Source organism: Heteronotia binoei, chromosome 15, assembly GCF_032191835.1.
Source record: "Heteronotia binoei isolate CCM8104 ecotype False Entrance Well chromosome 15, APGP_CSIRO_Hbin_v1, whole genome shotgun sequence".
In the NCBI taxonomy this organism is placed as follows: domain Eukaryota; kingdom Metazoa; phylum Chordata; class Lepidosauria; order Squamata; family Gekkonidae; genus Heteronotia; species Heteronotia binoei.
In genome coordinates, this window is record NC_083237.1 from 14,987,207 (window position 1) to 15,099,139 (window position 111,933).

The 111,933-nt window shown below is 45.3% G+C and overlaps 4 protein-coding genes across 4 annotated transcripts; 2 read left to right on the forward strand and 2 right to left on the reverse strand.

The window, feature by feature from the left end:
• Nucleotides 1–5,694: 5,694 nt before the first annotated feature.
• LOC132583126 (vomeronasal type-2 receptor 26-like) lies at nucleotides 5,695–16,434 on the forward strand. The gene is made up of 4 exons (XM_060254796.1): nucleotides 5,695–5,901; nucleotides 7,577–7,700; nucleotides 9,049–9,928; nucleotides 16,347–16,434. Exons 1-4 carry the CDS (start codon nucleotides 5,695–5,697, stop codon nucleotides 16,432–16,434), a joined length of 1,299 nt encoding a protein of 432 aa, XP_060110779.1.
• Nucleotides 16,435–27,770: 11,336 nt separating this feature from the next.
• LOC132583127 (vomeronasal type-2 receptor 26-like) lies at nucleotides 27,771–34,369 on the forward strand. The gene is made up of 7 exons (XM_060254798.1): nucleotides 27,771–27,823; nucleotides 28,954–29,245; nucleotides 29,354–29,721; nucleotides 29,983–30,211; nucleotides 31,182–31,409; nucleotides 31,927–32,053; nucleotides 33,468–34,369. The coding sequence occupies exons 1-7, from the start codon at nucleotides 27,771–27,773 to the stop codon at nucleotides 34,367–34,369; spliced, it is 2,199 nt and encodes a 732-aa protein (XP_060110781.1).
• Nucleotides 34,370–43,882: 9,513 nt separating this feature from the next.
• On the reverse strand, nucleotides 43,883–61,840 carry LOC132583128 (vomeronasal type-2 receptor 26-like). Its single transcript, XM_060254799.1, has 7 exons — nucleotides 61,372–61,840; nucleotides 61,123–61,206; nucleotides 59,962–60,021; nucleotides 59,323–59,506; nucleotides 53,717–54,008; nucleotides 47,614–47,740; nucleotides 43,883–44,781 (listed from the first exon to the last, which is right to left on the reverse strand). Exons 1-7 carry the CDS (start codon nucleotides 61,838–61,840, stop codon nucleotides 43,883–43,885), a joined length of 2,115 nt encoding a protein of 704 aa, XP_060110782.1.
• A 9,570-nt stretch (nucleotides 61,841–71,410) lies between these two features.
• LOC132583129 (vomeronasal type-2 receptor 26-like) lies at nucleotides 71,411–108,801 on the reverse strand. Its single transcript, XM_060254800.1, has 8 exons — nucleotides 108,553–108,801; nucleotides 107,886–107,988; nucleotides 105,830–106,090; nucleotides 104,918–105,145; nucleotides 101,207–101,312; nucleotides 85,868–86,159; nucleotides 75,176–75,302; nucleotides 71,411–72,315 (listed from the first exon to the last, which is right to left on the reverse strand). The coding sequence occupies exons 1-8, from the start codon at nucleotides 108,799–108,801 to the stop codon at nucleotides 71,411–71,413; spliced, it is 2,271 nt and encodes a 756-aa protein (XP_060110783.1).
• Nucleotides 108,802–111,933: the final 3,132 nt, after the last annotated feature.

A 111,933-nucleotide genomic window follows, 5' to 3' on the forward strand; every position in this document is an offset into this window, starting at 1 on the left:
TGCCAGACACACAGGCAATGCCAGTGCAATAGTAAGTAAGCTTGGGAACTCTACTGCAGAAGTGCAGAATAGGCTTGCCAATCTCCAGGCAGATGGAATAACAAACAGAGCTGTATTATTACTATTTGTCGGAATCAACTTACAACAATGTGCCTAAGGGTTCAGTTGGCGGCCAGCTGCTCTGGAGTAAACCTTCAACTTTTATTTATTTACTTATTTACTTGCTTGCTTGCTTACTTTCCATTTATATCCCGCCCATTCCAAACGAATTCCAACTCTTCAAGTAGCTGCCATTGGGCAAGGAGGCAAGCCATCTGCTGTCCTTTCTATAGTTCTGTTTATAGCCTCTGTCTGTAGTGTTCAAAAGTTCCCCATACGTTCCCCAGAGAGCACTGCGATCAAGCGCAAAAAATCTTCTTGAAATCCCTGGGCCAAAAGAAACTAAATTAAAAGCTACCAGAGAACAGGCGTTCTCTACAAAGGCCCCCCAATGGTGGAACCAATTGCCGGAAGAGGTGCGGGCCCTACGGGATCTTAACCAGTTCCGTAGGGCCTGCAAAACTGCCCTCTTCCAGCTAGCTTTTTAAGACCGAACTCTCGATAAGACCAGTAATACCGAGCCATCTTATACGCTATTCGACTGTATTTTAATGTCTTACTGTTTTATTGTTTTATTTTTTAATTATTAACTGTATTATTTATTGTCTATTTGTATCATGGTTTTCACCATGTCCTGTTAGCTGCCCTGAGCCTGCCTCAGCGGGGAGGGTGGGGTATAAATAAAAGTTTATTATTATTATTATTATTATTAAAAGGTGTGGGTTATTCTGGAGGGTTGGGAACTATCAGCTTAGTTTCGCCTGTAGATTTAGGGCTGGAGACCATGGCTTTGCAACGAGCTGTTGGCTGTGAGTCCTGATCAGAGTGAGGTTCATCCTCCTGCTTCCTGGCTTCTACTGGCTCAGAGCTGGCTACAGATGGCTCCTCTTCTCCTGAGGAGTCCTCACTGATCCCTGACTGACCCATGACACCTATGTGCATACCAGTTCACTATGTGGATCTAGCATTCTCCCCTTAGAATAACTCTAAATAATATAAGTTCTGGATAGAAGTCTTGTAGATTGCTGCCATTACACATAGCTTAAACTTGAATTTCATAGCTCGGTACACTTCTCCCACTCCCCACACATTCACTCACCACACAGAGATCAGCAAGGTTCCCAAAGCAGCATTGCTGATCACATTACTGAGCACTTCCTCTGCATGTTTCGCATGCATACCACTCAGTAATTTGCGTGGAGTTGGGGGACAGTGTAGCTCTAGAAATCACCAGGAATTCTATGGTAAAACTGGAAGTCCTTACTGTAGCATTTCTGGCAATTCCTAGAGCTACCCATCATCACTTCTGCATAGCTCTAAGAATAACCAGGAATTTTATAGTAAGAACTTCCTGTAAGTAGACGAAGCCCTGCTTTTCTTTTTATTTCCCCCCACCACTGCTTGCAGTGTAGCAGGACTTGGAGGAGGGGGGATTGTCCACTTCCACTCTAAATCATATTACTTACATACTTTTGCCTGGCAAAGGGTACTTTCTCATGCTACACTCAGAGCTTCAGACCAAAAACTCGCAGTGTTTTCTCAGGTCATGCTTTAATTGTACTGATCATTGTATTTACAATGCAAGGATAAGGATTCAGGTCAAGCTGGGTTTTGTATAATAAGAACATAATATCAGTTGCTCCAGGAAATTGTTGAAACCTTATGCCCAGGGGCTCCAGGTAGGAAGTGATGCAGTTAGGAAGTGAGATAGGCAGTCCCCAATCAATATAATTCAGTAGTAATAAAGGCAAGATAAAGGTGAGATAATACAATTCTCAAGCTTTATAGTGGTTTATTCATTTTGTAGCTCATCTGTGTCCCAGCCTACCTCTCTGATGTTCCCCACAAGAGTTATCCCATTTTACCCCAAGATACTTCAAAGTAGATTAAATTTAGGATGAAAATAGATGCAATAGAGGTCACTGTTCTATTACTTATCCACGTAAACATTCTATGGTCACCTTATTATTTTCAAGTGTGTCTAACCATGTCAACTGGCCCATGTAGGCCCACCAATCTGCCCTGTCCTATGTTTTTTATGTTATCATTCAGAACTGAAAAGGGTGGGGGGGAGTGTTTAAAATTTCTGAAAAGTTAGGCTTAGCCATTTTGTTTTAACAGCACAATGAGGAGGTGATTATCTACCCCACCATCATGGTCAAAAATTATAGGACTCCATCTTCCCCAATGGATTGCCAGGAAAACCAACAATAAGTGTACTTAGGTGACAATAAGAAAGGTGATATAAAAACCTCTGGTGCTGTTCAGATCTATACAGAACTCTTCCCTCTTTATATTACAGAACTAATTGTTTCTCTCTCTCAGAACCACCACCTTTCTGCAGTGCTCTTCTGTATTCTTTGGAGCCGTATCTTGAAAAGTCCTTCAGCCCTTCTATGATGTTGCCTTCTCTGCAAATCTTCTTGCAAATTTACACCTCTTTTGCCAGAGAATCTGATTGAGGACTAACAAACACGTGTGTGTAGACCCAGGTGGGCAGCCGTGTTGGTCTGAAGCAATAGAACAAAGTTGGAGTGCAGTAGCACCTTTAAGACCAACAAAGTGTTATTCAGAATGGAAGCTTTCATGTACAAAGCTATCTGTGATTGAAAAACAACAACTAACTTTCCCTGGACTGTCATTTTCTTCAGCCATTAGTTCTGAGACAAGAAATATAAAATTATAGAGAGCATATGCTGTTCATAGAGAAGAACTTATTCCCCTCCCCCCCGCCAAAAAAAGAAGTATTAACTTCTATGACCAGGGCACCGGTACAGTGACATCATTTGCCATTCTCCTGCTTCCTGTGGTACAGACAGCATCATTTGCCATTCAGGAAAGAGCAGAACAAAATTGCTGCTCTCTCAACAATCTTAGAAATGGAAACATGGAAATCTGCTTGTAGAAGAGAAGGTTTGTTTCCAGGATGGCACTGGTACTGATGTTGTTGCTCTTACTCCTGGGTCGTACTGTCTGCAAGACTTGTTCATCTCAATGCAACATATATGGTGATGGCTTCCCTATTTCTCATGAATTTTATCAGCCAGGTGACCTTGTCATTGGGGTGGTCACCAGTCACATCTTCTTGTTATATGGTGTTCTCTCTTTCATGGAACATCCCACATTGAAATTGACTGCTAAACCTGTGTAAGGATTTCCCCCCCCCCCCTTTCCTTTCAGTAAATGCTCACAGTATAATAATTGAGAAAGTAAAGATTAGACAAGTGGCTCTGTTCAAATATACTGTGAAGTCATGGTTTACTTTAAATAACTATAGTTAGTCAATGATACAAAGGTGGGACACAGTTGTTACTTTGGGTGTCTCTAATCAGAAGAATAATCTTATTTAATACTTGCTGAAATAACTCTGCATACAGTTTTAAAGTTACAGTTTAACCTTAAAAACATGGAAAACTCTCTGTAGATCCAAGAGTGGTCTTGTGTCCTAATAGTCATGGAAAGGTGCAGTACTGCAGTCCAAGTTCTGCTCATGACCTGAGTTTGATCCTGGCGGAAGCTGGGTTTAAGGTTGACTCAGACTTTCATCCTTCCAAGGTCCGTAAATGAGTATCCAGCTTGTTGGGGTAAAGTGTAGATGACTGGGGAAGGGAACAGCAAACCATCCCATAAAAATTGGTTTTAAGCTGTATTGTTTTATGGAGTGAAATGTTACTGGTTTTAATGTTTAAATGTTGGTTTTAATGTTTAAATGTTACTGGTTTTAATGTTTAAATGTTAATTATTTAATTGTTTTATATTTAAAATTGTTAAATTATGTCGATTAGTTGTTGGAAGCCGCCCTGAGCCACTTGTGGGAAGGGCGGGATACAAATCCCAAATAAATAAATAAATAAATAAATAAATAAATAAATAAATAAATAAATAAATAAATAAATAAATAAAAGTCTGCCATGAAAACATCCTGATGTGACATCACTCCATGGGTTAGTAATGACCCAGTGCTTGCACAGGGGACTACGTTTACTTTTTACACAAAATAAAGCTTTCCATATCAGACATATAAAATTATTACCTGTTGAAATGGTAAGAATGTCTATTGTCTGGCTAATTAGTCTGTAACTCTTATTGCAGTTCTGTGCTAAAGGATTACCAGAATATCTTGGCTTTGACATTTGCTATAGAAGAGATCAACAAGAATCCCTACATTTTACCAAACATCACTTTGGGCTTCCATATCCTCAGTGGTTACTACCTTCCAAAGATGACCTATAAGGCCACCTTCAATTTGCTTTCTACACATCATAGGTTTAAACTCAATTTCAAATGTGATACAAGGAAAAATCTTATAGCTGTGATTGGGGGAATTAACCCAGAAACCTCTGCTGATATAGCCACTATTTTGTCTATTTACAGGATTCCACAGGTATCTCATGTACACAAGTGTACGAATATTCTACAGCTGCAGTTTATCATTTCCCCCCAATCATCTAAAATAACTTTACCTTTTTCCCCCAGTTCACTTATGGATCGTTTTCCCCAAGACAAAGTAAAAATATGCTGTTCCCCTCCTTGTACCAGATGGTCCCAAGTGAAGCCTATCAATATAGAGGAATCATACAGCTACTTTGCCATTTCAGATGGACATGGATTGGAATCTTTGCTGTGGATAATGACAATGGGGACCAGTTTTTGCAGATGGTAGTCCCCATGCTTTCCCTTAATAGCATCTGTTCTGCCTTCACACTAAGAACACCAAAACAGAGTTACTTAAATGAGTTTATGGATACGTTTTGGAGTCTGGTAGAAAAATATCCAGTCCTCGTGCATAGCAGAGCTAATGCATATTTGGTGTATGCAGAGCCCCCTTCAATACAGATTTTGAGAACGCTGATGACCATCTCGGCAACATCTTCACTTCTGGGTAAAATATGGATTGCTACATCCCAGTGGGATTTCTCCTCTATGTCCCTTCAGAAGTTTTGGGATATACAAATCTTCCATGGTGCTATATCTCTCATAGTTCCCTACAATCAGCCACCAGGATTCCTGAAATTTCTTCAGGTCATAAAGCCATCCTGGAGAAAAGAAGATGGTTTTATCCAGGAGTTCTGGGAACAGGCATTTAGCTGTTTCTTGAAAATATCTAGTGAGGGTGTGGCACATGCAAAAACCTGCACTGGGGAAGAGAAGCTGGAGAGTCTTCCTTTGATTCTGTTTGAAATGAGCATGACTAGCTGCAGCTATAGTATCTACAATGCTGTATATGCTGTGGCCCATGCTTTGAATGCAATATGCATGCCAAGACTGAAACACAGAAGATTGGCACTTCAGCATGTGCAGCCATGGCAGGTAAGAATACCTCAATGATCTACATTATGGTTTAAAGCAAGCTATCATATGGTAATGCAGATAAAACTATCACAGTTTCGAAATCATTTTGGTAACTCGTGCAACCACACAATAACTTTACTGACTGTATCTTAAGCCAAAATAGCAAAATAAAATTACAATTCAACATCAGAATAATCTTCATCTATATAAGATACTGTATCTTAATTTTCTTTGTAAGGATTTCAATCCCTGGCTGATCATTTCTTTCTTTCCTCTACCTAGCTCCATCACTTTCTAAGGACCATGGTGTTCAATAACAGTGCTGGAGACTCTTCACATTTTGATCACAATGGAGAATTAGTAGCTGGTTTTGATGTTATAAACTGGGTCACTTTCCCCAATAACTCATTTGTTAAAGTAAAAATTGGAAGACTCGACCCTCGAGCTCCACAAGGAAAAGAGTTAACTCTTAAAAACAATGTAATTGTTTGGCCTAAACACTTTAACCAGGTAAGGCACATGTGACTTAGATGACTGCAGATGCTCGAGGCAATGAACAATTTGGATCATTTTCCATTGGAATCATCCAATTTTACACTTAGTATTCAGGTGCTAATTTTTTTAAGGATGGGTTTGATCAGGCGAAACAGGCTATAAATCAAAGGATATTGGACATTGAATGCCAGTTTGACTTAGGGAGGATCCCTACTTTGTTGTCCTCTATGAAAACCAGATATATAGTCAAGCCAGCTGCCTATCTGCCCCCCTTAGAGGTCCATAGTCACAGAAGGGCTTTCACACTTGCAAGGTGTGCTGCACTTCCCTCCACTGTTTTAGATGGGTGATTTAATAGAATCCCCTATGGGAAAAGACTTTGAAGGAGAAACTGAGACTGTAGATCATGTTCTTCTATGTTGTCCCTTCTATCAAGATGCTCGCACTAAAACCATCAGCACTTTGATTGACAGAATACCTGGAAGAACAAGCCTGGAGCATGTTAGGCTACTCCTAGAAGACAGAAACCCAACAACTACAGCCTCAATTGCAAAATTTTGTGCAACAGCCTATAAAATTCACCAGTTGCTCTCATTATCAGGGTTTATGTCAATAATTATTATAGTACTGTCTATTTATACGATTGTCTATTTTTAATTCTGTGGGTTTTTTTCAAATCAATAACTTTGTAGTGTTTTATCTATTCTGTTCTTTGTACAATAAATTAAACAAACTAAACAAGCAGTCATTTTTAGGAAAAAAACACTTCAGTTACTCTCTTTTATATAAGGAGTCAGCTAAAAATATACACCTTTTGTTCATAGGTACAGTTCTACAATTCCACGAAAATTGTGACAGTACTCTTTGCCCTGAGTTCCTCTAAAACCACTTACCTTCCCAACAATTTCAGTTCTATTCATAGCTCACTATATAAGAATTAACATTTAAAAATATCTTAGTAATAAGAACATAAAAACATAACAGAAGCCATGTTGGTTTAGGCCAATGGCCCATCCATTCCAACACTCTGTGTCACACAGTGGCCGAAAACCAGGTGCCATCAAGAGGTCCATCAGCGGGACCAAGACACTAGAAGCCCTCCCACTGCCCCCCCAATCACCACAAATACAGAGCATCACTACCCCAGAGTTCCATCAATACCCTATGGCTAATAGCCACTGATGGACCTCTGCTCCATATGTTTATCCAATCCCCTCTTGAAGTTATTTATGCTTGTAGCCGCCACCAGTTTTTTAGTTTTAATGTGGCACCATCTCAATTATTTTATAAATGCACCAGAGGTTTTTTTTCTTAAGCATTTGTGTCATACATTTAAAATGTTTATATATTCTGGACACTGGGGCACCAGAAGCATTCTCTGCCACCTGATTCCAGCTAGATTCAAGTTCAGGAGCCTTTTAGAGACTGACAAAGTTTTCAGAGTACAAGCTTTCAAGAGTCAACTTGTAGCCTGAAAATCTTGTTGGGCTCAAATGTTCTATTGGACTTGAAATGAGCTGTTCTGCTGCAGACCAATCTGGCTACCCCCTGAAGGTGATTCCAAGTGTAATTTCTAGCTCTGTGGAGCTATCATTCAAAAAAAAAAATAACCCCCTTTTGTAGGCACTGGGTTGACACTCATCTCATACACATTGCACTGAAGCTCATCTCCCTTTATCTCTGGGGACAGGTCCCACCACTTTCTTTGTGTAATGACAACTGTAATCCTGGTTACTACAGGAAACAAAAAGAAATAAAATTCTGCTGCTATGACTGTGTTCCGTGTCCAGAAGGGATGATTTCTGAGCAAAAAGGTAGGAGTCATAATGCACAAATATCTCAGTCATATCCAGAGGTCATTTTGTAGAAAAAAAGGTGGTAGAGCTCATCCAGGGATTATACTATTCAATGGACAAGGAGGTGGAACTCTCAGAAGAAGGAGGAGGAACTAAAAGAAAGGTTCAGGAGCTGTGCTCCTATGAGCTTCCACTGAATCCAAGGCCTGGTCATACCCCATAGCACAGGGGTGGCCAATGGTAGCTCTCCAGATGTTTTTCGCCTACAACTCCCATCAGTCCCAGCCAGCATGACCAATGGCTGGGGCTGATGGGAGTTGTAGGCAAAAAACATCTGGGGAGCTACCGTTGGCCACCCCTGCCATAGCAGATATATTCAACTAAACTAATGTGAGGTTGGCCCTTGGAAGCGGTGAGCTAAAGGGTTATTGAGGAACCAGGCAAGGGGGACATGGGTGGCCTTTACTCGTGAGGCACCTATTTCCAGGTGGGATATGGAGACCTTCCAGAATTACAGCTGAAGACCATAGATATCATTTTGCCTGGAAAAAATGGCTTCTTTACAGAGTTTATATTTTTGGAATTATACCCTACTGAGTTACCTTCCCAAACCCTCCACTCCCCAGACTCCACCCCCAAATCTCTAGGAATTTGGAGCTCATAATCCTACTTATGGGATCTTAAGTCTATGTATACACAGGCACACTCTTGTTGACTTGGCTTGGAGAAGTGATTTAAAGAGAAAAATGTCTTCTCCAAGCCAGGTGACAGAGCGGTGGGGGTTTCAAGAGCCATACAATAGGTTTGAAAGAGTCACATGTAGCTCCCAAGCCACAGTTTGGCCACCCCTGGCCTATAGCATCCCTGACAGGTACTATATCAATGCTAAGTATTATAATTGTGATTAAGAAGGTGATTTCATCCAAATCTGGAAGTCATATTAGTGCTTAAATTGAAAAACATTTCTGTATAGAACAAATTGCTGCAATGAGACCTTCAGGTTGAAATACCCAATTGAGCATTCCAGCGTCTGAATCATAGAATGCGCTTATAGAAATTCTACAAAAGAGGAAGAGTGCTACAACCTGATTCTCCCTGCACAGGGATGAGCTGAAGAGAAGCCTATGCTTGAAGAGGGGGCAGGAATGGGGGAGAAATGGCACCATTCTGATGGTGCAACATCACTTCCAACAAATATTGGAACAAACATCAGATCACTTGAGTAATAGCAAGGTGATGTTCTATGATTTGGACAAAATTCTATAGTAGCACAAAAAGCAAGAGCACATTATCAAATTATGGGAATCATTTATCCAAAATGTTGATTAATGCTTTAAAATATTTATAATCTCTTTTTTTTTCCCAGACATGGATGCTTGCATCAATTGTCCAGAAGTTCAATATCCCAAGAAAGGCAAAAACCAGTGCATTCCAAAGGTCATAACCTACCTTTCTTACAGTGAACCATTAGGTATTACAGTAGCTTTATTTGATATTTCTTTAGCTCTAACTACAGTTTTGGTGCTTGGAACATTTGTAAAGCATCAAGAAACTCCCTTAGTCAAAGCCAACAACTTGAGCCTCACTTACATTCTCCTCATCTCTCTCCTTCTGTGCTTCTTCTGCTGTTTACTCTTCATTGGGCGGCCTGTAAAAATGTCTTGCATTCTCCGACAAGTTACTTTTGGCACGGTCTTCTCTGTGGCACTCTCCAGTGTGTTGGCCAAAACCATCACTGTGGTATCTGCATTCATGGCTACAAAACCAGGATCCAAGGTGAAGAAACTGATAGGGAAAAAAATGGCAAATTCTATTGTCCTTTCCTCTTCCTTCATTCAAGTTGGCATATGTACTTTTTGGCTAACAACTTCTCCTCCATTCCCAGACATCGACATGCACTCGTTCAATGATCAGATCATAGTGGAATGTAACGAGGGTTCAGCTACCTTTTTTTACTGTCTCTTGGGCTATATGGGCCTCCTCGCAATTAGTAGCTTCACTGTGGCTTTCTTCGCTAGGAAGTTGCCAGATAGTTTCAATGAGGCCAAACTTATTACTTTCAGCATGTTGGCCTTTTGCATTGTTTGGTTATCTTTCATTCCTACCTATCTGAGCACCAAAGGGAAATCCATGGTGGTTGTAGAGATTTTTGCTATCTTAGCCTCTGCTGCTGGCTTACTGGGTTGTATTTTTTTCCCCAAGTGCTACATCATAGTGCTGAAGCCTGAGCTGAACAACAAAGAACAATTAATAAAGAGAAAAAATAAATAATGTCTTACATTCTTCACCAGAGATAGACTGAAGATCTAATTAATTCATTGCGTAATATCAAAACAGTAGTAGTGTCTTGGGTGGTACTGATTCTTCACTGAAATTCCAACACTGGTTCACCAGTATATGTTGTATTTCTTTTTGGAGTACGTGAGACCATGTTAATCATTTATCAGTCATAATTTCAACAGAGACCATAGATAAGCAACCCGTTGGCCAGGGGTCCCATTCCCCCAGTAGGAGCAAGGGATCCCCTGCCTCCATTCCTGTTGCTCACTGTGGCTTGAAGTATTAGTGGGGGATTTAAAAAAAAAAAATCAACAATGGGCAGGGTTGCATACAGCCCTATGACATTTCCAATAAAAATGTGTAACTGACTGGCTCTAGGAATCACTGAAAACTCTATGTCTTACCCAGGACCGGCCCTCCCACTAGGCAAACTAGGCGGTTGCCTAAGGCACCGAGAGGTGGGGGGTGGCAAATTGGGCTCTCGCCCCCCCTGGTGCCCCAGGCAAGCGCTTAGCTTGCCTCCCTCCCCCCTCCCCGCCGGTGCTGCCACCGCTAGCCCCCTCCGGGCCACTGTCACCTGCCCACCCCACTGGCACAGTGACCTGCCCCCCAGACACTCCACTTGCCTGCCCATCACTGCTAAAAGCAGCGGCGCTATGCTCTCTCCCTTTCCCCTGTTCATCAGCTAAAAGTAAGCTTTGCAGCTCGCGCCTGCGCATTTTGTCTCTTAACAAAACATGCAGGCATGGGTTGCGAAGCCGACTAAGCTTACTTTTAGCCGGCGAGCCCCAGGGGGAAGGGAGCGAGTGGAGTGGTGGCTGGCAGGTGAGTAAAGTGCCAGGGGGGGGGGGGCGCTGAGAGGCCAGGCAGAATACTGCACAAGGGGCAGGGAGGGGGCATGGAGCCATGGGGGGTGCTTTGCGGGGGGCACCAGGCAGCAAGTCTGCCTAGGGCACCCCAGGGCATTGGGCTGGCCCTGGTCTTACCAGAGAGTTCATAGCAATTTCTAGAGCTGCCTTGTGGCACTTCTGTTTATTTGATTTTATTCCCCATGTTTCCATTTAGCAAAATAATAATAATAATAATAATAATAATAATAATAATAATAATAATAATAATAATAATAATAATAATAATAATAATAATAATAATAATAATAATAATAAACTGTCAGTCTGTCCATACGATTCCTTTATTATTAGCATTGCAGCCAGCAATACTGATCATCCCTTTAGCAAACTGTGGCCAAAATGGGATTTATAATAAACTAGTAATAAGGCTCATTGTGGGGGAAGATATGGGTGCTAGAAATTTGCTGTGGGTGAGTGTTGTGGCCTGGGGGTGGGCTGGTTATGGAAGGAAAAGATAGAAAGAGGCAAGGTATGTCAAGAAAGCAGCTGTTGGGAGGGAAACAGATATTATGGGGTAGATTATCAGAAATGGGGATAGACTGAGTAAGAAGGGATGGGACAAAAGAGATGGGAGTAGATTGCTTTCCATCTCCTCCCTCCTCTCTTCAGCCTCTACCTAGGAAAAGGACAATCTTTCTCTGCTGGGGGGACCAAAGCAGTTTGCATCATTTCCCTCTCCCCCTTTTGATCCGTACAACAACCCTGTGAAGTAGGTTAGGCTGAAAGTATGTGAGTGGTCCAAAATCACCCAGTCAACTTCCGCAGTAGGAACCTAGGTCTGGCAGACCCTGCTCTGAAGCACTGACTGCCATGTCACAGTAGCTGTCATAGGGAGGCTGCTACTGAACAAAAGTAAGCAGACAAACTTAGTTAAGTCATGCCAGTCAGGTGGCATCAAGTCACTCAGAGGGTGCTGCCAGGCCTAGGGTAGAAAACCTCCAAGTGGAGGCTGAAGATCTCCTGGTATCACGACTGAAATCCAGACAATAGATCTCTTTCTCTCTGGAGAAAATAAATGCTGTGGAGGCTGGACTCTACGACATTGTATTCAGCTGGGTCCTCTCCCCTTCCTAAAGTCTGGCTTCCTTAGATTCCACCACAAAATCTCCAGGAATTTCCCAACCTGGAGCTGACAATCCTAGTCAGAATTGGTCCCAATGGGCTCTCCCTCAAAGGTCAAAATAGGCCTGGAAAGGGCCTCCTCCATCTCCACTTTTTACTGACAGAACCAAGCTTGGTTGTAGGGTTGCCAGGTCCAACTCAGAAAATGCCTGGGGACTTTGGGATGAAGCTGGGAGACTTTAAGGTATAGCCAGGAGTCTTTCCCATTCCTCCCAAAAACATAAATAAAATACACCAATGTAGTTCCCCTGAATACAGCCTTCATACCCCAGAAGATGGCTGCACTTCTACGAAATGAAACTGAACGTGCACACACACAAACACTCACAAAGCAGCCAAATAAACACAGAACACACACTTTTGTGATCTCACTGGGGCAATTGACTCACTGGAATCGCTAAATGTAACCATCCACCGTATTTTACCCATCCTTTTCAGACTAATAGGAAAACAAAAGCAGAGCAACCTAAAGGGTGGAATTTTCCTCCAAACAAACAGAGGGATACTTCTGCTTCTCTTCCTTTTACACACTCAGCAGGAAGACTCAGGAGCCCTCAGCCAATTGAGAGATAGCTTTTTGTGGCAGTTTCCCTTCTCCCTCTGTCTGCCAATCAAGGGAAGGCTTTCTTTCTCTCCTCTGTGAAGCAGTGCTTCAATCCTCAGCCAATGGAACACAACAGACCTTGACTGATGGTTTGACAGGCCAAAGGTTGATGCAGCACAGTCCCTACCAATCAGGGCACTCCATTTTGTCACCACAAAAGGGCTTTTATTACATAAAGGAAATAATGCCTCTATAACTGCATGTCCAGAGATCTTAATCTGTAGCATGCAAGCAGAGCTGTATCAGGCTCAAACATTTCTACACATTCTTTAAAGAAAATATTGCAACTCTCAAAAATGTATTTCACTGTTCTGTATTCCCACATAAAACCTTAGTAATTCAATCAGCAGCTGGGCAAACCCTTGTCAGAGATGCTCTAGCTCATGACTTTTTTGGTAGAAATAGCCCAGCAGGAACTCATTTGCAGATTAGGTCACACCCCCTGAAACCAAGCCAGCTGGAACTGTGTTCCTATGTGTTCCTGCTCAAAAAAAGCCCTACTCCAGACTGATTCTGCATTGAGCAGGGGGTTGGACTAAATGGCCTTTATGGTCCTTTCAGATTCTATGATTCTATGTGTTCTGACACTGATAAAGAAGGAGGCAAAAAAGCAGAATGCAGGCATATACTGGGATATCCTAAGCATCCCTGACTTATGCATGTTCATTTGGAGTTATGTAAAAGCCCTGTGTGCATAAAAATGTACACAGGTAGGTACCTCAAGATGGGTAGTCATGTTAGTCTGCCTGTAGCAGTAGAGCTGAACAAAATTTATGGCAGGGTAGGAGCTTTCATGAATTACTGCTCACTTTTCCAGATACAGCCAGAAGAGAAGTCCATCTGTCTTATATATTGGAAAGCAGAGTGATTTCAGATGCTGAATGATATTAGCAGGCAAATGATAATAGCAAGTGTGATTGGATTAGGTGTGATATACAGAGGGATAGCAGGCATGGTGAAATCAGCCTTGGTAATGAGACAGGAAACCTGGGTCTCAACTCAATCCAGGTAGATGCATTGTCTTGAGCATTGTTATCAGTTGCAATTCATCAGTCTCTCTTTCTGATCTCCCTTTGAAATCCTTTTGTAAGAGAACTGCTACTTTTAGGTCAGCAAGTGAATGTCCTGGGATGTTAAAAAATGTTCCTCCACTGGTTTTTGAATGTTGTGGTCCTTAATGTCAGACTAGCAGGGCCTTTTTTGTAGCAGGAACTCCTTTGCATATTAGGCCACACACCCCTGACATAGCCAATCCTCCAAGATGAGGCTTGCCTGGGCTATCTAGGTCAGGGCTTGAGCAGTGTTTTTTGTTAATTACTTCATCTTGGGCCTGGTGGGCCCAAGGCTGAAGATGATGTAGGGAGTCCACATGGAGTCCTTCTTTCTATCTCAAGTGGGGGCAAATTGGTCACCCTTATATTATGGACAGGCTGGCACAAGATGAAGTAGGGAGTCCACATGGAGTCCTTATTTCTATCTCAAGTGGGGGCAGGCCCAAGATGAAGTAGGGAGTCCACATGGAGTCCTTCTTTCTATCTCAAGTGGGGGCAAATTGGTCACCTTTATATTATGGACAGGCTGGCACCTGTCTTTGATTCCATACATACATTCAGATCTTGCACTGGATAAATGTGCATAGATGGGGATGACCACACTGGCCTGGCCCTCCACCTCCATGAGATCACTGGCTTGTGTGTACAGTGTCTATGCATAGAAGAAGGTTACATTAATAGGGCCTGTTTCCATATTTAGAAGATAGTTTAGGAACACTGCTTTTCAAATTTTCCCAGTCATTCCGGGCTCTTTTCTATTTTTTTCTATTTTATTTTTTGTAGCAGAACCCCTTTATATATCAAGAGTTCAGAGGACTTCACATATTTCTACAGTGTCTCATCTACCCTTGCAAGTCAGTTCTTCTGGAGATTGAGACTGGTGCTAAAGGCAGTGCAAGCGACCAAGCAGTCCATGGGCATAGCCTTGTCATTTTACCATAGGCCATTTAATCTGAAGCCAAACAGATCGTAATCACCAGGATGAACTGGAAAGTGTGGGAAGACAGACTGGATGTTGCCCTGGGCCATAATGCCACAGGGATACAGGACTGGGCTATGGTTATTGCACAGTCAAACAATGTGCAGCAAATAGAGCAGTACTCAGGGCTTTTTTTTGTAGCAGGAACTCCTTTGCATATTAGACCACCCCCCCCCCCCCCGATGTAACCAATCCTCCAAGAGCTTACAGGGCTCTTCCTACAGGGCCTACTATAAGTTCTTGAAGGATTGGCTACATCATGGGGGTGTAGCCTAATATGCAAAGGAGTTCCTGCTACAAAGAAAAAAAAGCCCTGCAGGACAATGCATATATACTTGTTCCATTTGCAGATGCTGTGCTCTGTAACTAGTGGTCATGTGGAAGTTGGGGATAGGACCAACGTATTTATACCCAGCCCTCTTGACACACATTTAGCAAATGCACAATTGATATGCTAGGCAGGACTCCTGTGTTTATGTGGAGAGTAATCACTTTTATGTCTCACTAAAAGTTATGTCTAGATATTTGTGACTGTAAGGCTTTTGCAAACCTTGAAATGAAAATGAGCAAAATCACAGTTGAAGTTGTCTGCAATGGTGCCACACACACCCTCCCCCCCCCCCCCAAGCACATTCCATCGCTTCTGAATATCATATAAAAGTGACTTGTGTGGCTTTATCAGAGATACATCCCCTGGGAAATGCTGCTTTCTAACCTTTGACTACTGGTGAAATAGGCCAACAGGAGGGCAAGCAGAACAGATGATGAAACTAGCTGCGTGTGTGTATTTATGAATCGTTTATTAAGTTTTATTAAAGTTACAGTGCCTAACTTTCCTTTGCACAGAAAGTTTGGAGTACAATGTAGTCACTGCAGGTATTCACAGCAGGGGACCCACTGAGACCTAAAGAGACAACAAGAAAGTTGGAAGGAAGTTGGAACTTTCTCATTTACATTAACTCAGCAGCACAGAAACACTGCTTTTGGTGTAATGAATGACATTTGCTGTAACCTATGGTTACCTGAAAGCCTGGTGAATTAATGCTCAAAAGAGGCAATCCCCTCTGGGACAGATCCAGGCCCTCCTCTGCAATTAAGTCTAATTGCACCAGCAGTCAGAGCAGGCATCAGGTGCGCCCGCCAACTAACTTTGAAAGCAACTTTGACGAGCCGTTAATTACTAAGGAGGGTGGTTCTGCAGTCATGGAGACCAACTTTTCTGTCTGTTGGAAGCAGCTGCTCCTTCTCGTGCACTCTGCATTTATCATATCAACACACAGATGTCCCAGCTGATCACAGATTCATTCTGCTTAGCTGAATAACACAGGGACAAAAAAATAATGCTTTCCCTAGACTTTAGGATAGTTTCTTCTGCTACTGTTGCCGCTCTGAGCCGCTAAAAAAAAGAAAAGAAAAAAGAAACCTGACCAAGTTTTCAGACACGAGGCTTCATCCCTTACACCAGGGGTGGCCAACGGTAGCTCTCCAGATGTGTTTTGCCTACAACTCCCATCAGCCCCAGCCAGCATGGCCAATGGCTGGGACTGATGGGAGTTGTAGGCAAAAAACATCTGGAGAGCTACCGTTGGCCACCCCTGCCTTACACATTACTTACATGGTTAACAGAAATTTTTTTTAAGTAAAGGAACAAGGCATTTGTAACATATGGATTCTGTTCAATACAGACTCTGAATTAACGGTAGAAGAAGCATCACTTGTAATGGGAAAAACTCAGAATACATGGCAGTTGGAGTCCTGTCGCACCTTTGAGATCAACAAAGTTTTATTTCCCACCCCCCACTAAAGTATCTTTATTGGGGGGGGGGGAAATCAGAAAATATATCATAGATAGATAGATAGATAGATAGATAGATAGATAGATAGATAGATAGATAGATAGATAGATAGATAGATAGATAGATAGATAGATAGATAGATATAGATATAGATAGATAGATAGATAGATAGATAGATAGATAGATAGATAGATAGATAGATAGATAGATAGATAGATAGATAGATAGATAGATAGATAGATAGATAGATATATGAGATATATATATAGATATAGATATATATATGAGATATATATATAGATATAGATAGATAGATATAGATATATATAGATATAAAATCCAACAAATAGGATACAAAATCCATCAAAACAAGATACAAAATACACCAACACAGTTTTATTAAGAATTAAGCTTTCATGTGCTAGAAGCATACTTCATCAAACAACGAAATGGGGTACAGTGAGCATTGCTACATATAGCTTGTGAGCAGGGTTAAGCATGCAAAATTTACAAAGTTAGAACCCAGTGGCAAAAAAGCGGAATTAACAAATTGGAAGAATAAGAGTTTGATCTGAATAGTATGAGTTGCCATTGGATTCCAACTTTGTATATTTTGCTTGCTTAACCCTACCGACGAGCTATATGTAGCACTGCTAACTGGACTCTGTTTCATTGTCTGATGAAGTTTGCTTCTAGCACACATTCTCAATAAAACTTGGTTGGTCTTAAAGGTGCTCCTGGACTCTAACTTTGTTCTACTGCTTCAGACCAACACATCTGCCTCCCTGGATCTATCATAATACAGTTGACAATGATTATAACCATAGTTTATGAAGCCATTTGTTCAGTTCTTAACACACCGACAGCATCACTAAAAGTGCTAACTAATGCAGAATTGCTTCCGTCTAAGAGGCTTAGATTGGAGTAATTCTGCATTCCTTTGCATCGTTAATGTTATTTTTTAAAAAACAAGATGTGACTCTCTCAGCATCCCACAAGCCCCACGGAACAATTATCAATATATCTAGTTCTCATAAAGGACAAATCTGTGACTACTTGTGATTGGAGCCAAGAATAGACTAAATAGATGGTTTTACAAACCCCGGATGTGGAGAAAAACCTGAGCCACTCTGTGGGAAGGGCGGGATATAAATTACGGAATAAATAAATAAATAAATAAATAAATAAATAAATAAATAAATAAATAAATAAATAAATAAATAAATCTGAAACAAAACGAAACAAAATGAAAGCTTAAGCCCCCAAATAATAGAATCAACACCTATGGCTTTAAGAAATGAGTGCCCTCACTTAGTAGCATTGCTAGGCAACTGCACAGTATTACCAGCCTTCAGGCCTTGGTTTCTGCCAGTAAAAGATCCTCCCCTCTACTAATGACCGCAAGGAGGGTGGGTCTAGCATTGCCCCTGCTCAGGCCCCCAACACTAGACTGGGCCTGGCTTACACCCCCATTCATGCTAATCTCCTTGGTTTGTTCCATAATCAGGACCTCAACTAGACTGCCACAAACTATCTTTGAGAAGGTTTCACCCGGGGTTTCCACATCATGTTCATTGCCCCCCTCCCATAGTATTCTCTTGGAGTCAGACAACCTTACATCTGCCTGTGACATGCCTGACCTCATAGCTGCCAATGTGGTCAAGGAGTTTGCAATAGGCAGGGCCATGAGCCCATTCAGTTCACTTTCTATCCCAAACCTGAGGGCTGATCCCCAAGAAGATCCTGGGCAAGTTCAGACTTATCCATCATCTGTCCTACCCCAAAGGGTCATCAGCCAATGAGGCCATTCCACAGGAGTACTGCTAGGACTTTTTTCGTAGGAGGAACTCCTTTGTATATTAGGCTACATACCCTTGATGTAGCCAATCCTCCAGAAATTTACAATAGATCCTGCAAGCTCTTGGAGAATTGGCTTGGGGGAGGTGTGTGTGTGTGGCACCATTGCAGAAAATCCCACCTGTGATTTACTCATTTCCAGTTCAAGGTCTGCAAAAACCTTACATTTACAAATATCTAGGCATAGCTTTTAGTGAAACCCTGAAATGAAACATACCAGTGATTACTCTCCGCATAAATACAGGAGTCCTGCCTAGCATTTCATTTGTGTATTTGATCAATGTGTGTAGAGATAGCTGGATATGAGTACGTTGGTCCTATCCCCCACTTCCACATGACCACTAGTTACAGAGCACAGCATCTGCAAATGGAACAAGTATATATGCATTGTCCTGCAGGGCTTTTTTTGTAGAAGAAGCTCCTTTGCATATTAGGCTGCAGCCCCATGATGTAGCCAATCCTCCAAGAACTTACAGTAGGCCCTGTAAGAAGAGCTCTGTAAGCTCTTGGAGGATTGGCTACAGCAGGGGTGTGTGGCCTAATATGCAAAGGAGTTCCTGCTACAAAAAAAAGCCCTGAGTACTGCTCTATTTGCTACACATTGTTTGACCATGCAGTAATCATAGCCCAGTCCTGCATCTCTGGGTCCCTTAAGGCCCAAGGCAACATCCAATCTGTTTTCCCATACTTGCCAATTCATCCTGGTGATTACGGTCTGTTTGGCTTCGAATTAAATGGCCTATGGCAAATTGACAAGGCCATGTCCATGGACAGCCCAACCCACCTCACAGGGTGTCTGTTGTGGGGGAGGAAGGTAAATGAGATTGTGAGCCGCTCTGAGACTCTGAGGGGAGGGTGGAATATAAATCCAATGTCTTTTTCTTCTTCTACCCTCCAGAAGAGCTTCTTTGGTTTGTCAGAATGACTTCCCCTCTCAGTCTTTATTTCTGGGCAGAAACATATTTGTGAAGATGTTTCTTCAGATACTTTGGTCCCAAGCCACGTAGGCATTTCAGTGATAAAACCAGCTCCTTGAATTAGGCTTCTGAGCACAACAATAGCTAGTGTAAATTCTATAGTATCAGGGTCCTATAACTGGCCAGCAATCTAGCTACAGCATTCTCCGCTATCCACAGTTTTCAGTCATCCGGGGTAGCCTCAAGTAGAGTGCATTGCAGTAGTCCAGCCTAGATGTATCTAAGACATGGGTCACTGTGGCTAGATCTGACCAAAGCAGGAGTGGCTGCAGCTGATGCACCAGCTGAAGCTGAGCTAAAGCACTCTTAAGGTGCCACCTTTTGAGGTGACTACTTTGTCAAGTAGCACTTCCAAGGCAACCCAGTAAGATCCTGTGGTTGGTATTATCAAAAGCCACTGAGATCCAGGAGGACTAACAGGATCATATTCCCCCTTAGTGCTCAACAGGCCCAGAAGTGGATGACCCAGACTAGCCTGATCTTGACGAATCTCAGAAGCTAAGCAGGGTCCATCCTGGACGGCATTTTGCAGGGAAGACCACCAAGCAATAGAAGGGTCATGATGCAGAGACAGGCCATTGAAAATCATCGCTGAACACCCGTTGCCTTGAAAACCCTACAGGCTCACCAGGGCTTTTTTTTGGGGGGGGTCTGATTCTTCTGCTCTCACCTCAATTAATTTTTATTAAACATCTGAGAAGACTCTTTTGTTAAACATCTGGGAAGCCACCCTGAGCCTGCTTCAGCAGGGAGGGGGGGATAGAAATGGAATGAAAATAAATACATAAAAATATAATGTTTTAACTCCATGACATGAACGGATCTCCTTCATGTTCATGGCAGGGAAGCATGCCATAGCACTGTAATAGAAATGGGTAGACCGCCCTTTCATTAGGTCCTGGGCTTCCAGATTATGGGAGTTCTTCCTTTTAAACAAAGCGGCAGGCTCTCATGGCTCTACATTGCGTCTTGGTAGTAGGAAAAAAAAATTACATAAATGGGGGGGTGGGGGGAGGAAAGGTTCCCTGTGTAAGCACCAGTCGTTTCCGACTCTGGGGTGACGTTGCTTTCACGACGTTTTCACGGCAGACTTTTGACGGGGTGGTTTGCCATTGCCTTCCCCAGTCATCTACAGCGAGGGAAGAGGAAAGAAGCCCTCCCCCTCCCCTGAGGTAAGGTTGCCAATCCCTGGGGGGGGGCAGGGGAACCACCCGCCCCCCCCACCCGGTTTGGAGGCCCTCCTCCTGGTTCAGGGTCATCAGAAAGCAGGGGGGAGGGGAAACGTCTGCTGGGCACTCCATTATTCCCTATGAATAATGGAGAATTGATCTGTGTGTATCTGGGGCACTGGGGATGCTGTTTTTTGAGGTACAGGGACCAAATTTTCATTAAGGAGATCAGTTCATGTCATGAAGTTAAAACATTATATTTTTTATGTATTCATTTTCATTCAATTTCTATCCTGCCCTTCCCACTGAAGCAGGCTCAGGGTGGCTTCCCAGATGTTTAATAAAATACACTCCCCCCCCCCCCACCCAGCAAGCTGGGGACACATTTGACCGACCTCGGAAGGATGGAAGGCTGACTCAACCTTGGGCTGGGAACCCTTCTTAAATTGGAAATTCGGGCCCACCTGTGCTTCACCGACTTTGATCCATGACGATTAAATCTCATCTTTAATGTTGTGTTAAATAGTTTAATATTGAGTTGTTACAAATGAACATATGAAGCTGCCTTATACTGAATCAGACCTTTGGTCCATCAAAGTCAGTATTGTCTTCTCAGACTGGCAGCGGCTCTCCAGGGTCTCAAGCTGAGGTTTTTTCACACCTCTTTGCCTGGACCCTTTTTTGGAGATGCCAGGGATTGAACCTGGGACCCTCTGCTCCCCAAGCAGACGCTCCACCACTGAGCCACTGTCCCTCCCCCCAAATTGTATAGTATTTGACAGCATACTTCTACAGATGAGTTTACTATTGAATCTGCATGCTTACCTTATCTATTAAGCAGCTTTAGAATCATACCGTGTACCGTTACCATCTGTGTTATGTTTAGGCAGCCTTATGTGTGCATGTGAGTATTGATATTCTGTTCCATGCTATTTTGTAACTTATATCTCGATAAACTGTTTATTAATCTTTTTAGAAAGAGAAGCATTTACAACTCCCCTTACTCATCTTGCCAGCCCCCCTATGGCCGCTTTTATCAGTCAGGAAGTGGAAAGGTCTGAAGCACAGGTGGGAGATCTGACCTCTCCAAGGAGCATGTCCACAACCCTGGGTTCCACCAGCTGAAAAGTAAGAACTCCATATCATATCCATCCACTTGGCTTTTGTCCAGGCATGCCATGTGATCCCCAGCATAACCTGTTGAGTAATCAAAGAAGAAGAAGACTGCAGATTTGTACCACACCCTTCTCTCTGAATCAGAGTCTCAGGGTGGCTTACAATCTCCTTTATCTTCTCCCCCCACAGCAGACACCCTGTGAGGTGGGTGGGGCTGAGAGAGATCTCACAGCAGCTGCTCTTTCAAGAACAACCTCTGCAAGAGCAATGGCTAACGCAAGGTCATTCTAGCAGCTGCAAGTGGAGGAGTGAGGAATCAAACCCGGTTCTCTGAGATAAGAGTCTGTACACTTAACCATTGATTCTCTCAAAGGGACTCTCTACTCCCACTTTCAGAGATGGAAAAGTTGGTTGGATCCATCACAATAAATAGGCCACTCAGCAGGGCTTTTTTGTAGCAGGAACTCCTTTGCCTATTAGGCCACACACACCTGATGTAGCCAATCCTCCAAGAGCTTAGAGGGCTCTTAGTACAGGGCCTACTGCAAGCTCTAGGAGGACTGGCTACATCAGGGGTGTGTGGCCCAATAGGCAAAGGAGTCCCTGCTACAAAAAAAACCCCTGGGTCACACCTTATTCCATTTCAATCATCTAGCTACATGTGCAGTGTGAATGTTGTATAATGTGGCCTGAAGGCTGACATTTGGCCAACCACCCCCTCAAATGAAACACTGCACAAGTTATGGGTTAAACTGAGAATTTATTTACACAAAAGCTGATCTGCACCATTACATACATCATAAAGCATGGGTTGCCTTGAATTTGCAAAGCAAGCTTCCTAACAGGACAAACCATCCCGGCTCAGAGCCAGGTCTGGAGACTTTCGGACCCTGCCCATCATGGCCTGCACATCAGTGCATAGAGGGGATGGGAGCACATACTCCCGGCCCATGACTGCAAAGCCTTAGGGCCAGTCGTATACTTCCCCAACCCCAAAGAGGCCCCCAACCAAGCCACCTGGACTGCCAAGCCTTTAGGTAGCCCAACCTAGGACACACACATCCATCGCTGATATCTTGGGGTGCTTTCCAGTTCAAAATCCTTTTAACCCATGTTTTTCCTGCCTTCCCAGTCAGGGCCTAACCAGTGACACCAGGCCTATTTATGCCTCACCCTCTCTGACCATGTAGAGCAGGCAAAAAAAAAAGACCCTACCTGTGGCCATTCTGAGTGAGGCCCAAAAAATTCCTGCTCAGTCCCATCACTGGCAACTAGCTATAATCTCACATGGTCTTACCAAGAGGGCAGGTGGGTGAGGAGCTCGCACCGGAAAAGACTGATTAGGGGATGGTGTCTGCTGCATTACCTGACCAGCCAGTAACCCCTGGAGAGCTAGTTTGGTGTAGTGGTTAAGTGTGCGGACTCTTATCTAGGAGAATCGGGTTTGAATCCCCACTCCTCCACTTGCACCTGCTAGCATGGCCTTAGGTCAGCCACAGCTCTGGCAGAGGTTGTCCTTGAAAGGGCAGTTGCTGTGAGAGCCCTCTCCAGCCCCACCCACCTCACAGGGTGTCTGTTGTGGGGGAGGAAGGTAAAGGAGACTGTGAGCCGCTCTGATTCGGAGTGGAGGGCAGTATATAAATCCAATATCTTCTTCTTAGATCTCCCATGCTGAGTCTGAATAGGCTCATCCCACCCCTCATGGTTTCGTTTGAGGAAATGAGGGGTGGTCAATTTCTGCGGCTGCTCCATGGCACCCACTGGTTGTGGTCTCAGATGTGGTTCACATCTGTATCCAGGGGCCATGTCTCCCATTTTTTGTTAAACTTCAAAGGAACAATTAAAAGTTATGGGGGGGGGGATCTGTGGAAATACAAGTGATGCCATAATAAAGAGCAAAACTTTGGTGGCTTTTAGGGGTGTGCATTCGGTTCGGCCAAACCGAATCAACAGCCTAATCACCCCTGATTCGGCTGTATATGGAATCGCATACAGCTGAATCCAATTGGGGCCCATTATGCGGGAGCCAAGTATGGCTCCCTGTATACTTCCGTATAGATATTCGGAAGTATATGGAATTCAATGCAAAAGGCAGGAAGTGGGCTTCTGCTGCCTCAGGGGAGCTGCTTGCCTCCTTTCCCGCCTTTGGTAGCCTTTTCCCACCTCTCCCATAGCGTCCCTGGAATCAGAGAGGGGGGAGGGGGAAGAGGAGCCCCAGCAGCCAATCCAAAGCATGCATTTGCAAAATGCATTGCAAATGCATGCTTTGCAGGGCTGTTGTGTAGCTGATCCCCCAGCCATCAGCAACATTGTTGTTCTTTTGATCTTTTGCTTACTTGGGTATCCAAGTAAGCACTGTTGCCTGGCCAATCACAGAGCAGTGCTATTTTTTGAAAATGCTCTCTGTAGGGCCAGAGCACCTTTTTAAGGAATCTGCCTGGCTGGACTCCTCCATTGCTGCTATGTTGGTGTGAGAGAGAGACTGTGCTGTGCTGGCCCTTGGCCTCAGCTGCTGCTGCTTTCTCTCAGCCTTACCAGACTTGCCTGGAGTAGAGAAGACGTCTAAGGTAAGACAGTCTTGGGGTTCTTGTTTTAATTTTAGTTGGTAAAAGGACTTTTTAAGACTCTGAGTCCATTTACTTATCCAGATTTGGATGGTGGGTAGCTTATTTGGGGTTAGGGTTAGGGGGTTCTGCTGGGGGAGGGAGCCTGGGGGAGGGAGCCTGGGGTGGGTTTTTTTTTTCCAATTTGCTCATATCTTACTTTAGTGAGAGGACTTTTAAAAGTGCAGTGTCCTTTTACTTTTCCTGATTTGGGTGGCTTGGATTTCTTGGGGTTAGGGTGAAGGGGGTTTTTTGGGGGGAGGGGTTGGTAAAGTTCCTGTATTGTTAAAAGTTAAGGTTTTTTACTGTTTTAAAAGGATTCTGTGTTTGATTTGTTGCTGCTGTGTTGTGCTGTTGTTCCTTTTCTCTTCTAGTTCTGGTTCTTGGTGTGGGGGGCTGTTGGCCTAATTTTCATTGTTTAAAAGGTCACTTTTTTAACAGTTGAGTTTCTTGGTCTTCTCCTGTTGTCCCTTTTCCTGGTTCTGTTTTTTTTGGGGGGGGGGGGAGGGAAGCTGGCACCTGGGTGAGAGACCCAGAACCAGCAGACTTGTTGTGCTTGGGCAGCTTTCCCCGTGTTGTTTGGGGCAGGGCTGGAGAGCTGGCATCTGTAGATTGTGTGTTCTGTGGCAGGGGAGCTGGCACCTGGGTGAGAGACCCAGAACCAGCAGGCTTGTTGTGTTTTGGGCAGCTCCCCCGTGTTGTGCGGGGCAGGGCTGGAGAGCTGGCATCTGTAGATTGTGTGTTCTGTGGCAGGGAAGCTGGCACCTGGGTGAGAGACCCAGAACCAGCAGGCTTGTTGTGTTTTGGGCAGCTCCCCCGTGTTGTGCGGGGCAGGGCTGGAGAGATGGCATCTGTAGATTATGTGTTTTGTGGCAGGGAAGCTGGCACCTGGGTGAGAGACCCAGAACCAGCAGGCTTGTTGTGCTTGGGCAGCTCTCCCCGTGTTGTTTGGGGCAGGGCTGGAGAGCTGGCATCTGTAGATTGTGTGTTCTTTGGCAGGGAAGCTGGCACCTGGGTGAGAGACCCAGAACCAGCAGGCTTGTTTTGCTGGGGCAGCTCTCCCCGTGTTGTTTGGGGCAGGGCTGGAGAGCTGGCATCTGTACATTGTGTGTTCTGTGGCAGGGAAGCTGGCACCTGGGTGAGAGACCCAGAACCAGCAGGCTTGTTGTGCTTGGCCAGCTCTCCCTATGTTGTTTGGGGCAGGACTGGAGAGCTGGCATCTGTAGATTGTGTGTTCTGTGACAGGGAAGCTGGAAACTAGGTGAGAGACCCAGAACCAGCAGGCTTGTTGTGCTTGGGCAGCTTTCCCCGTGTTGTTTGGGGCAGGACTGGAGAGCTGCCATCTCTAGATTGTGTTTTCTGCGGCAGGAAATCTGTCACCTGGGTGAGAGATCCAGAACCAGCAGGCTTGTTGTGCTTGGGCAGCTCTCCCCGTCTTGTTTGGAGCAGGGCTGGAGAGCTGGCATCTGTAGATTGTGTGTTCTGTGGCAGGGAAGCTGGCACCTGGGTGAGAGACCCAGAACCAGCAGGCTTGTGGTGCTTGGGCAGCTCTCCCCGTGTTGTTTGGGGCAGGACTGGAGAGCTGGCATCTGTAGATTGTGTGTTCTGCGGCAGGAAATCTGTCACCTGGGTGAAAGATCCAGAACCAGCAGGCTTGTTGTGCTTGGGCAGCTCTCCCCGTCTTGTTTGGAGCAGGGCTGGAGAGCTGGCATCTGTAGATTGTGTGTTCTGTGGCAGGGAAGCTGGCACCTGGGTAAGAGACCCAGAACCAGCAGGCTTGTTGTGCTTGGGCAGCTCTCCCGGTCTTGTTTGGAGCAGGGCTGGAGAGCTGGCATCTGAAGATTGTGTGTTCTGTGGCAGGAAATCTGTCACCTGGGTGAGAGATCCAGAACCAGCAGGCTTGTTGTGCTTGGGCAGCTCTCCCCGTGTTGTTTGGGGCAGGGCTGGAGAGCTGGCATCTGTAGATTGTGTGTTCTGTGGCAGGGAAGCTGGCACCTGGGTGAGAGACCCAGAGCCAGCAGGCTTGTTGTGGTTGGCCAGCTCTCCCCGTGTTGTTCGGGGCAGGGCTGGAGAGCTGGCATCTGGGTTTGCTGCAGCCAGGTCTGCAGAGCAGACCTTGAGCAGATTGTGATTTGTGTGGCAGGGTTCATAGAGTAGATAGATGTATATAGTGCATTTGGATCCTATAGAGATTCTGTGGTGTGAAGTTAGGTTTGGCTTTGGGTGCCCCAGGAATTGGACCCCCTGGCCCAATCTTTTTGGGACTTGGGGGGTTTGTAGGGGAGAGTCTCAAACCCCCTCCCCTCTAGGCCGCTTCAAATATACCCTATTTGCCATTGATTTCAATGGCCCATAGGGGATGATCGGGCTGTATATTTGGAAATAGCCGCACATCTACTGTATATGCGGCTATTCCGACTTCGAAATTCAGAAATACACGGCATTCTGTATTTTTTTCCTCCGTATACTTCCAAATCCGTGTACTACCGTATTATTATTATTTTTGCACATCCCTAGTGGCTTTACCGTTCTCAACTGAAATTGCTAAAATTACTGGTTTCCTTCTTATATCCAATGGGACTTCAAATAACTTTTAGCAAGGTTAATACCTCCAACTGGATGATGGTATAAATACTCTATGTAGATTGGAACTATTTCTAGCAATAGGGAGGTCTCTGTCAGCCTTTTATGCATTCATTTCCACTTTCTACTTGAAACCTGTTTCCTAACTTTGCCCTTCATCCTTTATCTTTTTATCTCATCACCCACCACTTAGTCTGGAGAGGGGTACCATGTAAAATAGGCAATACCTAACAATCTCACCTACTGTTAGGTTCTTTAAAACATTGCCCTGCAAATGGGCATGTATCAAAGGTGACCTTTTGAATTGTAAGACAGAGTTCCTGTTTCAAGCATTCATTTGTGTGGTGAACTTTTCATTAATGTACAAACAGTCTGATGAAGGGCATTGGTAACAACATTGATGCTAGCTGGATGCTGTTGTAGATGGAAATATGGAGATCTGCGTCTGGGAAGAATGTTTTGCAGCCTGGAGGTTGCTGATACCATTGTTTGTCTTCTTCTGCCACTCTGTATGTAAGATGACTTGTTCTAATCTTTGCTTTGTACACGAGGATCCCCTTCCCATTCTTCATGAATTTGGTCAACCAGGCGACCTTATCATTGGTGGGATAGTCTCCCAAGTCTTCTTAATACATGAGACTTTTTCTTTCAAGAAACAGCCCCAAAACATGTTGACTGGTGAACCCGTGTAAGAAATGCTTCTTTTTATTTTCTCTTTCTGGCATGCTCACATCATTATAGTTAACAAGGATGTACCTTTTCCCCCCTAGTGATCCATATGCCCGCAGAGCCTCTAGTGGAACCTTGGCAACGTATCTTCCTTGTTTGACTTCCCCTAGCCTTCATAGAGCCTTCATGTTAGCTTGCTTTGGTGTCCTCTGTTCTGCTGTGCTGTATGGGAGGTTTAAGAAAATTCCATATTCCAACAGGTTTTGTGGTTGTAGTTAAAGGGATATAGAAAGTACTGAACATGTTCTCTTGCATTGTACATTTTACTGTGATATTCATACCATTTACTTAGATCCTCTTCTTCGAAATCATGAGGGACAATGATGGTAGTAAGACTCTTTTGGTGCAAACCAAAAAGGCTATGTTGGTGATCATAGAACCATGGGAGATGGGCGTGGAGCAGGATAAGACTAGGGAAAGATCTGTCAGGACACCATCCAGTATATGTTTACTCAGTATTCACAGTTTGTATTTAGAAACAAATGTTTAAAGCCACTTAAATAAACACCATAAAACCTAAATGTGTGAATCTACCTTCTGATATTTCCAAGCTGTGCTCTCGAACACTGGTGAGCTTGTAAAATCTAGAAAGATTTCCCTGTTGCTTTCAATTTATAGTACATTCTATTCTGCCTGTGCTGTTTTGGTGTAGTGGTTTGGTGTGGTGGTTTGGAGATAGTTTGGTGTAGTGGTTAAATGCTTGGACTCTTATCTGGGAGAACCAGGCTTCATTCCCCACTCCTCCACTTGCAGCTGCTGGAATAGCCTTGGGTCAGCCATAGCTCTCATGAGAGTCGTCCTTGAAAGGGCAGTTGCTGCAAGAGCTCTGTCAGCCCCACCCACCTCACAGGGTGTCTGTTGTTGGGGGGGGAGGAAGGTAAAGGAGATTGTGACTGCTCTGAGACTCTGAGATTAGGGCAGGATACAAATCCAATATCTTCTTCTTCATTCCTACAGAGTTTCTCATCAGTAATATGTGCAGGGTGAAGTGCCATTACAGACAATAAGAGATAGTAAGAGACTCTCACTGTACATTTCTTGTATTTGCAGCGATGATGTTAAATAGCAGGGAAACATATATCCCCTTACCTGGGATATATGTAGGGCTGTGTTGTTCTGCTATGCAAAACAAAAGGCTTCTGAAAATCTGATACAGCAAAAAGTGCTTCAAACTTATGTTTCCTGAGCCAAGGAAATGGATACTTTATGACTCTCTTCTTGGATTACTTCCAAAAGAGCTGTACACGATCTCTAGAAAGATTGGCAGTTATTTTTTTTCCTGTAATACATAATAAATATACATATACAGTACTGTTATGTAAGAAAAGAACAATCACACCATCTTTCACACATTTTTTTAATTCAAGGGGGGTGGTTTGTCATGGCATGAAGATTTCTGTAGAAGATATTTAGGGGCTTGCCTAAAATTTGCAATAACAAGGAAGCATGTTGTTTTTTTAAAAAAATATATCATTATTAATTTATCATTGTAGCTCAGTGCCAAAATACTACCAGAACATCTTAGCTTTGGCATATGCTGTCAAAGAAATCAACGAGAATCCCAACTTGTTACCAAACAGTACTCTGGGTTTTTACATCCTCAACAACTACTACATTTCAAGGATGACATATAAGGCCACCCTGAACCTGTTTTCCACACAGCATCAGTTTATACCCAACTTCAGGTCTCGCACCCAGAAAACGCTGATAGCTGTCATTGGAGGGCAAGTCTCTGAAATCTCAGACAATATCGCTACGATTTTAGCCACATACAAGGTTCCACAGGTAAGCCACCTATACGGGAGTATGTAAATTTCAAAACTTGGCACACAGTTGAACTTGGCACACAGTTCTAGGAATACTTCTGAACATGTGCTACACATTATCTTTCAGTTCACTTATGGATCATTTTCACCAGGACAGGACAGTGAAAATGTATTCCCACCTTTGTACCAAATGGTCCCAAATGAAGTATATCAGTACAAGGGGATTGTCCAGTTACTCCACCATTTCAGATGGACATGGATTGGGCTCTTGGCAGCAGATGATAACAGAGGGGAGATTTTTCTGCAGATAATAATACCAATGTTTTCTCAAAATGGCATCTGTTTTGCCTTTATCCAAAAATTGCCAAAGCGGACCTATATGCCAGAGTTGATAGACCTGTTTATAGAGCAGCTGGAAACATATCCGTTGCTCAGAGAAAACAAAGCTAATGTGTATTTTGTACTGGGAGAACGTTCATCCCTTTCAGTTTTAAGGTGGGTGCTTTTTTTGGCACACTTGTCATCATCCCCCCCTCTGGGGAAAGTGTGGATTGTTACATCCCAATGGGAATTTGAATCACTGAGCATTCAAAGAAGTTGGGATATAGGGGATTTCCATGGTGCCATATCCTTCACTGTTCACACCAGTCAGCTACCGGGATTCCAAAACTTTCTTCAGATCATAAATCCTTCCTGGGTCAAAGGGGATGGTTTTATCCAGAGCTTTTGGGAACAAGCATTTGTTTGCTCATTGAGAATATCTAATGCACCAGAAGAAGACATCAAAGCCTGCACTGGGGAAGAGAAGCTGGAAAACCTTCCGGGAACTTTGTTTGAAATGAGCATGACTGGCCACAGCTACAATATCTACAATGCTGTCTATGCTGTGGCACATGCTTTGCACGCCATTTACGTGTCTGGATTGAAACACGGAAGACTGATGAATGGAAGGAATTTGGAGATTCAGAATGTTCAGCCCTGGCAAGTAAGCGCCAAAGACACAGATGCATTTTCTAAAGAAGACTGGGTTATCATTCTGAGATAGTTAAAACCCAGCCTGTTAAATCTGCACAAAACAACTCCACAAGAAATTCCTGTGGTTTTTCTCCCTGATTTCCCACTCACCTTCTACTGCTCTCCCTGTCCGATTTCCCTCTCACCTTACGCTGCTCTCACACTTCCTTCCAATTTCACACTATCTGCCCCGGGCAAGCATCGGCATTTTCGTGCAGCAAATAGAAACTGGTTCGTCTTCTCAGTTTGGCTTCCTTCCGATTTCACACTATCTGCCCCGGGACTGCAGCAAGTGTCAGCATTTTTGTGCAGCAAACAGAAACTGTTTTTTTTGCTTCCTGTGTGAAAACGCCGATGCTTGCTGCAGCCCTAGGGCATTTAGTGTGAAATCGGAAGGAAGCCCCGCTGAGAAGATGAATGTGAGAGTGGCGTAAGGTGAGTGGGAAATCAATCCCTTATAGAAAAGGCTGCTGTAAGAAACTTCACTGTGTCAGTTGTTCACATTGGTAATGAGTCATTTAAAAGAAAATATCTCCATTGTGATGGCTCAGTTTTATGAATTCATTTGGTAAAGCAATGGCAAATATAGGATATATTTAAAAACAAAGAAGTCTTATTCATATTTTGCCACTGAGGACCCTAAAATGGGTAAACCACAGAATTCTACAGGGGGGGGGAGTACTGTTGCATGTAATAAAATGCTTTAATAAAATGGGCTCCAGCCCATGAAAGCTTATGTTCCAGTATCTTCATTAGTCTAAGGTGCCGCAAGGTCATTTGTTGTTTTAGCTGCTGGAACAGGTTACCATGGCTTCATATATTATATATTGCAAATCAAGAAATCAAGAATAATCCAGATCTAGGTAACGGAGGACTTTGTAAAGTTAATTCTAAAGTGTTTAACATCTTATTTTCTCATTTAATTTGCTCTTTCTATCCAGCTCCATCACTTTGTACAAAGGATCATCTTCAATAACAGTGGAGGAGATACTGTGCATTTTGACGAAAAAGGAGAATTGATCACAGGTTTTGATGTTACAAACTGGGTGACCTTTCCGAATAGTTCTTTTGTGAGAGTAAAAGTGGGAAGCATGGAACCTCAGGCCTCTCCACGGAAAGAATTAACTCTAAACGATACTAAAATAGTGTGGCACAGAAGATTTCAGCAGGTGAGAGACTGCTACAGGTACCAGGGTTTCTCTTTCAGTTACTGAAATGTGCTTTGCTATATTACAATGTATAAACCGCAAATATTTTCCATCTTTATGATGATCCAGAAGAAGCTGAGAGATAAAGTTTCACCCATTCATTCCCACTGCTGCAGATGAGGGAGATTTGATTTCATCTCTAAGCAGTTATCTTCCTAGCAATTATCTCACAAAAGACCATCTGGGTCTTTTAAATTATTTTTAAACCATCTCAGAGTATTCCTGTTTTAATTCTTTTTTCAAGCCACCTTGAGACACAAAGAAAAGACAATGCATAAATGTTTTAATAAACAAATAAATTAGTAGGTAAATGCATAACCTTCCCTCCCCCCCCCATGTTAATGCTTATGCAATAAAATGTTGACAGTGTAATCCATCTATGGAAAGTTCTGTATCGTTATCGTTCCATTTCAAAGAACACTGCTCATTGTGAATATACATTTTCTCAATGGTAATCTCCTTTTCTGCTTACATACAGATGTTGCCCCTTTCGGTGTGCAACGAGCGCTGCAAACCTGGCTACAGCAGAAAAAAGAAGGAGGGAGAGAAATTTTGCTGCTATGATTGTGCTCAGTGCCCAGATAGGATGATCTCCAACCAGGAAGGTAGGAAACAAAACAGAAAAAAGATATTAGTAATTTCCTAAGAGAGACCATAGTCAAGAAAAGTAATGCAGTGGCATCCATGCAACCAAAATCTGAAAGGAACATGAATGCCTGTTATTCATTGGTTATTGGGATTACCAATATATTTATCATGAAATCATGATGAATTCAGAGAGAACAGTTTGTGTTAAAGAGAGTCCCCCAATGCATCAACTCTATCAATTTTATGTTCTGTAAAGCAAACAAAAGGAAAGTGGAAAAAACTCCAAACAAAATTATCCCTTTTCTTTCCTTCCATTTCCTACCTTCATCTATGAGGTAATCGGAGAAGGCATAAGGCACACCTCACCTATGTCCTGGATCCAGCAGTATCTCAGAACCTACCTTCCTCATGGATATCGTATCATGAATACTTTCCTTTTACGTCAGATTTTGATCCCTGTGAACCTGCGAACAGTGCCATCATAAGAAGACATACAGGCATGGATGCTACGAACACGTTTTATGCATACTACATAGCCTCTGCCATTCAGCATGCTTCTTCTGCTTGCACAAAGGCACATTGGAAACCATGGTTTTAAGAAAAGTTAGCGGAAGAGGAAGTGCTTTCCACAGCTGAGCTCATTTAGTGTGCAAGGAAATTGTTCAAGGGCTCCAGCTCATGCTCTTTCTCTCTGTCTTCCCCCCCCCCCCGTCTTTTTTATTTTTATGTTCTTGTGTGTGCACCTGGAAGTCATGGTGACCTCTGGTGACTGAGTCCTGCTGTGGCATGGAGGATATTCAGAGAGTTGACTGAATAAAGCTGTCCCAACTCCAGCTCTGATATTCCAAGGAGGTCTCCCATCCAAGTACTTACCAGAGTTGACCCTGCTTAACTTCTGAGATGTGACAAGATCAGGTTTGCCTGGGCTATCTGGGCCATGGCCAACTCACTCTATTTTAAGTCCATCATCTTCTACTCTGCTGAGAATGCAGCCATTTAAAAAAAAAAAAAAAACAGCTGATTCATAATTAGCAATTGCATCATCTATTACAACAATGTAAATATTTAATATGAATAATACTAGCAACATACGAACATTTCTAACAAAAGCACATTATTTCACACTCATAGAAATAAGCATTTCTGTAAAATTTCGAAGTGTTTATAAGTGCTGCACACATCGCAGAGGAACCATATCCCCTTATTGTTGTTGGGGCGTTAAGACGTGAGAGCATTGCTCACAGGTTTATTGTTGGCTCATAGCCTACGTCTTTAGACATTAATCTGCAACAACACGATATTGTCCAAAATTAATTTGAAAAGCAAAAAACATAAAAAGACACACTCTCATTGGTTGGCCCAAATTCTGTGATACCATTTCCCAAGGCATGACTTAAGCTCAGCAGTCTTTCATCATCTCTTCCTTTTCAGACATGGATGCCTGCATCAAATGTTCAGAAGATCACCATTCCAATATGGACAAAAATCAATGCATTCCCAAGATGATTACCTACCTTTCCTACAAAGAACCTTTAGGAATCATCTTAGCGACAATGGCTATTTCTTGTTCCGCGCTGACAGCTTTGGTGCTTGTCATCTTTATGCAACACCATGACACTCCCATAGTCAAAGCCAACAACCGGAACCTTTCCTATCTCCTCCTGGTCTCTCTCTTTCTTTGCTTCCTTTGCTCCTTGCTTTTCATTGGACAGCCTGTAAGAGTAACCTGCCTCCTTCGTCAAACTGCTTTTGGCATTGTCTTCTCTGTGGCTCTCTCAAGTGTGTTGGCCAAAACCACTAACGTGGTTCTGGCATTCATGGCTAATAAACCTGGATTTGCAATGAGGAAATGGGTGGGGAAAAGACTGTCAAATCCTATTCTTTTTTCATGCTCTGTTATTCAGGCAGGACTTTGTACTCTTTGGCTGAGTATCTGCCCTCCATTCCCAGATTTAGACATGCATTCAGTTGATAGAGAAATTGTAATGGAATGCAATGAGGGCTCAAATGTCATGTTTTATTGTGTCTTGGGCTATCTGGGCTTCTTGGCCATTGCCAGCTTCACTGTGGCTTTCTTTGCTAGGAAGTTACCCGACAGTTTTAATGAAGCCAAGTTTATCTCTTTTAGTATGTTAGTCTTTTGCAGTGTTTGGCTGTCCTTCGTTCCAACCTATTTGAGCACTAAAGGGAAATACATGGTTGCTGTAGAAGTCTTCTCTATCTTGTCTTCCAGTGCTGGTTTACTGGGCTGCATATTTTCCCCCAAATGTTATATTATTGTTTTGAGACCTGACCTGAACAATAAGAAGCAATTATTAAGGAGAAAAATATAATGTTTCTCTGCATTCTGCTCTTACAGCTGTTTCCATAGCAATAGCATAATATTTTAATATCTAATGTTTGCTTTGGGAATCCATTACAATTTGGAGCTAGTCTACATTTTTAATCATGCTATGCCATCAGGAAAAGACCTCAGCCTCTATGCCCTGGCATTGGCCATTCAGAGGAACTGGTTGACCACTGTGAGACAGGATGCTGGACTAAATGGGCTATTGGTCTGAATCCAACGGAACTCTTCTTATATTCAATATTCTGCTTTTAAATATGCATATCTCTAAAGTTAAGGCCTCAGTAGGGGACGTGCATCAAAAGATGTTTGTGGCCCTTAGCAAGCGGTTTGGGAGAATGTGACTGACTAATCAAATGCATTGGATTTAAGGCTGGTATTAGAGAGCTAACAGGTGCCACTGTCCTAGGCCCCACACCTGGGCGGAGCAATTGCCCATGCCCCAACAAAGGATGTTAAATAAGAGCAGGTCACCATCTGCACCTGCCCCTTCTGGCCCTTAAGCAGACAGATTCTGGTGGCAGCAGTGATTCCTGCCCACCTTGGTGTGTGGGGGAGTGATTCTTGAATTTTCCTCTGAGACCCAGAATCAGGGCAATCATCCCAGTGGATTTGGGCCAAACAGAAACGAGGGGCATTCATACTCTTGGTTGTCCATTGTCCACATCAGTTTTTGACTACACTTGGTAAAAGACACCAAAGATGGTGGCATCTTTGGCTTTTAGTCATCAACATTCATTCAGAAAGGAATCATCAGTGTCAAAATTCTTGGGGAAAGTAATTTGCTATGTCTTACAGTTTCCTAATTAGTCACCCCCCCATATCTGCACCCACCTATCACTGAAATGGAACAAGGGGACATTCAGAAGAAGTAAGGAGGATGGATGGGTTTGTGTCTGTATGGTATGGCTATTTCATGTTCCCAATGAAATCAATCAAGCGTGGTAAGGGCCAAAGACTGGAATGATCCCAAGCTTTAAAGTAGACAGGATCCAAACTGTACTCACATGGAGTAATTTTTTTTAAAAAAAGAAAGCAGGGTGCTAAATGAGCTGACAGAATCTGACCACACAAAACCCTCAATTAAAATAATGATTTCTACAGTTCAGAGGGAATTAGAAGATCATAAAGTAATTCTGAAAGACCTCCACATGATGGCAGCATCTTTTGCTGATGGAAAAAAATGGTCAAGAAAAAAAATCAGCCATGAATAAAGGAACTATGTGAGAAATTACCTTGTTTGTCTCATGTATTAATGCCATAAAATATTGCTTAGTTTGGCACAAAAGTGTTTATTTGAAATATGAAGTGTTAATCACTATCCTCACAGCATGCTGGTTGGTGCTCTTGTTATAGATGGGAGGGACGGTGGCTCAGTGGTAGAACATCTGCCTGGTAAGCAGAAGGTCTCAGGTTCAATCCCTGGCATCTCCAAAAAAGGGTCCAGGCAAATAGGTGTGAAAAACTTCAGCTTGAGACCCTGGAGAGCTGCTGCCAGTCTGAGTAGACAATACTGACTTTGATGGACCAAGGGTCTGATTCAGTATAAGGCAGCTTCATATGTTCATATAGATAAATGTTGAAATTCAGAAGTGGCAGTACCCTAAAGTACAAAAAAAGTCCTACTATTTAAAAGAAGAAGAAGATGATAATATTGGATTTATATCCCACCCTATACTCTGAATCTCAGAGCGGTCACAATCTCCCTTACCTTCCCCCCGCCACCACAACAGACACCCTGTGAGGTAGGTGGGGCTGAGAAGATTCTCTCGGAAGCTGCCCTTTCAAGGACAGCTCTGTGAGAGCTATTGCTAACCCAAGGCCATTCCAGCAGCTGCAAGTGGAGAAGTGGGGAGTCAAACCCAGTTTTCCCAGAGAAGAGTCCTTATACTTAACCACTACACCAAACTGGCTCTCTACCATTATGACTATTCCAGAAATCATTGTTAGGTCAACCAACTGACTTCAAGAATAAACTTCACCAAGGATCCAATTGATACATAGGATAGGATGGCAACCAGAAAGACTGAAACTGTTGGACACATCTGTGAGGCTATCAGTTCAATGCAAAATCCAAGGAGGTAGTGGGTTAGATCCACCTAGATTTTTTCCACTGGGGAAAAAAGGAGAGAGTCCCCTGAAAAGCTATACTGGGAATCCTGGTTTCTGTTTGGACAAAAGTTGAGTGTGATGGGAAGCTGTACTAACAATTGGGCACCACTGAGTGAAAAAGCTGGCTGGATCCAAACTAGTATACTTGGATAAAGCTGAACACATGAAACACCCTTTCTTCACACACAAAAGCAAGTGACTTAATATTGGGCGCTCTCCACATCAGTGGGTGTGATGTGTGGTGGCAGAGCCCAAGAATTAGGTGGTGCAAGGCAATACTGGGTGAAAATATGCTGACATCTCTTCTCTGATTGTGTTCCTCTGTATGTGTCAGGATATGTAATGGATGTTATGTATTCGGAAGGGAGGTGACATAACCATAATTCCTTAATAATTCCTTCCTTAATAAACATTATATGTATATGTAACTGTAGAAAGATCTAATCATAGAGTTGGAAGGGACCTCCAGGGTCATTAAGTCCAAACCCCTGCACAATGCAGGAAACTCAGAAATACCTCCCCCTAAATTCACAGGATTCTCATTGCTGTCAGATGGCCATCTAGCCTCTGTTTAAAAATCTCCAAGGAAGGAGAGCCCACCACCTCGTGATTAAACCTGTTCCACTGAGGAATCTCTCTAACAGTCAGGAAGTTCTTCCTAATGTTGAGCCGGAAACTCTTTTGATTTAATTTCAACCCATTGGTTCTAGTCCTATTTTCTGGGGCCACACAAAACAATTTCACACAATCCTCTATATGACAGCCTTTCAAGTAGTTGAAGATGGTGATCATATCACCTCTCAGCCACCTCCTCTCCAGGCTAATGTATGTTATGTACTCAGAAGGGAGGTGACATAACCATGTGTTCCTTCCTTAATAAACATTGTATGTATATGTAACTGTAGAAAGATCTAATGTTAGACTAGGACCTGGTAGACCCTGGTTGCCCATAAATCTTACTGGATGCCCTTGGGCCAGTCATCCTCCCTCTTGGCCTGATTTACATCATCGAGTTGTTGTGGGGATAAAGGGGATGGGTAGAGCCATGTATACCTCTCTGAGTTCTTTAGCAGATGGGTGGGATCAAAAGAAATATGTCAATATCATTATGAACTTAAGCTGCAGCAAATATCAATCTGGTAAAAGTCTTTATTAACTGATCCTTACAGGCTGTAAAAGCAATCATTGAGAAGATGCAGAAATCTCTTCCCATTTGCCTTTATGTGTCAGGCGATGGAGACTCAAGGCAGTATTCATTAAAACAATGTATACTTTATTGGAAACTCATAGCTGGATACAAAAGTTGAGACTAATACCTGGGAATGGGTGTCTCTTAGTCTTATGGAATCTACATCAAAGCGATATCTAAACAAAACCACTATTCTCAAAACAACAGGGAGTGAAGGTGCAAACTTTCACACGAGAGCTTCCGCTTATCTCTTTGCCTCTGGGAAGATGCTGGTCGGTCACAGTATCTACTAACGGTCACATTCCTTTGCTCCTTTACAACCTAAACAAAGATAACACTTCAAATGTCCTCCCTTTGATATGCATGCTAGCTACAGTATAACAAAAGGCAGTGGGTTAGTATGGAGTCCATTTGGTTAGTATTTTATAATCTTAACATGATAGAGTTACAGAGCCTGACATACTGCCCCCCCTAAGCTCGCGCTCGGGGTTTGTCTGGGTGCAGTAAGTAAAATCTTTTTAGAAGAAGAGGTGCCCTTAGGTCTGTTGACTTAACTCATTCATCGCAAGAGGGGGGAAAGTACTTCCATCGAACCAGGAAGTGCAATACCCCTCGCTTTAGCTTGGCATCTAGTATTTCTTGCACTTCATGATGACTCTCACTTGAATAGGGGTGGGCGTCGTCGGGCGTGGATGCCAAGACGTAGCTCCAGGATCTTTTTTCAGAAGACTGCAATGGAAAACAGGGTGAATTTTACTAAACATTTTAGGTAGTTCTAGTTCAACAGTCACTGCATTTATTACTCTTTTGATTTTGAAAGGTCCTAAGTATTTGTATGCCAGTTTTCTGGATGATTGTGGCAATGGTAAGTTGTTGGTTGAGAGGAACACAGTATCCCCTGCTTTGAAGTTCCATTCGGGCGAGTGTTTTTTTGTCAAATTGTGCCTTGTAATCCTTTTTGGCCACTTCTAGGTTTTCTTTAATTATTTCCCACCCTTTGGTTAGAGTCTCCCACCATTGACGACACGAGGTGGGGGAACTTGTAGGGTTGGTGACTGGCAGATTGGGGAAGGGTTTCCCTTTGTATCCATTTACAATTTGGAATGGAGTGGTTTTTGTTGAGCTATGCAGGCTATTGTTGTAGCCATACTCTGCAAAAGGCAATAGTTCCACCCAATTGTCTTGTTGGTAATTAATGAAGCACCTTAGATATTGTCCGAGAAGAGAGTTCATGCGTACCGTCTGTCCGTCCATTTGCGGGTGGTAGGCGGAACTCAGTCCCTGTTCAATACTTGTTCATTTACAAAACTCCCGGCAGAAGTTGGCAACGAACTGTGGGCCGCAGTCACTAATGACCTTGTCCGGGAATGAGTGAAGTTTCACAATGTGTTGGAAGAATAGGCGGGCTAGTTTTTTAGCAGTGGGGAGTTGTTTGCAAGGGATGAAGTGGCCTTATTTTGAAAATGTGTCAACCACTACTAAAATTACTGTCTGTCCTTGTGATACAGGCAGTTCGACTATAAAGTCCATAGATACCACCAACCAAGGTCGTCCCGCAGTGGGAGTGGGACAAAGTAAACCAGGTGTTTTTCCTCCCCTCCTTTTGGACATTATGCAGGTTGGACAAGACACTACAAATTCTGAAACATCCTTTTTCATTTGGGGCCACCAGAACTGTCTATTTACTAGCTGCAGTGTTTTTACATAACCAAAATGCCCAGCTAATTTGCTGCTGTGGCAGTGCTGCAGCACTTCCTGGTGGAGGATTTTGGGGACGTACAATTTTCCTTCATGATACCAAAATCCTCCTTCCCCCTTTACTAGCCCTTCCGGCCATTCCTCCCCTTCTTGTTCTGCTTCCGTGATTAGTTTGTTCCCCCCCCCCCACGGTTCTGGTTTCCCGGTCTTTTTCCCTGACCGAGGGGTCACGCCTCCTGCGACAGCTGAAGGCGGGATGAGAGAGTCTATGGTTTCCTCCCGCTGGCTTTTGTGTTGTGGCAAACGAGAGAGGGCGTCGGCTAAAAAGTTTTTTGAGCTGGGGATATGTCGTAACGTGAAATCAAATTTAGCGAAGAACCCCGCCCATCTAATCTGTTTGGCGGTTAATTTTCGGTGCCCTGTAAGCGCCTCTAAGGTTTTTTACTTTTACTTTTACTTTATTTATGATTTATATCCCGCACTTCCCACCAAGTTTTTGTGATCTGTCCATATTTCAAATGGCACCCTGGCCCCTTCCAGCCAGGATCGCCATGTTTTTAAGGCGAAAGTTACGGCAAAGGCTTCTTTGTCCCAAACTGCCCAATTACGTTGTTCATTGGAAAATTTCTTGGCTATATAGGCGCAGGGTTTTAATCTGCCCTTAGGGTCTTTCTGCTTCAGTATGGCTCTGACGGCTACATCGGAGGTGTCACATTGCACCACAAAAAAATTCAGTTCATTGGGGTGCGCTAGAATGGGTTCACTAGTGAACAGTTGTTTTAATTTTTCAAACGCCTTCTGACATTTGGGGGATCACACTAATCTCGAACTTGGTTTTTTCGCCTTGGGTCTCCTCTTCTTAGTCTTTAACAGGTCTGTTAGCAGTAGCATTACTTTGGCAAAGCCCTCTATGAACCCACGGTAAAAATTTGTGAATCTGATAAAAGATTGGAGCTGTCTATGTGTTCTCGGGGGTTCCCAGTCCAACACTGCTTGGATTTTCACTGGGTCCATGGCTAAGCCTTTTCCTGATACACTGAAGCCCAAGTAATCTAGTTCCTTTTGGTGAAATTCACATTTCGACAATTTAGCATAGAGTTTGTGCTCTAGCAGGGTGTTGAGCACTTTCCTCACCAACTTTATGTGGGAGGGTAGATCTTTTGAATAGATAATGATGTCATCCAGGTACACCACCACCCTTTTGTACAGGTACTCTCTCAGTACTTCGTTGATGAAATTCATAAACACTCCGGGGCCCCCCTGTAACCTAAATGGCATCACTAAGTACTCGAATTGTCCCAAGGGGGTGTTGAACGCTGTTTTCCATTTGTCTCCTTCTTTAATTCTGACTCGGAAGTAAGCGTCCCTCAGATCTAACTTGGTAAAGATGCACCCTTCTGATACTGTGCTTAACAAGTCTTTAATCAGGGGGATGGGGTAGGCGTTTGACATGGATATGGCGTTTATCCCATGAAAATCTGTGCAAAGCCTAAGCCCCCCATCCTTCTTCTTTCTGAACAGTACTGGGGCCACGTGCAAAGCTGTGGCTGGTCAGATGAACCCCCATTTTAAATTTTTGTCCAAGAACTTTCTCAGTTCTGCCTTCTCTGCCCATCCCATTGAATACAGTTTCACTTTGGGTAACTCTTGCCCCGGTATGAGTTCAATGGCACAGTCTGTGTTTCTGTGTGGGGGGAGCTCGTTCGCCTCTTCCTCACTAAACACTTTACATAAGTCCCGATACTCTTGTGGGATGGATCGTACTTCCTCTATGGTGAGGCATAGTCTCTCATTCTTGGGGGGAGGCGAGGGGCCCCATTTTACTGACCAGTAGTGATGGGTGCATTTTTTGCTGTCAAAGTCTATGGTTTGCTCGGCCCACAGGGTGTCTGTTGTGGGGGAGGAAGGTAAAGGAGATTGTGAGCCGCTCTGAGACTCTTCGGAGTGGAGGGCGGGATATAAATCCAATATCTTCTTCTTCTTCTACTGGGAAGAATTGGGTTTCTTCTACACACGGTTCCCCCTTCATTACTGTCCCGTCCATCTGCTCGAATTGTAGCGGGTGAGGTAGGGGTGTTCTGGCTAACCCTAGCGCTTCCACTAACCTCGGGGTGATGATCTCCATAGTGCAACCTGAGTCAATTAGCGCTTGGGTGTGCATAAAATGTTTGGAATTGGGATTTAATAAAGTCAAAGGGACTAGAAATAGTTCTCTGGATATTCTCACCCGCAGTGGTGCCGGTGTGGCGTCGACCTGCCTTTTGGCACCGCTTAGGGCAGGTCATGCTCGTTTCCCGATGGCTCCGACTCGTTCCCCCTGGTAAAATCCTCGTCAAGTACCACCGACAATGCGGTGTTGCCCCGACTGGGCTCCTTTGGTCTTCCCGGTGTTTTCTTTGCCTTGAGCCCCCTAGTTTTTGGTGCAGGGGGGGGCTCGAGGTTTCTCGGGGCATTTCCCGACTAGGTGCCCCAGGTCGCCACATCAATAGCATCTGCGGGTGGCGGATCCCTTTGCGGAGCTGCTCGGGGGGGGGGGTAGGTTTTTTGGGCTCAGTCTTTGCCCCTGATAGGGCCTCATGTCCCTCTCTGCTCCTCTCTCGCTGTCACTGTAGAGCCACCCGATCCATGTTGGTTTCCACTTCACCTGCTAGTTGGACCCACCCCACTAGCGTCGTTGGCCGTGCCTGGTGGAGGGCCCGATCCAGGAAAGCGGATCTGAGGCCACTCTGGTAGGCCTCGATCTTCATCACTTCATTCCATCCTCTCACCCAGGCACAGTGGGTCTGGAACTCCGTCATGTATTCTCTCACCGAGCGGGCCCCTTGCTTCAGGTCTTTCACCACATTGAGGGCCCGAGCCTCTCGAAGGGGAACCTCATACTGGCGCAGCATGGCTTGTAAGAAGGCGTGCACACTCCCCAGCTCTGGACCTCTTGACTCGTATAGACTCACGTACCATCTCCGGGCTGCTCCCGTGAGTTTCGATCCTAGGTAGTCCACTCGGCTCGGCTCATCGGGGAAGGTGTTCCTCCAGTAGTGAATATAGCTGGTTGCCTGGATGGTGAAGTATTCCACTTCTTCTGGGTCCCCGTCAAACTTGAGGTTGAGTTCACGGGGTTTTCCTGGCTCACAGGGCACTGGACCTCCGGGAGGGGTTGCCAGTGGTGCCGGTGTTCCCCTACTGCTGCCCCTCCCAGGGTTCACTGAAGGTGGTGGCGTGGGTGGTCCCGACCCCCGGAGTTGCCGGCGTTCCATCTCCCACAGGGACTGCAGGCGGTCGATCTGCCTCCCCACTTCCCGGGCGATTGCCTGGGTGTTACTCTGGATCTCGCTTCGGAGGTCCTTCACCAGCCCTTTCATCTGGGTTTTCACTTTCCCCAAGATTTTCTCTTCCAAGCGGGTGGCTTCATCCTCTTTCCCTGTGCCCTCGGCCCCATCTTCCTCGTCCTCTGAGTTGAGTAGGCTCACACGTGACACGTCGACTTCTTCTCCTGGCTCTCCCGCCGATGGTCGGGTAAAGAGGGTCTCATGTCGGGCCGGGGCTGCGTCCATCAGTGCGGTGGAGGTCCTCGGCTTCCACTGCTGCGGGCTGATGAACAGGGTTTGGATGTAGGAAGGGGATTCAATTCCCGTGGCGCACCTATGTCCAAGGACGTGCCACGGGGAGTTTTCAGTTCCCCTGGAGGTTCTCTGTTATCCAGAACTTTTTCAGCCATTTGACTTCATAGTGGCCGGTTCAGATAAACCCCTTTTCAAGGATTAGTCTCAAAATGTCAGGCAATGGAGACGCAAGGCAGTATTCATTGAAACAATGTATAGTTTATTGGAAACTCATAGCTGGATACAAAAGTTGAGACTAATACCTGGGAATGGGTGTCTCTTAGTCTTATGGAATCTACATCAAAGCGATATCTAAACAAAACCACTATTCTCAAAACAACAGGGAGTGAAGGTGCAAACTTTCACACGAGAGCTTCCGCTTATCTCTTTGCCTCTGGGAAGATGCTGGTCGGCCGCGGTATGTACTAACGGTCGCATTCCTTTGCTCCTTTTACAACCTAAACAAAGATAACACTTCAAACGTTCTCCCTTTGATATGCATGCTAGCTACAGTATAACAAAAGGCAGTGGGTTAGTATGGAGAGTCCATTTGGTTAGTATTTTATAATCTTAACATGATAGAGTTACAGAGCCTGACATTATGGTTGCAATCAGGGCTTTTCTTGTAGCAGGAACTCCTTTGCATATTAGGCCACACACCCCTGATGTAGCCAATCCTCTAACAGCTTACAGTAGGCTCAGTACTAAAAGCCCCGTAAGCTCTTGGAAAATTGAATACATCAGGGGTGTGTGGCCTAATATGCAACGGAGTTCCTGCTACCAAAAAACCCCCCAAAAAACCCTGGTTGTGACTTCTGGAATTTGTATTTTAGAACTTTCCCCCCAACTTTACCCATAGTTCTGCATCACAATTTGGGAAATGAACAAAACAATTAAAAGTCTACTTATTTCTCATCATAACTTGGTCCTTGTTGTTCAGTTCAGGCTTCAAGACAATTATATAGCATTTGGGGAAAAAAATAAATGCTGTTAAACCAGCACCAGAGGCCAAGATAGAGAAGATTTCCACGGCCACCATATATTTTCCCTTGGTACTCAGATAAGATGGAACAAAAGACAACCAAACACTGCAAAAGACCATCATGCTGAAAGTGATAAACTTGGCTTCATTGAAAGAATCTGGCAACTTCCTGGCTAGGAAAGACACGGTGAAACTGATCATAGCCAGAAATCCCAGGTATCCCAGAACACAGTAGAACAGGACTACCGACCCTTCGTTGCATTCTATTATGATTTCTTCAGTAAGAGAATGCATGTCAAGATCTGGGAATGGAGGAGTAGTACACAACCATGCAACACAAATGAGGGCCTGAATAAGGGAGCAACAAAGAACAGAGCTGGTGAGTCTTTTCCCCATCCATTTCCTCAGCCTGCTCCCTGGCCTTTTGGCCATGAAAGCCAGAACCACAGTGATGGTTTTTGCCAACACACAAGAAATAGCCACTGAGAAGATGACTCCAAAGGCAGTTTGTCGTAGGTAGCAGGTCACTGGCTGAGACCTGCCTATGAATAGCAGGGAGCAAAGGAAGCAGAGTAGAAGGGTACTGAGTAGAAAATAACTAAGGTTCTGATTGTTGGCTTTGACGATGGGAGTGTTCCGATGCCTAATGAAAATTCCCAGCACCAAAGATGTCACCAGAGAAAAAGAAAGTGCCAAGAATACCAAAGCAATCCCCAAAGGTTCTGAGAAAGAGAGGTAGTTTAGAGCTTTGGGAAGGCAAAGATCTCGATGTGTATTGGGATACTGATCTTCTGGGCATTTGAAACAGTCATCCATGTCTGAAAGAGATATATGTCAAACATTCAATTCTTTGCCATGCTTCCAGATATACCCAAATGAAGAAGTAATATTCCCTGCATTCACTCATTTGTTTGTTCATTTATTCACTGATTCACTTTAGTTAATTTGAATATCTAATTCACTTTAGTTAAAGTGAATATCTAATTCACTTTAGATATTCTTGCAATTTATTGGTTCCATTTGCTTTATTTCATTCATTCACTCACTCACTCACTCACTCACTCACTCACTCACTTTAATTATACCTCTCATTTCTGTTCATTGGGAATCCAAAGTATCTTAGATTGTTCTCCTTCCCTCCATTTTATCCTCACAAAACCCCTGTGAGATAGGTTAGGTTGAACATGTGTGCCTGGCCAATAAGATCTAGTGAGCTTCACTGACACAGGAGGAATTCACTGCCACAGGAGGTGGTGGTGGCTGCCAGTGTAGACAGCTTCAAGAGGGGATTGGATGAACGTATGGAGCAGAGGTCCATCAGCGGCTATTAGCCACAGCGTATTGTTGGAACTCTCTGTCTGAGGCAGTGATGCTCTGTATTCTTGGTGCTTGGGGGGGCAACAGTGGGAGGGCTTCTAGTGTCCTGGCCCCACTGATGGACCTCCTGTTGGCACCTGGGTTTTTTGGGTCACTGTGTGGATAGGCCATTGGCCTGATCCAACATAGCTTCTTTTATGTTCTTATGTCCCATAGCAGAGTGGTGATTTGAATCTGGGTAGCCCTACACTTTAACCACTATACAGCAGTTTGATACTGCTCCTATGCAATCAAATGCCATTTATACATGAGCTATCAGCTGCTGTAAGATCTTGAAAATAAGTTACCCCTAATTCAGTGTGTGTATTATTACCTCCAAGTAGACTATCAATCCAACCCTAAGCAGAGTTTCCCCCTTTTAAGAGCAAATACTTCAATGGAGTTATTAAGTTGTAACTCAGTATAGGATTGCACTATACATTTTGTGCCATTCACCATTTTAGTGTAACGTTACTTCTGTATCAACAGTGAGTCCATAAATACAGCTGCCCTAGTTGGTATGTATGTACAGAAGGCATAGTTGTCTCCAGTAGGCTCTATTATACCTTCTTCCTGATTGGCTGTTTACCTTTGCTCATGAATGATTTGTATTCAATCCTTCCAGAGGATTAAAGCAAGGCACAACTACCACCCCAGACACAATGGCTTCTTTGGAACGTTTACCAGGGTGTCTTTTTAAAAGTTGCCCTTTTGGTAGAAATAGACACAACGATGAGATTCGACCAATGGTGCTTGTGAGATTCAACAGTAAACGTCTAAATTAAAACAAAGTAGGAGTCAAATGTACCTTTAAGACCAAGAAAGTTTTATTCAGAATGTAAGCTTTCGTATGCATGCATACTTCATCAGACCATGGAATGGGGGTACAGTGAGCTACTTATGACAGCATACATTTTAAAATGCATCCTTGCAACAGGTTCCGCTGTTAAGTGGAACAGTCTACCATTTTCAGTCTGTTGCACATGAGCAGATCAGGCCTGAGTTGTTCTTTTCCCCCAAAGTGGGGTGGGGGGGGGTGGGGAGAGAAGCTGATTCCTCCAGGGGACAAGCAAAAGTCTTCCTGTTTAAGCAGACCCTTTTTAAAATGGCTTATGGCTATGAGAGGGTTATTGCTTCCCACTACTCTGGGCATAAACGATAAAAAGGCTATCAAAGATTTCAGGTTTTCACGGCTGGTAACATCATTAGGGTTTGTAGAATCTTTCGGGATCAAGTGCCGTGTTCTACTGGAGAAAGTTTTCCTTCCAGACGTTTCGTTCTCAGCTGCGGAGAACATCCTCAGTGGCGTTGCAGCCGGAGCAGGCGCTCAGACCTTCTTGGCTGCTGTGCATTGAGTGGAGCCAGGGCTGCTGGAGAGCTGCTATTTCTAGGCTGGAGGGGGTGTGATGAAAGGGCAATAGCAGTTCCTAGAAATAGCAGCTCTCCAGCAGCCCTGGCTCCACTCAATGCACAGCAGCCAAGAAGGTCTGAGCGCCTGCTCCGGCTGCAACGCCACTGAGGATGTTCTCCGCAGCTGAGAACGAAACGTCTGGAAGGAAAACTTTCTCCAGTAGAACACGGCACTTGATCCCGAAAGATTCTACAAACCCTAATGATAAAAAGGCTGTACTGAATAATTCCAGCTACTTAGAGTTGGCAGGCAGTGGTTTAGAATGCAAAGTGGTAGAAAGTTAGTGTTTACCAGCTATGAGTAGCTGTGCTCACTGTACGCCATTCCATGATGACGTATGCCTGCATACAAAAGCTTATATTCAAAACCTTGTTGGCCTTGTTGACTCCTACTTTGTTCTCCTGCTTCAGACCACACGGCTGCCCACCTGGATCTGTCTAAATTAAAGTTATCATCAGGCTTTTTACATGCTTAGATTTTATAAGCAAACCACACATAAGGTTTTCTTTAATGATCAATGCCTCGCACAGTACTTTGGATGTTTGTCCGTATAGGGCAGTCATTCTCAAAGTTCGTTTGAAGAATCGAAGGGGTGGTAAAACAGAATCAATGAAAGATGTCACCAGGGTTCCCTCTAAGCTGAGTTAGCGTGAGGTAGCTCACAGATTTTTAGCCTCCAGCTCACAGGTTTTTGTCTTGACTCAGAAAGGATGACTCCAGAACACAATCATTTATGCAGTCGCTCACAACTTTAACGCCAGTAGCTCACAACTTTAATGCCAGTAGCTCACAAAGCAGAATTTTTGCTCACAAGACTCTGCAGCTTAGAGGGAACATCGGACATCACACAATGTTTTATAATAGGACACTTGATGTTCCCTACCCTTCTGGTCAGAAAACTTTCCATCTGAACATGGAACACAATTGTAGCAACAAAATTGCTCCCCCTCCTTCTTCTGTTTGTAGTAGCCCGGGTGGCAGTTGTCATTACACACAGCAAGGGGCATCACCTAGTCAAAACATTAGCAGAAAAAAAATCACTCTTCTACTTTATTAAAGTTTTACTGTTTTGTACAGGTCATTTTCAGGTTGAGTAAAAAAGCTGGCTGGATGCAACAGTCTGTTAAATAAGAGACATTCATGGCAGATTTATGATGTGAATTAGTTTGCTCCAATCCTGTTAACTTGGAATGGGGCAATGGCACTTCTGGTTTGCTACAGAACTAGTCAGCCAATCAGAAGAGGGCAGCAGGCTGCTTACTCATCTGCATCCTCTCACTTGCAGGCATTTTGTCTAAGAACAAAGCCAAATTAGCTGGTTGCATTTCAGGGCTGAGCAGGAATTTGGGGGAGGGGTCTTGCCAGATTGGTCCAGTACAAAGCCATGCTGTCACAGGAGCCAGGCTCCATGCTGTCACACAAAATATGGTTGTCAGTTAAATAGGCCTGGTTGTGAACTGGCTAAGTGAAACTAGTTGGCAGAATAGGGTGGCCTGCTCAGGATAGGTAGGGCTAATTAGCCAGCACCCTGAGGCATCTGGCAGGTGTGTCAGAAACAAGTCATCATATGCCTTGTGGCTGAGTGTGCAATGAAGAAGAAGAAGTTATTGTATTTATACCCCACCCTTCACCCTGGTTCTCAGTGGCTTACAATCTTCTTTACGTTCCTCCTTCAGAACAGACACCCTGTGAGGTAGGCGGGGCTGAGAGAGCTCTCCCAGAAGCTGCCCTTTCAAGGACAACCTCTTTGAAAACTATGGCTGACCCAAGGCCCTTCCAACAGCTGCAAGTGAAGGAGCAGGGAATCAAACCCGGTTCTCCCAGATAAAAATCCACACACGTAATCACTACACCAAGCTGAAGGAGTGTCCTTGGCTCTGAATAACATCTTTTGAACCTGGTAGGTGCCTTGTGGCACAACAGGAGAGTGGGATGAGGCTTGGTACCTCATGGCACAGGTGGTGATAAGGAATGCTGGTGGAAGCACTGGCTAAATTTGGAGTCAGGATGGACCTGCCCAAAAGGCATACTGGGCGGATGCCTAGTGCAGCCTGCCCTCAAAATATCATTATATTTAAATGTTGATCAGACATTTAATTAATTTAAATAACAGGATTGTAAATCAAATCAAATCAATGTGATTGGATGGAATTATTTGCCCCAACACCTAAACAATTATGTACCTTATTTAAATAACTATTTGAATTAAGGGCCAGGGCCAATTACAAGCTCACTCAATTATTTTCATCATTATAGTACTTGACTCATGTGACATCTGTCCATGCAGATCTCAGGATTTCTTGAAGACCATTTTGAAGTAGTTCAAGGGGCCCTTCTCGCTTTTTTCTCCACCGGAAAAAGATGTTGGGATCCAACTATCAGTACTAGAGTAATTCTCTTTTCTATTCATTGTCAGCGCCTTAATTTTCTTCGTTATAGTCGTTGTTTTTTCTTTTTCCCGGTCTGTATATATCTCTGTAGTAACTTTCAATGTTTGATTTTCATCCCTCACTGATGAGACCCTTCCTCTCAAAATCCACGTGGGTAAGGGAAAGGGTCCCTATTTTATTGGAACAGGTTTTGTAATTTGGGTTTGTTTTAACTTGCAGAACAATCACAGTAAGACATGAATTGCCATATGAATGGAGCTTTCCTGCTTTCCTTGGACTTTCCAGAAAAAGATAGGGGGGGGGGGGGGAACTGGCAAGATGAGATAAACATCATTGCCTCTTGTGTTTCATCACCCTATAAAGGTCAAGGTAGTCCCCTGTGCAAGCACCAGTCGTTTTCGACTCCGGGGTGATGTTGCATCACAACATTTTCACGGCAGACTTTTTATGGGGTGGTTTGCCATCGCCTTCCCCGGTCATCTACGCTTTCCCCCTAGCAAGCTGGGGACTCATTTTACCAACCTTGAAAGGATAGAAGGCTGAGTCAACCTTGAGCTGGCTACTTGTACCCAGCTTCTGCCGGGATCAAACTCAGGTCATGAGCAGAGGGCTCAGACTGCAATACTTTAGCTTTACCACCCTGCAACCACAGGACTCTTTCATCACCCTATACTATACTGGTAATCCAATTTGCTCTCAGTTGGTGACAATCATGGCAGGCAAGTGTGATGGTGGAAAGGTTGAGGGATAAAAGTCTGCAGTTTTCAGCTTCTCAAACTCTTCCAAAACCCATAAACAAAACATTGCCACTGCACCCCCATACAAATGGCTTAGCATTTTCCTCTTCCACCATTCCACCCAATTTGACAATTATTTGCATTCCAAGGGGTACAAGCAAAGTTTTATCTCTCACACTGAATGCTCAGCATTCTTTATGAGGTATTAGGGAAGAAGAAATAAAATACACAGACAAGAGCCACATATCTACCAGTTAGATTTATATTTGATAACCTATATCTCAGTCCCACCTGATTAAACATGTAGTGCCACGTGATGGCCTCCATTTCAATGCTCAGTTCTCTTCCTGGTAAAGCTTGTGGATCCATCCTTCCTACTTTAATTCTTAAGAAGGACCGATTGGGGAAAGTAACCCAGTTTACAATATCCAATCCAGATGCTAATTCACCATTTTCATTAAAATGCACTGGATCTCCCACGCTATTGTTAAATGAAATACTCATCAAGAAAGGGTGAAGCTGAATTGAAAGAGAAAAAGGTAGATTTAACTAAATGATCATGAAAAAAATTGCTCCTATTTATACTTGACTCTAATATTTTCAAATAGGTGTGAACAGGTCACCCTGACCTAGAAGGCCCAGGGTATCCCAATTTAATAAGATCCCAAAATCTAAGCAAAGTCAACCCTGGTTAGCATTTGGATGGGAGAACACCATGAACATCCAGGGTCTATATACGGAGTCAGGCAACGCCCAACCACCTCTGAACATCTCTTGCCTTGAAAACCATGCATGGTCACCATAAGTCTGCTGCATCTTGACAGCATTTTCCACCACCACCATAAGCAGATGCCCTTCATTCCTTTCTTGCTTGCCCCAACTCCTTGTCATCTGTGTTACAGATGCACACATGCATTTTGATAAAATACCTCCAAAAATCCAAATTTGAGCACTGCATTCAAATTCTTCTGTGCAAAGAATGTTCCTTTGGACATGTTGTGTTGAACAGACCACATTCTGCTATTCCGTATCTAAAGGTTTCCTAGCCAAGTGTGAGTGAAAGCTGCATTAGCAGACTTCCAGTTTTTCTTCAGGCATTTGACATTTCTTGACCAACATGGGAAGAAAACCAACTATAGTGCCTCCCATGAGAGTTTCCCCAACTGGTCCATAGGAAGAAACAATATAGGCAATATTTGGTTTGTGGACTTGAGAAGTGCCTTCAGCTGAGAGTGAGAATAAGGAGCAGAAAGGTGTCAGAGCATAGGAGTGATGGAATTTTTAGATGCATTGTCCATATTGCTGAATTCCTCTGTTGAATGTTACCACACCTTACTTACTTGGACAGAAACACCTCTAAGAAAAAGATGTTCTCAGTTTAACTCATGCTTGAAGAGAAATAGAGAAATTAACAGTCTCTGCATTTATTGCCTTGTGATGGTGGACTCTCACCATCATTCTTCAATTCTAACATGTTTATTGCCTTTGCTGTTTTTCCACACAACCGATGCTATCCAGACCAAACTTGTTATTCTTTCAATTTGTTAATTTCACTATTTTGCCATTGGATTCTAACTTTGTACTATTTTGCATACTTAACCATTGCCCACCAGCTATATGCAGTACTGTTCATTATATATTCCATTTCATTGTCTGACAAAGTGTGCATGCATACGAAAGCTTATATTCTGAATAAAACTTTGTTGGTCTTAAAGGTGCTACTGGCCTCCAACTTTGTTTGAAGAAGATACTGGATTTATATCCCACCCTCCACTCCAAAGAGTCTCAGAGCGGCTCACAATCTCCTTTACCTTCCTCCCCCACAACAGACACCCTGTGAGGTGGGTGGGGCTGGAGAGGGCTCTCACAGCAGCTGCCCTTTCAAGGACAACCTCTGCCAGAGCTATGGTTGACCCAAGGCCATTCCAGCAGGTGCAAGTGGAGGAGTGGGGAATCAAACCCGGTTCTCCCAGATAAGAGTCCGCACACTTAAGCACTACACCAAACTGGCTCTCTCCTGTTCTAGCCAAGACAGTAAATATGAATGTGAAAAATTACCTGCCAAGGTTGCAAATTTGAAGGATCCACTCTACCTCTGTCCATAAATTCTTTCAGTTTTGCCCTGGACTCATACATCTTATGAACAGCATGGGCTATGGCATAAACTGCATTGTAAACACTGTAGCTTTGGCCAGTCATGCTTGTTTCAAAGAAAACTCCAGGCAGACTCTCCAACTTCTCTTCCCCTGTACAAATTTCACTGCTCTCTACCCCCTCAATGGAATCAACAAACAAACACCTGAATGCCTGTTCCCAGAAGATTTTGAGAAATCCATCTCCATTTGGTGAGTTAGGTTGCAGGAACTGAAGGAATTTGGGAAAGTCCACCATTTCCTTTGAGTGTATGGCAAAAGATAAGGCCCCATGGAAGACATTGATATCCAACCCTCTATAAATTGATAGTAAAGAGAATTCCCAGTGGGCCGTCATAATCCACACCTTACCTATGGAGGTTTCCAGAATGCCTTCTGTCATTGAATTCATGTATATCAGCCAATTCAAATTTGCAACTGTCTTATAGTCTGCATTGACAATAAATGCTTTGGTTGTGGACTTTGTTAGTGAATAGTACAGTGGTTTCAAGGCTATCAGCAGTTCCATCAAGTTTAAGTTGAAATTTATGATTGGTAGTTTGGCAGTATGGGCTATGCAAATGCTGCGCTTGGAAAGCATCGGTATTAGGGTCTGCAGAAACTTATCCCCTAGCTCATTGTCCCCTGTCAGGATCCCAACCCATGTCCACTGGAAATGCAAAAGGAGCTGGACCATTCCTGTGTACTGCAGTTCTTCATTGGGAACCATCCGGTAGAAGGAAGAGAGCTGGGTTTCAGAATTCCTCAATGGAGCGTATACACAATAGGCAAGCTATGCAAAATGAAATAGGTTTATATAGTAGAATGTAGTACTTTGGTGAAATGGCGATTCAACCTTTCTCATATCACTGATGGGAAAATTCAATGTAAAAATGCAATAATGGTTTTTACTATCAAAATTATTTGCCAAATGTACAAGAAGGAGGGAACATACTAGTATTAGCGGCATTAGTTTTCAATAGGGATGCTGTGAGCAGATTGGTTCAGTTCCTGGTGTACAACTAAATAGTTTCCAGACAGAAGCTGCCCCCCAACAAACATCTTGCATGAATGATGCTCATCAGAAACATAAGTGGCAAATTAGATGGATGAAACTATTCCTGAGTCTGTCCTAATGAAGTCCAAGACAATTTTTTTTAGATTATATATATTTTTCTCCTTTTTTTCCTGCCCTCCCATGAGAAAATCATAAAGAGAAATGACAAGTGTAAACTATTTGACTGGGATCAAAACATTTCCCTCAAAGGCAATTTTCTGGAGCAATGAATAAGTTGTATAGATAAGTCTTACTCCATTTGTTTCACCTTTTCTTTTTAAGAAGTCTAATGAAGATATTGGATTTATTTTAAGAAGATATTGGAATTATATTCCACCCCAATCTCAGATTCTCAGAGCGCTCACAATCTCCTTTATCCCCTCCACAACAGACACCCTGTGAGGTAGGTGGGGCTTAAAGAGCTCTTACAGCAGCTGCCCTTTCAAGGACAACTCCAACGAAAGCTATGGATGACTCAAGGCCATTCCAGCAGGTGCAAGTGGAGGAGTGGGGAATCAAACCTGGTTCTCCCAGATAAGAGTCCGCGCGTGTAACCACTACACCAAAGTGGCTCTCACTACACCAAACTGGCTCTGAAGACCTGAGGACACCATTATATTATGGATATTATATGATTTGAAAACACTTCATGGGCCATGCCTTATTTTACCTGAGTTATCTTGTAGATGTCTAAGATATTTGCCATTTGAAGGGATACTTCAGAAGTGACACCACCAATGACAGCTATAAGATTCTTTGACTTGTCACAGTTGAAGTTGGGGACAATCGTACTCCAGCAAGTTAGAAGTTTCAGAGTATTCCGAAGAGTCATCCTTGCATTGATATAACTGTCGTATATATAGAACCCAAGACTATCATTTGGGAGGATCTTTGGGTTCTCATTAATCTCTTTCACAGCAAATATCAAGGAAAGCACATGTTGGTAGGCCTTTGGGAAAGTACTAAAGGAAGAATTACATTATATGTGAAACGTAGTTTGTATTCATGACACTAATTTTGGAGTTTTCCACAGTACACATCATCACGGAGATACTCAATGTTGAATATGGGTTTGCACTTTTTTGCTTTTTTATAAACAAAGAGTTTCTATTAATTGTTCTAAGTATTTCAGTTTAATGTACAGGTTTTTGTACTGTCTTTTTTTTTTTTAAGCACAGGCCCAGAATATTGGCATCTTTCACTGAAGTCTTGTGAACATTTTCAAATAAAACTAAGTATTGGGTGGAAGAATTGTGTGGGTTAAGGAGAACCCCCCCCACACACACTATGAGCAGGATCTTTCATCTAATATTTACATTAAGGCCTCAGTCTTGAAGAATTGCTTTTAACAGCAGTCTTTACTGAGTAGCTAGTTTACAATACAATAGGAAACATTACATGAAAAGGAATTGGTTTGGATCTTTGCAAACATCAAAATTTATATCAGTGGCAGACTGAGTCTAAAAATATTGGATGCCGACTCACAACTCCATGGCTATCATTTAATTTTTATAAGAAATAAATAACATTTTCAAAAATACAGAGATGGGAAAAAGGTTCAATTAAAACGTTTGTGAAATAAATGTATATGTATTTTAGTAATTACAGTGTACATAAATTGTACATATTACTGGCAGTATACAGTAGATACTAAATGTAAATACAGATTGCATTTTCTCCAGGGGAGCCGATCTCTGCCAACTGGAGATCAGTTGTAAAAGCGGGAGATCCCCAGGCCCCACCTGGAGGCTGGCAACCCTAAATCCGACATAAATTTTAGTTGCATTACAGTAGTAATATTGGAATGTCTATTTTATTTTCAAGCTACTAAAAGGTCATTAACATTTTTAACATATTGTCTCAAGTTTAAGGGGAGCCACTTCATCAAGGGGCTCACTCGCCATTGGGCAAGCTGACACCCTAGCCAGTCCACCACAAATTTATACTGTAACTAACAGAATCTTAATAGTCAAATGAAAATAAAATCAATGTGATGCAAAATTCGCCGAAAGGATAAATCAGAAATATGTTAAGATACCAGAGCAGAAGAAGGAGTTGATAGCCATGCTGCTAACTGTGGTACAGTTTGCAATTGCGTCGAATTGTAGGCTGAATTTGCCTCCCTCATTAATTGTTTGGCTGAGTAAATGCTGGGAATATTTCATCTTAGACAAAATCGCACACAATCCTGCTGATAGGATGAGACTATACCTCAAGTCTACCCTTCTTCTTAAATGGTCCCCTTTCCTAGATTATTTTGCTTTGAGTAATTTTGGTTATGGCATGTCTAATTCCCGTTTATTGGTTTGGCATTAATAAGTCCTAATTAGTAATTAATTAGCATTAATAAGTCCTATCTAGATCTGAGCACTAAATGATATGGTGTTTTAATTTCTAAATATATAATTTTATAGAATGTACTATTTTATAATATGTATTGTTTTAATTCTGTGAGGTTTTATGCAGTGAGCCGCCCTGATCCTGCTTCAGCGGGGAGGGCGGGATACAAATAAAATAAAATAATAAATAAATAAAATAAAATAATATGTAATATTAATATGTAACAATCAATTTGTAAAATAGCAGTTTTGGCTTTGTATAATTGTAAACTTGTATCAGCTTTCTGAAATAAAATCATACTGTTCTGGAAAAAAAGTATGCAAGGAATCATTCACCAAATGCATGATAAGGTCACAGTGGGAGAATCATATTGTAATGAGAAGGCTGGAAGACGGGAAGCAATGGGATGTGAAATAGGAATGGGTGGAATATGAAATGGACAGAAACAGGGAGCAATACCAAGATGATCTAGGAAGCAGAGAAGCAGTTTTGAATAAACCTACTAATACTCAGTACATCTTCAAGTAGCATGTATGCAGTCTTGCTTTGCTTATATGACCTCCTTCTGAAGTTATGACTGGCCTTATGTTAATTGAAGGGGGGGAATTATCTTACATAAGTTCTCCTTTGATTTTTGTTTTGGGATAATCCCTGAAAGATATTTCCCCCAATAAATCGCCAAACAGTGATCCAATTGCTCCAATGATTTGGTCCCCAGCCTGATAATACTCATATGTCACCTGGGAAAGATTGGTCATGGAGCACATAATAGTTTGTGCCTTGTTCTCAGCTGAAGGCACCTGTATCTGGAGCAACAAGAGCAGCAGTCCAAACAACATTGCCATCTCAGCTGAATCTTGCACATCTGGTTTCTGTCACGCTCCTTCAGTTTGGTTTCTGCCAGCTGCTAATTTTCTACTCCAAAAGTTTTTGAAAAAGTCAAAGATTATCTCAGTGGACACCATTCACATCCCATCACCCCAGGTCTAAATGGCAGAGAGCTATTTTAATACTAAACTTTTAGACTTAGTTGTTGATTGTATAGCTGGCTGAAGGATATTCCTTTTTGGACTTGCCCAAATAGAAAACACATAGCTAGTAATCTGAAATAATTACAGCACTGAAGTCTCCAAAGGATTGAGCTGAATGAGAGCAAGTTTGCAGCAGAAAGCTGTGTGTGTGTGTGTGTGTCAGGGGTGGTGGTGGGGGGATGTTTTTCTAATCTCAACGCTGATGAAATTCGTCATGAGAGATATGCATCACAAGAAATTGCAAAAGTCAAAATGACCTGAGAAAGAGACATAGGCTGTGGTCACACACACAAAATAATCCACTTTTAATCCTCTTTCGATGCACTTTCCAACTGGATTTTGCCAGTTCACACAATAAAATCCAGTTGGAAAGTGCACCAAAAGTAGATTGAAAGTGCATTAATTTTGTGCGTGTGACTGCAGCCATAATGATTTATGCCTAGCCTACTGAAATGGACTGCATGTGCTTGTTGTGGGGGAGAATGTGTGTGGCTGGTCTCTATCATTCAAGCCTTGCTCATTTCCCTAGCCATGTTCATTTTCCTAAAGCCAAGTGTGTTCATTGGGATTCAGTTGGGATTAGAGTGGCTTTTGGAAACAGCTGTTAGATCCAGTGCCAAAATTCCACTTACATTAAAGTTCTTGCATAAATGCTCATGTTAAAACAATCCACATGTAATTCTGCTGGCACAAGACCCCATGCAACCAGTTGTGGGCATGATAACATACAAGGAGGACAGGGCTTAATGTTTGTACACAATCTGGCACGAGTGCAGCTGCTCAACATCTGTTTATGTTTCCAATTGTACTTCGCTGGGTCCAAGACAATGGGTTGGTCACAACCCACTATTGCACTCAGTGTTATTTATTACTACAGGGGTGCCCATTCGCTCCATGCACCAACCCAAAAACACCCTATTTAATGGTACATGAATGTTGTATGAGCAGTTTTGCCCTCTGCCCATAGGGCTGCATCAGTAACATGTGAATTGATAGCAACAGTGACCATCCCTTTTGCAAAGTTTAACCAAAATGTGTTGTGTAATAAACATTATAACCCTGTCTTTCCCACCAATGATGGCCCAAACCAGTCTACATTGTTCTCTTCTCCTCTGTTGTATAAATCTGCACATATGAATGCCCGTAGTCAATAAAAGACAAACAGCCAGAGTCCAGGTGAAGGAGAAAGGGGGGGGGGGGAAATACATTCATTGCAATAACCAGAGCCAAAAGCCAAGCCAAAACCCGTTACCAAGCTGCTCTTAAATCTTTCAAAATGGTTACAAGCTCATATATCTTTGATGACACATTGATGACACACTGGCACATGTTATAATATACATGTACTAATTGGCTGCAACATCCTGTCTAATTTAATTGCGAGAGCCAACCACACACTACTGATACACTTTGCCAGCCTGGCATTAGTCCATTGGTTGAACACTGCGGCAAAGCACGGAATTCAATATGTATGTGTCCACTTTGACCAGATAAATCCAGTATGGGCTATAAGAACCCCCTACTTCTCTATTGTTACATAGAAACACAATGGAAATTCAGAAATGCGGTTAGACAGTAAGACATAGTTCAAGGCTAGATAAGACTAGTATGTTGGTACTCTTCTGTCCTTTTTTTCTTCTTCTCAGTCAGGCATAGCTGTGTGTTAAACCTTAAGGATGTACTTAAGCATGTTTGTGCCCTTCCCAAATACAGCTGTGTCCCACATCTCCATTTGAACTTTAAAGTCACCCTGTGAGGCAGGCTAGGCTGACAATTTCTGAATGTTCCAAGATCCCCCACCAAGCTTTTGTGGAAAAGGTGAGATTCAAACCTGGATCTCCTTGATTCTAGTATGACATTCTAACTAGTGCAACACATTGGCTCAGATAGCTTTGGGTGTTCTTAAGCACCCTTTCTTTGATAAAGGAGGGATATCTGGTTGTTCTCAACCAGGGCCAGAGCCTTTTCAACCTTGGCTCTGGTCTGGTGGAACTTTCTGCCTGGTGAAATCCATGCCCTGGGGGACATGGTACAGTTCTGCAGGGTCTGCAAGTCAGTGATGTTCCACCAGGCCTATGGTTGTGGACAGTGATGGTTCACCATCAAGTCTGGCCTCCATCAGATGCCTTTGGATGAACATATTGTTGCTCTGTATTATTTTGTTTCATTGAATTTGTTCAAATTGTTTTATTTATTGATACACTGTTATGAAGAAGAAGAAGAGTTGGATTTATACCCCACCCTTCACTTGGAGTCTCAGAGTGACTCACAATCTCCTTCCCTTCCTTTCCCCACAACAGACACTCTGTGAGGTAGGTGGGGCTGAGAGACTACTGAGAAATCTGCTCTTGAGATATATGTGGCAGACCCAAGATCATCCAGCTGGGCGGCATGTGGAGGAGGAGTGAGGAATCAAACCCAGTTTTCCTAATTAGAGTGCATGCACTTAACCACTGCACCAAAGTGGCTCTGTACAACACTCTGCATGTTGTTCGCCACCTTGAGCCCTCCAGGGAAAGCAGTTTATACATTGAATCAATCAGTCAATCAATCTTTCCCTGTAAGTCCTACTTCAATGAGGAAAAATAAATGAGAAATGAGGAAGAACAAATTAACAGTGTATGGGTTGTACTTTCAAGATAAACATCACATTTGAAGGATAATGCAAAAGAAATCAACTTAATCACCAACTATGTTTCTAATTTTTCCTTACAGTTCAACCAACTGCTCCTTGCAGTTCAACCAAGGCCTAAGAATAACTATGTAGCATTTAGGTAAAAAGATGAAACCTAACAATTCAGCACTAGAAACCAAGATAGAGAAGATCTCCACAACCACCATATATTTTCCCTTGGTGCTCAGATAAGATGGAATAAATGCCAACCAAGCACTGCAAAAGACCAACATGCTGAAAGTGATAAACTTAGCTTCATTGAAAGAATCTGGCATTTTCCTGGCTAGGAAAGCCACCATGAAGCTGACACTGGCCAGAAACCCCAGGTAGTCCAGAACACCATAAAAGATCATGGCTGACCCTTCATTGCATTCCACTATGATTTCTTTATCCAGAGAATGTGTGTCAAGAAGACCTGGGAATGGGGGAGAAGTACAGAGCCACACAGTACAAACAATTACTTGCATTAAAGAACAAAAGAGGATAGAGTTTGCCAGCCTTTTCCCCACCCATTTCCTCATCCTGGTTCCTGGCTTGGTAGCCATGAAAGCCAGCAGAACAATGATAGTTTTGCCAAGGTGCAAGACACCGCCATGGAGAAGATGATGCCAAAAGCTGCTTGTCTGAAGTAGCAGGTCACTGTCTGAGGGCAACCAATGAATAACAAGGAGCTGAGGAAACAGAACAGTAGGAGGATGAGTAGGGTATAAATGAGATCCCGATTGTTGGCTTTGACAATGGGAGTATTCTGGTGTCTAATGAAAATTCCTAGCACCAAAGCTGTGATCAGAGAAGAAGATAGAGCCAAGCATGCCAAAGTGATTCCCAAAAGTTCAGAGCAGGAGAGGAAGTTATAGACCTTGGGAATACATTCATTCTGGTCCTTGCTTGGATACTGATCTTCTGGACACTGGAAACAATCGTCCATGTCTGAAACATTGAACCAATGTGGTGTTAATCACGCAGTAAGACCTTACATAAGAACATAAAAGAAGCCATGTTGAATCAGGCCAATGGCCCATCCTGTCCAACACTCTGTGTCACACAGTGGCCAAAAAACCCCAGGTCCATCAGGAGGTCCATCAGCGGAGCCAGAACACTAGAAGCCCTGCCAGTTTTCTTTTTAAACTTGTATTAGCCACCTTTCTACTTTATAGGAACTCAAAGAAGTGGCATGTCAAGGGCGGGATGGGGGGGTGCAATCTGGCCCAGCCACAGCTTGACGAAGGCCCTTGAAAGGGGCCCTTGAAGCCAGTGTCATGCTTTGTCCAGATGAACATCTTTCCTTGTATTTTTAAATGCTATTCTAACTGCAGCCATTAGGGGCCCAGGAAAAGATGAGCATAGCAAAAAGAGCACTGTCAGCCGTCCTTGGCTCGCTTCCAGCCCAGCCCAGGCAGGCAGCCCCTGGCCAAGGCACAGCAGGATGTTTTCTGAGGGTGGGCAGGGGCTGCCTGCCTGGGCTGGGCTGGGCTGGTAGAGAGCAAAGGCAGGGGGGCAGTGTGAGTCCCCACTCTGGGAGAGCACTCTCAGCCGTCCTTGGCTCGCTTCCAGCCCAGCCCAGGCAGGCAGGCAGCCCCTCCCCCCCAATAGGTATCCTTCCTTGCCTTGGCCAGCTAAGGGACATCATGAGTTTTCTTGAGTGGTGGTGGGTCTGCCAAGGCAGTCAGGCAGCATTAGTGCCGACTCAGTGGGAGCCCTCCCCCCCATAAATGTCACGATATGCCTCTGCTATCTCATGGAAAGCAAGAGTTTTGGGAGGTGGGGAGATTCTGCTTTGCAGGGCTGTGTAGCTAGCTAGGCTAGGCAGGTAGACTTACTGGATACCCGCAATCCACTTTGGCTCCCTTGACTGGCTAAGAAATGGTGGTGGATTGCTGTAATCCCACCTCACAGAGAGATGGGGCGGCATTTTTGGGGAGAAAGCTCGCCTTGGCTTGGCAGATAGCCATCCTTGGGCAGAGAAGAAGAAGTCAGCCTTACTTCCAGTTATAAAGCAGCTATTGAAAAATCTTTGCTAAGTCAACTCACCTTCCTGCAGCAGAACCTCTAGTTGTGTTTGGTCGCTATCTTCCAACGTTCCCTCTGTAATGTCTGACATCAAGTACACAACATCTAAAATAAGGAAATAATACACAGTTCCGATCACAATTGCTGAAGCATAGCCTTAAGCACTAACCATTCATTCTCATGTAATCCCTGCACCGCAAAGACGTGGGAAGCATTCTCTGCCCCCCCCCATTATGCAAACCCCTTAAAATGTCATTCTTCAGGACACACCTGCGCCATCGTTAGCCTCCGTGATTACGGATTGCACCATCTCCTCTCCACGCAGTTCTGTTTCAAAAAGTAGTAGAGTTTCCTCCAGTGGTCTCAGTTCCTTGGGGCAGCGGTTGCTTGGATGATTTCTCTCCGAGCTTTGCGTCACTCTTTTCGGCCAGACATCTGCGTCTCCGTGCAGTATATTATCTATTTCCTCATGAAATGGGCAAGTCTTTGTGTCTTGCCCGGTTTTTGAATTAAGTGCCACCACCTTCTTGTACTCTAATTGCAGGGATTTCGTTTTGTTACGGCACTCCTGCGCAGTCCTATTGTGACCGTGGGAACGCATCCCGGCAGCATCTTCCTCGTAGATGTCTATGTTCCTGTGCGACTGCCTTAATGCCTTCTGTATCCTTTGCTCACCCCAGAGGGCAAGCAGATCCAGCGTCTCCTTCCTTCTCCATGAGAGACCTCGTACACCCGCCATGACCTCGTTCTAGAGGACCGTGATGCACGCATCGCTTTTAAATGTGTCGAATCACTTACAGTTGTGGTACTCCATTTGCACTACTTTCTCGGAATGATTGCTTCACATGCTGGAAAAGGTTCAGAGATTTCTAAGCAGCTCACATCCATAGTTAATGCAGTTAACATTTATTTTCGAAAGTTTGTTTTATTTACAAAACAGGCGCCAATAAGCGATTTATCGAGGCAACGTTCGAGCATTCAATTGCGCAGTGGTATCCTTTGTATTTGCTTGTGGTGGGAAGCGCTGGTGCACATCAGATGAGTCACGAACGATGGCGCGTTCAAACGCAGAAAATCTGCTCAGGAACCATTGTAAGTGTTCTGAGCCGGATTTAAAGCAGTATCAAAGTAATCCGCGATCAAGACGCATCAGCACAGGACTTGCACAAGCTAAACACCATTTGCAGATGCTGATGTATGGACGACCAGTGAAAATCCGACATGATTCCAGACTCCACTAATGCCGGTAGTGGGATATAATGAACGTCTGACCTCACCCTAGATTTCCCTTTCTCCAAGATGGAAGCAAACTTGTTTAAAAGATCATACAACCAAGCAAGCATATTGATAGCTGCCACAGTAATTGCCAGCTTTTGGATTATTTTATCCAGTTTATGGGTCATTTTCTCTTCTTCCTTTCCTTGCATCCAGCTCAGCCACATCTTGCAAAGCAGTAGTTAGGTTGTTGCAGCAAAATAAATCAACCTTTCCCTCTCTTAATTGCTATCCCTCCACCCCTTTTGCACACATTTCTCATTCATTTCTGTCTCCCTTCACCTAAGTTTTCTGTGTTCCCCTCTCCCTATTTTCACTTCTTGGTCTGAAGACCTTCTAATTCCTGTCCTGCTTAGTGACAGAATGGATTTAAGAGTAGTATAGTAGCAAACCTATGCAGTTCCACAGTCACCATGACTTCCAGGTGCACACAGAGATAAAATACAAAAAAAAAGGAAATACCATAAACTATTGAAATATTGGGGGCTTCCATTCCAAGCCCCCAACAGGCATGTAACATCATAAGAACATAAGAGAAGCCATGTTGGATCAGGCCAATGGCTCATCCAGTCCAACACTCTGTGTCACATAGTGGCCGAAAAAACCAAACAAACCCAAGTGCCATCTAGAGGTCCAAGCTATCTATGCTTGTAGCCACCACCACCTCCTATGGCAGTGACTTCCACATGTTAATCACCCTTTAAGTGAAGAAGTACTTCCTTTTATCAGTTCTAACCTGACTGAGTTCTTGTATTGTGAGTTCTTGTATCCCTAGTTTAACTATATCTGAATATTTCTATATCACAATATCACAACTGAACATTCCTTTATTTCCTGAAGTTTTCAGTTTTGCCTCAGATATGGATACCATGGTGCATAAAGTCAACACATGATGCTGCACAATGTTTTATAGTTCTTGGATTATCTTTCCTACCTTTCCTGTGTGAAATCTTCCCATCTGGACATGGAATACAGTCATAGCAACAAAATAGCTTCCCTTCCTTCTTTTTCTTGCTGAAACCTGGATGGCAGTTGTCACTGCATACAGACAGAGGTGGGACCTAGCAAACAAAAGAAACTACATAGCTGTCCTCCCCTTAAATTACCTCATGCTCTTAAGAGGAAAGTTGCCTGTCCGAGAGAGTGTCTTATATGTGACTGAAGGAGTAATGACTAGTGGTGTGCATCCGGTTTGGCTGAACCAAATGCAACCCTGAATTTCAGCCTATGCTGCAGTATTCTGGGCATGCTGGAGCTGAATCAGATTTTCTGAAATGATTCAACTTCCTGAATACAGCATGTCCCTGAATACCACCAAAACTATTCAGCAGCTATTTAGGGCTCCATTATACCCTATGGGTCAATGACAAACTCTCATCAGGTATAATCTGGGGGCTGGGGGAGGGGGTTTGAGGTAGAAGCGCCAAATTTGCAGTGTAGCTGCAGGAGGCTCTTCCTCAAGGAAACCCAAAGTCCGCCCCCCCCCAAAAAAAATAGACCAGGGGGTCCAATTCCATTGGCCCCAAAGAGGTTGCTCCTATTCTCCATTGTTTCCTATGATGGGGAGAAAAATGCCAATTTCCCTATGATATTTACAACAGGCTGGGGAGAGGAGGCTTGAGGGAAAGAGACCAGATTTGCAATGCACCTGCAGGAGCCTCTCCCCCAGATAACCCCAGATTATACCTGTAAGATTTTGTCATTGCCTTTAATGGCCCATAGAGTATTCAGGACTCCTGAATATCTCCTGAACCAGCTTGCTTTATCAAACCTGGTATCTGGGGACATATGGCAACCTCAAATACTTTTAACCCCAAATAACCCCAAATCCAAATAGCACCAATTTTTTTCCAGTGCACATCCAATTCAATTTAATTATAATACAGTCACTGACCAGCACAGATCTGTCCAGTTGATTTTGGGATAATGCTTCTAATTGGGTAACTATAACTTCAAAAAAAAGGGAAGTATTTCAAAAACAATGTTGTATTGTACTCTCCATCTAGTAGGATTAAGGGGCTGGATCTAGCCAGGTTTTTTTTTTTTTTTTCACTCAGTGTCACTCAATTTCCCTCTCCTTGGGGGAAACAAACTGTCTAAACCTGTTTCAGTTTGGATTCAGGCTTGGGCTTGAAACAGAAATGGCCTTGGTCACCCTGATAGATGATTTTCACTGGGAGAGTGCATCCCTGTCGATTTCCCCAACTGGCATTGGTTTTGTTCAGGCAGCTGCCATGATTCCCAGCATAATATTTGTGGGTGGTCAAAGGGGATTCCTTCTTCCCTTTTCACCAGCAGAAAAGCTGGTTGGATCTAATCCCAACATGAGGTATTCAGTGTTCTATTTTAGGACCTCTAATTGTATCTTACCTGATTAAAAATGATGTGCCATGTAATAGCTCCCTCATGAACGTTGAACTCTTTGCCTAGTGGAGACTGTGGATCCATCTTTCCTACTATCACTCGAGAAAAGGTTTGGTTAGGGAAGGTAACCCAGTTTATAATATCAAATCCAGTTGCTAATTCATTGTTATCATTGAGGAACACCCTGTCTCCGGCACTGTTGATGAATGAGATTCTTCTCATGAAAGAATTGAGCTAGATTGAAGGGAGCAAGCATATGTTTTACAACGTACCAAAATGAATAACTGTAATTTTTTTTTAAGCACAATCGTTAAGTTTTTGGGTTCTTAAAGAACATAGAATAAATAATGGCTGTTCCGAAGGAAAGACATTTTCTCTTTACAATGCAACCACTCAAATATTTCCTGCAAAACTGGTCCTTTAAAGTTGCAATTATACCTGAATCACAAAAAAAGACCATCAAAGTTGCCTGTGCAGTGCTTTCTTGCTCACACACTGTATATTGTTGCTGTTCAGAAGCATTTTAAATCTTATATAATGGTGAGAGAAAAGACCATCCATCTTCTTTTTTCCGTAATACAAATATGCATGCCAGCCGAATTTTTTTCCATGGCCTTCCAACACTAAAAGTTTTTTATTTAACAGCGTTATCCATTCTTTCATCCATACTAAACAAATTGCTTCATGATACAGTTTCAAATCTGGTAATTGGAATCCACCTTTCTCTCTTGCATCTGTCAAGACTTTCATTTTAATTCTTGGTTTCTTCCCGGCCCACACAAATTCCGAAATTTTCCTTCGCCATTTATCAAACTGTTTAGCATCTTTCACAATAGGGATGGTTTGAAACAAATACATAATCCTTGGTAAAATATTCATTTTTATTGCAGCTATTCTACCCAACAAGGACAAGTTGAGCTTGTTCCACTTTAACATATCTTCTTCTATTTTACGCCATAGTTTTTCATAATTGTTCCTGAACAAATCAATATTTTTCATTGTTATCTCTACCCCTAGGTATTTAACCTTAGAGGCAACTTCACAACCCGTTAGTCTTTGTAATTCTTGTTGTCTATTTGTCTGCATATTCTTGCACAAAATGTTTGGTTTTTCTTTATTTATATAAAGTCCCGCCAACTCCCCAAACTTTTGTATTCTCGTTAATAACAAAGGTGTAGCTTGTATGGGATTTTCATTTATAAACATTATATCATCAGCAAATGCTCTGTACTTATAGGTATAGCCTTTTATTTGTAATCCTTCTAGATCTTTTTCTTCTTGAATCTGCATCAGTAAAATTTCAAGAGTCATTATGAACAGCAATGGCGAAAGCGGGCAGCCTTGTCTAGTACCTTTGCTGATTTTCATTTCATCTGTAAGATCTGCATTAACGCACAACCTTGCCCTTTGTTCAGAATATATTGCCTTTATCATTCTTATAAAACTTTCTCCAAGCTCCATTTTTTCCATCACTGCAAACATAAAGTCCCAGTTTAAATTGTCAAATGCTTTCTCTGCATCCGCAAAGAATAATGCTACTTCTTTTTCTGGGTGTCTTTCATAATATTCTACAATATTTACAACAGTTCTAATATTGTCTCTTATTTGTCTTTTAGGAAGAAAACCAGCTTGATCTTCCTTTATAAAATTTATCAGATATTGCTTAAGTCGTTCTGCCAGAATTCTTGTAAATATTTTATAATCATTGTTCAAAAGCGAAATTGGTCTATAATTTTTCACACTTGTGACGTCTCTTTCTTCTTTGGGTATCAAAGAAATAACAGCTTCTTTCCATGTATTTGGTACATTCCCTTTAGTTCTTATTACATTCATCAGCTTCTGTAATTTTGGTATTAATTCATCCTTAAAAATTTTAAAGTATTTAGCTGTGTAGCCATCTGGCCCGGGAGCTTTATCATTTTTCATCGCGTTGATTGCTGCTTCAATTTCTACTTTTTCAATTGGGTCATTCAAAACTTTTCTCATATTTTCAGTTAAGGGCTCAATTTTTATTTTTTGTAGATATTCGTCTATCTTTTCTCTCTTTACTTCAGCACCTTTAAACAACTTGGCATAATACTTTAAAAATTATCTTTTTATTCCCTCTTGAGTAACTACCTCTCTTTCATCTGTCACAATTCTACTAATTATTTTATTTTCCCTCTTTTTCTTCAGTTGCCACACCAAATATTTCCCCGTCTTATTTGCTCCTTCAAACGATTTCTGCTGAAGCCTTTTCAGATTCCATTCCACTTCTTTGCTTAACAAATGTCTTAGTTGAATTTGTAATATTGAAATTTCCCTTAGAATTTTCTTTTTTCCTGGTCTTTTCCTCAACTCTCCTTCTTTTTTCTTTATTTCATTTTGAATGTCCAATAGTTGTTTTTCTTTTTCCCTTTTATCTTTATTGTTCAAAGTAATCAACAATCCTCTCATTACTGCTTTATAAGCGTCCCAGACCATCTGGAAGTCAATATCTTCTTTGTCATTTACTTGGAAAAATTCCTTAGTTTCTTTTCCTAGAAAAGTCACTGTTTCTTTACTCTGTAGCAAATCTTCATTCAGTCTCCATCTTCTCAGTTTTTTGGACAATTTTGTAATCCACATTATTGGGTTATGGTCAGCTCCAATTTTAGGTAGGATCTCTATCTTCCTTGTTATAAGGCCTAAATCTCTGGTTCCCCACAGCATGTCAATTCTAGAAAAAGTCTTATGTCTTGCAGAAAAAAAAGTATAGTCTCTCACTTCAGGATTAAACTTTCTCCATATATCTTCCAAATTTTCTTGTTTAACTAATTCAAAAAAAGACTTTGGCAATTTCCCTTCTTTCCCATCATTTTTTTTCCCTCCGGATCTATCCAGTGAATTCTGAACTGTTCCATTAAAATCTCCCATTAAGAGTATTTGATCATAAGTCAACTCATCTAACTGTTGTGTAATGTCTTTTAAAAAAGCATCTTTTGCACCGTTAGGTGCATATAGTCCCAATAACAGCGTTTTTTCCCCATTTGATGTTATCTCCACTGCTGCAAATCTTCCATCTTTATCTTTAAACACCAATTTTGGCTCCAAATCTTGTTTAATATAAAAAACTACTCCCCTTTTTTTCTGTTCTGGGTAGGGCAGGCTAAAAATTGAATAAAATAAAAAAAATAAAAAAATAATGATCTTTCCCCTCTCTTTCAAAGCAGCCACTTGGAAAGAAAAAGGAGGAAGAGGAGGTGAGTTGGATTTAATACCCCAATTTTCTCTACCCTAAGAAGTCTCAAAACCACCCTTGATATCTTTTCCTTCCCCGCCCCCCCATATAGGTCTGTCATATGATAGGTGGGACTGAGAGTCTTTTGAGAGAACTGTAAATGACCCAAAGTCACCCAGTAGGCTTCATATGAAGGAGCAGGGAATCAAAACTGGTTCTTCAGATAAGAGTCTGCCACTCTTAAACACTACACCATGCTAGCTTTAAAAATGCAAAAGACTAATTATAGATCTTTCATGATTTTTCAGTACTGGCCCTTAGCATTTATAACATCCTTTAAAAACACATACTACTTCAGATATATTATCTCAGATATACCTGAAATTCTGTCTACATTTTACTCTTGATGGAAGTGACAAAGTTTGTTGTTTTTGCTAGATCACTTAATAAGTTGTGTGTGTGTGTTTGTGTTGACCAGATTTGAAGCAGACATCTCTAAGGACTATGGCTTACATTCTTGCAGTAGATTCCTTTTTCAATGGTCACAACTAGAACTTGTCTTCTTCCCATACCTTGCTGTTTTCTTCTGAGCCTGGCAACCAGTAGATGACCAGGGAGGGGAACGGAGGGGGGGGGGGGACTCAAAAAGTGGTAGGAAATATCAGGTGAGGACAGGGGATACTACGTCCCTCAGCAGGGGGTGGTAACCCCATATGCAGGGCCAGGGCACCAATTAGGTGACCTTAGGCAGTCACCAAGGGTGCAGCCCTGGGGCGTCACTGAATTGAGCTCTGCCCTTCCCACACAATTTTAAATAGAGGGGGAGGTCACCCTGGCTGCTTTTGCCCGTGCACCATGTGATTGGGAGAATGCCCAGAAGCAGGCGTTGGCCTCCTGGGTGATTTAAAGGCCCCACCAATCAGCTGATCAGTGGGAACTTTCCTGGGCATGGGAAGGGCAGCGACTGCTTCTGGACACCCTTCCAAGTAATTTAACTTGCCTGGATGGGAGGGAGGAGGTAGTCCCCACTCTTTCAACCATGGACATCAGCAAGCCTGGCACTGGCCCTGCCTGTATGTGGGATAGGCATGGGAAGGACTTGAAACAGCATGTTCTCAGACTTCAAACACTGCTGGACAGAAACTGACAGAACAAGACATATCAACTCATTTGGTTGATAGGAAGAAAGATGGAGGACACCATGATATCTGGACTATGCTGGTGGCATCATCTAGAGCAAGGATCCCCAATAAACTCCTTTGGGCACCATGGTAACCACCAATACTGCCCCCGGTGTTTACCAAGCTTTTCTGAAAGTAGGTGGGGAAATCATAAGATATGACCTGTTTTTGGCTGCCCTAATTCAAATGAAAGGGTTTTCTACACTCGTAGAACAGAAAGACTGGTAATTTCCCAGGTTTGAGGTTCCGTTCCCCCTTCAATCTTTCCTTCATTTTATTACCCTTCTTTTTCTACCTTCTTCTCCTGCTTGGGCTTTCCTTCACTTCTTTCTGTTCCTGCTCCACCTTATTTTTTGCATTGTGTTTGGCTCCACCTTTGATGCAAGCCATCTTGGGTTTGTCTCTACCTCTGATGCAGTCATTTTGGAGTAGTACTCACACCTCAAAATTTCAAAGATTCCCAAAAGCTAAAAAAATTAGGCAATTCCCCCCTGATCTAAAGGGCAACTGAAGTCTTCAACATGTGAAACAAAGAAGGTTTAAAGGAAATCTGTGTGCACATTTTGATCAGTTCATTGATGCCCTGAATTGTTATTATCCAATAGGTTAGTCATGACACAAGATCTGTTTTGGATGTTAAACCTTACTTGTCAGGACTGCATAACTCGATTTCTGTCCACCAAGGAGCTGAGTTTAACCCTGGATGTGTACATTTTATGTAAAACATGTGCTGTGGCATAGACTGCATTGTAAATACTGTAGCTTTGGCCCGTCATGTTCATTTCAAACAGAGTACCTGGTAGGCTCTCCAGCTTCTCTTGCCCAGAGCAGATGTTTTCAAGGACATGGTAGTCCTTGAAAGGACAGCTTCTGGGAGAACTCTCTCAGCCCCACCTAACTCACAGGGTGTCTGTTATGGGGGACGAAGGTAAAGGAGATTGTAAGCCACTCTGAAATTCAGAGTGAAGGGCAGGGTATAAATCCAATATCTTCTTCTATGTTGTTTTCTATGGCAGCACCGTGAAAAGCTGCATTTTATATCTGTCTAGTGTAGTTTCAGGCTATTATAACATGTATGCATAGGGTAGTTTGGTAACTTGTGTCCAAAAAGAAAGGTAACTCAACAGGTTGCAGGTCCTCAAGCAACCTTTTGTGACTGAGCCAAGATTTCAGTCTGAGACCCTTAGATCCAATTCAGACTAGAAACTCTACTATGTTGGCTATGATAGCTCAGCAAATTTCTTGCCTCTTTTAAGATGTATAGAGAGCTGTGGTATGTTCAAACTCTGGGTCCTCCCTCTCCCTCACAGAGACACCATCAGAAAAGGGATGGAGTGCTCTTTACCAATCACTCCTCACTCAGAGAGTGTTCAGAACTTTTGGGGTTGAAATTGGCTACATTCTCTCACTGACGCCATTTATCCCTATCCTAATCTATTTAGAAGCAGGATAAGATCTTAGTCTGGGGTTGTGTGTTTGTTTCCTGAGGTCATATACATCAAGCCCACATGTGTAAGCAAAAAAGGAGTCATTTTATTTATGATTTAAATGTAACATTAGAGTGAACTTTTGAACTATAGATCTATTAAGCCATCTGGGATTCTTCGTTACAAGCTGAATTTCAGTTAGCAGTAGTTAATTATTCTCCTAAACTCTTGCTCAAGATTACTACGTACATCTTCTATCAGCCAGCTCTCAGAACTAATGGCTGACTTAGGGTTGCCAAGTTCAAGTCAAGAAATATCTGGAGACTTTAGGGGTGGAGCCAGGAGACTTTGGGGATGAAGCCAGGAGCAAGGTTGTGTTAAGCATAATTGAACTCCAAAGGGAGTTCTGGCAATCACATTTAAAAGGACCACAACCTTTTAAATGGCTTCCCTCCACTGGAAATAATGAAGCATAAGGACACCTCCTTATAGGACACATAAAATTGTACCCCATAGTTCAATTCTTCTGAAACTTGGAGAGTGTTTTGGGATGGTTCTTCTACCTCAAAAATCAGCCCCCCCCAGAGCCCCAGACACCTGCAGATCAATTTTCCATTATACCCTATGAGAATCAGTCTCCATAGGGAATAATGAAGTGCCCAGCAGACATTTCCCCCCCCCTTGCTTTCTGATGACCCTGAAGCGTGGGGAGGGCCTCCAAACTGGGAGATCTCCCACTCCCACCTGGGGACTGGCAATTCTAGTTTGACTGTCAGCCTCTCATCAATATTCTCTCAGCTCTCATTGGTTTCTCTTAGGGAGAATCTGAACCCAAACAACATGGCATTCTATAGCCCTTCACATTATTGTCCTTTCCTTCTTATCAGATGTTCCCTGTTGTTCAACTCAGGCCTCAACATAATAATGAAACATTTAGGGGCAAAGATGCAACCCAGAAGGCCAGCACTGGAGGCTAAAATGGAGAAGATCTCCACGGCAACCATGGATTTTCCCTTGGTGCTCAGGTAGGTGGGAACAAAAGATATCCAAACACTGCAAAAGACCAATTGACTGAAGGTGATAAATTTGGCTTCATTAAAACTGTCAGGTAACTTTCTGACCAAGAAAGCCACCACAAAACTAAAAATGGCCAGGAAACCCATATTGCTCAGGACACAGTAAAACATTGTGACGGATCCCACATTGCATTCCAGTACAACTGCTTCAGCCTCTGAGTGCATGTCAACATCTGGAAATGGGGGGGAAGTGGCCAGCCACATAAAGCAAAGGGCTGCTTGGAAAAGGGAACAGGAAATCACAATTGTATTGCCCACTCTTTTCCCCACCCATTTCCTCAGGCTGCTTCCTGGCTGAATGCTTAGGAAAGCCAAAACCACCATAATAGTTTTTGCCAGTACACAAGAAAGAGCAACTGAGAAAACTATGCCAAAAATGACTTGTTGGAGGAGACAGGACATTATATGTGGTTGACCAATGAAGAGCAGAGCACAAAGGAAGCAAAGGAGAAGGCAGATCAGGAGAGAATAGGTGAGGTTCCTGTTGTTGGCTTTGACAATGGGGGTGCTATGGTGCTTTATAAAGATTCCTAGCACCAAAAGAGTGATGAAAGAAAAGGAAAAGACAAAAGTCACTAAAGTGATCCCCAATGGCTCTTTAAAAGACAAAAAAGTGATGGCTTTGGGAATGCACTGATTTTTTTCCTTGTTTGAGGATTCATCTTCTCTGCAAGTGATACACTCGTCCAAGTCTGTAAAAGAGAAAGAGATGGCAGGAAAATAAGTTCAGCGTATCCTATAATTGTTCCTATATCTTCTTCTTCAAGTGGATCATTCTGTGGAGATTACAATCTCCACATTTCATTTCACAACCTATGCTTATCTGCAGGAACTTCTGGTTGCATGTCCGGACAATTCCATATGTTGGCAGACTTTTAAAAAAAACCTTCTCCATTGAAAATATATCACTACTGTTACAGATAATGTATTTAATTGTGGGACATTTTAAAATGCCTTCCATCTCAGACTGTCTGATGGTTTCTAATGGAGGTATATTAAACTAAACACAACTGGCCCAAGGTCACACTACTCCAGAGCTACAGTGAGGCTTAGCTTACGGAAAACTACCAATACAATGAATACTATTGCTGTGGGCCCTATTCCGTTAGGATTTAGCTTTATCTCACTCAATGATATTTCACAATCAATTATGTGTAATTCTGACATCATAAGTGTATACTGGGAAAAAATGTGGGGGGTGGTAGTGGTGTTGACCAATCATATATTCACATGTCTCAAACATTATGCACTAAAATTAGATAGATAGGTGTGTGTGTGTAGGTGTGTGTGTGTGTGTGTGTGTGTGTGTGTGTGTGAGAGAGAGAGAGAGAGAGAGAGAGAGAGAGAGAGAGAGAGAGAGAGAGAGAGAGAGAGAGAGAGAGAGAGACTCAAAGCAGTTGATATTGTTCTCCTGTCTTCCATTTAATTCCCATAACAATTCTGTGAGGCAGGCATGGTTTGGAATGTGTTATGGGTCCAGGCTCATCCAATAAGCTTCCATTGCAGAGTTGGAATTTGAACCTTTGTATACTGACTTGCAGGCTCTGAGTATCAGGTGCCAGAAGTCAGACAAAGCAGAGTCATTCAGTTCATGATCAGGGGACCAGAAGTCAGGCAGAGTAAAGGCAATTTCTTAGCATCTTTCATACATGTTGTGTCCATGCCTAACAGCCTCTCCTTGCTGGTTTTATAACCCCATGCCTAAGGGCCAGGCTTACAACTAGTTGCTCAGAAGAAATCTTGCAACTACTCATCCTTGTTATCAGCAAGCAGCTGGTGTGATGTTTGAAGGCATACACTTTGCTGTCTTGTCTGTAGCTCTGTTCCTAGCCTCTGTCTGTGGCACTCATCGGCCGTTTTCCCACTCACGTTTTACTGGCGCCACGACCATCCTGACGCCGGCGAATCTGCCTGGATTTCGCAACAGAAGCGCCGGCGCTCCCAGAAGCGCCGGCGCTTTCCGTCGCTAAGCCAGCGCAAACGTTTTCCTGCATCTTTGCGATTTCCGTTTGCGCTGGCTTAGCGACGGAAGTAGCCGGCGCTTCTGGGAGCGCCGGAGCTTCTGATGCAAAATCCAGGCAGATTCGCCGGCGTCAGGATGGTCGTGGCGCCAGTAAAACGTGAGTGGGAAAACGGCCTAAGAGAACACAGCTCCTCACTGGCCTTATGGCCATGTGATCAGGGGGCTGCCTTTGCCCACGCGAAAAGGAGGAAGAGCAGCAGGGTGCTACCATCTAGGGAGCCTCTGGGGGTGGAGCCGACGTTTTAATGGCAGGCTCCAGTCCCATCTCTCAGTAAGCTCTGCGCACTCTGCCCACCTTCCCACCCTTTAAGCAGTATAAGCTGATGTTGGTTGCCCTAGTTACAGTGAGGCTGGGTAGGAATATTTTCACCTTTTCAATATTGGCCACCTGAAGAGGTGTTTTTCGTCTACCCTGTACTGCTGATACAAGGGATTGTGGAATTGGCTAGGATGGAGCATTTAAACAGGCTGTTCACTTTATGGGGAGGCAGGATTTCTGGTTGATGTTATGCAGCTTGGTGAGCACCACTATCTCTCCCTCTTGATGGGGGTATGGGGGTCATGCTGAATCATCCCAGATCATGTGTACCATTTGAATGAGGATGCTGATTGCTTAGATCAATCCGCCCCAGCAGACTTGCAGCTGGGATTGGAACTCCATGGCTTAGCCCATTTGCTGTGCCAACCAGGTATGAGCCATTTTCGGATGGCACTACCCAGAGGCAAAGGCGACTCACCCATTATGTGGCAGGGGAAAGGTCGTTTGACCTTTTGCCCTGCCCATGCTGCTATTTGAGTTAATACCCTTGCAGTTCTTGTGTTAACAAATAAAGGTGGGCCTTAGTTACCCAACCCTTTGTGTCCATCTCTGTCTTCCAACAGTGGGGGCAATAGGTGATACCTGAGGGATGGAAATGGCCAACTGAGGTTCACCTGCCAAATCAGGACTGGAGGGCATCAGTGTCTCTGCACAGCTGTTGATTGTAAATCCTGACATGCCTGCAGCTAATTTTCCTGCTGGTCAGCTTCTATAAAATCAAGACTGGCTATGCAGGATTCCTCTTCTCCTGAGAAGTCCTCTACTTCTGAAGTGTCCTTACTAACACAATGCCCTAGCAGACTCATGATACTATGGGCGTTTTCGCACTGACCTTACTCCGGAGCAACGTCCCTCTTCACCGCGCAGCGTCTGCGTGGATTTCGCACCAATTGCTCTGGAGCACCCGGAAGAGCCGCAAAGTCCCGCGGCTTTTGCGTCACAAATGTAAAGTTGGTTTTTGGAGAAAACCATTTGCGACGCAAAAGCCGCGGGACTTTGCGGCTCTTCCAGGTGCTCCAGAGCAATTGGTGCGAAATCCGCGCAGACACTGCGCGGTGAAGAGGGACGTCGCTCCGGAGTAAGGTCAGTGCGAAAACGCCCTATGTCTCCCAAATCCTACTCCAGTACTCTAACCAATGCACTAGGACCAGCTTACATCTCAGTTTTGAAGGGGGAGACCCTCTTTAGAATTGGGCTGAAAATCTCTTACCCTTCTGACTGGAAATCTTTCCTTCTGGACATGCAACGCAGCCGTAGCAGCAGAATGGTCTTCCCTCCTTCATTTCCTTCCTGTAACCTGGCTGGCAACTTGCAGTGCAGATAGAAGCAGGCTGTGTCTAATGTATAAATGAGAGGGGAAAATAGAAATTCAGTCTGTAATACATGTAAAAAATATGTTTCTCCAAAATAATAATGGTCAATAGGCCAAGACAATCACTTCTCATCTGTGGTGTGTTCATATGGCTGAGTCATTCACTACCAAGTATCTTATGTTTAATTCCTCTTGCAAGGTTTTTTATGTATGGAAATGAAGAAGGATTACATGAATTGTAATATGAGGAGGACAACAGGACCCATTAAGAGGCTAGGAACACTTTTTCAAAAGTTGATGTGACCTTTTCATGCCTGCTCTAAATTAACTCAGTGGCTATTCTAGTATGTTTCAAATCAGCTTTTGTATTCAACCTTTCTCATTCAAATCAAGAAACAGGACCACAGCAGTGCATGTTAGCACAACACATTTTCTTTAATGGAAGCTTCCCCAGACTGAGTAGACCAGTATTACCTGGTTAAACCAGCTGTTCCATGTGATTCTGTCTTCGTCAATGGAAAGCATGTGGTCTGCAGGAGCTTCTGGATGAACCTCTCCAATTTTGACTTTAAAAACAGATTGATTTGGGAAAGCAAGCCAGTTGATAATATCATACCCTGTGACTACCTCTCCACTAGAATCAAATGAAATACTGTCTCCAGCACTGTTATTAAATGAAATGCTTTTCAAGAAGTGGTGAAGCTGGATAGAAAAGGAAAATAAAAATTGAGCTCACCTGTTCATTGGAAAGCAAAGGGCATGTTAATAATTACTTCCCAATTTATTTATTTTTTAAAAAATTATGAAATGGCATCGCCTGATGTTTCTTCTTCTTTTTTATCCTTTTATATGATAATTGTAGACATGGCATACATTCAGATTTTCTTCTCTCTTTTTTGTATTAATTTCAAGAGGAAATGCTTTTCCTAGCTGTATCATTTTGTTGGCCACCAAATTGGCAGGAAATGCAAAGGAAATAGACTCTCAATGCTGAGCTCTTTCTTAAGAGTATAGGTTATTCAACTAGAGGGAAGCCCCACACATAGATGAGATGTAGCGTATTATGAAATGTGCAAATTACAAATTCAGCACTGAGACTTTGAGAGAATAAGTTCCACGAATAGTAAGATGGTAACTAATTTGACAGTAATTTTTTCTCCACTCTGAAATTTCAAAGGGTAAAAGACTCTCCCCACCCCCCAACTTAATAGGTACACAAATAGAAAGTGAGGGGGAAAAGACTCATCTCCCAACACTAGATCCGTACGCCTCCATCTCTGCATCTTTTTTAAAAAAAATCAGTTAGTGATGTGTACATAACTGGGTCTTTGACCCAGAGTTTTGAATCACCACTTGTACATTTCTGCACCCAAACATTCTGTCAAGATTGGGCTACTTTGGGGCCGTTGTTTTTGAATGACAATTAAAATACCCTCTCTCCTGTTTCTTGGAGTTGGAAAGCTGTGGAAATACTCCCTAGTTGGGGTCCCATTTCAGAAGGGAGTTTGGGGAAGCTAGTATCCCTGATTCAGGGAGACTCGGGTCAAGCAGCATGACTGTGCAGGCCTGTACAAAGGAACTAAACTGAGACCCTAAGATAATGGATCATTTTGGAAACATGCAAGTCCAAGAAGGTTCGGCCCCTCCCAGCCAAGCCGGCTTGCCGGCTCTTAGGCTGGGGGCCGTTGTTGCCTCCCTGGAAGGAGGGAGGGGCGACATCACCCGACATCCGGGTGCTTGTCCTGGGTGCGGAGCCGGGGCTTTATAAGCCTCGGCTCCCGCCCTCTTGCCACGCAGTTCCTTTGGCTCTCTGCCCACCCTCCCGTCCCTTTTGGCAGTACAGGTGTATGCCGGTCGCCTTATTAGGGGCCAGGTAGGAATTTTTTCACTTCCACACAATTGGCTCACATGGGGGTGTTTTTTGCCTACCTTTTTACTGCCTAGTAGGTTAGGATTGCTAGGTTAATTGTTTTGGTCGCAGGCTGGAGGAGGTTTGGCCACAGGGTTTTCCAGGGGAGCACCTATGGCCTAGCACCGTTGGTGCGGTGGTCTGCAGGAACCGTAGATGGGCTACACGGCTCAGTGCGGGGAATGCGGATCACAGGCAGCCTCACCAGGGTGGATCTTTCCATGGGGATCGATGCCAGCCCGGATGGTGATGGATGGAGGCCTGGCCGCTCAGCTACAACCCGAATACGGCGGGCTTGTGCTGGGGGCAGGGTGGCTCGCCCTTTGGACAAGGCGGGGTCCAGGTGTTGACCCCAGGGCTTGTCTGGTCAGGTATTTTCACCCCCCCTGCCAGTTACAGTTGTTAAGGTTTAATAAAGCAGCCCGGTTTAAAACCCAACACTTGTGTCTGCCTCTTCTTTCCAACTGGGGGGGCAATTAATGCCCTGTTTTCTCCACATTATAGAATGTTTACCCTGTGGTTGGTCCAGGCTAGGCCGATCTTGTCACATCTCACAAGCTAAGCAGGGGATGTTTAGCTTGGAGAGGAGGTGGCTGAGAGGTGATGAAGAAGATGAAGATAGATGAAGATATTGGATTTATATCCCGCCCCCCATTCCGAAGAGTCTCAGAGGGACTGACAATCTCCTTTACTTTCCTCTCCCACAACAGACACCCTGTGAGATATATGAAGATATTTGATTTATATCCCGCCATCCACTCCGAAGAGTCTCAGAGCGACTGACAATCTCCTTTATTTTCCTCCCCCACAACAGACACCCCGTGAGGTGGGTGGGGCTGGAAAGGGCTCTCATTGCAGCTGCCCTTTCAAGGACAACCTCTGCCAGAGCTATGGCTGACCCAAGGCCATGCTAGCAGGTGCAAGTGGAGGAGTGGGGAATCAAACCTGGTTCTCCCAGATAAGAGTCCGCACACTTAACCACTACACCAAACTGGCTCTCTCTGATATGATTACCATCTTCAAGTACTTGAAGGGTTGTCATATAGAGGATAGTGTGGAGTTGTTTTCTGTGGCCCCAGAAGATAGGACCAGAACCAGTGGGTTGAAATTAAATCAAAAGAGTTTCCGACTCAACATTAGGAAGAACTTCCTGACTGTTAGAGCGATTCCTTGGTGGAACAGGCTTTGTCGGAAGGTTGTGGGCTCTTCTTCCTTGGAGATTTTTAAACAGAGGTTAGATGGCCATCTGACAGCAATGACGATCCTGTGAATTTAGGGGGAGGTATTTGTGAGTTTCCTGCATTGTGCAGGGGGTTGGACTAGATGACCCTGGAGGTCCCTTCCAGGGTCGACACTGATTAGTACTTATTTGGGAGACAAGAATGTCCAGAGTCACTGCATAGAGGCTGCATAGAGGCTGTCCAGAGTTACTGCATAGAGGCTGGCAATGGGAAACTACCTCTTAACACACCTTTCCTTGACATTTGCTCTCAGTTGCAACTTCCTGGTATTTTAAATGCCTACAGTGTTGGTTAGATGAATACATTCAAACCATTTTCTCTTCTTCTTTACTCATTCCATTAATATTTCAAAATGCACTCCTTTCTTAACATGCTGAATTTGGGAAGGATAATATCAAAACCCACATTTGTCCAGGGGGTGAACAAGGCTGAAGCATGAAGGATCGTGACAATTTTAGCTGGATGGTTGAGCAAAAGAGTGAAGGAGATAAATTCATGAATGATTTCCAGAGTATGCTGTACAAATAGCATCCTGCTCCAGTACCCAGACTTTCTAATGAAGATATTTACATGCCCCAATGACTGGCTGAAGTTACATTTCTTTGCCTCCATCATTCCTTTTTTTCCATAACAGGATGAATACAGGATATTTAAAAATATGTGCAACGACATAGACAGAATTGTAGATACTGTAGCTGGGGCCAGTCTTACTCATTTCAAAAATAGCTTCAGGAAGGCTCTCCAGGTTCTCCTCACCAGTGCAATTTTTAACAAATTCCTTCCCCAGCAGTGAATGCCTCTACCCAGAAGCCCCTGATGAAGTCAGCTCTTTCAGTCTTACGAGGCTTTCAGCTTTGAAGAAATGCATGGCAGTGTTCATTGCAAACCCCAGATTTCTGGGACTTTGGTGGAATGAGTCCCACAAAGTTTAAGAACATAACTGGAATTTTTCTCAGGAGACAATACTAAAGGATAATTATGAAAAAGGCCTTACATCCTAGAATTTACACCAAAGTTAACAATAATTGGCTGTGCACTTTGAAAAAGTTCAGAGGATACAAAACGTCTTTCACAACTGAATGAGTATATTTTTTTACAACTCAGTAGTGAAAAGTGGGGTGGAGTTGACTCATCTCAAGCATCAGAGCCACCCATCTCCATTGAGAGGCAGATGGTCATAGCCTAGGATGACCATCAGATAGAAAGATCACACTGAAGATGCAGAGCTTGGGAGACCAAATGTGATAGAGGAGATCTCCCTCTTTGGACAGGAAAAAAAAATAACTCCAAGGGGTGGGCAATGCAAAGATTTTGAAAACCCTTGGATGTGAGGACAATGCCCTCTCAGCCAGCTTCCCTTTTAAGGAGAAGTTTGCTCACACTAAAATGGCATTACAATGGCAGCACCATTAAGCAGTATGGAGTGAGTGGGAGAAACCTCAAACTAAGACCCAAGATAACGGATAATTTCCAAAACTTGCAACTCCAAAAATAATCAGTCCTTATTTTGCCCATATTATAGGATATGTGCTGTGTGGATTGTCCAAGATAACCACATTTCTTTAGATCTCAGAAGCTAAACAGTGTTGGCCCTGGTCAGTATCTGCATGGGAAACCAACCAGGAAGCCTAGGGTCACCATGCAGAGGCTGGTAATAGCAAACCACTCCTGAACATCTCTTCCTCTGAAAATCCTGCATGGTTGTCATCAGTCAGGTGTGCCTTGATGGCACTTTTCAACACCACAGTGTTAGGATTAGAGGAATGTGTTTGAATAACTTTTTATGACCTTTGATCATCCCATTGTTTCCCCTTACCCCACAAAGTACTATCTGTGCTCATTATTCTTTGTTCAATATCACCACATGTTGAATTTGAGTAGCTAGAGCTATGTACTCCCATTCTTCCTATTCAGTCATGCTTATTAGTAGTAAGGGGAAGTAGTAGTAAGGGGAAGATGCTGTGCACCCCTATATTAGCTGATGTGCCCAAAACAGGAAATGTTTATGCTTAAAGGCAGAACCCAAATAAAAGTGCTGGAATACTAGGCTTTAAGCAGGAGATATTTTTAGAAATTAATTGGTTGCACCTCGAGAGAGGTAGGTTAATCCAGGAGAAAGGAGGAGAAGGGCCTTGCAGATCTGAGACCTGGGATAGTTGCGGAAGTACAAGGCACCTGATTGGGCAAAAATGATTAAATTCATTCCTTAACGAAGAATGATTCAGATAAAGAGTCAGACATAACCACTTTTTCATTCAGACTTACTGAATTTCCCTTGTTACCACACCCTCGGTCCCACATGGTTTTTATATAGATCAATCCCATTTTCTCTTTTATTCCTCAGTCATCAATCATCTCTCTCTCTAAATTGTTCTGTATTCACCAAAAAAAAATCAAATAAACTACATCTAAACACTCATTTGTGCATCATATTCAAAATGTGCAAGTTATGTCAACTGCAAGTCTTATTGAAACCCTACATTTCAATTTAACTGTCATAGTGAACTGCGGAGCAAATGATGTACAGGTAGAATTGTGTCATTTTTAATTGAATGGATTGGCAGAGGGGTGAAGAACGTAAACTTATGAAAGATTTCTGAAGGGACAATATGCTATATTTTTTGGGTTGATTGGAATACTAGGACCTAGTGGGACGGAGTAGTGTGAGAGTATCTTTGATAGCAGCTCTTGACAGTGGTTAACATAGCAGCTGCTGCCAACGGGGAATGACTGGCTCAGGGATTCCAGTGCTCCTGGGGAGGGGAAGGTATGGCAGTGGGAGCAGATGTTACAAGGGAGGGGGATGGAGACATGACAGTGCTCGGCCCTCCTCCAATCTGCGCCCCATCCCAAGGGTGACAGGTAGTAGGGCCAGGCCGAATAACCCGCCTCCGTCATTGGTGGCAACGCCAGGTCCATTAATAATAAGGCCTCAATCCTCCGAGAATTCTTGCTCGAACAGGATATGGACCTGGCTTGCGTGACTGAAACCTGGATTCGGGAGGGTGACATAGTAGCCCTCTCACAAACAGCTCCCCCGGGTTATTCAGACTTCCACCAATTGCGGACTAGCGGGCGGGGGGGAGGAGTGGCATTATTTGTATGGGAGGCTTACTCCTTTAGGGCGCTCCCGGCCCCAAAGATTGAGGGTATTGAATGTGCCGGTCTGGCGTGGGAGGCCAGAGAGGGGTTGGCGATCTGGATGGTGTACCGTACGCCTAACGCACCAGCCAGTGCCTTACCGTCCCTGCTCGAGGCGGTGACAGGCTGGGCACTGGAGCACCCAAGGTTGATAATCCTGGGTGATTTTAACGTCCATGCTGATGACCCATCCTCCAGTCAGGTGACGGACCTAGTGTCTTCCATGGCAACAGTAGGACTCTCTCAATTTGTTGCAACCCCCACTCACCAGGCGGGGCACATGTTGGACCTGATCTTTGTGGCCGGGATTGTAGTGAGCGATATAACCGCAAAGGCAGTGCCATGGTCGGACCACTTCGCCCTCAAGGCCCATGTAGATATGCCTCTCCAAACCTGTTTAGGCAAGAAGCCTATTATGGCTCGCCCGCAGAGCCAAATGGACCCGGAACGGTTCCAAATGGCCCTGCAGGATCCCTGGCCCTCTGGCGATTCTCTTAATGGCCTGGTTGAGACCTGGAATAGCCGGCTCTCTAGGGCCATAGAAGAGATCGCACCCCGACGCCCTCTGTGACCTCGGACTAGGCTGGCCCCGTGGTATACCCCGGAATTACGCCAGCTGAAACAAGGTCTTAGACGGCTAGAGAGGCAATGGCGGCGTACCCGCGACGAAGCGACTAGAACATCTTATAGGAAGTTTATGAAGTCCTATGAGATGGCAATCAAGACCGCAAAGAAAACATACTTTGCGGCTAAGATTGCATCTGGAAATTCGCGCCCGGCTCAACTATTTAGAATAATTCGGAATCTTACTACATTGCCACAGGGCAATTCAAATGCTAAGAAATTGGAGATAGGCTGCGAGGCTTTTGCGAAATTTTTTGCAGATAAGGTCCAATCGCTCCGCCGCGACTGCCCTGCCAATTTAGATGCAGTAAGTGAACTCGAGGCCCAAGGCGTGTCTTCTGATTTAACCCTGGATTGCTTCGACTTACTCAGCTTGGAGGAAGTCAGCAAAATTCTTGGCACCGCATGACCCACAACTTGCGATCTGGACCCATGTCCCTCCTGGCTAATTAAGGCTTGCCAGGAGGAGTTAAGGTGTCCTATACGAGACATCATAAATCGATCTCTTTCAGAGGGTGCTTTTCCAACACCCCTGAAAGAGGCAGTGGTCCGCCCCCTCCTGAAAAAAGCTACATCAGACCCGGCCGAATTGGCACACTACCGACCGGTCTCAAACGTGCCCTTTTTGGGCAAAATTATTGAGAGGGCTGTGGCATTGCAGTTACAGGATTTTTTGGATGACGCTTCCACCCTGGACCCATGCCAGTCCGGCTTCCGCCCGGGCCATGGGACAGAGACAGTCTTGGTCGCCCTCATGGATGACCTCCGGCGGCAACTGGATCGAGGCAGCTCGTCAGTATTGCTGCTGCTAGACCTATCGGCTGCGTTCGATATGGTCGACCATCGGCTGCTGACCCGCCGCCTCGCCGACACAGGAATTCGGGGGCTAGCCTTGCAGTGGCTCACCTCCTTCCTTGAAGGTCGGGGACAAAGGGTGGCAACTGGGGGGGAGCTGTCCCAGAGACACCCACTTCACTGTGGGGTGCCTCAGGGGGCAGTTCTCTCCCCGATGTTGTTCAACATCTATATGCGCCCCCTTGCCCAGATTGCACGGAGGTATGGGCTCGGTTGTCATCAGTACGCTGATGATACCCAGCTCTATCTATTGATGGACGGCCGGACTGGTGATGTCCCTATAAATTTGGACCGGGCGTTACAAGCTGTGGCTGGCTGGCTCAGGCTGAGTGGGCTGAAGCTGAATCCAGCGAAGACTGAGGTCCTTTGCGTGGGCCGCGGCGGACCAGGAGGGGAGATCACCCTACCGGCTTTTAACGGTGCGCCGCTGATACCGGTACGCAGGTTCAAGAGCCTGGGACTGCTACTGGAATCCTCCTTATCAATGGAGGCCCAGATAGCTGCCACTGCTAGATCTGCCTTTTTCCATCTTAGGAGGGCGAGGCAGTTGGCCCCCTTCTTGGAGCACAGCGACCTAGCAACTGTGATCCACGCAATGGTCACCTCGAGACTAGACTACTGTAATGCCCTCTACATGGGGCTGCCCTTATGCCGAACACGGAAACTTCAGAACGCGGCAGCCAGGCTGTTGGTGGGACTACCTCGGTGGGAACACGTGCAGCCTGGGCTGCGAGACCTGCACTGGCTGCCAGTTGTGTACTGTGTTCACTATAAGGTGATGGTTATTACCTTTAAAGCCCTATATGGCCAAGGACCTGCCTACCTTAGGGACCGCCTCTCCCCATATGTTCCCCAGAGAGCACTGAGATCTAGCTCTCAAAATCTTTTAAAAATCCCTGGGCCAAGAGAGGCTAGATTGAAAACAACCAGGGAGCAAGCCTTTTCAGCAATGGCCCCTCGATGGTGGAATCAACTTCCAGAGGTGGTGCGAGCCCTGCGGGACCTGAATCAGTTCCGCAGGGCTTGCAAAACCACCCTTTTTCAGCTTGCTTTTAAGATAGAACCCGGCTAAACTGACCTGTAGCCACCTAACCATCTTATATACGACTGTGAACTGTAGCACCTTAACTTAAGTTTAACTTATAATAGCTGTTTTATCTATTTTAACTAACCTATGTAACCTAATTGTATCTTAATCTGTTTTGTCTTGATTGTATTTTATCCAAATCATGGCTGTTCCATGTCTGTGAGCCGCCCTGAGCCTGCCTCTGGCGGGGGAGGGTGGGATACAAAAATAAAATTTACTTTACTTTACTATAAAGATCGCATCCTCTTCCACTCCATTGAAACATTTCTTTCTTTCTACATAATATATTTACCTGCCATGATGGCCGACTGAAAAAGTCACATTTTGATCTCTCCATCATCCTTCTGTGTCCATTACAGAATGAATGCAGGGCATGCAAAGCATGTGCAACAGCATAGACAGCATTATAGATACTGTAGCTGGGACCAGTCATTCTCATTTCAAAAACATCAGCAGGAAGGGTCTCCAGCTTCTCCTCTCCAGTGCAATCTTTACTAAACTCCTCCCTCAGTGGTGAATCTGAAAAATGGCAGAGGAATGCCTCTTCCCAGAAATCTTGGATAAAGCTATCTCTTTCAGTCCCAAAAGGCTTTCTGCTCTGAAGAAACTGCTGAAACCCTGGTGGTTGATTGGTGTGAACTGTGAAGGATATAGCACCATGAAGGATCTGTTTTTGCCAATTTCTTTGATAATGAAAGGATAAAAAATCCAACTGAATTGTTGCAATATATACTTTCCCTCTAAGCTTTGCTGTTGTGAATTCTGCCTCTGACAATTTTACACACCATCTAAGATATGAGATAGATTCACTGTCTCCATAAATGACGACTGCATTGGCTTCACTCTCCATTGCAGCATAAAAGGTCTCCAGTCCATTTTGTATCATTGTGAAATAATAATTTATAGTTGTAGCCTGTAGGATTTTTGCGATGAAGGCCGCACAGATGCCATTCTGATAGAACAGAGGAAGCAGGGCTTGCTGAAACCTTTCTCCACGCTCATCATCCACCACAATGAGCCCAATCCACGTCCACCTGAAATGCAGAATTAAGTGGAGAACCCCCTTGTATTGTGTGTCTTCATTTGGTACCATCCGATATACAGAAAGGCTTAATAATTTTTCATTCATTACTGAAGCAGAGCCATAGATGAGCTAAAGGAATGGAACATTGGGAGGGAAATGTAGAGAATGAAGACAAAAACAATATCAGAATGCCTCTCCATTTGGGAAAGAATCTATAATCTGCAGAAAAGGGGATACCAGTGAAAAACTAAAGACAGATCTATGCTTCACTTTGTGGCTGTTTATGGAGTTGATGACAACAGTTTCACTTGCTTGAACTATGAAAGGCATGAAGAAGGGGCAGATGGGTACATTTGATAAAGTGAGTTTCATTAATATGAAATGTTGTACTCCAATAAAAAGTTTGTACTGTCATAAATGTAGTTAGCCTATAGTGGCAAACTAGAACAGGAGTGTACTGAAAACTTTAAAATGATCATAGTTACCCATCTAGAGGAATTAAAAGAATTTTATTGGAATGGAAAGGTCCTAATTCGGATTTTAAGACGTGCATGTGTTTAGAACGAATGAGTCATCCTTTCAGTACTCTATTATTCTTTTAAATTTACTTTTTAAAATATTCTGTAAAGTATTTTATATAGAGGATCATTTCATCATGTAAGTGTACAAAATGTGATATGGAAGTTCATATTCTGCATACCCAGCCTACCTGTGGAATATTGTAGACAGCTAACACACTTGCTATGTAGAGGGAAGTTTCAGCTTCAAGTCCTCCAATGACTGCTATAGGATTGTTCTTGCTGTCACACTTGTAGTTAGGGGGAAATCTGTTCTTGGTTGAGACAAGTTCTACTGTGGCACGATAAGTCCCTCTTGCATTAAAGTAGCTGTTCCAGATGTGGAAGCCCAAGGTAATGTTTTGTAAGATCAGAAGATTTTCATTGATTTCCTTCACAGCAAATGCCATGGCCAAGACATGCTGATAATGATTAGTCAGTACGCTATAACAAGAATCATTGAAGAACTTAGCAAAACTGATGCAATAGTATTGTGTCCCAGTCTTCATCGCTCACTGACTAGAGATATTGCTTACAACATTAGTATAATGGATGAGGCCCAAATTATAAAGATGTGCCCTGTACTGTATTCCATTTGAAATTCAATCTATCACTCAATTCTGAGTTTCTTTCTGTTTATTTTAGGTGATTTTCTGATTTTTCAGTATCCCACTAGTGGGTCACTACTATGAGTCTCAAAATGATATTGATTTCCTTCACAGCAAAAACAATAGCCAAGATATGCTTGCAATAAATAAGCTGTACACTATGATAAGAATCAAAAAGCAACTAAGCAAAATTGATATAATTCTACTGTGTGTGATGCTCAATTATTTATATGTTAGTAGAATATTCTCTATGGGATTAGTAAAATGGATTCATTCAAGTGATATTCAGAATCTATCAACTTTATCCCATTTCAAATTTCAATGTCCCTTTCTTCCCTAAAGCGGCCCCGTGGCGCAGAGTGGTAAAGCAGCAGTACTGGAGTACTGTGATCTGAACTCTCTGCTCACAACCTGAGTTCTATCCCAGAGAAAGCTGATTCAGGTAGTCAGCCCAAGGTTGACTCAGCCTTCCATCCTTCCAAGGTCAGTAAAATGAGTACTCAGTTTGCTGAGGGGGGGGGGGAGTGTAAAAGACTGGGGAAGGCAATGGCAAACCACTCTGTAAAAAGTCTGCCGTGAAAACATTGTGAAAGCAATGTCACCCCAGAGTCGGAAATGACTGGTGTTTGCACAGGGGACCTTTCATTTCCTTCTTCCCTAAAGGAGCATGGAATGGATCTAGGGTGGTTGACAAATTAAGAGAGAGATCCAAATTAATCTCTACATTCCTAGAATTCAATGCAGAATGAACAACTTGGCAGCTGTTATTATGACATACACAGATAATATGTATAAGATGAAACAAACTCATTACAATGGGATACTATGTGCCATATAGTCGAGTGGCTTGCTGAAATCCATAATTTCTGAAATGACTACGAAAAGAGAAGCAATTCCCCCAATGAGGAGATCTCCTTGTTGATGATATTTGTGAAGACTTGAGAGGGGTTCACTGATGGTGCATTTAGCATCTTGGACTTTAGACATTGTTGGATCCAACAGCGCTAGAATCAATACCACGAGTAATATCATTGTGCGATCGGTTCATCTCAGTAAAGTTTTCTGTCTTCTCATGTGACTATCAAAACAATTTCGATGTGGAACTACGTAGCACAAATCAGACTGAAAGAATCCTATCTGTCCCTAGCCCTCCCACCAGCCTGCAATGTGAAATGTTTTATTTCTAGTATAATCTGCCAGCCTTTCCCCCAGTGACCATTTAAGTACCACAGGGATTCTGTGAAGAAGTATTGAATAATTGAAGAGGAGTTTTTTCTGTAGAATTGCTGAGAAAAATAAACATGTTTGTATAAAGTTTTCTCTTCACTAGACAACTAGGCACAAGCAGTCTCCTCAGAATCCAACTGGAATGGAATTCTGGGGATTTTTACTTCTTATGGTCTGCATGTATGCCAAGGAAGATGAATTTATTTCATGATCATGGTGAAAGAATATGTGTATTTGCCTAGCAATCATATTCATTGTGATTGAATTTTGTTCAGGACTGGACCATTTCTGTCTGGGCGTTTCCTGTTTCATATAGTAGTTTGAATTGGCCTACCTGTCAATGCCTGGTTCAGTGATGTCTCACAATGTTTTGCATTCTAGATTCAGCTGTATTCTTTCCACTAAGTGCATAAGGAGAGCCAGTTTGGTGTAGTGGTTAAGTGTGCGGACTCTTATCTGGGAGAACCGGGTTTGATTCCCCACTCCTCCACTTGCACCTGCTGGAATGGCCTTGGGTCAGCCATAGCTCTGGCAGAGGTTGTCCTTGAAAGGGCAGCTGCTGTGAGAGCCCTCTCCAGCCCCACCCACCTCACAGGGTGTCTGTTGTGGGGGAGGAAGGTAAAGGAGATTGTAAGCCGCTCTGAGACTCTTCGGAGTGGAGGGCGGGATATAAATCCAATATCTTCTTCTTCATCTTCTTCATAGTCCCCCCCTCCAGTTGTTACCCTTTAATTGCCTATTTTCATACAAGCATTGCCACCCCAGTCGGAATAACGAGACAGACAACAAAATATGGATTAAAGGGCCACTTTATTAACTTTAAACGGCAAGGGAAAAAACAGTGGGGACAGGTTAAGCCAGGGGTCAACTGGACCACCTCCTTAACCTGGAACTGGGCGAGCCCCAGGCCCCGAGTGGGAGCCAAACCCAATGGCTCGAACCCGGCCGGCCAGGCACAAGATCCCATTCACCTGTGCTCCACCATCCCCCAAGCCGTACAGCCCGGGATGAGGACAATTCCAAGTGTTGGGATCCCAAGGCTCCCCGGAGCCAACCTTGGGCCGTACAGCTTAACAGTCACCCCAGGGACACCATTCACTCAAATGGAGCAGTGCCATGGGCGCTCACCGATACCCCACACAACATGTTCCCAACAATAAACAGCCACTGACAGAGCCAAGCCTCAGCTTAGGCAACTGTCCCCCACCTAACCAGGAACATGTTCTAGCCCTTGCCTTAATGCGGCCACAAGGCCTTGTGCCCTTTAACAAATTGTGGCCCCATCCGGCCTGTGCAAATCCTCGCAACTGGCCTTTATAAATGAATGCGGCACATACAAACCCAACCCACCACAGGGGCTATATCGCAAGGCCAGTTAGCCTTCTTCCGGGCCCCTCGAACCTGCTGGGTCCCAAGCTGCCCGCCCATGGCACGGCAGCATGTCTGACCACAGGCTGAGGACCCGGGCACATACTTCCGATCTCGGTGATACCATCTCGGGCCTGACACGAAAGGGGCCTTACCCATGAGTAAGCCCAAATCATTCTCCCCCGAATGAATCACCACAAATGTTGCATGGGGCCCCCACTTTTCAAAAGAAGCAGAAGAGCCTCAACCCCCTCATGCCCAGCCGGCCCCGCAACTCCATGACAGCCCGTTCACTCAGGCATCACTGAGAACTGCCGGTGCCCTACGAGCATGATGTGCTGCCCCAAAAAGAATACTGTGGCAACAAATGGGGATCCTCCTCCTATCCACACCAGCAACAGCACCCGATGAGTGAAATGCCCTATGTAGTTCTATAATCGCCAAAACTCCACCGTCCCACCTGACAAATGGCATCAGCCTCATAACCATAGCAGCAGCAACCGATGCCGCCCTGATCAAATGAATGAGTACTGAATTTCCCGCCACTCAGGCCCAATTCTTGCCAAGGCCCCACTCGTGATGGACCTCTCTCTCTTTTTTTTTTTAGATGGGCATTCCACAGGCAAGATGCCACCATATGAACATATGAAGCTGCCCCACACTGAATCAGACCCTCGGTCCATCCAAGCCAGCACTGTCCACTCAGACCGGCGAAGTGTCCAAGTCAACAAGCTCAGACAACCGCAAAAACCCATCAAGGGGGGGCTGCCCGAAATAGCGCCAACTAAACACAGAGGCACAAACCAGGGCACAGGTGGCATGTGGCTCGCCGAGGATAGATGGGGAAATCGACTGGCGCCGATCTGCCGGTCGGCCTACCTCCCAAAACAATCTGCCAACAATTTTGCAACACAGAGGTCTTTAGGCACCTCTGAATAGCCCCGGGCCTTCGGATGAATGCCACAACCATAAGCTGGCCTGTGATGGATTATAGCCGAAAGCCCCCCCCCCCCTTTTGCCAACTCAAAACTGCAGCAGGTGATCCACCTAAGCCTTTGCTAAGGCACGGTGAATCGCCAGTCGAACTTCATCCGTCCAATCCACCACACCCGCAGGGGTGCACATGGGGAAAAAAAACCAGTGTTAGCTGACGAAAGCACCACATCTGTTGGCGGGACAGGGGGTCCGCCACTCCGTTACTAATGCCCAACATGTGCTTTGCCAAAATAAAAAATTAACCTAAAAAGCGCAGTATAAGCGCCCTGACCCACCTCATAACAGGTGGGGACCTAAAGGCAGGACTGTTGACGACATGGACAGCCGCCACGTTGTCCCACCCAAAATTGCACCGTGTGATTGGGCAAGGAGTGACACCAAGAATATAGTTACCACTATGGGAAAGAACTCCCAACAAGTCAACTTACGGCATAACTCGGACCCAACCACATCCTTGGCCAACGTTCAGCACATCAATGCCCTGAACCTATACCAAAGCAAGTGGAATCGGCAGCATCCAATTTGCACTCCGCCACCCACTGCATAACACCTGTCCCGAAGGAAATGTCATTAAAATCCCTCAAAAGGTCTCCCCCGTATTCGGGTAGCTACGCATACCCCCGGTCACACGGGTATAATGATATGGTAAACGCAGGGCCGCCATGCCATCGCAATTGCAGAGACAAAAGGCCCGCCCCAGAGCCACCATTTTGCTTGCAAAGTTCAGGGTCCCACGAGCTGCTATAACTCAAGGAAGGTGCCCTACACTTAATCCGCACCGCCGTCACACACGCCCGCAAATTCTCCAACTGGTCTACCGGCAACCCGGATTGCTGGCCCACTGTATCAAGCTCCATCCCCAAAATGGCCAAACTTTAGCTGGGCCCTCTATCCTCTCCTTGGCCAAGGAACACCCAACTCACTGCCAACCGTTAAAACACCGATAATCATCATAAGCGTTACACAAAAACACAACTCAGCCGGGATGGTATCGCTGACCGACCGCCCCCTGAGGTAGGATAATGATGGATAAGATGAAACTCTCCCACAGCCTTCTAGGGGACAACACCCAAAGGTGACACATGCAAATGGCCACCGAAGGGGCTGCGTAAAACTCGACCCCAAAATAACCACTCTCATCCACCCGCGGTAACCTGCAACCACTCTCAAAGAGCCCACACTTGAATGGGGCTAGGCCGCTTTTCCAGTATGCCGGCTGGGCCCGCCCCCTCTCCCAGGCCACTTGTCAGCCTTTCATGGCCTGGGTCTCTTACCGGCCATAAAGCCCTGGGGGCCACAACACAATGGACATTAAAAACCCGCACCAGTGGCCTTTCTGCCACCCACCTAGGGAGGTAAACTCCCAGCAAGCTTTTGGCTGAACAAAACAGCCCTACAACAGTGCGGGTGCTAGGAAAATGACTATCTCCAAAACCAGATGAGCAACCAAAGTTGCTGACCAATCCGGTCCCACGAGAGACCAGGATTAACAGCCACTCGCATAAGGAATTCTCCTTATACTACAGCCACACCTAGGGTGGCCAGACCGTCCCGGTCTCCCGGGACATTCCCGGTTCTGGCCACCCAATCCCGGCTCCCAGGCTGCCTATACCGGGACCATTAAAGGTCCCGGTTTAGCCAGCCCCGGAGGCGGTGGGCCACGGGCGCCGGCGGGGAAGGCGGCGAGTGAGGGAGGGAGCGTCCCTGCGCCTGCGCAGGGCCCCTGCGCACGCGCAGGGACGCTCCCTCCCTCACTCGCCGCCTTCCCCGCCCGCGCGCAGGGCCGGCAGCAGTGGCGGAGGCCTCTCCGCGGCCTCCGCTGGTCGCTGGAAGCCCTCCAGAGTCTCTGGAGGGCCTCCAGGGACCAGCGGAGGCCGCAGAGAGGCCGCGGAGCAGCCGGCGCTGGTCCCGGAAGGCCTTCCAGAGACTCTGGAGGGCCTTCCGGGACCAGCGCCGACCAGCGAAGGCCTCCCCGTGGCCTCCGCTGGTCCCTGGAGGCCCTCCAGAGTCTCTGGAGGGCCTCCAGGGACCAGCGGAGGCTGCGGGGACGCCGCGGAGCACCCGGCGCTGGTCCCGGAAGGCCTCCCCGCGGCCTCCGCTGGTCCCTGGAGGCCCTCCAGAGTCTCTGGAGTGCCTCCAGGGTCCAGCGGAGGCCGCAGGGACGCCGCGGAGCACCCGGCGCTGGTCCCGGAAGGCCTTCCAGAGCCTCTGGAAGGCCTTCCGGGACCAGCGCCGACCAGCGAAGGCCTCCCCGCGGCCTCCGCTGGTCCCTGGAGGCCATCCAGAGTCTCTGGAGGGCCTCCAGGGACCAGCGGAGGCCGCGGGGATGCCGCAGAGCACCCGGCGCTGGTCCTGGAAGGCCTTCCAGAGCCTCTGGAAGGCCTTCCGGGACCAGCGCCGACCAGCGAAGGCCTCCCCGCGGCCTCCGCTGGTCCCTGGAGGCCCTCCAGAGTCTCTGGAGGGCCTCCAGGGACCAGCGGAGGCCGCGGGGATGCCGCGGAGCACCCGGCGCTGGTCCCGGCAGGCCTTCCAGAGCCTCTGGAAGGCCTTCCGGGACCAGCGCCGACCAGCGAAGGCCTCCCCGCGGCCTCCGCTGGTCCCTGGAGGCCTTCCAGAGTCTCTGGAGGGCCTCCAGGGACCAGCGGAGGTCGCGGGGAGGCCGCGGAGCACCCGGCGCTGGTCCCGGAAGGCCTTCCAGAGCCTCTGGAAGGCCTTCCGGGACCAGCGCCGACCAGCGAGGGCCTCCCCGCGGCCTCCGCTGGTCCCTGGAGGCCCTCCAGAGTCTCTGGAGGGCCTCCAGGGACCAGCGGAGGCCGCGGGGACGCCGCGGAGCACCCGGCGCTGGTCCCGGAAGGCCTTCCAGAGCCTCTGGAAGGCCTTCCGGGACCAGCGCCGACCAGCGAAGGCCTCCCCGCAGCCTCCGCTGGTCCCTGGAGGCCCTCCAGAGTCTCTGGAGGGCCTACAGGGACCAGCAGAGGCCGCGGAGAGGCCGCTGAGCAGCCGGCGCTGGTCCCTGGAGGCCTCCAGAGGCCAGCGCCGGCAGCTCCCTCCCTCCCTCGCCGTGAGGCCGCCGCCGCAGGACTCGCCGCCGCCGCCGCTGGACTCTCTGCCGCCCTGGAAGCAGGTAAGGGGGCCGAAAGCGGGGGGGCGGGGGGCGGCCTTCCTTTCTTCCCTCCCTCCTCCCTCCCTCCCTTCCTTCCTTTCTTCCTTCCTTCCTTCCTTCCTTCCTTCCTTCCTTCCCTCACTCCCTTCCCTTCCTTCCTTCCTTCCCTCCCTCCTCCCTTCCTTCCTTTCTTCCTTCCTTCCTTCCCTCCCTTCCTTCCCGCACTCCCTTCCCTTCCTTCCTTCCCTCCCTCCTCCCTTCCTTCCTTTCTTTCTTCCTTCCTTCCTTCCCTCCCCCCTTCCTTCCCTCCCTCCCCCTTCCTTCCTTCCTTCCTTCCTTCCTTCCTTCCTTCCTTCCTTCCTTCCTTCCTTCCTTCCTTCCTTCCTTCCCTCCCTCCTCCCTTCCTTCCCTCCTTATGTTCTTATGTGACACAGAGTGTTGGACTGGAGGGGCCACTGGCCTGATCCAACAGGGCTTCTCTTATGTTCTTATGTGACACAGAGTGTTGGACTGGAGGGGCCACTGGCCTGATGCAACAGGGCTTCTCTTATATTTTTATGTGACACAGAGTGTTGGACTGGAGGGGGCACTGGCCTGATCCAACAGGGCTTCTCTTATGTTCTTATGTGACACAGAGTGTTGGACTGGAGGGGCCACTGGCCTGATCTAACAGGGCTTCTCTTATGTTCTTATGTGACCAGAGTGGTGGAGTGGATGAGCCATTGGTCTGATGCAACAGGGCTTCTCTTATATTTTTATGTGGCACAGAGTGTTGGACTGGAGGGACCATTGGTCTGATGCAACAGGGCTTCTCTTATATTTTTATGTGGCACAGAGTGTTGGACTGGAGGGGCCACTGGCCTGATGCAACAGGGCTTCTCTTATATTCTTATGTTACACAGAGTGTTGGACTGGAGGGGCCACTGGCCTGATGCAACAGGGCTTCTCTTATGTTCTTATGTGACGCAGAGTGTTGGACTGGATGGGCCACTGGCCTGATCCAACAGGGCTTCTCTTATGTTCTTATGTGACAATACTGACTTTGGTGGACCCAAGCACTGATTCAGTGTAAGGGAGCTTTGTGTTTGTGACTGGAGTAGATAATACTGACTTTGGTGGACCCAAGCACTGATTCAGTGTAAGGGAGCTTTGTGTTTGTGTCTTCTGGTGCAATTTTGTTCTCAGATCCTGTATTTACTTCATCAGTATATGGGATAAGGCACTTTCTCAACTGTGCTGCATAATGCAGCCTATTTATTTTGTCCTGTTGGCTCCGTTGGCTCTGTCTGCGCCACCTTCATCACTTTCGGGGTGTGGATCCCCCAGTGGGGTGGTCTCGTGACTCCCTCCGCCGGCTGTTTCTGATAGCCCTGCGCCCCCTCTTTCATTTGATATGTGTCCCGTGCGGGTGCCACACTCCCGCCGGGAGATGCCGCAAAATGAGCCCCCTTGAGGCTTATGGTGGCAGGGCTCGGGGGAAGCGAGCTAGACTGCTGTTCTTTTGAGGGGTTATAGAGTGTTTCGAGCCCGTCCCTGTGGCATCGGTCCCAACGTTGTGGGGCCCAGGGGGCCGGCGCAGCGGCACGCTGAAGCAGCCTGTCGGTCACATCCGGGTTCCTGTCCTGCATGTCGACCTGTGTTATTAGTGACAGGCTGCTTCGGCGTGCCGCTGCGTCGGCCCCCTGGGCCCCACAACGATGGGACCGATGCCACAGGGACGGGCTCGAAACACTCTATAACCCCTCAAAAGAACAGCAGTCTAGCTCGCTTCCCCCGAGCCCTGCTGCCATAAGCCTCAAGGGGGCTCATTTTGCGGCATCTCCCGGCGGGAGGGTGGCACCCGCACAGGACACATATCAAATGAAAGAGGGGGCGCAGGGCTATCAGAAACAGCCGGCGGAGGGAGTCGGGAGAGCACCCCACTGGGGGATCCACACCCCGAAAGTGATGAAGGTGGCGCAGATAGAGCCAACAGAGCAAACAGGACAAAATAAATAGGCTGCATTATGCAGCACAGTTGAGAAAGTGCCTTATCCCATATACTGATGAAGTATATACAGGATTTCAGAACAAAATTGTTTCCGGCGGTGATATTTGGGGGATTTTTGGGGATGTCACAGGAAGTGCTGTGAAGTCACTTCCTGTTTCCGGCAGTGGCATTTGGGGGAAATTATGTCATTTGGGGGAAATGATGTCACAGGAAGTGATGTCACTTCCCATTTCCGGCAGGTGACGCGGGGAAATGATGTCACAGGAAGTGATGTCACTTCCTGTTTCCTGTGGTGGCATGACGTCACCGGAAGTGACATCACCGGAAGTGACGTCACTTCCTGTTTCCTGCGGCACGCGCGGAGCGCGTGCGCACCCCTACCTTCCCCCCCCCAACGTGTCCCTGGCTGGCCTTCAGACATTATGGTCACCCTAGCCACACCCCCACACGAAAATCGCTATATGCACGATAAAATCACAATACTGAAGGGGAGGGGGCGACCATCCACGGCTGGACCCTGTCAATAACCCCTGCATAAATAACGAATCCCGATAGCCATTTCAACCGTGACCTATCAAACTTTTTTTTCCGCTTCCCCTTCTTTGACCTTTTCATCCAGCTCCCCTTTGGACTTCTTTTCCAATTTTCTGTGTAAAAGGCTGAAAACTGTTACGTATTTCCCTTTTAAATTCTTCTCCCTAGCCATTGTAAGATAATCTCACAGTGGCATAGACAGCTCCCCGAAGGGTAGCGCATGAAAAACCATTGCACTATAAGGGAGGGGGGGAGAGGAGGATTCCCCCGACCCCCACACTGTTGCCCAGCCCATGCAGGCTACCAAGGGGAGGGGCGGTTATCCGCCAACCCAACAGGGGGGCTCCCGACCGCCGAAGGCTCGGCGACCCCCACGCAATGCCTGCCAACCCCTGAACTCGGGTGCCAAGAAAAAGGGGGAGAACCGCTGAACTGATTTGGTGTCCTCACTAAAGGCCCTAAACATCTGAACCTATGAAGCTGCCATATACTACATCAGACCCTTGGTCCGTCAAAATCAGTCATGCCTACCCGGACTGGCATTGGCTCACCAGGTCTCAGGCTGATGTAACCACCTATTTGCATGGACCCTTTTTGAATAAGCCAGGGGTTTAAAGTATAAAAGTGTTTATGCATCTGGAAGTCATGGCGACCCCTGGGAACTAACCCCTATAGGGGGCCTATACGGTGCAGCGGCAGAATAAATCCTGCTGCCGCCCTCCCAACCTAGGTGTTCAAAGGAGGTGCCAAAGACAACCAACTCACCTACTGAGATCCAACAGACTAAGCCCTCCCAGGCCATCCAGGCAGGGCAGATCCTCAGCTTACCATGCAAATGCTCTACTACTGGGCCATGTTGAATGTGGATGGCCACCGCCCACATGGGCGGCCCTGTGTTCTATCCCAGGCCCCATGTGATGCAAAACCTACAGGCAAAAATTGGCACAAGCCCCCTGATAAAAGCCGAGCAAGCACAATAAATAAGGTGCAAACGGGGGGGGGGGGGGGCTCTGACCAACTATGTCTACAACCAAAACCCTTTGAACATTAATATAAATGTGGTTTGGCACTCCTGCCTCGGGGTAATGGCGTAAAGGCCGTGAACTTCCTTGGTGTTCTCCCATCCAAGCAACCAACAGGGACCACACTGCTGAACCCCCGAGACCTGGTGAAACCAGGACAGCCTGGACCATCCAGAAAAACATTTACTAAAGTCCCTACCCGGACTCACCATTGGCCGTCAGATAAGGCCTAATCTGAGTTGAAAAGGGGGGGGGATAAATTAAAGGCTCCCCCTTTTTGACTGGAAGCGGCTCCCCGCGTCACTGGTCCAAAATCCCCTTTAACCGGAGGTATACAGGACAAACACCCGGGGCATTCAACATGCCACGCCAAGGACCCACTCCAGAGCACAGCCTGTCTGGGGCCTTCCTGACCAGCAGCTGCTGGTCCGGCAAACCCTTCCCAAGCGCCTCTGACACGCACTGCTTCACCCACCACGCAGCCTCTGTGGGGGGGGGGCGGGGAATCGGCTGGGCCATGGCTCCTCCCGCCGCTGCCCGGCTTGCACTGCTCCCTGGCGAGTAAAAAAAACACGCCGAAAAACCTGCTGCTTCCCCCGCCACGCAGCCAAAGCTGGCCTCCGCCGGGGGGGGGGGAATCAGCTGGGCCGCGGCTCCTCTCGCTACTGCCCGGCTCACACCTGCTTCTCCCGCCACGCATCCAAAGCCGGCCTTCGGGGAGGGGGGGGGAATCAGCTGGGCCGCGGCTCCTATCGCCGCTGCCCAGCTCGCACTGTTCACACGCCGAAACACTGTTTTACACGCCGAAAAACCTGCCACTTCCCCCGCCACGCAGCCGGCCTCCACTGGGGGGGGAATCAGCTGGGCCGCGGCTCCTCCAGCCGCTGCCCGGGCGGGCATGGGCAATATCTCCTTGAGGGCCCCTGCCCACCCCAGGACCGCAGCCTATCCAGGACCCACTGGACCAGCCGCCGCTGGTCCGGCCAACCTTTCAATGAACCCGCAGCTTCACTGATGCCCATGGAAGCTAACCCCCGCGGGAGAGGGGGGATCAGCTGGGCCACGGCTCCTCGCGCAGCTGCCGGGCTCAAAAACCTGCACGCGCTCAGGGCCCAGACCGCACAGCTGATGTGCGGCTGATCAGGCCAAGAGCGCAATTCCAACTGCGCCACAGGGGGCAGGGCCGGCCTTATAAGGCCGCCCATGCCCCCGCCTACAAAAAGAAGAGTCCACTGTCTCCTCCTTCCGGGGAGGCAATGGACGGCCCCCAGCCTAACGCGGCCAATTGGTCGCTCGGCTGGGTGGGGGCCGAATTCCTTACATTTTTAAAGAGATATTGGTGTCAGGCAGATACCATAACATATAGTTATGAAAGAAAGACACCCTAGCTACCCATTCTTGACAAGGAGACAGTACTGACACTCTGATTTGACAGATTATAGTGTTATCTCTGGGCAAAAGTTCATACCAGAAATAGTTCATCAATACAGGATGAGATGGTGTTTGCCACATATTGTACATTTGTAATTGACATCCTCAAGACTTTAAAAAAAAAAAAACAGGGACTCCTTTGCATAATAGACTACACTCCTCTGATGTAGCCAATCCTCCAGGAGCTTACAGGGCTCTTCTTACAGGGCCTACTGTAAGCTATTGGAGGATTGGCTGCATCATGTGGGGGAGGGGAGTGTAGCCTATTATACAAATGATTTCCTGCTACAAAAAAAGCTCTGGACATCCTTATTTTAATTTAATTAATTAATTAATTAATTTTATACCCCACCCTCCCCTATTGGGCTCAGGGTGGCTAACAGCAGTTAAAACACACGAAATATTACAATAAAATCATAAAAACATCTTAACATATACAATTTTAGCCTCTGTTAATTCTTGGTTGATTCTTGGTGCTGTTTGCTGTAGTGTCATTAAATGTTATTAAGCACCTTATGTTTCTGTCAAAGGTCGGGATAGATATTAAGACTGTGGGGAGGTGAAGTACTGGATGCCTCCATTAGCTATTGAAAGCCTATATAAACAGAACCACCTTGCAGGCCCTGTGGAATTCTGGCAAGTCCCACAGGGTCCTGATGTTTTCAGGGAGAACATTCCAGAGGGTAGGGGCCACCACCAAAAAGGCCCTTGCCCTAGTGGTGGACAGCCAAACATTCTTCAGGCCGGGGATCATTAAAAGGTTTTGAGAGCTTGATTGTAGTGCTATCTGAGGCTCACATCTTTAAGTAGGTTAAGCTGGGATGGCTTTGAGTATCTCCATTGTATTGGAAACATAACCTGTGCAAGTTATCTTGACCTGGCTTTGATGGTAGAGGGAAATTAATGTCCCTGCTCCACTAGGGGGAAAGTAGCAGTATGATCGTCATCTTCCAAAGCTATCCAGATTGCATTCAAACTGGGTTGCAAACAGCAGGAATGAGATGAACTGCTGTGTGGTTCTACTTGAATGAAGTGTTGGTGACAGAAGATGTGTATTTGTCTTGCAATCATATTAATCAATGCAGAATTTTAATCAAGATTGGGCCGTTTCTCTCTGGGCATTTCTTGGCCTACGTGCCTCTGCCTCAGTGATGTCTCAAAATTGTTGCTAACAGACGGGCATTTAGGGGCAGATTGGAGGTGTCCCAAATTGGTCTGGCCCAAAAAGAGCCACCTCAAAGCCTTTACACACTCCCTGGCGAGGCAGACCCATCCCATCAGCAAGGTGACTTGCCGCAATCAGACAGGGGCACCTCAGAAGCTGGACTGCTCTTTTTTTCCCTCAATGAGGCAAGCGCTCATGCGCCCAAGTGCTCTGACTAGGGTTTTTTTTTTTTAAAGGAAATGGCTTGGGGCAGATTGGTAGTTTCACACCGCCAAGGCACCTCACTTGCGCACTTCCCCATCTAGATGTCAAGGAGGCGACTGGCACGAGGCTCAAATATTTGCTACCACTTCGACAGTTGTGGGGTTTTGAGTTGCTCTGAGGACGCTGGAGGACAGGATGGATGTGGGATGGGGATGGGTGGCAGATGTTAGCATTTGTAAGGATTTTTTTATTTGGTTTCCAAGGCATCTCCGAGTCGGTCCCAGCTGCCCATCTGTTATCACCCAATCTCTTGTGATCTAGATTCAGCTATATTCCTTCCACTAGGGAAATCTATGAGAGGGAGCTGGAGAGTATCTGGAAATGTGTTGCTGGTTCTCTATTCCACCACACATGGGAGCTGGTATAGGAAAGACGTTGTGGACTTTTTTGTTGGCTGTTTATGTGCATGCTTCTCCATAAGGAGCATTTGATTTCAGCTAACAAAGCCTCAAAAGGAGTGCTCTCAATTATGTCCACAGCAGCTAAATATTCCATTGCTATTAAATGAAAAACACATGATTCACCTATGATTAAAACAAGGCTGTTTAAGCCGTGAAGATATTTTTTGCTAGACAAAAAACTGACAATAAACTTGTTTCTGATGCCTCTCAAGGCCATTATTTTTTTCTCCACAGGTGGGAACATTTCCTTTCATGTAATATGGACTCTCCAATTCAATGTGGTTTGATATCATCTATGGACTATCTTTCTCTACTAGCATTGCACGGATCTCCCCTGCCATTTCATTCCTATTCCCCTCTCTCCTTAACCCTCTTCCCCTCCTCTTTCTTTTTCTTTTCTTTTCTTTTCTTTTCTTTTTTTTCTTTTCTTTTCTTTTCTTTTCTTTTCTTTTCTTTCCTTTTCCTTTTCTTTTTTTCTTTAAAGCTGTGCTTGTTTGTCTCTTTGTATTTTTATAAGTACACCCAGCACTATTTATATGGTCACCAGAATGTATAATATTCATTTTGTTTGAGATTTTGAACCTGTACTTTGCACTTTGTTCTTACGTTTTCCATTGTTTGGTATATGAAAAAAGATATGTATATTTTGGTATTTATTATTTTAATAAAGTTTGATTAATTTTTTAAAGGAGCATTTGTTTTTTCTTCCTTGCCCCTTTGTGTTTATTCCTTTTTGGTATACTCTTCTAGGAGTTGGTCTATCCTTCAGGTTATCTAATTAAGAGCTTTTGATCCCCCTTTTCCTTTTTTGCTTTCTCAGTGAAAGTTTTGGTACCCCCAGTGACAAATCTCACCTCACAAGACATAGTCTTTGCGCAGGCCATCCCCCTTGGTTTTAGAATACCAAGTATAAAGCAGTGATATAGAATTGGGCATCTGGTGAGGCATCAGGCTCCTTAGCAAAATTTAAATTAGGGTATTGAGTAGGTATGTCCTGCACAAACATGTAGGGACTTCCACAGTAGAAGTAGGTATCCCTTCCACTAGGGAAATCTAAGAGATAGTGGATGGCAGCTGGAGAGAATCTGGAAATGTGTTGCTGGGTCTCTATTCCACCACACATCAGAGCTGGCATAGGGCTGGAAAGGTGCTACAGATTTTTTGTGGATGCTTCCCAATAAGGAGCATTTGGTTTTCCTTCCTTTCCCCTTTTTGTTTACTTCTTTTGGTAGACTCTACAAGCAGGAGTTGGTCTATTCATCGAGTTCTCTAAGACTGCTAACATACCAGCACTTTGGGCCAACCCAGAGATGCTTCAGGAGGTGACCCAAAAAAACCCTCCACATGCAAACATCTGGCGGGAGTCCCGATCCCATACTCACCCCATCCTCTGGGCCACTCCAACCGCCTCAAAAAGGTCAAAAGTGGTAGCTTTTTGCCGGGGCACCTCCAAGGTGGCTTCTGGCCATCTGGAAGGCTCGGAAACACCTGAAAGAACACACAGGGAGCCGCAAACAGGACATGTGAGGATTCCAGATGCTTCCCTGGTGCCCACGGCCCTCCCCTTTTTGCCAGCGCCATCCAGAAGCCCTGGGGTGCTCTATTTCCGGCTGGCTTGATTTGGGGCGGCTTCAAGCCACCCCAAAGCAGCCATCTGACACCACCCCAATTAAAAGCTTTTAATCCCACTTTCCCTTTTTTTTGCTTTTTCAGTGAAAGTTTTAGTTCCCCCAGTAACTAAGTTCAACTCAGAAGGCATAGAGTCTTTGTGCAGGCCACCACTCTTGGTTTTAGAATACCAAGTGCAAAGCAGTGATTTAGAATTGGGCATCAAGTGAGTTGCCCGGTTCCTTAGCAAAATCTAAATGTATGGACTTCCACGGTAGAAGTGGCTATGCTATGTATGCAGTTCAAAGTATTGACTGTTAAGAGTGTTCCTGCCAGACTCATTGGAGCCAGAAGAGCATAAGGACATAAGAGAAGCCATGTTTTTATCCAATCCCCTCTTAAAGCTGGCTTTGCTTGTAGCCGCCACCATCTCTTGTGGCAGTGAATTCCACATGTTAATCACCCTTTGGGTGAAGAAGTACTTCCTTTTATCCGTTCTAACCTGACTGCTCAGCAATTCCATTGAATGCCCACGAGTTCTTGTATTGTGAGAAAGGGAGAAAAGGACTTCTTTCTCTACTTTCTCCATCCCATGCATAATCTTGTAAACCTCTATCATGTCACCCTGCAGTTGAGCCAGTTTAGTGTAGTGGTTAAGTGTGCAGACTCTTATCTGGGAGAACCGGGTTTGATTCCCCACTCCTCCACTTGCACCTGCTAACATGGCCTTGGGTCAGCCATAGCTCTGGCAGAGGTTGTCCTTGAAAGGGCAGCTGCTGTGAGAGCCCTCTCCAGCCCCACCCACCTCACAGGGTGTCTGTTTTGGGGGAGGAATGATTATAATTTAAAATAATAATACAGCAATTAAAATACATTTCATGGTGCTGTTCAAAACTTCAGTATTGGCGGGATCATAACTTTATGGTCATGAATGAGAAAGATTTAGAGAGTTGTCTCTTTATTTTCACCTTTGCAAATGAAAAAAGTACATCTGAGAAACAGAGAGATCAAACCACATTTTTAAAGCTAAATTTAAAACAGCCAGAGCAAAGAAGGATAAAACTGACTATTTTGATATCTCAATTCGCTGAATGAAAGAAAGTCTGGAAAATCCCAGTTCCACCTTTCTCTCCCTTGTACAATCAAAAAATATGTAGTGTCTCAGTTCCATCAATGTTAGACTCAGGGAAACAGCCTAGTACAAAGCATGTACAAATTTCCTAGATCAACCCAACTTGAGCTTGGTCTAAGGAAGTTAAGGATTGCAAATTTTCAGCCCTTCTGCTCTTCCCCCATTAGGGAAGAAATGCTAATTGCCCCCCCAGGCGGAATAACGAGGCAGACACCAAGTTGGGTTAAAGGGCCACTTTATTAACTTAACGGCAAGGGCAAAACATGGGGACAGATCAAGCCAGGGGTCAACCCGACCACCTCCTTGAACTGAAACTGGGCGAGCCCCCTAAGCCCCGGGTGTGAGCCAACACAACGGCTCAGACCCGGCCGGCCCGGCAACTTGATCACTGCTCACCTGAGCTCCGCCATCCCCAAAGACATACAGCCTGGGATGTGGACACTCACCACGTGCCGGGATCCTACAGACTCCCTGGAGCCAACCTTGGGCCGTACAGCTTGCGGTTCCCCAGGACAGTCATGCACCAAAAATGGCGCGATGCTACGGGAGCTCACCAATCCCCAAAACATAATGCCAACCACAAACTGCCAGTGACCGACCTATATAATGGCACCACCATTCCAATTGCCAGCACCAAACATCAACAGTACAGGGTAGGCAAAAACACCCCCGAACAAAGCCAATCGTCCGAGGGCGAAAAATTCCTACCCGGCCCCTATAAACAGGCGACCAGCCTCTGCCTGTACTGCTTGACGGGCGAGCGGGCGGGCCAAGAGCGATTTTCAACTGCATGTTTGGGGGCGGGGGCAGCCTCTTAAGGCTGCTTCTCACCCCCACCCTCCAGGGAACAACCCATTGCCTCTAATCCGCGCGGGGAGGCAATGGGCGGCCCCCAGCCTCAGCAGTCGATGGACTGCTCGGCTGGGAAGGGGCCAAATTGCCCCCCCAGGCGGAATAACGAGGCAGACACCAAGTTGGGTTAAAGGGCCACTTTATTAACTTAACGGCAAGGGCAAAACATGGGGACAGATCAAGCCAGGGGTCATCCCGACCACCTCCTTGAACTGAAACTGGGTGAGCCCCCTAAGCCCCGGGTGTGAGCCAACACAACGGCTCAGACCTGGCCGGCCTGGCAACTTGATCACCGCTCACCTGAGCTCCGCCATCCCCACAGACATACAGCCTGGGATGTGGACGCTCACCACGTGCCGGGATCCTACAGACTCCCTGGAGCCAACCTTGGGCCGTACAGCTTGCGGTTCCCCAGGACAGTCATGCACCAAAAATGGCGCGATGCTACGGAAGCTCACCAATCCCCAAAACATAATGCCAACCACAAACTGCCAAGGACAGCGCCAAGCCTCTGCTTAGGCCGCTGTACCCCAAACTATAAAACCCGAACCAGCCCTTGCCGCAAGTCAGTTAAGAACAACTTGTTGCCCTTCTCCGACAGATGTACCCCATCATCTCGGTATAATTCTGGCATACTAGATTGAATCAAAGGATGGGGCACGTAATCCCCAAGCCCGCCATATAGGGCTTTGCGCAAGGCCCGGTTGGCCTTTATTCTAGCGCGCTCCAAACCTTCAGGGTCCCATGCTGTCCGCCAAACACGGTGCGGCAACATGGCCGACCACAAGATAAGGACGCCCGGCCACCGTTTTTTGATCAAAGCCAGGTCTGACTGGGCCTGAATCGAAAGGGCTTTACCCTTGATCAGACCCAAGTCATTCTCTCCCAGATGAATTACCAGAATCTGCGGAGGAGGGCCAACCAGCTCCCTGAACAACAGAGGCAGGAGCCCAGGCCACCTCATTCCACGGCGGCCCTGCCATGTGATTACCGCTCTGTCGCTCAGGCCCAGTTGTGAACCGATCGGAGTCCGACGGGCCTGGTGTGCCGCCCAAAAGACAATGCTGTGGCCGCATATAAGGATCCTCCTCCTCTCATCGCCAGCCACAGCCCCTAGAAGAGAACACTATTAGAACTGGAATGAGTAATAACACACAACCCGCAGCAAAGGTTCCCCGAGACTAAAGAGGTAAACAAAACCAGCCTTACGACCTCAAAGGCCTAATATAAGCTCGATAGGCCCCTGACTTCCAACGCCCAACTCGACGAATATCCTCTCCCCCATATCCAAGCACTGCGGCTGTGGAAACCGCACCGATTCTGAAGGAATGGGTACCAAATTTTTGACCCCCGAGGCCCAAATGTTGCAAGGCGCGGCATGTGATGGCCCAAAATTGGTACTTTGTCAAGGGGGCCTCATCAACATGGCAGAAAAGAGGGCCGTCAGATGCGCCGCGCCATTCAATGTAATGTTTAATTGCCGTGACTGGGCATAACTCACATTCAGCGCAAGTTCCAATCTTCACAGTGCAGCCATGCTGCTTCTTATCCGTCTTTGAACGGCGGACTCTAAACTCCACCCGGTCGCTGAACAAAGTAACATCCCTAAACTGCAGGGCCCTTGTGGAAACATCATTGCGGGAGAGTGTCACCAGCTCGGATACTCTAAAGGCCCCAAAAAAGGCCATCAATGAGGCACTGTGGAAGAGTGCCTCCTCATAAGCTGACCCTCAAACAAGGGCCCAGGAAGCACGAAGCCCCCGCAGAATAGATGGCGAGATAGGCTGCCTCCCGTCGACCCTAGGTCCAGCTTCACGAGACCATCCCTCAAACATTTTTTGAATGCGAAAATCCTTAGTGGCATCGCCATGCCCTCTGGCCTTACTCATAAAAGCCAGGGCCGCCATCTGGCCTCTAATAGACTTAACTGACAAACCCCGCTGTTTCTGATGCACACAGAATTGCAACAACTGTTCCACAGGAACGGGCCACACCTCCGGTAATCCTGCCACCTTTCTGAAAGACAAAAACTGGCTAGCCACCCGGTCATACGACCTTTTAGTGCTGGGCGCTATGGCCAGGTGTATCGCCCGGCTCACTTCTTCCCTCCAATCTGCCATAACTCCGCCAGGATGCACTCGGGCAACAGGTCGGCCTCCGGGGCTAATTGACGGAAACGGTCCATTTGTTGGCGAGACAGAGCGTCCGCCACCCCGTTACAAATGCCAGGAACGTGCTTAGCCAAAAACAAAATGTTCAATTTCAAACAACGTAAAGTAAATGCCCGAACGAGCAGCATAACTGCAGGTGACTTAGATGTTAACCTATTGACGACATGGTCAACGGCCATGTTGTCGCACCAGAAGTGCACCGTGCTATTGGCCAGGGCTTCGCCCCAAAGAAACAACCTTACAAGCGAAATTCAAGTGGCCTACGAGCTGCTGTAGCTCCAATAAGGTGACCTTGCGCTTAACCACAACTGCTCGGATCCGGGCTAAAAGGCTCACTCGCTTGTCTTCGGGCAGCCTAGAGAACTGGCGTACCGTATCAAGCTCGATGCCCAAAAACGTAAGAACCGTGCCCGGGCCCTCAGTCTTTTCAGGAGCCAACGGTACCCCTAATTCCTTAGCCAAATCCACAAAAGCCGGTAACAAAAACAGGCACTGCCCAGAACCTGCGGGGCCCACAAAAAGAAAATCATCCAAATAATGAACGGTGTCCTGAATCCCCATCCTGAACTGTAAGGCCCATTCCAGAAAAGAACTAAAATGCTCGAACGCTGAACAGGAAACAGAACACCCCATAGGAAGGGCCCTGTCAACATAATAACTTCCTTCAAACGCGAAACCTAGTAATTCAAAGTCACTGGGGTGTACTGGGAGGAGGCGAAAGGCTGATTTTATATCGCACATTGCCAACTCAGCACCAAACCCGCACCGCCGAACTATCTGGACCGCTCGGTCAAAAGAAGTATATTTTACCGAACACAGCTCAGATGGGATGGCATCATTTACAGATCGACCCCTGGGATAAGAAAGATGGTGAATCAACAGGTATTCGCCTGCTACTTTCTTAGGTACCACTCCCAGGGGGGACACCCACAAGTTGGGTAGGGGAGGAGACTTAAACGGGCCTAACACACGACCTTCGGCACATTCTTTACTAATCTTTTGCCTAACAATGCATTCCAAACCCTTAACTGAACGTAAATTGGAGGAAAAGAATGGAGTTCGAGGGCCTTCATATGGCATTCTAAATCCTACTGAGAACCCCTCCGCCAAGAAACACGCATCAACCGTACGAGGGTAAAATTCTAACCACTGCCTAAGAACCCTCAGACGAATGGGGCTGGGGCCCTTTTGCAGGATGTTGCCCGGTCCCGCCGCCTGTCCGCTTATTAGGCCACCTCTGTTTTGATCTGGTGCATGCAGTGAAGGCGTGAGGGCCCCCACAAATCGGGCACTCGTGTTTATATTTACAGGCCTTCCTGGCGCACAAGACTTGGGAGGTGAACTCCCAGCAAAGCAGCCGTGGCTGAACCGACTGCCCCGCGGCTGCGCGGGTGCCAGAGAAGGTTGTTCCTGTTGTCTTTTGTACCAAATAGCCGCTGTCGGATAGCTCTCCAACATTTGGTTTTGTGGGCGCCATGAGCTGCAGCCAAAGCTGCTGGTTAATCTGATTCCACTGAAGGAAAGGATTAACTGCCGCACGCATGCGGAACTGTTCATCATACTGGAGCCACGCCCCACCAGCAAAGTCATTATATGCACGATATATAATATCACAGTACTGGAACAATGGGGCTGCTCTCCACGGCTGGGCCCTAGCAATAACACCCGCGTAAATAAGAAAACCAGGCAGCCAATTCGCCCACGTTCTATCTACTTTACGAAGCTTGAGCTTCTCTTTATCCTTTTCGTCAAGCTCGTCCTTTGATTTTTTCTCCAATTCTCTATATAACAGGCTAAATACATCTACGTATTCACCTTTTAGGATTTTCTCTCTGGTCGCAGCAGTGAGATGGTCACCCAGAGGCATGGCAGGGTCCCCAAAGGGCAAAGCATGGAAGTCCAAAGAACCGTAGGGAACAGGTGGGTGAGGTGGGAACCCCCAGATTGTACCATGTTGCCCGGACCACGGTAGAGACGTGGACGAGGCTTGCTGCCATCCCCATGGTGACACACACACTGCCGGCCCTTGGCTACCTGACCCAAGACTGCCGCCATAACCATCACTCCCAGGCGCTATCCCCCATGGAGAACCAGAACTCTCAGGTGTGGGAACTGAAGTAGAAGTACTCGCCTGTGGCAGTAAACTGGGAGCAACCGGCCACCCCATAAGTGGTACCACCCCCAAATAATTGGCCCCTACAGCTTGGGTTCCTCCCATTGGCCTGGAAACTGAAGCTACGTTGGGCCCCCACGGGCCCCATGGCCATGCCATTCCCTGCTGTGGCATGGGAAACTTACCTTCCCCTGCAGGTGGCACCACCACCACCGCATCGGGCTCGTCACTCTGCTCCTCTTCCTGCGGCACTCCATCCTTGGACGCACCACTGCCTCCTTCCGCTCCCTGTAACACAGAAAGGAGATGGTGGCCGCTTTACCTGATCCCAACAGGCCTGTGGCCCTCCTAGAAGGGCCAGCCAAACCCCGCGCCTCCTCCAAGGCTGCCAATTGAGCCATAATGGCCTGCCGTGTCTGAGCCTCGTCCCCCTCATCCTCTGGGGGAGCTGCTGGGGTTGGTCTCTTGGCAGGTCGCTTGGCAGGCTGTTTTCCTTTTTTATTGCCCTGCCCCTTCTTAGGACCCATTTTTTTTATATAAACTACACTCTGAACAAGCCCACACTGGCTAAAGCACAGGGTTTTACAGCCCTAGAACCAGCACTGGGCCAACAAAGAGGTATGGGTGAGAGGGAGGGAGCTGAACCCTGCACCCCCCCCAAGGGCACGCCACACCCAGTGACCACATGAAGGCCCTGTCTCCCACAAACAACCCAACAACCAAGGCCAGCCGGCCTACGAGCCCCCTCTCAGGCCCAAACACAGGAAGTGCCCAAGTGTGGGAGGTGTCTATCTAAAATAAACCCAAGGGAAAACTAGGGGGGGGTGGGAGGCCTAGCACGGCTCCGCCCACCTCCCCGCCGCACCGCCGCTCAGAAGCGACCCGCTCCGCCAAGGCCATTCGGCCCAACGAACGACTTTTGGCCTGAATAAGGCCTGAACAAGCACCGGGAAGGGGTGGGCGGGGGAGGGGGAGGAAGAACCGCCCAAAGAAAGGCCTCACGCCGCCGTCTACAGCTCTGCCGCGAAGGCTCCTCTTCGCCTGGCACAGCGCTGCAGCGTCACACAGATGCCTGAGCAGCCCCGGAGCCGTCCTCGCCATGCCCAAAGCCCGCCAAGCCGCGCACCGCTCTCCCGAGGCCCGCAGCATACTGCAACAGCCGGTAAGTGCCTGCTCGGACCGAGAGCGATTTTCAACTGCGTGTTTGGGGGCGGGGGCAGCCTCTTAAGGCAGCTCCTCGCCCCCACCCTCCAGGGAACAACCCATTGCCTCTAATCCGCGCGGGGAGGCAATGGGCGGCCCCCAGCCTCAGCAGTCGATGGACTGCTCGGCTGGGAAGGGGCCGAATTATTCTCCCTCTTGCTCAATCTGAAATCTTTAACAGCACCAGATAAGGCAGAAGAAATAAAATATGCATTGCCCTGAGAAATTAAGGACAAATTGTAACTCAAGTCTGTCCTCTAACAAGTACAAGCAATCAAGTGTGTTTGAGGAGAGTCAGCCCCATTTGCTTTTATAAATCAAATCTACAAATATCCAGGGAAAAGAAGACATTTGACCATTTAAAAATCTTAAATGGCTAAATGAACATGGGGAAATTCCAATTCCATCTTTTCCCCTGCAAATAAGAAAACAGCCAGAGCCTGGGTTTTCTCATTTCAAGATCAGGGGGAGAACCTAGTTTCTGAGCTTATACAGAGTTCCAACCCATTTTCCTGAGTAGGAAAAATTATTTTTAATACCTTTACAAAAGATAGGACTCTCTCTCTCTCTCTCTCTCTCTCTCTCTCTCTCTCTCTATATATATATATATATATATATATATATATATATATATATATATATATATATATATATATATATATATATATATATATATATATATTTGCAAACTGTTCTTTGTACCTAGTCCTCCTTTTATTGGATTTTTGATAGAAAAATTCTTTGCAAAATCCCAAAAGAAATCAAATTCAAGATTCTCTTTCTTTTTAAAGAAATGGTGCATACAATAGAAAATATTTTTCCATGCATCTCTCTTGGTATATTATCAGGAACCCCTGATTTTTGAATGTGGTACTTTTTAACAGATTTTAAGTCTACTATTTTATCATATGTAATACTTTCAGAAGGAGTATCATTCTAAGTTTTTCTCCTGCTAGCATTAATGTCTTAAGGAGGGTGGACTCTGTGTCCTGTCTTCCTCAAGTCTCATATCCATGTCTCCTGGAATTTCCAGCCTGGAGTTGGCACCTTGCTGTCTTCAACCCCTCCCTGTTGATGGAAAACTCCTGCCATACCTTTTGTTCAGCAACAGCAAAAGGAACCCCTTTATGGAAGAAAGCTGGGGTTTTTTTTTCTTCCCCTGACGATATTTTCCTTTACCCTTCTTCAAAATTTTAACTCCTTTTTTGTTTTTGGAAATTTGCTTTTGCAGTTGATATTGGTTTTACAGTTTATTTTCAAAAGGGGACACTGTTGAAAGATTTATTCGTGCAATTTGGGTTCCCAGATATCTTTTCCATTTGAAGCAATGGCATGTGTTACATTCAAACTAGTTCAGTTCAGTTTGTTTATTGTAATTAGCCATTGGCTGTTACAAATCTACAAAAATCTCAAGAAAAAGGAAAGTTAAAACATACAAAGGATCCTGTAAAGTGTAACAAGGGTATAACAATGGATGCAATACAATGGCAATAACACTAAAGATGTAGACATGAATCTAAAGATCCTCAGTGCCTTGAGTTTATTAATAGCATACGCTTGAGATACCTTATCCCTGATGACCTCTTGGGTCCCACAACTGACAAATTCCATCTTAGAAAATGGATATTTGACTCTGATGCTCATCTAGATCGTACCTTAATATTAAAATCAAAAACAGCACCATGGTACAAATTAATTAAATTGGAGCACAAGATCTTCATACTTAGTTAACATTTCTAATCATGTTCGTAGAGTGAACTTTACCTCCTTACGATTCCAGTCAATGCCAACAGCAGTCATGGAAGGTTTTTTTTAACCAAACTCCAGTGGCCCAACGTTTATGCATATGCTGTTCTCATGCAATTGTAGATTTTGTAGATTTGTATCTGCCGCGATATTGTTCAGCAAAATCCCAGACGCAAAGATCAGGTCTAACATGTGCCCTGCCTGATGTGTAGGAGTCGTAACAAATTGAGAAAGTCCTAGTGTCGCCATGGAAGACACTAGACCCATTGCCTGATTGGAGGCCGTGTCATTGGCGTGGACATTGAAATCACCCAGGACCATAAGCCCTGGGTATTCCAATGCCCAGCCCGCCACCGCCTCCATCAAGGATGGTAAGGCACTAGCTGGTGCGTTAGGCGGACGGTATACCAGCCAGATCGCCAACCCCTCTCCAACATCCCACGCTAGGCTGGCACATTCAATGCCATCGATCATTGGGGCCGGGAGAGCCCGGAAGGAGTAACCCTCCTGCATGAATAGCACAACCACTCCCCCCCCGCTTGCTAGTCCGTGATTGGTGAAACTCTTCTTTTTCTTTCTTTCTTTTTTTTTTAGAAGCCTAGGCAACCTCCTACTGCTGGGGCCAGTTCATTGCCCAAGTAACTCCTAGACAGCTCCTTGGAGTGCTAACAGGTGGAGGATGCTGACAATGCAGAAAGGTGACATGTGTTGGTGTCCTTGTTGCCCTTTCCTCACCAGAGACTGGAGCTGCTGGTGTTAAGGGCCCAAAGCAAGAAGCAGAGCCTTCTACACCCCACCTTGGATCTTGCCTGAATAGCATAAGAGGACATTTAAATTTCCCTTCCAGGTGACACTAGAGGATGTTTGCCCTTCTCTGCTGTCCATGCTGGCTCCATTTGAGGCGGGTTGCAGAGGAAGTGACTCTGCAGCCTGCCTCGGATGCAAAACTTGGGTAGGTTGCAGCAGAGAAGGCACACACTTCATGCCCGAGGAAATATCCTTGGTGTCAGAAAGATCCCATGTTGAGGGAGGGATCAGCTCTTTCTCCCAGTCCTTCTCTCTAATTGCTCAGTAGCACCAGAGTAACATGGTGGCATGGCCAAATTTGATGGCTGGACATAAGATTCACAGCCAGTCTTGAAGGTTAGCATCATGGCAAAAACAAAACAGCCTAACTTAAATTGTTTGGTTGCATTTTATACTGCATAATGTCTATAGCAAGGTAACCCCCACATTCAGGATAATCACCCTTCTTTGATTTTAAGCAAAAACATTCATAAGAAC

What these genes read in the sequence shown, in the direction of transcription:
- LOC132583126 (XM_060254796.1), top strand. Translation starts at nt 5,695, where the DNA reads ATGGTGTTCAATAACAGTGCTGGAGACTCTTCACATTTTGATCACAAT. An exon ending in GATGATTTCTGAGCAAAAAG is followed by an intron (nt 7,701 to 9,048) that starts GTAGGAGTCATA and finishes TTTTTTTCCCAG; the next exon opens with ACATGGATGCTTGCATCAAT. An exon ending in GAGCTGAACAACAAAGAACA is followed by an intron (nt 9,929 to 16,346) that starts ATTAATAAAGAG and finishes AGAAGCATCACT; the next exon opens with TGTAATGGGAAAAACTCAGA.
- LOC132583127 (XM_060254798.1), top strand. Translation starts at nt 27,771, where the DNA reads ATGAGGGACAATGATGGTAGTAAGACTCTTTTGGTGCAAACCAAAAAG. An exon ending in GGCACAGAAGATTTCAGCAG is followed by an intron (nt 31,410 to 31,926) that starts GTGAGAGACTGC and finishes GCTTACATACAG; the next exon opens with ATGTTGCCCCTTTCGGTGTG. An exon ending in GATGATCTCCAACCAGGAAG is followed by an intron (nt 32,054 to 33,467) that starts GTAGGAAACAAA and finishes CTTCCTTTTCAG; the next exon opens with ACATGGATGCCTGCATCAAA.
- LOC132583128 (XM_060254799.1), bottom strand. Translation starts at nt 61,840, where the DNA reads ATGGCGGGTGTACGAGGTCTCTCATGGAGAAGGAAGGAGACGCTGGAT. An exon ending in AAGCAAGGACCAGAATGAAT is followed by an intron (nt 59,507 to 59,961) that starts GTATTCCCAAGG and finishes CCCCATTCCCAG; the next exon opens with GTCTTCTTGACACACATTCT. An exon ending in AAAGTTTTCTGACCAGAAGG is followed by an intron (nt 44,782 to 47,613) that starts GTAGGGAACATC and finishes TATCTCTTTCAG; the next exon opens with ACATGGATGACTGTTTCAAA.
- LOC132583129 (XM_060254800.1), bottom strand. Translation starts at nt 108,801, where the DNA reads ATGGCGAGGACGGCTCCGGGGCTGCTCAGGCATCTGTGTGACGCTGCA. An exon ending in GATTGGAACTTGCGCTGAAT is followed by an intron (nt 101,313 to 104,917) that starts GTGAGTTATGCC and finishes GTGTTCTTTCAG; the next exon opens with GTGTTTCCGAGCCTTCCAGA. An exon ending in GGAGTGGCCCAGAGGATGGG is followed by an intron (nt 86,160 to 101,206) that starts GTGAGTATGGGA and finishes TTCTTGTTATAG; the next exon opens with CGTACTGACTAATCATTATC.